This window comes from Panthera pardus, unplaced genomic scaffold (assembly GCF_024362965.1).
Source record: "Panthera pardus isolate Hobbes unplaced genomic scaffold, ASM2436296v1 HiC_scaffold_16, whole genome shotgun sequence".
NCBI classification, from domain to species: domain Eukaryota; kingdom Metazoa; phylum Chordata; class Mammalia; order Carnivora; family Felidae; genus Panthera; species Panthera pardus.
The window spans coordinates 116365464-116491636 of NW_026526721.1; the positions used below are offsets into that span (position 1 = coordinate 116365464).

The following is a 126173-nucleotide window of genomic DNA, read 5'->3' on the forward strand; positions in this document are numbered from 1 at the left end:
ACAGCAAAGGAAATGATCAACAAACTAAAAGACAATAGAAGATAATTGCAAATAACATATCCAGTAAAGGGTTAATATCCAAATGAAAATGGGCAGAAGACATGAACAGACATTTCTCCAAGGAAGACATACAGATGGCCCACCGACACATGAAAAGGTATTCAACATCACTGTTCATCAGGGAAATACAAATCAAAACTACAATGAGATGTCAGCTCACACCTGTCGGAATGGCTAAAATCTAAAACAGAAAAAGCAACCAATGTTGTCAAGGATGTGGAAAAGAAGGAACCCTTATGTACTGTTGGTGGGAATGCAAACTGATGTAGCCACTGCAGAAAACAGGTGGAAGTTCCTCAAAAAGTTAAAAGTACATTACCCTATGATCCAGTAGTTCTGCCCCTGAGTATTTACCCCCAAAATATAAAGATGATAATTCAAAAGACTATGTTTACCCCTATGTTTATTCCAGCATTGTTTACAATAGCCAACTTCTGGAAGCAACTAACGTACCCATGGATAGATGAATAAATAAAAAAGATAGGATATATATAGATGTATATACATATACACATATACATATATATACATATACATATATATATATATCCCATCTTCTTTACCTTATATATACAATGAAATATTATTCAGCCATAAAAAAGAAATCTTGCCATTTGTGACAACATGGATGAACCTAGTGAATATAATGTTAAGTGAAATAAGTCAGAGAAAGACAAATACCATATAATTTCATTCATATGTGAAATTTGAGAAATAAAACAAAAGAGAGACAAACCAAAAAATAGACTCTTAACTATAGAAAACAAGCTGATGGTTACCAGAGGGGAGGCAGGTGGGGGATGGGTGACATAGTTGAAGGAGATTAAGAATATGAAAATCATGATAAGCACTGAGTAATGCATAGAACTGTTGAATCACTATATTGCATACCTGAAACTAATATAACACTGTATGTTAACTACCCTGGAATTAAAGATAATACAAGAAATAATCTGTGTTCCTCCATATGTTTTTTAAAAAGTGAATAAATTTCCTGATAGATTAAATGTGCTGTGAGAGAAAGGGACTTTAAGCACATGGAAGAATGAAGTTGCTAATAAATGAGATGGAAGAGGCTTTAGGTGGATCAGGTTGTAGGGAATAAAATTTGAACTCAATTTTGTAGCTCCTGGGTTTAGCATATCTATTGAGTATCCAAGTAGAGCTTTTGAGCACATCATTGCACATACAAATCTGGATTTCAGGGTAAAAATCTGGGCCTGGGCCTGAGATATAAATTTGGGAGTGAACATCATTCTGATGGTTTTTAGAACCCTGAAATCAACAAGGAAGCGAGTGATGATAGAGGAAAAAGAAAAGGTCCAAGAATGGAATCTCGGCACACTTGAACACTGAGAGAAAATTGAGAAGGGAAGTAATGAGCAAAAAAGACAAAGAGAGACAGAAGGAAGAGAAAAAACTACAAGACTGAAGTATTCTGGCCGAAAATGAAGAAATGTATGAAGTAAAAGAGAGATATCAAGTGGATCAAGTAAGGTGATATTTGACTAGTGAATTGATTATTGGGATTATTCATGACTTGAGAACAGTGTTGGTGGAGAACTAGAGACAAAGGCCTAACTGGAACATATTTAAATGAGACTGGATGGATTTTAAAAGCGTATCTCTCACAAACATAATATGAGCAAGAGAAGGCTAATACAAAAGAATACATACTCTATAACCCCATTTATAAAAATGAAAGGAGGAGATACCAAGTGAAGTGTGTGCATTTTTGGTAACTGTATACCTCTGGTGAGTATACGGTACAAGTTGTATAAAAATGCAGAATTTTGTTTTACTTTTTTTTAAGCTATGTAGTTAGCACACAGAACACTTCATTGTGGTAATAGAATATCTCCGAAGCTAGAGGGATGCAGGGGGAGAAAAACACCTTTCCCATCTAGTTCTGAGAAACGTCCTCTTGGTTCCCTGGAAGAGGGATTCCTTGATGTTGACACACATTTGCCACCTTGGCTCAGATGCCTTGTGGTTTGGAAAAAGTAAAATTCATTTTTCACCCCCTCTTTTCCCTCTCTGCCTTCAACACAGACTTGACTCCCTTAAATCCAAAGACCTGTTGGAACCTGACCCCAAGGAATGCTTCCCAGTATGTCAGGCAACCTGGACTTTACCGAGTCGCTATTGAAATGGCATTCCAGAAGAGTTACTCTTTTAACTTGTAGATCTTCAGATTGATGATTCTGCCATTTTCATTTCACTTCCTGAAAGTCAGGGAGCTTGTGAAAAGTGGTTAAACAGCAGCTAAATGTGAAATGTCAACTCTCACTCTAAACTTTCCCTGTTCGGAGCATCAAGTGAAGACTTCTTTGGGCTTTATAGTAGCTTTCTGATTTTGGTAGTCCATTGAAGAAGGGAGCTTGAAAGTTGGTGCATACTGTTTACAAATCTCTGCCCATGTCCTGTCTGAAATACCATGACTGTCTATGAAAAGTATCTTTAATAAATCCGGATACAGTTTCTCTTGAAAAAAATTGTTTTAATTAAAAACAAATGAAAGTAAATGCAGTAACCCTCTGGTGTTATAAGTCAGAAAAATTGAGAGTTTAGGAAGGTTGTTTCTTAAAATGAGCATAAAGAAGGCTTCTGGGGTGCTAGTATTATTATTTTCTGGGTGCTGTTTTCATGAGTGTGTTCAACTTATGAAAAATTATCAAGCTATACACATATACTATGTGCATTTTTCTGTTTTAAAAGCAAAAAAAGATGTGTGTGCACAAGAATTGGAGATTGAAATGTAGAAAGCTCTTTAGAAAAGCTGGCTGTGAATGGAAGCAAAGAAATGAGGTGGTTGCTGGTAGGGAAAACAAAGCCCGGATTTGGTTTTTGTCATTTTCTTTTCCTTTCCCTTCTGTTTGGTGAGAGAAAGAATATGTATATTCCTGTGCAACCTGGACAATGCCTTCAGGAAGAGAGAAATTGATCATGTAGGAGAGAGAAAAGAATGGGATGGAGAGATGTCTTTGTGTAGCTTAAGAGCAGTGGGACCTAACACAAGAGGGGAGGGTGGTTTCAGATAGGAGTATAGATAGTCCACTTGTCACTTATTACCATCAATGGCGGAGGATACAGATGTGTACAGATTTTCTGTACCAGAAATGGATGATACAGACATGTACAGATTTTTCTTAAACCACTTTGATTTTCCCAGTGAAATTGGAAGCAATGTCAACAACAGGGAATGAGACTAGTTAGAAGGTGATAAACATGTGAAGAGATAGAGAAAAATAAGCTATAGTCAGCCAAGACAGTGGCAGAGAAACAGAATGTAGAAATTATGTATGATTATCAGGCAATTAAGTCTCGCTTAAGTTTTGTTGTCATTAATTTAAAGCAAAATTAATCAGCATGGCAGCTTGTTTTTCTCCTACAATTCAGCTGCAGAGATGCAGGTATTGAGTGGGTGGTGAGTTAGATTTAAATTATGTACTGGCTTTGCTACGACAGTGCAAAGCAGTCAGTGAAATCAAAAGACAGGGTGTATGCATAGTACTATTTGTAATGTTTAAGCTGTGGAAGTGAGGAGAATAGGGCAGTGAAAAAGTATCAGGATCAATAGATTAAAAGTCCCAATCAACTGAAAATTTTTTTGGAATCAGGGCATTAATTATATACGATAGGAATATACTATATATGAGAATCATTATTGCTTTATCAGCCAATCTTAGTTGTCCTTACTATTTCTCTTTGCATGTAAACTCAGTGTCTTCTTCCTAAAAATATCTCTTAGATTTTTTTTAAATGAGAGTCTCTTGGTAGTAAACTCAGTTTTTATTTTTCTGAAAATATATTTTTCTGAAAATATCTCCATTTTCTGAATATGTCTTGAATTTTTCTGAAAATACCTTGAAAGATATTTTTGCTAGAGGTCTAGGTAGTTATTTTCTCTCAGTTCTTTGAAAATACTATTCTTCTGTATTCTAGCTCCCAAAGTTGCCGTTGATAAGTTATCCTTCTTTCTAAGTGCTATTCTTTTGTAGGTGAGTTCTCTTTTCTCTTTTCTCTGGAATTTTTTATAGTAATCTTCTCACTTTCTTTGGTGTTTTCTAAATTTTCTAGCATGTATGTTAAGTGTGGATTCATTTTCATGTATCCTGGATTAGGTTTTTCTTTTCATCCTGAATGAAAAGATGGCTGTTTTTCAAATATATCACCTGGAGATAAATTTCGTCTCACTATGATTGACTGCTTTAAAAGGGGGGGAGCAAAGACTCCATCAGGAACCTGTAGGAGCCTACCTATATTTGGGAGGCGTAAAAGATTTTCAACCTAAAAATTCACATCTATTGTCATGCTTGACAATAGTATCTACAATACAGCATGTTTGTGTATACAAGTGTGTAAACTAACGTGAAAAACTCCAGGCATGATTATGAATCATGGAATGTGAGATTTTTTTGTATCACGTTCATCTTTCTGAATCCCTGTGCTGCCTCAAGGTTTAGGGTCATCCAGGTTTGGTCCTTTTCCTTGAAACATTCTTCTAGATTGATATCATCCAGAAAGAATCAACTATATCTGATTAAGAGAAAGGAGTTCTAGATAAAATGTTTTATGAGCTAGTATTCTATGATTTACATTTTGAGGCTCTCTTTCAATTAGTGAAATGGAGAACTTTGCCACTAGTTAAAGGGTTTTGGTCACCAGCAAACAGGTAAAAAAAATTGGGGACTGGATGGAAGAAGTAAAATGTGCGCCATACTGTGGTCTGAAGGAATTTCTTGAAATACTCATGTATAAATCAGGGATATAATTAACCATGCACACATTCCTATTTAACCTTTTTAAGGTAGACTGAGGGTGAGGAAATGTATTTACACATGCTCCATGGTCTGTCTTATTTCTGATCATTGCTAGCTTCCCAAAGAAACAGGAGTAGGGGAATTTTCTACGTATTTGTCCTGGACCCACATTACGCAAGAGTCGTTCAGGATGAGAGAAGGTGTTTCCTTGTTTCTGTGGATTCAAAGAAACTGTGCATGTTCATCTGGCAGGATTCCTTTCTCACAGCCACCCCTAACTGCCATCCTTTCCCCAATGCATCCCTCACCCTGAGCCCTTTTTCCACTCGACACTAACTCTCACATAAAATCTGTTGTGTTTTAGGACACAAACTTAAACTCATTAGGTTTAACATACAGATGTTACTCCATTGGTTTGAGCCATGCTGAGGTGAACAGAGAAATGAATAAAATATGGCCACTGCCATGCCTAAGCTTCTCACATAATTTCTGGGTTTTGCTAATGAAGTGTCTGACAAAGTATAATAACGCTGTTAGAAACAGTGGTTTTGGAATCAGAAAAACCTATACTGGAATATTGATTTCATCATTTGCTGCCTTAAGTTTCCTTATCTATCAAATGGGGGCAATTACCTGAGGCAAACTTACCCTAGGATAATGAAGCTTAAGCCTCAGCGCGCCTCACCAATGGACTTCTTTTGGGGCCCTGGGGAGGACCTTCACAATGTGGTCATAAAGTCTTTTATTTCTGTAAAATCTTAAAAAGTAAGATCTTTTTGGTTTTTTCTTGAGAACTCCCTTCGCCAAAATTTTATGAGCTTTTCGTCTCTCCCACAAAATTTTGTTCTTCTGTGACGTTAATAATACAGGTATACATATAGGGGCGCCTGGGTGGCTCAGTCAGCTAAACGTCCGACTTTGGCTCAGGTCGTGATCTCGCGGTTTGTGGGTTCGAGCCCCACATCAGGCTCTGTGCTGACAGCTCAGAGGCTGGAACCTGGTCTCCCTCCCTCTGTGTCCCTCCCCTGCTAATGCTCTTTGTCTCTCAAAAATAAATAAACATTAAAAGAAAAATGTTAAAAAGATAGTAATAATACAGGTATACGTTTATGAAGAGAAATAGGATAACACATTTTTTTCCTGCTCTTTTATCTTCTACTACCTTTACCAATTAATTCCTCTTTATTATCTATATTTTAGGTTACTATCACTCCCACAAAAAAGCTTCCCAGACCTTTCCTCCACCCCAGGTCAGGTATAAGGGTCAATGTTCTCCAAGCTTTCTGTGCTTCTACTTGTTGACATCAAATTATAATTAAACAATTATTTCTATAATTGGTTGCTTTCACATATATGTCCTCTGCTAGAATATAAACTCTATGAGAGAGAGGTCTGCATCTATCATGATTATCACCATGTTCTCTATGCCTATAAATGAATTAATAAATCAATTAATTCATTCATCATTAATGGATTAATAATCAATGAATTAATCTGGCACCCAGTAAGTGCAAATAAATAATATTTCCATCAATGAATAACCACTTCAGTGACATACAAGTAAAACTATAATATTAAGATAACAAGTAAAATATATTTTTAATTGAGATATGTTATTTTCTATTTAACAAATTCTTAGAGGCCTCATATGTAAGGGTATGTATAGGGATGAAAACACTTAAATGTATGCAATTACTGCCATATTTTATTTTGATTAATGGCTTTTAAATGTTATTTTTAGTTCATTTTATTTTAAGTAATAGCTGTGGATTTTTTTAATTACTACAAATAGACAATTACCACGCAACTTGTCATAAGCAAAAAAGGTCAAATTTCAATAAACAGGCCATCAACTCAACTGTTAATGTGTAGCTCCTGAAATTAGCAGTGAGTGTAAAAAATTCCTATTCAAACCCCCACTATCATACAGTTAGAACTGGGTTCAAGTTCTAGCTCAGACATCTATTGTTGTAGGATTTGAGGAAAGTTGCTGAATTTTTCTAACTTTCCTCATAAAATCATGACAATACTTACATTGCTGTGGTAATCATTAAATAAGTCAATGAATAAAACCTCCCTACAATACTTGGCAAAGAGAAAATGATGTTTGTTAGCAATTTTTATTTTAAAAGCAATAAATAAATTTGAACTAAAAGTTCCAAACAGACTAAGCTGTTTGGCATTAACAAGTAGATAATGCCTTTGGTTTGTTAAAAAACAAACAAGCAAACAAACTCTAGAAGTTTGGACTAATTATTTTAAGCACACTTTGGTTTGAGTTGAATATAATGCCTATCAATTTTGCATGACTCTGATAGTGCACAAGAAAACAAATTTTATAACAAAATACAACTTCGTTAGTCACTATTCTAATGTGGGAAACAAATAAAGAAAAAATGATACTGATGAGAAACACATGCAATGGTAATTATCAGGAGCAGATGCAATTCCTTAAATATTCTTTTGAAACAGTGCAGCTTTATATCTGAACGTTATACGTTCAGTATCAAGGCTCAACATATTTTGCAGCTATGATTCAAAAATACTGTACTGTACCCACTAGAATTACGCAAACGCTTGTGAACATTTTCCAATAATCTTATGGACGATGTGGAATGTTGTGTCCTGAGAAAGTACAAAACTTCTCATGAGAATGTTTGAAATGTCACTCCGGTTCAGTTTAGATCAGAGTGCAGGTGGCTCTACAAAGCATTTGCTGGAGGCTTTGTGTTTATACAGTTGTTGCTTCCAGGATGGTATTGATTGGTTAGGCAACTAATAAAACAAGCAGGCTGCTTTCATCTATGTGCATTTGGGGGATTCTGAAAGATAGAAAAGTGGTTTTAATTAGGACATGCTCCCTTCACTTATTTTACTTTTTAATTCTTTTTTGTGTCTTGACCATTCCAACCCACATCCTTCTCCTATTTCAGAATTTCTCTCCCTGTTCCTGATTCCAAACCCACAGATGCTTTGGAAGGCAAACGATCCTGAGGAAGACATTCTTCTTGGATCCTTACATACAGAAGCTCTTACCATGAGAAAAATCAGCAAGCTTTAATGTTCCTATTTCATCAATTTCTATTCAGAGTTACTTATTTATAACCTAAGGCAATATGGATCAAAGTTTGTCAGTTGAAAATAAACTGAAATTTATAACGGAACGGATGAAAAATATCCAATATAAAATATTTCACAATTTATGGGACAGCTTCAATACATGAAAGCATGTGTGTACCAAATCATTATATATATGTGTGTATACATGGATTATAGGTATATATGACAATGTATATATGACATATTTTAAAATTTATGACACATTTGTATTTTTGAAATATTTTCCTCCATATTCTATAGATTCTTTTAATTTATATTTTCATGTTTTTTCTCACATTTTTGTGGTATTGCCTTCTATCTCTATTTTCTATACCTCCCTTTAAACTATTCAAAAATACATCTTTGATTTTATCATGAACATCAAAGGAAAACTAAACACAATATCCAAAATGCAATTCAAAGGCTATAAATGGAATTTCTTGTCAGATAGCTGTGCACTATACACTGTGGAGAGGCGGGGGGAGGGAGGGAATCACTTTTTTTCCCCAAGAAAACTTTTAAAAAATAGAAAAAGGTGGCAAGTATTAAAAACTGACCACATAAATTAGCATATAAACTGGAATTAGGGGTGCCTGGATGGCTCAATGGGTGAAACATGAGACTAGATTTTAGCGCAGGTCATGATCTCGGAGTCGTGAGATCAAGTCCCGCATCAGATTCCAAATGGAGCCTGCTTGGGATTCTCTCTCTCCCTCTCTTTCTGCCCCTCCTCCTCTCTCTCTCTCTCTCTCTCACATGCACATTCTCTGTCTCTCTCTCTCTCTCAAAATAAATAAACACTTAAAAAGAAACTGTCTTTAAAAAAAAAAAAAAACTGGAATTGAAGTGTTTCCAAAGAGGAACATAAATTGGAAAGGTGCTGGTGTGATTCAAATAATATTAGACAGCTAAGAAAGTGAATTATCAAATAATTACTGTACCTTTGACTCAAGACAATTCTTTCATTTAAAGTATTTCGAGACTCTGAAGAAAAAGACAAAAAAATTATTTTGACAGACCTTCAACTATGTTTTTGAAATCTTCATATTGACATTTTCTTCTAACGTGATTTAATTTATTTGAATGAGTTCTCTTGCAAGAGAAATCTTAGATAATGTAAATTCTGAAGAAGGAAGATGTAGTATATACCACAGTACGTCTTGCCTTATGGCCCCTGGGCCAGCAGCGGCAGGATCACTTGGGAACTGGTTAGAAGTGCAAATTCTCAGGCACTGCCCCAGACCTACTACACAAGAAACTCGGAGGGTGGGACCCTGCAATTTGTGCTTAACAGCTCTCCAGGAGATTCTGATGCCCTCCAGCTTGAGAAGCATTAGTAAACTGATTAATAGTATTTACTCTGCAGACTGAAAGTTCAAATCTCAAATTTGCTACCAATTAGCTGAGTGATGACTGTCAAATAATCTGTTGTTCTTCTGTTGCCCTTTTCTAAAATAGGGCAAAAGTAGTATTATCTCATAATGGTGTGGTAAAGATTAAATGAATTAATGCATGGAGAGCACCTAGGCCATTTCCGGATACAGACAACACTCAATAAATGCTATCAATTGTTACTGTATATTTAAAGCCAAATTCTACTAAAAATAAGTGACTTGGCCAAGGTCATACAGCTAATGTCACTTAAGGAATAAAATCCCAGTGTTCTCTCCTCATATATAGTGTTTATTCCACAGCTTGGAATTGTTGAAAATCACATTTTCTCTATAAATTCGTATCTTCCAATAATCACTCTAAACGTAAAGACACTAAATGCTCCAATCAAAAGACATAGGGTGTCAGAACAGATAAGAAAAGAAGATCCATCTATCTCTATGCCATCTACAAGAGATTCATTTTAGATGCAAAAGCTACCTGTAGATTGAAAGTAAGGGGATGGAGAACCATCTATCATGCTAATGGATGTCAAAAGAAAGCCAGAGTAGCCATACTTATATCAGACAAACTAGATTATAAAACAAAGGCTGAAACAAGAAATGAGGAAGGGCATTATATAATTAAGGGGTTTATCCAACAAGATCTAACAATTATAAATATTTATGCCCCCATCTTGGATACATCCAAATATATAAGTCATTGATAACAAACATAAAGAAACTCACTGATAATAATACAATAACAGTAGGGGACTCTAACACCCCACTTACAACAATGAACAGGTCACCTAAGCAGAAAATCAACAATGAAATAATGGCTTTGAATGACACACTGGACCGGATGGACTTAAAAGATATATTCAGAACATTTCCTCCTAAAGCAACAGAATACACATTCTTCTTGAGTGCACATGGAGCACTCTCCAGAATAGGTCACATACTGGATCACAAATCAGCCCTCAACAAGTACAAAAGATCGATATCATACCATGCATATTTTTAGATCACAACGCTATGAAACTTGAAATCAACCACAAGAAAACATTTGGAAAGACCACACATACTTGGAGATTAAAGAACATCCTACTAAAGAATGAATGGGTTAACCAAGAAATTAAAGAGGAAATAAAAAAACTACATGGAAGCAAATGAAAAGATGACAAGCCAAAACATTTGGGATGCAGCAAAGAGGTCATATGAGGGAAGTATATAGCAATCCAGGCCTTCCTAAAGAAGGAAGAAAGGTTCAAATATACAACCTAACCTTATACCTAAAGGAGCTGGAGAAAGAAAGGCAAATAAAGCCCCAAAACAGCAGAAGGAAAATAATAAAGATTAGGGCAGAAATCAGTGATATCGAAATCAAAAACACAGAACAGATCAAAGAAAGTAGGAGCTAGTTCTTTGAAAGAATTAACATTTTCTCTAAAGCACTATGTCGTAAACTAACCATATACATGTATAGTATTTTTACAATAAATATTAGTCTGAATCTTCATTTTGCATTTTTAATGATATATACTGAAAAAGCTATTAGCAACCTTTCCACAAAACGGTTAAGACATAGTCAGCTTTTTATCTCGTTTTTCAAAATAGTGATAATCATAAATTAGCGTTATTTCATAATCAGTATAATAAGCATGTGTCAAAACCTACGGAAAGGTTTGTGGAAAGAAGATCATAAAAGCAACGTCTACTATAGTAACAAATAGAAACCTGTATCTTCTAAGTTACATCAACAGGGAGAGAATTAAGTGGCCCTAACAGAGTATGTTTTAAAGTTTGGAGACAGAAAGCAAGGACACAATGAAAATAAGCATGCATTAATATAATACTACTGCTTTACCAAATAAATTCAAATGGTACCAGAGCTCAAAGGAAGTGTATTTCTAACCATCCACTGCAGGAGCTCCTAGTCTGTGGGCAAATTTTCTCCTTGGCAGCAGAGGCTTCTTCTACCTTGTGGTTCCAGTATGTTGAAAGGCCTTGTCATAATCTTCACCCTGCTGGAAAAAGGGGAGCGTGCGTACCCACTTCCTACAAGCCTTAGCCTGAACACAGCACACCCTCTGTCCTGTCCTCTCATACTTCCTGTACCATAACTGTCATCAGGTCGCACCTGACTGCAGGGAAGCCGAGACCTACAGATCAGCTGTGCATTCGCTACAACCAGCCACAGGACATTCACCTGACTGAGGCCAGGTGTACAATCAGAGTTTTTTCTTCATTTGTAGAGGCAAATCAGAACGTCTGCTTAAAGTTCTTCATCCAATAAATAAGGAGCAAAGCTCCCTCATATGCTGCAGGAATACAGTGAGGATTATATGAGAATGCACATTGTTTTGTTGTAGCCTTACAATCTGCATAATAAGAGGCCAACTCAGGCCCTACGTGAACATTTCTGAGAAAACATGCCTAGAGCTAGGGAAAGGAAATGGAGGTAAAGCGAACAGTGTCTGAGTTCAAGAACTAGAAGCAAAAACAAGTTTGGAGATTTTAATATTTATCAGAGTTTTTTAGATAACCGCTTTAATTATGAGCTCTTAAGCTTTTCGTTCGCACGTTACTCTATGGCATTAAAGCTTATTAGCATTTTAATTAGAGAAAATTCCATTTCGACGTAGCGCAAACAGTTGTAATTTCTCTAGTTTGGAAGTTATACATGGCTTCGGAGCCCATGAGTTCACAACCAAAAGGCCCGAGCCTCAAAGAATGCTCGCTTCTCTACTTCCAAGTGGGAATGAATTTAGGAGGCACCATCCCAACCACCCACACTGGTCCAATTTACTTTCAGGAGAAAGTTGTTTTAAAAAACTGGTGCGCTTTATGCAATCCAGTGACTTACCCTCCTTAACAATATATTTTCATTCCACAGCAAAATCTTCTGTTAAAGGACACTTTTCTGAAGAGATTTGTTGAATTTAATTTGAGCTTGTTATGGGTTAGAAGAGAATAAACAGAATATTCAGTCATCACACTGAGAATATGCCACTTGGCCTGGGCCAGTCATTGAACATCCCAGTAAGAGGGTACACGAAACCCCCTCCTACCATCGAGGTCAATAGTCATGATCAGGTTACCTTCATTCTGATTTCGGGTCAGATGCCTTGACCTTTGTACCAGGGATTCTATTAATAGTCAATATTAAATTATTAAAATATTCCCAGCAAAGCCAACACAATAGTGAATACTATAATCACAAGTTAGTGGAAAAGAAAACTTAAAAGAATGTTCTGACCTAACTAGAAAGTCTAAATTCACACAATAGATGAGAAGGAATTTCTAAATATTTTAAAACCCTAGTAGAAGAAACCTTTGTTTAGAGAATCTTGAGGGTTTGTTTGTTTTCTCTATTCATCTTGAAATTCTGCCTGAAAGTCAAGAGAACATTCTCAAGAGAAAAGAGGAAATATGTAATATTTGAACTAAAATAGCTAGTTGAGAATACATGACTTCCTTTCAGTCTGCTATGTCACTACATTTCCACACAGACCTCTCTCCCTAAAACATCCAGGAAATGAGAAGATCACAGAGTAAACCATGATGGCGAAGCTTTACCGAATAAAGACAGGGGAAGATCCGTGTGGAAAGAGGTTCACTCCGCACAAGCATCGGATTCCACGCACAGCTTCCCTTCAGTTCTTACCTTCTCCACTGGGCTTGTGGACAGCCTGGTATCAGCAAGATTGTGTCCAAAGTTAAGCTACCCCATGTGACCTCAAAGTGGTCAAATAAACAGAACCTCTGAGGAGTCACATGCAGGGCAAAACCAGGAAGCCACTCTAATTCTGATTTTGAATGCTCTGCCCCCCACCCCACACCCCTGCCCTGCACACACGCAGCCGGGACATTACTAGTCTCTGCCGACATTTGTTCACCATGACACTAAGTGGCCTTCATGGTAACCAAACTGTTTTAGAGCACTGGACCAGCGTTTTGCAGAATTATAACAATAAATGTAAAAATAACCCCGATTGTTGTTGTTTAATAAACGTTAGTTTCTACCTCTTCTCAGAAATATCTGTACTATTAAAAAGGATTTGAAACTCTGATCTTTAAATCCAATGATTCTAAAAAATTAAATTCTAATTATAAAATCAGATTTCATCACAGGTGCTTGGAGACAGATTTGAGGGCACCCCCTCTTCCCCCCCCCCCTTAAGTCAGATCACATAACCTGTTACCTGGTTTTGCACAAAGATTTCATCCTAAACCAGTGCTTTGTGAATTACTGTAGGGAAGGACCAGGGGTTTCTCCCCCCTCCCAATCCCCACCAGAGCAGTACTTTTGTCAAATCCCAAGTCATGTACTTGCCTGTCCTGGTACTCTCAGTTTCTGTACTTCCCTCCTCACGAAAGACAAACAATTCAAGGACGGGCCACTGCTACCACACCACGTGGGATTAACATCATTGTAAATCCTCACAGCTGTATCAGCTTCAAGGCTACTTTATGAGGGAATTAGTAGCCCCTGAACTTTTAATCATTCTTAATTGTAGTAATTGTCAGCAGAAAGTAAAAGTAGTGTCTGTGCTATTTTAAGTAACAGAGGTTGCAATTCTATAAACAATAAAGTGGAGTACATGAGCCGGCTGGGAAGGAACTCATTTTAAAAAGTCTTGGATGTCAGTTCTAATCAGAAGTGACCCCTCTCACGGCTGTTTCCAGGCAGCTCACTCAATCAATAGCCTGCCAATCCAGGAGATTTTCTGGACCAGATACAGCTGTAGCTTCCAGAGTTCGAAAATCAATATCCATTTTCTAAAGGGCAAGTAGGTTGGAAATGGGAGATGTACATACGTTTTGATTCCAATAGCATTAAATATAAAGGTTTTTAACTAGTAACTAACATACGTTGAGTAATGCGTATTATGCCCCAGCTTTCTTCTATGCATGTCCTCTCAGCCTTAACACAACTTTGTAACTACTATTGTACTTTTACTGATATAGAAACATAAGACTACCAGCAATGGAATTCTATTTCTCTTCTAAATTCTATTTCTTCAGAAACACCTACACGCACAGACCCACACAAATCCTTGTTCCTCACTCCCATGCCAGAAACACGCTGCTCAGCCTTTTTTCTCTTCATTGGAAAGCAAGCAGTGACTATAGTATCACCACAAAGTATTTGTTTTTCACCTTCTGGCCAAGATCAGAGTAAGAAGAGAAAAAAAATGTGAACAAATAAAGACTAGTTCATACCACCTAATGGGAATTCCTTAGCATTTAATAACAACAAAATCCAGACCCAGATTTTGGAGAGGAAATATTTACATGAGCTTTTCTATCCACTATGCCCTGATCCACAATTACATGTCTTCATGTAATGCTCGACATTTTGGGTTTTTTTACCGCCCTATTTATTTCTCTTGGGAAAATACAAGGTGCCAAAATCTGTTTCTGAGTAGTTACTTTAAAAAGTCAATATAAAACATTAGTTTTCCATAGCTGTAGAATGGCTGCTATCAATATGAAAGGAGTATATTTATTTCAGTTTGGACTTGTTTCGCTTACATGCATTTGAGTGAAGTGTACCGTGCCATTCTGCTTACTGTGCAAAGGCTATCCACCTGTACTCTAAACACGTTAAATGGGACATTCAAATTTCTTCATGAAAATCAGAATCCACAATACTAAACTATCAAAATAAAGAATACTTTCATAATTGATCAGTGACTGCTTGGGGATGAGGGTTGGGGAAGGGTTACAAAGGGATACAAGAAAATTTTCTGGAGTGATGGATATGTTCACTATCCTGATTTTGCTGATATTTCATGAGTGTGCATGTGCGTGTATATGTGTGTGTGTGTGTGTGTGTGTGTGTGTCAAAACATCAGTTTGTGCACATTAAATATGTGCACTTTATTGCGTATCAATTATGCCTCAATAAGACCATGGAAGGAAAGAAGCAAAGAGAAAGAAACAAAGTGGGAGAGAGACAGACAGAAACTCTTCATAATTTCCTAAAGGGCAATCAGGTCTGAATTAGATCAGGAATGAAAATAATAAAATGCCAAAGTACATGCTCACTGTGGTTTATAAGTCAGAGGTGACCATTTATGTGGTAAAGAAACAAGTTGGGCAAGTAGTCGAGGGAAACCTTTTTGCCCTTCCTTTAAATAAAGTAAAATAGAAACCCACATTAATGAGCCCTACCTTTTATAATGAATTAGAGTGAAACTGATGATTTGTTCAAGTTCTGCTCACCACGTTCATTAACTTAATGTAATATACGATGAAAAGGACCTTACTCACCATGATTATAATTAAAATGCAAATGTTCAGTATATCGATCTCACACTCGATTCTGAGTACCTAAAAACATGCCTCATGCTACAATTCAGCTTCTTGCGATATTACGCAAAATCACTCTTATTACATGACATTGCACATGCCCTGTTACTATTTGGAGGCTACTGTCTGTACTGATCATAAATCATACGTAAAAATAAACCCATAATTTAGGGTCTCCTGTAGGCTTTGTTGTAATTGGGTTTTTTTCCTCCACTCACATCTTAATTTCCTCCAAATACTTTCATCCATCTCGTCTGCTAAATAGGACACCAACAGGCAGGAAGACAAGAGGTCAATGAAAAGAAAACTGAATTTTGACAAAAAGAAAATACAAGCATTGTCCAAAGAGCAAAGAATAAACTCCCAAACATTTCAAAATGTCCCTGTTTTATTTAATTCCTAACAGGACACCACATCTGTTAAAATACTTTTGTTGTTTTTTAATCAGCACCCTTCCGTCGCTTTGGCATCTCTACTTATCTGCAAGAACAAGTGCCTGGTGGGTGGAACTGGTAATCCAAAATCTGCTTGGCCAAGCCAAGTCCTCTGGCTATACTGTTCTCTTCTCTCCACCCTATGCATGTTGGAAACATTCAATGTCTCATACTTTAGGCAGATTACAGAGGCAGAGGTTAGTAAAATATACACTGATATGAATCTAAACCGTTGCTAAATGTTCTTGTAAAATTTTAAAAAACACATTAAATCCAAAGGCTACTTATTTGAGTTACTAACATCTTGTGACATTTTCTACCAGCTGGGGTTGTTAAGATGAATTAGAAATAGGCTCTGTCCCCATTTGTCCTTTGGTTTTTGAAGTTATATATGCTTCCATATTGCTTGGCAAATAACCACTGCCATTGTTTGCTGAGTGCTTCCCAGTCACCTCAGCAGCCAAGGCCCTGGGATGCCTTGGAATTCTATAGGATCCAACAGCTAAAAGATTAATGGCCAGCCTAGAGGAGCTCCAAACTTCAGCACTTGGTCAGTATCTCTAACCAGTTGTTAAATATGTTTAATATCAACCCTAATCATGATGTCAATTTATTTTTAAAAGTGTTCTGGGAGCTGAGAGGATGAGGCGATTAACTCCAACCCTGGTGATTTAAGAAAACCTAATGAAAGCAGTTGAAATATGAATTGAGTCTGTAAGTGACCAAAACAAACCTTTCTTCTCCCATTCAGTCTTTTCTCCGTTGCTGTTTCTAATTGCTTCTATATGATGAAATAAAGCTTGTTCATTTGTTTGCTTATGTTTGATGGTTGTAAGAATGGTGTGCTAAGAAGAAAGAGCTTCTGATCAAAAGTGAAGGACCTCTCCTGAAGACCGCGTGTGACTTTGGTCTTAAAGTCTTCAGCCAGCAGCTACAGTCATACAGGAACCATTTTATGTCCTGGTCCTCGGGTCTCTTCCGGCTGTTGAGATTGAAGCCAGGAACTTCCACGTACGTGGATATTAAATGGCTTTTGGAAAAATTTGCAAATAGAACGAGTACTAAAGGCAATTTGACAAAGTACAAGCCCTCTGAACTCACAGCATATTCGATATGTAGCTTTTTTATGCTGCTGTATTTACTACATTTAGGAATGTTAATGAAAAGACGAGATTTTTTATCCAATATTTTCATTAACCCCATATCTTAACCCAGATTGTTATTGTTACCTTTCACTTATGCCTTGGAATACGAAAACGATAAAGTAATAATCTCAGAAAAAAAATGAGACAAAAACTTCAGGTATAGTATTTAAAAGGTCCTGTCGAGTAGACAAGTCTAGTATAAAAAAATAGTAAGTCATATTTTTACACAATATTGAAACGAAAAACCCTCAACGATAGTTGCTTAAAATGCCTACAACTGTGTGGGATTCATAAGGGCCACCCCCTGCTGCTTTCCATTCAAATGAATGGAAAGCACATGGGTAAATTACCACCTGCAGTGCATGCTAGCGGACATGGTAAGCAGCTGTCACTGTAGCCCTGTAATTATGCAAGTATCTTTCCACTATTATACAATTAGAAAGACCTCTCTTTCTTCCACTAGGTAATGTTTTGTTGGCATCAAGAGCACTAAACTATCGCTACTCGTTCAATCACTTGTATCTGAATTGAATATAACCAGTACATTACTGGGAATTTATTTTTTTATCATTATGTTCTGGTCCCTCTGAGAAATTTCTATCAGAGTAAGAAAGCTTATCTTATTCTAGTTAACTTTCGTGAAATAAAAAATCTGTCAACTTTTCCTATGGTCTTTCCAGTGATTGGCTCTCTTGGAGACTATCAAGGTAGCAGGTGGGGAATCAAACCTTTGGGAAAAAGGAAAATCTTGCCATATCATAAGGAAATCAGAGGACGGAAGTAAAAGCTAAAGCACAATTATTCAATATTTTTCCATGTCACTTTTATAATCTAAAAAATTAGGGCGCCTGCGTGGCCCAGTCAGTTAAACGTCAGACGCTTGGTTTTGGCTCAGGTCATGATCTCACGGTTTCATGAGTTCGAGCCTCATGCTGGGTTCTTCGCTGACAGTGTGGAGACTACTCAGGATTCTCCATCTTGCCCTCTCTCCCTCTCTGCTCCTCCCACACTCATGCTGCCTCTGTCTCTCTCAAATAAATAAACTTTAAAAATATATTTATAGGGACACTGGGGTGGCTCAATCGGTTAAGTGTCCCGACTTCAGCTCAGGTCGTGATCTCACGCCTCGTGAGTTCAAGCCCTGCATCGGGCTCTGTGCTGACAGCTCAGAGCCCAGAGCCTGTTTCAGATTCTGTGTCTCCCTCTCTCTCTGACCCTCCCCTGATCACACTCTGTCTGTCTGTCTCTCTCTCAAAAATAAGTAAACATTATAAAAAATTTAAAAATATATATATATAATCTAAAAAATTAGATTTAAAATATCTAGAGTTTAATAAACCTTTAAAATTTGAATATTTCCTGATTATTGAGGAATGGAGATTTACTTGAAATTGAGATTATCACAAAAATAATGATTTACCATAAATAAAAACACACTTCATGAAACTTGATGAATATCAGAACACACATGACTAAAAAAAGAAACGTTTTCACTTGACCAGAGCTAATCAGCAATAGTTGCACACAGTGACTGAGCTGTGAATTTATGAGTCTCTTTTATAACAGAAGCAGAATTGGGTGGACGGTTGATCATATAAAGCTGTAACATTTGCATGTATATTAATTGCTATCTATTTCTAGTTTACAGCCTAAATTATATACTTCATAATTCCTAATCTTACTAATTATACTCTAGCAGTTTATTTTTAAATGTTTATTTATTTATTTTGAGAGGGAGAGAGAGAACACGCAAGCAGGGAAGGGGCAGAGAGAGAGAAGGAGGGAGAGAATTCCCATCAGGCTCTGTGCTGTCAGAGCAGAGCCTGACATGGAGCTCCATCTCATGAACTGTGAGATCATGACCTGAGCGGAAATCAAGAGTCTGAGGCTTAACGGACTGAGCCACACAGGCACCCCTATATTAACATTTAAAAAAAAGACCAAACAGGTCACATAGTAAACTAAGAAGAGTCATCCTAAATGCCACCAACCAGATTATTGAGGATTTGAATTTAGGATATCATTAGAAAAGACTAAATTGTGCACCAAGTTCAGTATCACGTGCTAATAAAACTTCTATTTACCACTTGACACAATCAGTTCAATAGGCTTTTTGGATGTTCTTAACTTTTCCCTATCTCTACTCCTTGAATTCTTAAGTCGAATGAGGGCAATGTTCACTGCAATGTGTCACAGATTTGATGTTCTCCATTCCTGATGCCACCGTCTAAGCCCTAGCCCTTAAATATCTTCTGCCTCTGTACCCATAAGGAACTCTTGTTTTCAAAGAAGCAGAAAATCCAAACGGGCTTGAGCCACAAAGGTCTCTACTGCCCCAAGGAACTAACAAGCCCTGAGGTAGATCTAGTCTTAGGAGTCTATGTCACTCTCCTTCTTGGCTCTGCGCTCCAGTGTTGGCTTCATGTCCAACCTGGCAGTTTTTTCAAGGTGGTAATATGGCCACTACCAGTTCTAGGTTTTGAACCAACTGTTCCAAGTTCATAAAAGAGAACTATTCTTTCCCAGAAATTTGAGTTAAAAATCCTGTAAAATCACTCTTAGGTCATGTAACCATCCCCCAAAAGATACGACACAATGTCTTCTGATTGGCCAGGGCTAAGTGGGTGGGAAAACCTTGCAGAGGAAGACTCTTCTAACCAAAATACCAATAGTGGTATTGGTAGGAAATGTTCATTTGTGTTCCAGTGACAAGCTCTCTGGGGGGCGGGAGGAACCCAAATTTGTTGAATTTGCTGATTTCCCTGATGTAAATACTCCGACAATAGCTAAATTCAAGGTATGAGCATGCAAGTAAAAAAAAAGTCACAAAGATTTTGTTGAATATGGGTTCTAATGCCTAGAAATATGCAAAAAAAAAAAAAAAAAAAAAAATATATATATATATATATATATATATATATATATATATATATAAAGTGACCTTTACCAGAATAACTAAAAATTCGGTATATACAACAAATTCACAATGATGATTACCTTTATCTGATGAAAGGGACAGAGATTGGGAAAGCAAATTAAAAGTTGATGTTAGACTATTATTTAATGTTTTATTTTTTACAAAAAGCTAAGAGAATTTTTCTTGCAATAATGGTATATATATATATATATATATATATATGTGTGTGTGTGTATATGCATATATATAATTTCAATAAGACTTTTAAAAAAGCATTGACAACAGTTATACAACTTTGGATGGAGACAGAAATGATCTTTGAAGTTGTCTTATCTCCAGTTTCCTTCTTTCTGCTTCATGAAACATGAAAGAGATGCTTCCCATTGAGAAATATATTTTCTTCTATCTAAAACTTTCAGTTTTAAGTTTAAATATTTAATCTACTAAATCCTGGTTTACTCTATATTCTGTCTGAAACCTAAATCCATGTAAAACTTGAAAAGATAAAATATTCAAATGTTATACATTGAAAGAACTCCTTAATTAACTTCATAAGATCAATAATTTTGAAAATATTTAACAATTTTCACCCTAGTTGTCTAAAGGTCCAAAGATTTCAAACTTTTGTAATGCTAAGAACATAGCTTCATGATTTTTATCCTTAAAGCCTAACTTGAAAAAAGTTTCCATTTATAATAATACATAATGGAAAAAAATTGATTTAGATAGAAACACTTGAAAATGCCAATATTTCCAATTTAATGAGGAAGCAAGCCAACTTATGTTTTAAAACTATTATATTTGGATTAAATATAAGTTGGCTTGGATTTTTATATCAGTTTAGAATCATATGCATTTATTGAAATAGTGATAAATTGGTATAGTATTTTCTCTTTTGAAATTAGGTCCTTGAAGGATAAATAATGAGGTTCATATTCATTGCCAGCTCTGTCAATATCAAACAAATATGTTTCTGAAATTTAGAGAAGTATTCTTATTAGGAAGAAAATCCAGGGTTTTTCCTATGAAACAAAATATTTGCCTTGATAGAGAAAACCAAAAACATGACATCATAATGCCCCCTATTGTTTAAAATGGGGTATGCATTAGAAATGGTTCCCAAATTATATCCAAATAAATGGATATTTTGGTAACTCGTGGTGACATTCAGAGCAACTGCAAACATGAATAAATAAAAAGTCACCTGGACTCTTAAGAGAGCAATTTCAAACAGTTTAAGATCCATAAATTGAATAACTGCCCATAAAAGGGGGAATTCTAAGAGCTTCAGAAGATACAGATTAAAATCCCGTTGTGTGAGAATAGCAGTAAACTTATTTTAATGTCTATTTTAAATCAATATGCATAAATATTTGTCATTTCATTGTAATAATGACCCTAACAGACACTATAGCTAACCCCTAATACTCAAACACAAATAAATACATCATATAAAAAGAGCCAGAAGTACAGTCTCACCCAGAGGAAAGAGAAAGATGTGATAGATGGACTGGCCACATGATGGCAACATTTCACCATATAAATGCAAATAAGCCAGAATTTGACAATGGAAATCCCCCAGATTTAGAGAAACTGCTCTAAATAGGAAGTAAAATAAAGGCCCACTTCCTCCACGGCACTTTATTACTTTTACAGTACTACTTTGCTTTCTCTATCGTAGAGGAAAGATCGTCTAAAATCCTACCCACTATCTCCATTTCAGTATGGACATACTAATTTTATTTTGCAGCTGAGTCTATCAATTCCCACATATAATCCAGTTTACATGAAATGAATATTTTATTTCAACCTTTCAAAATATTCTATTAAATTTAAATTTCAGTGTGTGAAGGATTTGTTGATCTCCCCCCTCCCCCCACCCAGAACTGGTATGTATTATTGAAGACTATTTTAGAGCAGCGCTATCTCCTTAATCCATTCCAAATCTATATCCCTGCTCAACTACTCCCCAAAACCCCTCTCTGGTGGGAGAATCATACAGAAGCCTTCTGGACTCCACAGCTGTTCTTGGCATCCAAACTGCAAATAGCCCTAGGGTTGGAGGGAATTTGATTATGTTTTAGTGGAAACACCTAGAGTGGGGAAATAAGACATTCCAGTTCTCCTGACAGCTGGGCCCAAAGTGGTTTCCAAGAGAATCTTCAATTGTCTATGATACTATTGATAATTAAAGGATTAGGTCCACAACATTCAAAAGAACTAAGAGGTAGTATTTGATTAAATACTGTGATAAAGATAAAAGCAAGTGATATACTTTTCTACTAAGGAGATACTTTCAAGTCACATACTTAACTTTATATGCAATGGAAGTCAACTCATATTCTGAAGGGCCCTAACGTATATACTAGTTGTTCATGCACTGATCTGTAAGATGATAATTCATTAACATATAAACAGGTCAAAGATACAAAACTCTTAGAAATTAACTAACATTCCTGCATTCTGTGGTCAGAGCGTAAGTAGGGACCTAATCCTCTCAAAGATGGGTACTGAGTCATTAGAAAAGCAAAAAAAAAAAAAAAAAAAAAAATAGCAATGTCTTTTTACAAAATCAACATTTCTATTAGAAGAGCAATCCAACCACCACATTTTAAAAACTAAACAACAGCAACATTTTAACTCTAAAAACATATATGTTTTGGGGCGCCTGGGTGGCTCAGTCAGTTGGGCATCCGACTTCAGCTCAGGTCATGATCTCGTGGTCCGTGAGTTCGAGCCCCGCATCAGGCTCTGTGCTGACAGCTCAGAGCCTGGAGCCTGTTTCAGATTCTGTGTCTCCCTCTCACTCTGACCCTCCCCCATGCATGCTCTGTCTCTCTCTGTCTCAAAAATGAATAAATGTTAAAAAAAAAAATTAAAAAAAAAAAACATATATGTTTTAGGGGCACCTGGAGGGCTCAGTCGGTTAAGCGTCCAGCTCTTGATCTCAGCTCAGGTCATGATGTCACGGTTCATGAGTTCGAGCCCCACCTCAGGCTCTGCACTCACAGCAGAGTCTGCTCAGAATTCTCCTTCTCCCCTTCTCTCCTTTTTTCTCTCAAAAATAAATAAATAAACATTTTTTAAAAACATATATTTTATCACTCGAACATGAAGTGGAAATAATGAATGTAAAAGATAAGTATATAATTAAGACTAAATTACAATTTGCATGACAAGTTAATAATGGTTAGAGAGGAGGGTAGTGATGCATTTCAAGGAAATCATTAGACATGAAATGGTTATGATTTGCCATGTAACAAGTAACTTAGGCTACTATGAACATCACAGTCAAATATACATATATAAATATATGTTTGTAATATATATACACACAGATAAATAGTTGAAATTACAGAGCAAAGGCAAAAGGAGAAATGCTGAATTATTTATAAAAAATTTCTGTGCTCTGCGCCTAATTGTGCTCGAGATCCTAAAATCTGTACGCCCAGAAAAACTGACGGAGCAAATATGGTACAGTGATTCAAGCATAATGGAGGACCATTATATATATTTGTGAAATAATATATTTTCTAGTAACCTCTGATGTTGCAAACTATTCCTAAAAAGAAACTTATTTCACGAAGAAAATTTGTGTTATTAGTAATTGTCTTTTAATTCGTAGGCAACCAAGAATTTTAGGATGCTAAGATAGCATTGTTCCATAGATCAGGGATCTGTAGGAATATCAATAACCTTAATCTACATGCAGGACAAAGAACATGGAAAGAAGCTAAGGTTAAGGTTTTACACCGCTGATCTGTTGTAGGGAGAATATAGGGAAAGAATCATAAAAATTGTACAGGGAATTTTACTCATTTGGCATTGAGAAGCACACACATATAAACATTAATATTTTCATTATTTACTACTATTATACATGTATTTCCAAATAATTACAATTTGTATCTTATTTATATCTTAGAAAAATAAAATTGTCACTTGCATCTTAAATGTTATTTCATAAAACTGCTGTGAAATCTCAAAATCCGAAATAATTTTTGTCTCTATAACACATGCTTCTAACCACTAGGCGGCTCCATTATGAAAATTCCCCCTTATTTTTTAAATTATGAATATTTATATTCTTTTCAATGTATTATACGAAAAGCAGAAAGAAAGGAACAAGCAAACAACATTAGCTAAATGTTCTGTGTCAGCTATTTCATATTCGAGAACCAACTTTGACCCTAATAACAGATCCCAAAAATCAATTTATAATGGCCCAAACCAAAAGGATATGTACGGGTCTACATAACAAGCAGTCTGGGGTTGAATAGTCTATCTGTTCTATTATATCATCAGGAACCAACTTGTCTTTTGGTCTCTACATTCTACCATCAACGGCTGCAACCTAAGGCAGCTTCTAACCTTGTGGTTTTAAGATGGTTACCATTACCAATCAAAGCCAAATGTTTCCTTGTCCATGACCAGCTCAAGAGAATGAACACCCTTTCCCTAACAGCACAACAAAATTCCATTGTATTGAACTCACTGGGCCACTTCGGTTACATGTCTGTTCCTAATCACTGTCACCAAGGGAATGCAATGCACTGGCTGGCTTATGCCTGGGTTCCTGAACACTGACAAGAGAAGCTGCATTTTCATGATTGCCTTGGACCTCTCAAACCTCTAGTCTTGAATTTAGTCTATTCAATAAACTGTATATCAGCTACACTGAGCATGAGGGATGCACAGATGTTGGGAAGCTGATCAATTTCAACTCCCCCACTAAATAAATACACCGCCTAGCTTAAATTAACCACTATCTACCATGTCGTCAATTCTGAGTCAATATCTTTCGGTATGTTTTTGTTTAGAAAAGGACTCCCCTTTTTCTTCTTAATAAAAAGTTGCTTTCAACTCCTAAGCATATGATTTTATAATGTAGAAATCGAAAAAAAACAAAAAACAAAAAAACAAAAAACATGCACCCGATTTGATGTGTGGGCATGAAGGAAATATTCAACTTTCAAAGTAACAAATATGTTTAATTCTACTCTAGACATATGTATGTATTTATTTGTATACAAGTGCTTTTCCAATGATTTAGATGTTTAATTATCCTTTCTAGTTAAACTTAATCGTGGATCATTCTAAATTGTATCAAACAAGGTTAGTCATTAAGAGGATACATGAAGATAATAAGGAGTCTACTTGGGGTAAAAATGAATTTTTCAGGGCATATGTAGTGTTTGAGGTCCAGCTAGTTCAGACATTGGCACATAATGAGTACCAGTCACACTTTTATCTCCTTTTTATTCCTCCATTGCTATTTCTTCATATATTTGCTCATAAATAGTTTACTAGAATTTCTAACTCAAATATTTACTTATTATATAATCATAATTATACTTAGAGCAGATTCATAGACTAATTTATTTTTCCCAATTGTTTTAAGTTTATTTCATTATGTAAATTTAAGAGTAAGATGATGCTAACATTTAACATTTCAAAACAGGAAAAAGAAACTATACAGATTATTTGAGAGAGAGGAGGACACCTACACCACCAAATTCCTCACTTTCTTCTCTGTATTATCAAAGAACTCTCCTATTTCCATTTCTTTTTTTTTCTCTTTATTTATTTATTCTTTTAATTTACTGTTTTAATTTACATCCAAGTTAGTTACCATATAGTGCAACAGTGATTTCAGGAGTAGATTTCTAATGCCGTTTACCCATTTACCCCATCCCCCCTCCCACAATCCCTCCAGTAACCCACTGGATGTTCTCCATATTTAAGAGTCTCTGATGTTTTGTCCCCCTCCCTGTTTTTATATTATTTTTGTTTCCCTTCTCTTATGTTCATATGTTTTTTGTCTTAAAGTCACATGAGTGAAGTCATATGACATTTGTCTTTCTCTGACTAATTTCGCTTAGCATAATACCCTCTAGTTTCATCCATGTACTCGCAAATGGCAAGATTTCATTCTTTTTGATTGCCAAGTAATACTCCATTGTATATATATACCACTTCTTCTTAATCCATTCATCCATCAATGGACATCTGGGCTCTTTCCATACTTTGGCTATTGTCGATAGTGCTGCTATAACCATTGGGGTGCATGTGCCCCTTCGAAAGAGCACACCTGTACCCCTTGGATAAATACCTAGTAGTGCAATTGCTGGGTTGTAGGTCATTCTATTTTTAATTTTTTGAGGAACCTCCATACTTTTTCCAGAGTGGCTGCCCCAGTTTGCATTCCCACCAGCAGTGCAAAAGAGATCCTCTTTCTCCGCATCCTCGCCAACATCTGTGGTTGCCTATGTTGTTAATATTAGCCATTCTGACAGGTGTGAGGTGGTATCTCTTTGTGGTTTTTATTTGTATTTCCCTGATGATGAGTGATGTTGAGCATTTTTTCATGTGTCGGTTGGCCATCTGGATGTCTTCTTTGGAGAAGTGTCTATTTTCTGTTTCCATTTCTTAATCCCCAGTGAGAAACAACTTCAATTTTTTACCTCCTTTTTTTCTTTTTGGTAATTTATTTGTATCTTTAATTTTCATGTTTTTACACCTATTTCTTGACTTGTTTAGATAGATTATAGACATTATCTATTTATTTTGCATAATGGTTAAATTCAGGATCAGGCGTTCTCCATCTCTTCTTATTCTCTTGACTCTAGGCTGCATGGGAACATCACAAGTAGCAAGTAAATTCTTTGTGTCTTTCTGATAAAACTTAAATTTTTCTATCACTGATACTTTGCAAAAAGAACCTATGTCTTTATCAGCCAAGCAGTATTAAGTATTCTATTAGGTATTTATTCTTAAAGGTACTGAAAAACCTAAAGCTAGCAGTCTTATGCTTTATCGAATTCTGTGGTCTAGTCTGTGGTGACTATTGTAAAAATTTGTCCAGAGCCATTTAACAATTACACCTGTATTACCTAAACTTTTACTTTCAGTTGAAGATCCAAAGCCGAGAAGAAGAGGACAATTCTACCTGTGTTTAAAATAGGGATCAGAGAAATTATGCTGAACTTGCCGAATGGTGTCCCCAAAACAGTCAGACAACTTAGCCCATCACTCATACGAGGATATATAAGAGGCAGTGAGAATATTAAAGGAAGACTGGGAGAGAATAGATTTTTGGAGAGAATGGCCAGGGGGCATGAAATGTCCCAGTCCTCTGAGGAGGGGAGAAATGTGTTTCCTACCCACCTCAAAACAAGTGGGAGGGATTCAACCCAACCACTTGGAGAACTTGATCTGGAGTTCATGTCTTCAAACTCTCAACTAGAGATCAGTGAATGTAAGAAATTAAGCAGGAGTCATCTGGACATAGGAATTATGAGTGTGAACAAGCACATTGGTGTTCCCCTAGGCCACACTCACCCAGGGAAATCCCCAGATGGTGGGACATGAATTGATTTCAAAAGGATCCAATAGAAAAGTTTGAACAATTCTAGGATATAGAAGCTAAAGGAAAGTCTAAATCATCAGGGAAGAATGACCTTTCAATTCTCTCTGTGGTTGTGCTACCAACAAACACACAGATTCATTTATTGCATTTTGAGTTTGACTTTTAGGGACTGAATTTTTCAAATTTAAGTTAGCTTTATAGTTATTGAAATATATAAGAAGTAGAAAAGTCAAATCTATAGAACAAAGTATATTCAGTGAAGTCTGGTTGCCATCTTATCCCTTCTGCCCTGCTACATCCTGATTAGATAGGGAGGTCAGTAGGTAGATTTATAGATATACACATACATTTATGTGATATACGTGATATGTAATATACATGATATATACATAAATAATACACACATATACACATACAGAGAGAGAAAAAAAGAGAGAGACACAGAGATTCTACAGCTCCATAGTGCTCCTTGGTGTGGATATACCAATTCCTGACTGATAGGCATTTGATTATTTTTGGTCACTATATTTTTCCATTACAAATCATTTAGAGGATACTCTGGCAAGAAACAGAACTTGTAAGGCTTTGAAGACCTTTGTAATAAATTTGTACTTTATTCTAAGGGTGTCCATAAGCCATTGAAAACTTTCAAGCAGAGAACTGGCATGAAATGAGTTTTGTTTTATCTAAGACTGTGTGAATTGAAGAAGAAGGGCCCATTAAGATGACTATTGCATGAGTTGCAAAAGCAGTTCTCTGTTAGGAAAATCATTTCTATTTATGAAGTATGGCCTTTGCTTACCCTGAAGCCTACAATTTGAGATAATATCCTAGGGGAGCAGATTGATATGGCACTAAATTTTGCAAGATACTTTGAAATAGGCTTCTAAGAATAAAACTTTGACATTATATTGCCTGGTCCCAGGGTTTATATTTATTTAACATATTTAGAGTATATTAAAATATCCCATGTCGATTATAAATTAAGAAAAATGCCAAGGAATTTCTATATGTATACAAAGACTGAGATCTGAAATAGTTTTGTGGTCAATGAGCATCCTGAAGACCATTTCACTTTTTCAGAATCTGTAAAGCTGTTTCAAAACCGTGTCATTTGCTCTCTGATGACACTACCCACTAGAACAAATAATGCAATTATAACTGATATAATTCCACAGTAATACTGCTTGTTTCTTCAGAACTGCTTCTTTATAGACTTATCTAGTCATCCTCAGTGTGCAATTGTATGGATTACATTGCAGCATCCAAAATAAAATCATCAATATAGGTTCTCTTAGCAAAAGCCAGATTTACCATCAATTACCAAATACTGAACTTCATAAAAGCTCTAACATATTTTAAAAGAAAATATGTACTGTTTGTAGACAAAAACTCAGGCACTCGCTCTCTCTCTCTGTCTCTCTCTCTCTTTTGGTTCACAATGTGTAAATTCACTTTCTCTAACAAATGTACCTACGTTTTAATATTCTAACTACAAATTATAAATCTTACAGGGATTTTTGGTATATGAAGTAAACCTTTAAACTACTACTACGTATGATAATAGGTTATCTATTTTGAGCCCTAATCATATTCTGGGTGCTGTGTTAAGTCACTGTACAAAAAAAAAACTTTTTTAATTAATTAATTTCTTTTGAGAAAGAGAGAGAGAGCACAAGAGAGGCAGAGAGAGACAGGGAGGGAGAGAGAATCCCAAACAGGCTCTGCACTGTCGCCACGGAGCTCAAGACAAGCCTCAAACCCACACACCATGAGATCATGACCTGAGCCGAAATCAAGAGTAGGATGCCCAACCGACTGAGTCACCCAGGTGCTGCACAAAAAGTTTTTAATAATCATATTTTATCCTTAAAATAACTGTGATATATCTATCATTTGCTTCTCATTATAAAATATTTGAGCTCCCTAATGTTGAAATTCCTATCCCGTAGTTCAACTCACTGTGTGTATATTCTTCTTTCAAAGCCCTTTTGGAATTAGGACTGGGGAAGCCAACACAAAAATGTTAATACTCGGACTACCATTATTGTTGTACGTATTAATTTTTTTAATGTTTATTTTTTTGGGGAGAGAGAGACAGAGTGTGAGCGGGGAAAGGGCAGAGAGAGAGAGGAAGACACAGAATCCAAAGCAGGCTCCAGGCTCTGAGCTGTCAACACAGAGCCCAACATGGGGCTCGAACCCACAAGCTGTGAGATAATGACCTGAGTCGAAGTCAGATGCTTAACTGACTGAGCCACCCAGGCGGCCCATTGCTGTACGTATTAAAGTGTCCATTGTCTCTGATCCAAGAGTTTCATGTCTATGAAACTATGGCACACTAACTTATCTTGCAAATAGAGCAAAATCTCAGATTCTTCACAGTTCTTGACAACAATATGACTCTACTACTTGAAGAGACCGATGGACCACTTGAGGCATGTTGACTACATTAGTCCTTCCATGCTGGAAAGGCCAGCAGTCCATGCCTCTCAGAGAGATAGGTACCTGTTCTGGGTATGGGTTTGCCATTCTTAACTGAATGTTTCCGTTAGCACCACTATCTTGAGATTTATGGATTTCATATGAAATGACATCAGACCAAGGGACCTCCTTTGCAGTAAAGAGGTGTGGGAGTGAACCCATTACCATGGAATCCAATAGTTGTATCACATACCAAACCATTTAAAAGCAGCCAAACTCAAAGAATGCTGAAACAGGTTTAAAGGTTTACTTTCAGCACCAGTTTAGAGGTAAATCTCTTGAGATAATGGAATCCCATCCTTTTGCATATTATATGCATTAAATTAGAGATCTCAACATGGCATTGTGTTTCCAATAGTAAAAATAAAGTCAAGTACCAAAAGGTAGAAGCAAGAGTGACCCTATGGACCATTACTTCCAGTGATCCAATGGGAATTTTGTACTTTCCATTCCCACAACTGAGCTGTGCAGGAGTGGAAGTCCTGAAACTCAAAAACTAATATATTCTTACCAAAGGAATTGGCAAGAATGCCATTATATCATACGTTGCAGCTGCCACCAAGGCGCCTTGTCCACCAGGACCCCTTATGAGTAGATGACTAGCAGACAAGAAGGGAAGTTACCATACTAACAGGAGTCAGTAGCTCTTAGTGGCAGGAGAAGGTAGGACTGCTTTTACACAATGAGGGAGGGAGGAACACATGGAACCCACGTTTTCCAGTTGGTACTGGTTCCCGGTACTCCCTTGGCCCATTGACCAGATATCCGTAGCAACTCAGTCCTACGGAAAGTATGGTCATTAAGCATTCAGACCCTCAGGATGAGGGTGGATGTGGTGTGATCCGCCACCTGATAAGTAATCAAAACATGCTAAGGTGATAGGGGAGGGCAGGGAGATTTAGAATGGATTGTGTAGGAGGAAAGGGGTGAGTGAGTTCCAGTTGCACCCTGAGGTCAACTGCAGTGTCTGGGGCTGTAGGTCATCACAAAAATTTCTCTCTTTCAAGTTTCCCCTCAGGAAGACCCATAGGACCCATGGGGGAGATTCTCCCCCAAATAAGTATGAAGAAATAAATCTGTGTGAAACAAGTGGTAGACTGTGGTGGGATGCTTCTAGACCAAGATGGAACGCAGAAGGAACTCCTCCAATGGATGACTTTGGCTCAAGAAGTCCTGATTGACTAGCTGAAACTTTCTTCAAACTGCAGTGCAAAACTCCCCTTCCCTCCTTTTCTCAATGATAGAGGTCAGAACTGCATTAGAATCTGAAGGCTCTCCCCACCTTCTCCAGCCCCTTCCTCTCTGTGCCTCTCAGATGTGTTCTCCACTACATTTCTTGCACATCTAATCCCACCTGGTTGTCTGCCCCTTAGAAGACCCAAACTAACACAGTAACATTGTTAAGAAGTAGGTAGAGAATAAAAGACTTTATATTAGGTAAGGCACTACCAGTAGTATCAACAGTGATCTCCAATGGCTTCCATGGATGTGGTCACCATTGATTCTGTGAATGTGTGTCAAAAAGAGAAGGTGACTACCAACTAGCTCTACCACATGGCAATTATATAGAGTGGCAGTGATATCTTATTGTGATTTTCTTGAGCTTAGAGCTAAGATCAAAACTTTTCTGACCGAGAACAACCTTCAACCACTACCTTTTTTAAAAAAAAAAAATGTTTTTTATTTTTGAAAGAACATGAGCAGGGGAGGGGCAGATAGTGGGGGGACAGAGGAACTGAAGCCAGCTCCTGACTGACATCAGAGAGCCCGACGTGGGGCTCGAACTCACAAACCATGAGATCATGACCTGACCCAAAATCTGATGCCTAACCAACTAAACTACCCAGGTGCCCCTCACCCACTACTTTTGCATGCTGAATGGAGTTGCAAATAACATTTGTTACAGACTTGATAATATTTCTTCATTAACTTGACCTAAAATTACAAGGCAAAATTATAAGTACTAATAACAGTACTTATATGCAAAAAACAGTACTTATACTGCAGGAAAGTCATTTTGATGACGACAAATATTGTTTGAATCGTAAGTAATGTCAAGCTGCTTTATACGCTTCTTAGACTGCCAGAAGTTAAGATAAAAATGAATACCTTTATTACAACAGTTTTGTACAAGATAAACATTTCCAGCTCAAACTAAGTTCCAAGAGTTCCAAGTTCAAAGGAAATTTCTATATCTCAAAGTTCATTTAATTGTGTAAGCGAGGAGCTTCCCCCCAGCCCTCAATTGGAAGGAAATGGTCTGAAATGCAGTGACATGCTAAGAGGCAAATATGTAGAGAAGACTCTAAGAGGATTCACTAAGTGCCTTCCATATGCTCATGCACTAATGTCAGTATCTGGAAGAACTATCTCTGTGAAAAAACATTTTCAAAGACGAAATACATAAAATCTCATTATGGATCAGCATTGACAGATAAACACTTGTAATTAATTTTTATGATAGGAAACACTAATTAGAATCCCAATTAAGTGAAATATTATTTCTGAAGAATTCCATTCTTCTCATTAGTAGACTTGTATTATCAAAAATGTCTTAATTATCATGTTTCAAATGTCATCAACAAGATCTGTGTAATCATGTTTTCTCACTTGCTATATCCCAACTTCCGTGATATTCTCAATTTTGCTTCTTGTCCCACAAAGCCTAAAATATTCATTGTCTGCCTCTTTATGGTTTCAGTTAGAAGTATGAAAAGTTGAAAAACAGCAACTGTATACAAAATGCTGTTTTTTCTTGTATTTTGATATTAATTGAATATACTCATTCTCCAGTGTTCTATTTGAGAACAGTTCTATGATGCCTTCAAATACAAGCCTGTTTGCAACAAAATGGATATGTAAGGGAAAAAGTTCTATGAGGAGTTTCAGAAGGATGCCATTTAGGGTTTTACAATCCCGTTCACATAATCTTATACCATCTGAAGCCATCATCTGTGGCTTGACATGAGACAAAGTTATTTGAAATTGTTCAACATGCTCCATTATAGTAGTAATCTAAATACGGTATCAGATGCACTATTTATCTGATCTGTTAATTTAATTTTGCCTAAAATGTTTTTGCTGTATTTAAAATATAAGGATATATCAATAATAGCAGTCTAGGGTAAAATACATGATTATACAGGAGTTATATGTTTGGGCAGAACAAATAACAGGGATTTATTTACAAATTCTATGTGTCTTACTTCCTGGTTGTATCCTGGCATGCTCAGATACTTTCATAAGTCAGTGGAAAAAAAACACTGGGAGGGAGATAAATATGAGGTTTACACTCAACCGTAAGTTTAATAATATAATATACTAAATGAACTTGTGCTCACATTCATAATCTTTAAAAGATACGATGTTAGAACTATGGTACCACTAATAATGAGGCTTATAAGAAATATGTACATGAAAATGAAGCTTTAAATTAAAAATAATGAATATTAGTTATATTATTCTTCTGGACGGAATTTCAAGACTGTTATTAAAAGTATAAAACAAATTAGATTGAGATGGTTAATGCTCTTTTGTTTATTTTAGAAGATAAATGCTTTCCTAGAATTAAATTTATCTCAAACTTATTCCTTTAGCATGCTAATTAATAGAACAGGATCATGGTTTTTGTTAATTAAAATAAGATACCTCAGGGAATCGAAATTAATTTTGATGTCCTAATAGATACCCTTATCTCAATAAATCTCCCAGATGTTTTGTTAACATTATATAAAAGTGGATAAAGGCATTTTTAGGCTGACTTTGGCAAAAGTGAGAGGGAATTATCCATTGTAGGCTAATCACAATGCATGAGGTAGATTAATGTAGTTTTTCATTAAGACTAATCTCCATGGATATGTTAGAAATTTCAGAATAAGCTTTCAAACACTATATATCTAAGTCATTTGTTCAAATGTGATCCAGTTTAATAGTTACTGAAAGCTATAACCATCTGGCAGATGTTTTCTGGCCTATGTGAAATGAGTTGAGGGGCTCATTTCTGTTTCTATTGAACACATGTCCAGGTCACCAGAAATACCACCACGATTTGCACCCTAATTAGCAATCTCATGCATGTTGTGGGCTACATGGTAATGGAACATGGGCTACTCTCCAATTTTGGAAATGAATCTATTCAGATACAAATAGAAATGCCCTTGTAGGGTCAGCATCAAGAGAGCTTGCATTTCTGTGTAGTGTAAATTTCAAAACTAAAAAGATATTCTTTTTTTGGCTTAAGGTATTCATTTGACAATTTCTCTGAAAAATTCTTCTTTCTTACTAATAATTTCCAGATGTAATATAGAACAAAGAATATGTCATTGTAGTTCTTAACATCTTGGGAAAAACAGACCCCTCTGAGAATCTGATAAAAGCTACAGAGCCTACCCCATATAATTAAATTATGTACACATACCAACATTTGTATACAAAGTCAAAGACTTTACAGAATACCATTGCCCTAATACAAGTAAAGGATCTTAGAAATTATTATCAAAATTTGTCACTGTAATACAAAGGCTAATATCAATAAACAAGTTTTGTTTTTCATTACAAAAACAGCCCAATAAAAATACATGGTAAGAATTTTTTAAGTGTCAACATTGTGACTTCTTTCATAACCTAGCTGGAATGGTACAAGAAAATAAATTCTAGATGCTTACTTAAGTTGGTAGTTCTTTAATATCTGAGGCTATATTTCTATAAATTTTTTGGTCCCAGAGGCCATATATTCACTAAAAGTCACCTGGATTTTACATGAGTCTTTCTATTTCATTCAAAAATATCAAATGCATTATTGGGAAGTGAGAAAATAGGTAAAGGAAACCTCATGTATAATGGACCCGAGAAGCCCTGAAGGGGGTGTTCTCATGCACAAGCCATTAGTTGCAGCCTACATTAACCAGCAGCAAGAAGGAAGATAATTCTTATCTTCACAAGGAAGGACACTTTCCACACAGTAATTTTATCTCATGCTTTTAAGAAGAAAGATCTCTCCCAGCCCCAGCAACAAGGCATTCAACAACACCTTAACCACTGCTTGCAGCCATGAGCAACCTCCACAACCTCAAACTCTTGTTCTTCTCCAGGGAATTTTCTTTCAAAACAGCTCTCACCATTTCCTCCTAAGACCTAATAAAAACTGTCCTTGCCTTTGTTTCTTTGAATTTGACTATGGTTTGGCATAGCTTGCTTGTCCCAAATTGCAATTCTACTGCTGTTCTGAGTAAACAACTTTTACTAGTAAAGTAAGTGACTATTTTATTTGTAAGGTTGACAAAAGAATAAACAGAATGTTCTTGGCCTGCTAGAAAAATAATTACACAAGTACAGAAATGAAACTCTGGAAAGCAAATAAGAATTTTCTTTTTACATCAAATTTATATACTTAGGTGGGTATATGGCACTTTGGAAAATTCATTCATGTGAGTCAACAAATCCATATTAAGTTAGAAAGAGACATGAACAGGATAGAAGGAGTTTCTGTCCTTTTGACACTGTGTGGGAGAAATATACATGAGGAAACAGCACACCGTGGTATAAGCCATAATGAGGAAAGACAAGATGGCACAGTAGCCCTTAAGAGATGAATAGAAAAGCATATAATAGAGATTTTGTGTCGAAAATCTGATATATCATTGAGGTGTGGTAATGGTGTATGTGTATAATTTATGGAACATCAGAGCTCTTTGAGGAATCACTATGCTTTTATAAAATTTGTTACACAAACCTAAAGACCAGAAGAGAGGTATGAACTAATATGGATTTGATAGACTGGAAAACCAACACATGAATAAGATTGTTCAGAGAGAGTATAGGGTGAGGGGGGTAAAAAAAGGAGAGGACGAAGGATGGGACATAGGTAACACAAAATTAAAAGTTAGGTAAAAGAGAAAACTCCCGGAAATGTAAAAGCAAAACCAGGAGGAAATAATGTCAAGGAAGTCAAAGAAGGAAAGTGTTTCGGAAAAAGGGAGTTTTCATCCCAGTCAAGTGCCAGGAGAGGTCAAATGAGTAAGAATTTCAAGGCCATGTGTTACCTTGGAAACAGTTATTGCAGAGAAGGGACAGACCTTTGAATTAGGAAGCAGAAGCCAGATTGCCCTTGTCTAAGTAGAAAATGGCAGTTATGGGTGGGGGAGGAAGTGGAGAAGGCAAGCATTGATATATTTCAGGAAGTTTCTATTCAAATAAAGAAAACAAAGTCTCTGGTTGTAATTGACTGGACACAAATGAGAGAATCACTGCTTCAGAAGTTAAGTTCCTGCACAAAGCATTTCATATGAATTTAAGAACTTTTTGCCAGTAAGGGGAGGTCAATTAAACATTACAATGAATTACCAGAAATGATTTGTGGAATCACCTTTTCTCTAGGTTTATCTGTCCAAATTACTTGTAAAATGTGCCTTAGGGTAAGGAATGAAGTACTTAAACCCAAGAGACCCTTTACAACTCTGAGCATTATCATTTCTTTTTTTTTTTTTTTTTTTTTTACTTTAATTAGCCTTCTGAAGAACAACTTAGAACTTAGAAAAGCCAGTGTAATATCTCTGATTCTTCCTGGTTATAAAGAATATACAATATGAAGGGAGAAATTAAACACGAATGATATATAAGACTTTACCTCAAGTTCCTTATCTACAAGTACTCATAGTTAAATTCTACTACAATTTCCACATTCCTTTCTCACCATTATTTGTTTGCTTCGACTTAAATAATTGGTTTTATTCCATGAGTTCTCTTGTATGCTAATGTATGCAAACGAATTAAATGAATTAAATCAACCAAAGAACAAATTAGGTGAAAACTTGTATAATCCCCCCTCCTTTTCTTTTCTTTTTTTGGGGTTTTTTGCTAAACATAACAATTTTTAAAACTAAAAACTTTCAAATGTAGCTTTTTCCCCCTTTGCTTAAACTAGTAGGAGACTGTCTCCTTTCCTCTGGCACCTAACAAAAGGAACACGGTAGGCTTCTGTGAGAGTCCCTAGGGTCTCCTACTTTGGTAAACCAATTTTATTTATAAACAAGAAAGAAAATTGAAAAGCCTGCTATTTGGGACAAGCTGGATGGACCTTGAGGCCATTACGTTAAGTGGAATAAATTAGAGGAAGACAAATACTGCATGATTTCACTTCCATGTGGAAGCTAAAAAAGTTGAACTCACAAACACAGAAAGTGGAATGATAGTTACCAAAGGCTAGGGGGTGAGACAATTGAACAGATGTTGTTTAAGGTGCAAATGTGGAACGGGTAGATAAGCAGGTCCTGGAGAGCTAATATACAGCATGGTGAATACAGTCAACAACACTGTATTATCATCTTCAAAGTTGCTACGAGATTAGATCGTAATGGTCCCCACCACAAAAAAAGAAATGATTGTGTGATGTCGTAGACATGTTACCTTAAAGCTATGGTGGTAATCATACTGCAATCTATAATTGTACTAAATCAACACTTTTTACATTTTAAGCTAACACGATGTTACATGCCAATTATATTTCAATTAAAAACACATGTAATAAAGACGGTCCTATGAGAAAAATGGGCTTCAAATTATTTTTTCCCTTCTGGACCCAGCACTGCCAACAAAACGCAGAACTCATACAATAACTGGACAGATTATCGTTGCTTATTAATTCAGTAAGTTCCTTAAAATTGTTCCCGTGATAAATGTAAGAAAGCAATCAAAAAGAGAGCCTCAAAAGAGTAGACAAATGCCAGGTTTTAAGAAGGAAAGTGAAAAGAATCTTTACCCTGGGAGGTCACATTCTACTCAGGGTGTCTCACTTTCTCTCTCTGAAAGAACTGCTTGTGGCTGATCACATGTTTGTTTAATGAAGTGTCTGGCTGAAAATGAGTTAATGAACCTTTGTTTGTGGAGCAAAATAAGCAATACTGCTTTTTATGTGAATAGCAAGCTGATTATTGCCTCATTTCTACTTAACTAATATAGCCTGAAAGCTTTATGCCACTAACATGTTAGAGGCGATTTTGAGAGAATATTAAGAAGCTGATCATGCAGTTTTTAGAATTTCTAGACCGGTTTTTTTAAAGAAAATTTTGGAAGCAGTTCAAATCAAATTTCTCTGTTTGAAAGAAAAGGAGATTAAAGTCTCCCGACCCAACCTCACTCAGACCCCCAAATCCTGCTCTGCCCCTCACACCTCAGAAGCCCCAGAGGACTGCTCCTGGAACATGAAGAGTTCCCAACACACATTTTGAAATTCTCTCATCTAGTCTGTTACCTTCTCACCTTCCTTTCCACTCCTAACTTCAGTTATTTTGTACCTCATCATCGCCGTGAACTGAATAGCATCCAAAGAACATGATTGGAACCAAATTTTGTAGAAAACATACACAGCAGTTTTAAAATAAAGGAAAAATTGGGGGCAGCTGGGTGGTTCAGTTGGTTAAGCGTCTGACTTCAGCTCAGGTCATGATCTTGCAGTTTGTGAGTTTGAACCCGCGTGGGCCTCTGTGCTGACGGCTCAGAGCCTGGAGCCTGCTTCGGATTCTGTGTCTCCCTCTCTCTGCCCCTGCCCCTGTTTGCACTCCGTCTCTCTCTGTATCGCAAAAATAAATAAACATTAAAAAATTTTTTTTCAATAAATAAAATAAAGGAAAAATTACCTGCATTATCAATTTGCTGTGATTAACTAACCTAAATTAAATATATATATTTAATTCTCTCCCCATAGCGTCTGATGCAAAAGATGTTAAGGACACGTGAATTATATTCCTTCCCTTTTTCTTCTTTCAAGTATTCCCTTTCTCAAGTGAAACAGGACTCTACTGATACCCCAAATATTTGCTTTTTATTTATTTTTTTCTTTGAATGTTTATTTATTGGGAGGGGAGGGTAAGGGAGAGAGGAGAGAGAGAATCCCAAGCAGGCTCTGAGCTGTCAGTGCAGAGCCCGATGCGGGGCTCAAACTCACAAACCATGAGATCATGACCTGAGCTGAGCAAGAGTCAGACACTGAAACTACTGAGCCACCCAGGAAACCGGCCAATTTTTTTTTTTTTAAGAAGATATCTCTAAGGTCATTGTTTCTACAGTAAAATTCATTTGTTGTGTTTCCCCAACTAGGGATATAAATATTCTGAATAAGGTCTTGTAAAAAAAATGGTATTTAAAAGAATTCTCTGATGGTGGATCTTGGGGACCTGCAGCTCCCGCTTTCTGGACTCCATCTATATGACCCTGGTGATGTAATGAAATTTGAATTCATAGTAGCTCTTTTTATTATTATGACATTATAAATAAAAGACACCATGCATAGAGTCCGGTCAGGTTCCTCATTCTAAAGGTTAACCCAAACATAAGGCAGCAACTCATGGCTTTGCAGGCGGTACAATGCACAATGTTGCCATACCTACGAGGAGGCCACTCCTGTTACAGACAGGGCAGATTGTATATTAATTACAGCAATTGTTCTGTCAGACAAGAATAATATCCCAGTTCTTTTTTTTTTTTTTTTTAATGTCTATTTATTTCTGAGACAGAGAGAGAGAGAGAGAGAGAGAGAGAGAGAGAGAGAGAGAAAGCATGAACGGGGGAGGGGCAGACAAAGAGGGAGGCACAGAATCTAAAGCAGGCTCCAGGCTCCAAGCTGTCAGCACAGAGCCCGACGCGGGGCTCAAACTCACAGACCGTGAGATCATGACCTGAGCCGAAGTCGGACGCCCAACCGACTGAGTCACCCAGGCGCCCCAATAAAATCCCAGTTCTAAGAAAATCACAAAAGGTCTCAAGATGGAGTTTCATGACAGATAGCTTCCTTTTGCTCCTAAAAATCATTCTCTGCCCATCTCCACTTAACCCTATTCTGTTTTCTGCCCAGAGAAACAGACTTAATTGTTCTACAAAACAGAACTTTGATGTCTTCTGGCATCTTGTTGGAGTTTAACAAGTGAAGAGCGGGGCATGAGGAGGTCAAGGGAAGGTGAGGGAGAGTGAGGTCAGAATAGCTATCTCCCTGTCCTGTCCCTTTCTTGACCTTTGGGGGCTGACTAGTAGACTGAGCGCTATTCATCTTGGGTCCCAGCTCCCACAAATTTAGAAATAAGTCTTTGGAGGGTGCCTGGACAGTTCAGTCAGTTAAGCCTCTGACTTCAGCTCAGGTCATGATCTCAAGGTTCATGAGTTCAAGCCCCACATCAGGATCACTTTCAGATCTTCTGTCCTCCTCTCTCTGCTCTCCCCAGCTTGCTCTCTCTCTCTCTCTCTCAAAACTAAATAAAACATTGGAAAAAAAAGAAACAATGTCTTTGTAAATAAGCTTCCTGATCTTGTTCTATTTTTTTTTAAGTTTATTTATTTACCTTTGAGAGAGAGAGAGAGAGAATGAGCAGGGGAGAGGCAAAGAGAGAGGAAGAGAGAGAATCCCCAGCAGGCTCTACACCATCACCACAGAGACTGATGTGGGGCTCAAACTCACAAACTGTGAGATCATGACCTGAACTGAAATCAAGAGTTGGGCACTTAACTGACTGAGCCACCCAGGCACCCCCATCTTGTTCTATTTTGAAGGTGCCATCTGTTTTCTGTTGGTACTTAGACTGCTGGAGGTGAGGGCGGGGAGTTCTACCATCAATCACACATGGTCAGTGCACGTGCTAGCCCTTCTGATGTGTTCATGCTCCAAATTCAAGGCCTTAGTTCTACTGATTACCTAACCCTATATTCTGTCCCTAATAGAAATAAAGGACACAAGGGACAATCTGGAATGAAGTAATTATGGGGAATAGGACCCTCCTGAAAAATCTAGAAAATATGCTTATGATTGTACTCAATTTAGAGAGAAGTAAAAATTCTTAAACATTCCTTTCGACTGGGAAAACACCACTCTAAACTACAGAACAACAAAAATCTTGATTTGATGTTCATTTAAAGTGCTTAGTGTTTATGCTGGCAATGCAAACTGGTGCAGCCACTCTGGAAAACAGTATGGAAATACCTCAAAAAATTAAAAATATAATTACCCTATAACCCACCAATTGCACCACTAGATATTTACCCAACGGATTAAAAAATGCTGCCTCGGAGGTGCACATGCACCTCAGTGTTTATAGCAGCACTATCAACAATAGCCAGATTCTGGGAAGAGCCCAAATGTCCATCAACTGATGAATGGATACAGAAGATGAGATGTGGGTATATGTATACAATGGAAGACTACAAAAGAATGAAATCTTGTCATTTGCCACAACGTGGATGGAACTAGAGCATATTATGGTAAGCAAAATAAGGCAGTCAGAGAAAGACAAATATCCCAAGATATCACTGATTTGTGGAACTTAAAAAAGAAAACGGATGAACACAGAGGAAGGGAAGGAAAAATAAGATAAAAACAGAGAGGGAGACAAACCATAACAGGCTCTTACATACAGAGAACAAACTGAGGGTTGCTGGAGGGGAGGTGGGTGGGGGAATGGGCATGAAGGAGGGCTTTTGTTGGGATGAGCACTGGGTGTTATATGTAAGTGATGAATCACTGGGTTCTGCTTCCGAAAACAATACTATGCTGTACGTTAACTAACTTGAATTTAAAAAAATAAATTTAAAAAAAAATTTAATTATTGTTTAAATGGACTTTGTTTAAGATATAACATTTTTTAAATGTTTTTAATGTTTATTTATTTTTGAGAGAAAGAAAGAGACAGAGAGAATTAGTGCAAGCAGGGGAGGGGCAGAGAAAGAGACAGAAACCAAAGCAGGCATCAGGCTCTGAGCTCTCAGCACAGAGCCTGATGTGGGGCTCCAACTGACAAACCATGAGATCATGATGCTTAACCGACAGAGCCACCCAGGCTCCTTGTTTAAGATATAATATTAAGTGAAAAATTTAAATCTATATGTTACTTATGATTACCACTATGTGAAAATATGTGTGTATTTAGATTAGAAAGATATAAGCAAGTGAAAACAGTTGTTATATTAAAAAAAATAATGCTTACTGTTTAAAACATAAACATCAAACCATATAAGAGTTTAAAATAATGATTCTTACATCCTAATTTCCATCTTGATCCCCTTTTCTTTTTAACAATTTACTTTTTTCCCTCTTTGGATGCATATCAGAAGATAGTCTAAAAATATTCTAAAATATTATAAATATCTGAATATATTTATCAAATTATTCTGAAATATGATTATGCTTTAATTCCTGATTTACCAATTTAAACAGTAGCAACCGACTCCCAAGAATATCAAATTAGCTCTTTAATAAAATCATACTCTCTTTTACCACACATTATATACATAAAGATACAATTGCTTTTATGTTCCCAAGGTATATATAATTTACTTTCTGTTATTTATCCACAACTATGTCCTCTGTGTTTATCCATAGGTTGATTATACAAATTGAACACCAAAAATAGCATATATAATATAATGGCATATAATACTGCAGAACCAAGTTGGGGGGGGAGGGGGGGTGGAAAGTAACCTGAAGCTACTAAATATGTGCCACGATTCTCAGCATCAAGATCAAATTAATTCTCATTTCAGACACTCAGTCAATTGCTCAAAATATTGCCACTTGAGTGTGCTTGTTCTTCCATCATGAATCATAAATTCAGTTACATAAAATTTTAAATGAGAGTAAATTAAAAATAAGCCATAAATTATACACAAATACAGCATTATTTATATTAAACTTCCAATGAATTTATTAATCTCATGAAAAACTGATAATGAGAGAAATCATGGCTTCAGGAAGGTTACCATGGTAACAGTTTGGCTTGGTTTCCATGGTTACAAAGAGTACAGCGGAGAGGCTCAAAGAATCACAATTTCCTTTGATTGGTAGATTCTCAAAAACGATGATTTGGAAAGTGACAGGGGATTAAAAAAGAAAAAGATTTCCCTCATGAGGAACAAGACATTAAGTGTAATAATAGCACACTGATGGTCAGACACGAGACAGGCCTTTGAAATTTAATGAAACATCCCTTTGCTCCTTCATAAAAAAAATGGACAGAATATCTCAATTTATAACAGCAGGACACTGTAAATCAAAATCCCTGCTCCTGATTAACTAGCCAAAATATGTTAAATTGTTTATAAAGAACTTTTAAAATTAGCAAACAAAATTACCAGCTGACTCAAATTGTGAATGACACAAAGACTAAAATCAACATTTTTGACATCTCTGTATTGTTTTGTGGGGTTTAGCAGGAAATAACAGTATAATAGAAATATAGTTATAAGGGCACTAAGAGATACAGAGTCAGAGAATATCTCTGTAACTAGGTGCATGCTCTTAGCCATATCATTTTATTTTCAATTTGCTTTTTTTCTTGCCAAATAACAATCATTACTATCGAAAGCAGCACAGAAATTGGAAAACTTCCAAAGTTACTGGTTAAGAAACCATGATTTTAAGATCTCTTTCTGGGGGCGCCTAAATGGCTCAGTTGGTTAAGCGACCAGCTTCGGCTCAGGTCATGATCTTGCGGTTTGTGAGTTCCAGCCCCGCGTCAGGCTCTGTGCTGACAGCTCAGAGCCTGCAGCCTGCTTCGGATTCTGTCTCCCCCTCTCTCTGCCCCTTCCCTGCTCACGCTCTGTCTCCCTGTCTTTCAAAAATAAATAAATGTTAAAAAAGAAAAGAAACGAAAAAGTAGTTTCTTAAAAAAAAATTAAGATCTCTTTCTGTTCCTTGAATTAAATGATTTTAAAATATGCTCTCCCAACATGAAGAGCAAATTGAAGAGATGCATAGGCAGGCAGGAAAAAAAGGAAACAAAAGGTCTAGATACTTAGCTCCTCCCTCCCATGTCAAAGTCTCATAAGAAACAGGAAAAAGGTCTGAGACTCTTCATGTAGATTTCCCCAGCAGAAAGGATGTTTAAAGGGAAAATTAAATAAATTCTCTTTTCCAGAGTGGTGTCCAGCCGGGAGGCAAAGCCGTCCAAGACAAAGAATTAAAAAGCAAGGCAGATGGCCTGAGAGAGGGGAGTGAAGCCTAGTGAAATGTGAGCACCAAAGGCCATGGGTGTACACACTTGAAGAGCAGTCTCTTCGTTGCCTTGCCCATGCAGCGCCCCAATCCCTCAAACTCTAATGCCCACAGACAGTAGACTAGTCATTCTGGAAATCTGTGAGCCAAAGCAAGTTTCCAACATTGTTTCTGTCCACTGCTTGGGGTGGGGGTGGGCATATGGCAATGGCTGCTGGAAGAAGTGAGAAGAGAACTAACCTGGCTTATCTTCTGGGAAGCGAAGGAGGGCTGTAGGGATGCAAGGGTATCTACCACAGAACTGAAAGAGGACACACAGTAATTTTTTTTTTTTCAACGTTTTTTATTTATTTTTTTTGGGACAGAGAGAGACAGACAGAGCATGAACGGGGGAGGGGCAGAGAGAGGGAGACACAGAATCGGAAACAGGCTCCAGGCTCTGAGCCATCAGCCCAGAGCCTGACGCGGGGCTCGAACTCACGGACCGCGAGATCGTGACCTGGCTGAAGTCGGACGCTTAACCGACTGCGCCACCCAGGCGCCCCGAGGACACACAGTAATTTAGAAAATTGGCAATTGACACAAAAATGGAGAAAGGAGCCCAGAGACCAAATCCTCTAAATAAGATATCACAGACTCTAGGTTGAATTCCCCTCTTGAACTTCATGGTGATACACTACATAAAAGTAATAGATTACAAAATACTAAGATGGTAAACTGAAGCTCTGAATTTCATATCAGGTTGGAAAGGAAAATCATGGACGATTTATCCACCCTACATCAAAGGAATTAGAAGGCCTTGACAGAGATGAATGAAAGAGAGAAGCATGTTAGCACTGCAAAAATGCTACTGAAAGGGAAGAAAAAGGAATAAAGGGAAAAGAGAGAGAGATAAAAGAAAGGGAGAACAAAAAAGAAGACACTGGCAGAAAGAGAGATAAGGAGAAATTATGGTATAAGTGAAATGAAATTAAAAAATGAACTCTTAAAGGGAGCCTGGGTGGCTCAGTCGGTTAAGCGTCTGACTTCAGCTCAGGTCATGATCTCACAGCTCATGAGTTCAAGCCCCACATCGGGCTCTGTGTTGACAGCTCAGAGTCTGGAGCCCACTTCGGATTCTGTGTTTCCCTCTGTCTCTGCCTCCGCCCTGCTCACGCTCTCACTCTCTCTCTCTCTCTCCCTCAAAAATAAATAAGCATTAAAAAAAAATTTGAATGAACTCTTAAAGAAAATGTTAGCTATGAAAATAAAGAAAAAATTTCTAACCACTTCTCGCCAAAGAGGAATTTAAAGAAAACATAGATGCAAGGTATTGACATACTAAGTTTACAATGGTAAAACAGCTTAATGAAATGAAAACATGGCGCTAAGGACCAAATTGAGGGAGCAGAAACAGCATTACAGAAGTAAGATATAATGTGAAACTAACAGGCAACTTAGGCAATAACTAGATTTAAAGAAGTAACATAGCAAAATGGATAATAGGAAAGATAACAGAGTCTTCAGATAATAGTGGGAATGCAGAGAAAAAGGACATAAAGAAGGTAATAGATACAGAGCAGGTGACAATGAAGAAACCTAGGATAATTCTTATATCTGAAGTAGTGAGCACAATTAATGGGACAGAAAAAAATATATATATTTTTAAAGAAAATTTCCTTACATAAAAGAATATGTGCGTCTTTGGATCAAAAGACCGTGCTTCTCAAAGAAGCATTACAAAACAAACAATGGTCTAACATGTGACAGTCAACTTCTTGAACTGTGAGGATAAAGAAAGAATTCTTCAGTCATGTAGGCAAGGAAAGCAAGGCATACAGGGAGTGAGAAATGCCTATTGTCTTCAGACAACCACATAAATATTAAAATAACAATGGAAACAGACTCTACAAAGATCTAAGGGGAAATGAAGCAAAACTCATGAATGTTATACCCAGCCAATCTGTCAAGCAGGTGTAAAGACAACAGAGAGAAATTTTCAAATATGCATGAATTCAGAAAACATAATCCCATGAGCCCTTCTTGAAAACACAACATCATGACAAATGTAGCCACCCATGATATGGTGAAGCTATGATAAAGGGTAAAGCATTGAAAATTTTATATATAGAATGAAGACCAAATGTCATTAAGACACAGTCATAGAAAACTACTTTACACTTTAGTGCATACAAATGCTCAATATGTAAAGTTAGGCTTTAAAGAATAGAAACAGAATCTATAATTTTCAAGCCAAGAAGGGAAAAGAAACTGCTAACGGAGAGGTTGTATAGGAATGTTAAATGTGGGGATTAGTAGACTTCATTTAAAAGGTGATATTTAGGCAAAAATGTAAATGACATGAGGGCACTAACCTGCAAATGTCTTTCAGAATATGCTAGATAGAGGGAATCTTTCAAGCACAACCCTAAAGTGAAAGAATCCCAGGTATGCTCCAGGAATAACAAGGAGGCCAGTGTGACTAAAATAGAGTGGATAAGGGGCAGAGGATCAGACGTGACAATGGAGATCAGACCGTACAAGGTCTATCTAGCTCACTCCAAGCTTGGAGGAGAGGACTGGTCTGATCTCACATTTTCAAAGGCTCATTCTCGCTGTTGCATTAAGAATTAACTGTAGGAGACAAGGTAGAAACAGGGAGTCTATTTATGAGACTACTGCAATAATCCAGTCATAAGATTATCATGGCCGGACTAAGATGGAAGCAGTGTTGGTAAGAACTGGTTAGATTCTTGATATATTTTGAAGACAAGTGCCAAAGGATTTCCTTTATGAAATACAAGGTATGTGATAGAGAGAGGAATCAAGAATGACCCCCAAGATTTGGCTTAACTAGAAACATAGGGAAATCATGGCCTAGAGGGTAAAGCAGATTAGGAGTTCAGTTGGATCCTGACTTTGAGGTGTTATTTCACAAGTAGACAGCTCAGAAGCATACCCTGAGCTAGAAATATATTTTGGGGTAATCAACATGTATAAAAGTTTTAAAGCCCTAAGACTAGACAAGATCAGCAAGGAAGTGGATGTATGGAAAAAAATGACTAAGGATTCAGAGTTGGGGTGCTCCAAAACAGACATTTGAAAAAAGAGGTATCACCAGCAAAATAGACTGAAAAGGAGTGATCAGTTAAAAAAAAAAAAAGATAAAGATAAAGGCCTCTGGAGGAAAGCGTGTCAAGGAGGAAGGCATGATCAACTTGTGTCAAGTGTCGTCAGTAGATCAAGCAAAAGGAGTACCAAAACTTAACCAATGGATTTAAGAGCACAGAAATTATCTTTAACCTTAACAAAGGTCACTATCTGCAGAATGGTTAAGGCAAAAGCCTGAGGGGAGTGGGTAGGAGAACATGGAAGGTAAGAAATCAGAGGCTGAAAATGCAGAAATCTTTTCTGACGAGTTTTGCTATGAAAAGGAGCAAAGAAATGAGCTATCGCTGGTTGAGGAGTGGGTCAAGAGAAGTTTAATATGGAAGTCATCATGGCAGCTGGTACACTAATGTGAAGAATGAAAACTTGATATAAAAGAAAGGAGGGACTTACTGGTTCAGTGTCCTGCAGTTTGCAAGAGAGGCTCAGATGCACATGTGAAGGGAGTAGCGTGGGTAAATCATGCACGAATACATGGAGGAACTCGTCTACGTGCATGTGCGTTGTTGGCATGTGACTGCATACGATGGTGGGAATTTTTGAAAGTCATCTTCTGACTGCCCCCATTTTCTGTGAAGTAGGATGCAAAATCACAAGCTGAGAGAAAGATAGGATAGAAGGTACTGATGCTTGTTTAGAGAGAAGGTGTGAAATAGTCATCCACGAGAGTCAATGAGAAGATAATCTGGCAGCATCGAGGGCCGCTCGATTTTGAGATCGTAAGTGTAAAAGTGAAACTAGTAAGTATTGTATTGTTTGCTTTGTACATGTGTAGGTGCAGGCCAAGAGCTGAAGAGTTGGATTGATCAGGATTTTATTTTTCAGTTAAGTACTATGAAATAAGAAATGTATATATGCAAGGGTGTGATGATAACAATTCTCCATGGAATTTAGACTGGATGAACCAGAGAATGAGGCCCTCAAAGGGGGCCATTGATGGGTAAGATTGAAGGTACTGGGGCATCAAAAGTTTGTTTGGGTGGAAGACCAGAGAGAATGAGCCAGGAATAGAGGAAGGAAATAGAGAACAGGATACATGAATTTGATACGATAGAAAGACTGCATTTACTGGTTACAAAAATTTCTAAGATATACCTATAAAATATATATCATTTTTTTTAATGTTTATTTATTTTGAGAAGGAGAGAGACAGAGACAGAGCACGAGCAGGGGAAGGGCATAGAGAGGGAGACACAGAATCCGAAGCAGGCTCCAGGCTCTTAGCTGTCAGCACAGAGCCCAGTGCAGGATTCAATTTCTCAGACTAGGAGATCATGACCTGAGCCGAAGTCAGACGCTTAACCGACTGAGCCACCCATGCGCCCCAAGCATATATCAATGTTTAAGGTAGGCTGAGGTAGAATAGGAAACAAGGTCACTGGAGGAAGGTAAAAGGACACGACATTGTTGGGATCATTTATGTGTACTCTCGTAGGTCTCTGCCTAGTCACACATTTTTCTTTCCTTCCTAAAGGTAACTACACATCTGATATTTGCAGCATTTTTTTAAAAGTACAGTTTTAGTACCTATGTATGCCTTTGGTTTAGCCTACTTCAAGCATTGTAGAAATTGAACCACTTTACACAAGCATTTTTCTGTGACCTGCTTCTTTCATTCAATATCATAATTGAGATAAATACCAATATTGCATGCATGCAGCTGTAGTTTATTCACTTTGAGTTTTGTGTAGTATTTCATCATTTATATATGATTTAGGGTGCCTGGGTGGCTCAGTTAGTTGTCTGGCTCTTGACATATATATGCATACTATTCACCATATATGCATACTATATATATATATATAGTGTATATATATATATATATATATATATATATACACTATTCACCAAATTTTTTGTGAATGAACTTTTTGGTTGTGTTAAAGGAGGTCGAGAGGACACAATCTCTGGGTAACCCTCAAGCTAGTCCCTGACAGAGGCTCCTCAAGCCTGTGGCCTTGAGAGAGAAAGGTGTTAAGACCATCTGGATGTAGTACATGACTAAACCCACTTAAGGCCTCTATATAAACCTAAGAATCTGGCAGGAAGGTGCAGAGATTGTCTTGCAGGAGCCCAAGACAAGCCTTGTAAGTAAATTTCATTGCTTATTACAACTACCACCTCCCAGTTTGGAGTGATCTACCTCTTTCCTTGCCCTCTGCAGTACAGGTGCCAGTTTGCATCATTTGCCTAATTCGGGGTGATAATGATGGATGCCTCTAGGAATATTCTTGCATATTTCTTATGGTATAGATGTGCAAATGTTTCTTTAGGGTATGTACCTAGAAATGAAATTGCTATAGCATTGAGTATGTGTCTCTTCAAACCTGCTAAATAATGCCGAACTGTTTTCAACATATTGTAGCAAAACATGCACTCACTAGCAGCATAAAAGAGCTAACCTTGCTACCTGTCTCGCAACACTTGGTATTGTCAGTCCTTTCAATTTTTGCCATTCTAAGAAGGACGTAAGGCTATCTCATTTAATTTTTCTGTTTACCATTGAGCACGGGACAGGTCTGTTCGTGTAAGATTTCATATGGGTAGAAATTCTAAATATATTGTCGTCTTCTAAATACAAAAATATTCCCAGATTATAAGCATATTTTTTTACCTGAAAATACATACACGAGCGTTCATAGTTATTATTTCGGAGGAACAAACTGGTGAGGGAAAGAAGATATCCTTTTATTTTATATTTATATTTTTCAGTATAATTTCCACTTGTTTTCATATCAATGTCTACTTTTATAGAGTAGCTTTCATATAAATTAAAAATTGAAGTTCAAAATTATTTTAAAGCACATGCTTATTTAAACAAACACATAAGATTAATAAGCCACCTTTGATCTGTCACCAGCCAAGTCTTTCGCTGGATAAATACACGGGGATTTCCATATCCAATACAGTAGTCACTAGCCACATGTGGATACTGAGCCCTTGAAAATTGGTGAGTGCCACATGTTGAAATTATATGTTTGAAAGAGCTGGTTAAATAAAATGTTATTTAAATTAACTTCACCTGTTTCTTTGTCTATTGTAATGCAGCTTCTAGAAAAGTTTGAATTACACATGTGGCTCAAAAGACATTTCTATCGACAAAATACACTTCTGTTGCAGAAAATATTCTTAGTAACTTGAGAAAAACACAGCTAGGGAGACTTCAAAAGGAAAAAATACAACTAGGCAAACATAAATACACTTCACTTTAGGCAAACACAGTCATTCCTAGATATGCCCAAAACACAGTAGCATTTGTGAATAAATTTCATTCAAATCACAACTGACTATGATTTGAAGTCAGGAGCATGATCCTAATTCTTGTCCATGTGTCACAATTCATGCACTTGCTTGTAGACGAAATAAGGAAAGGAAGAAGGTCCGAACGAGAAACAGTGCTGATGGTTACGTCGATCCGTCATTCTTTCAGTTATTTCACGAATACGCCCAACGAGGCAGGACCCGCACTGGACACCGCGACCACCACCACCGAAAAGAACATACACAAATCGCGAGAGCAGACCTTCCCTCTCTGCTCCCGTTCAGTGAAACCACATTCTCCGTGGCATATAGGACACCTCCCACTCTTTTAGCCACCGCTGAGCAAAGCATGCGTTTAAATGTGGTAACGTTTCCTGGCTGATCCAGTCTATAAACAGCAGCACAAGAAAACACTAAACATGTACTATTAAGCATACATTAATGCACTTTGCCTATATGTTTAATGTAGATTTGTTGTAACCATTATCTCAGTCTCTTGGGAACTGGGCTCTTGGGGGGTTCCAAGCTTGCAGAGGCTTATTTTCAATGCTGGAAATGCAAAGATGTGCTGCGGGAAACAATTGGTGTAGTCTAGCTGGCCCTGAATCGCAGCTGCACCGGCCGTGCGTGATACGGCTGCTGCCAATGAAGGCGGTTGTATGCAGAGCACTGCTGGGCTGTCAGCAGCAGCGACCGAAGGGCTTGGTGCCGGATTTTGATGATGTCTCACGTGCAGGCAAATGTTGGGAGGACACAGTGACCACACCGAGCCAGGCAAAGCACCAAGGCACAAGGTAAGTATATGTAAAATAATGGTAGAAATAAAGAGGTTGTCAAAATAGTAAAGCAGTTCTTGGTGGGGGGCATTGAAGTCTCTGAAGATTTTTGACATCTTAATTCTCCTTCTCAATCTAGTTAGTAGCTTCAGTCGCTCGCTCTCTCCCTCTCTCTCTCTCTCTCTATTTCTCTATTATCTTCCTCTCTCTCTTTCTCTCTGATACACACATAAACATACCTCCTGAAGGACATATAAATAAACAGTTGTTGATATGTCAGATGTCTGTCCACATCTTCTGCTTATAATTTCCATTTCTTTTTCTAGTAATATACCCTGGAATGAGCCAGAACCTCTCAGAATATTCCCTCTACTTTTAGACTCTTTAAAGGAAAGTACAATTACGAACTCTTCAAAGTTGCAATATACATAACAGATCAGGCAAATGCCAGAAGACAAAACACAATGAAGACAGAATACTTCAAAAAACTCCATTCGGTTCTACGTAATCCTATGTAAAGAAAATGTATAAGGCTGAAAATTTAAAAAGAACTTCTATACACAAACTAAACTATTGCTTCTTCCTTAGGCTTTACAGTCTGATTATGGGATACCCTTTGTCCCATGGAGTCTATGCACCGGACTTTAAATTATTAGAGTCCTTTCCATGCCATCTTGGTGAATGGGGACCCTCCCTCTAGATTCGCTCTAGAACCAGCTTTCTCTTAGTTTTACAGATTCTTCTCTGTATCCGGAATTCTTTTCCTTTTTTTCTTATCCTTTGGATCGATATCTTTTTAAGTATGCAGAGGGGGTAAGACATCCATCTTTTATTAACAGCTAAGAAGCATAATCCAGTTTACTATCCTTTCATTCTTTAAGGAAAAAAATCTTAATAATTATTATTTGCCTTTCTGATAAGAACAGAGGTAAGGAAAATCAGACATGTATGTGTGAAACGAAGAATTGATCTTTTGAATGATGCATTACTGATTTCCAGTTAGCTTTGCTCTTCAAATACAGGATGAGTTACATCATTGTATTTTCAGGAGGTTGTAAACTTACTCTTAGTTTTAAAAAATAAAAAGAATATTACAATCCTATATTATGATACTTCACTAGAGTATCCCCCAGAATGGGGGCCATATCATTACATCTGAGTATACTCTATAGTGGTATGCACATGGTAGAAAGTTAATACATGTTTAGTGAATGAATGAATAAAGCCTTGTCTCAAAAGGACAGATTTGAGTAAGTTAGTAGAGAAATGCACTTTGATAGGTCTGCAAAGTGTACATAAGTGACTAATGAAATAGGAGGTGTGCATTGCCAGGAAAGAAACATCCAAGTTTACATTAAGAGATTGTATATTTCATATTTAATAGTGAGGTTATAAATCAAATAACTCTGGAAAAAGATTATAATAATGCTATTTCACCACATATTTGTTTATTTTCTTTATTAATTTATTTATACACACCTTGTCTTGTTCGACAACAAGTTTCAGTATGGGGACTTACAAATCGAGGGATAACATTTATGCATAGAAATGCATACCTTTCGTGCTGCACAGTTGCTAAAAGTGGATTCACATTTTAACTGATTATGCCACAAGACTCACTGAATGAAAGAAGCTATTTTATCACTAAATTATAGTCCACTTACAAACCATTCCCCACCTATAGCAATTACTTTTATGGCCAGTTATTCATAAAATTTGCTATTAATGATTCTTATATGATACAGTATGATAGGAATAGCTGAAAACATAAAGACACAAAATGTTTACATTACTTAGGTATAGTGTAAAGAAGACTGGATGTTGCCTTCTTATAAATCAATATCTGGAAGTCCCTAGTTAATTCCGCACCCTACTGACCATGCCAGTGTTGAAAGGGATATGTGGAAATAGGAATACTTACCCATCACTGTTGAGAATGTAAATTGATACAAACACGTTTGAGATCAATTCTCTGATGATCTCCAGTGATACTTAGTAATTTCTTAATATTTACTAGTACTTAGTACATCCTGCAATGATACTTAGCAAAAATGAGGATCTTCATACTCCATAGCCAGCATTTTCATTTCTGGATGTACACCACCTTCAAAAGACTGCTACGCATGGGCATAAAAATCATACTGCCTTATATACTGGAAACAATCTAAATTACCACGGAAAGACAACATCCATTAAATGTAGTAACAGGCAGTGGCTAAAAACAAATGTAACTTTATGCATCATAATGCATTTTATTTTTCTTTAATTTTTTTAATGTTTACTCATTTTAGAGAGAGAGACAAAGAGAGCATGAGTGTGAGCTGCCTTTGAAGAAGTGACTCAGTGAGCAGGGAGGAGGCAGAGAGAGAGGGAGACACAGAATCCAAGCAGGCTCCAGGCTCTGAGCTGTCAGCACAGAGCCTGACACGGGGCTCAAACCCATGGACTGTGAGATCATGACCTGAACCAAAGTCAGATGTTTAACCGACTGAGCCAGGAGCCTTGCATTGTCATGAATTTTAGAAGACATAGTTTCAACTAAATAAAATGTGCTTTGGAACTATACCTCAATATAAATCAGGAAAACAAAATAATTCCTTCTCATTCCATATATATATGTATGTATGTACGTATATATATTCAATTATATATGCACATATGTATGTTTGTATATGTATATATTTCATTTTTAAGAACCCATAATTTTATAATAAAACAAACATAATCATGAAATATTCCTAGAGCTGGCTCTTCCCTTCCTTGGTCTTTGGTCCTGCCTCAGGCCTGTAGGCTTACACCTTACTCCATTCACCATCCTTTCCTCAAAGGAGGCTGTCTGAAGCATAATGCAGTTTTTGTCATAGCAGGGAGCTTATCTGTCACTCTATGGATTTAAATAATGTGCAGCTTCTTCCTTCATACTGAGGCAGACTGCTTTGGTGAGCCTTTTCAGACATGAAAATTTGAGTCAAGCGTCTAACTATGAAGTGATTAAATAATGGGGAAAGTTCTAAACAATTACGTAATGTTGAATAAACAGCTCTTCAGAACAGCTGCGATGTGTCCAGCAGAAAGGCCATGAGTAGGGGGGGGGTGATTGCAGTGAAATTATGATGCAATTTTTTCCATTTCCTTTTGGCTAAGGCTGAAGTTGGGGGGTGGAAATAGAGACCCTTCTTTTAGAAGGGACAAGGACAGGCAAGGCAGAACATCCTCAGAAAATGAGCACGCCCAAGGAGCAGAGCAGCAGAGCAAGGCTCGGGAGAGGGCAGTTTCCCGCAAAGGGGCAGACCCATTGTCTTGTTTCCTGAGAATTCATTTTTAAGTCTCCTCTGCGATCCCCTGGTTTATGTCTGTTAGACACGTCCACCTTGTATTGGCTATATTTCGTGGAATCAAGCCAGCCGATGAGAAAACTGCAGCCTGATGGCAAAGGGAAATTGGTATTGATGCTGCTTGAAACAGTCAAGGGCTTCAGAGCACAAAGCAGAGAGGTCAGAGTGAGGGTTCTGAGCGCCGTGCTGAAGGGCAGGGCGGTCCTGGTGTTTCTGTGGAGGCAGCAGGTGTGAGGAGAAGGGAATTGAGGGCACCATGCAGGTGGAGTTGAATGACCGCAGCAACTGCAGCGGGAGAGGTGGCCAGGCCCGCCCTTGGGGCAACACTACCTGGCAGGACAAGCACTTGGTAATAGGACGCTTCAACGTCCAAAAGGTCCATCAGAAGGGTTTGTGAGCCTCTCTTCTAGAAGAGCTGGGAAATAGACAGGAATGGAGAGAAGGGGGAACCTCAGATTGGTATCTGCTGGGCCTTTGCAAAGAAAGAGCAATATGGGTGCTGTCCCCAGCAGGACAGAGAGAGAAAGAAACGGGCACTTCCTACACCACACCAAGTTAGGTGCCCTGGAAGTTCTCCCTTGCAGGTTAAATACTGAAAGCCTCCCTCAGTCATACGGCCATATCCAAATACATGGATGGATGGCCTTATACAGCCACAATATATGTTTAATTGGCTTAGATTTTTATTTCAAACTTCGTGCTCTGTAGCAAGTCAAAATTAACTGGTCAATTACGACCATAATTTAAAGTTACCAGGTTTGCTAGTGTTAATAATAACTTAGTTTCTTTGGAATGAAGTTTTTCTTTCGAATAACCAGGACCAACAGTAAGAAATCTAGGAAACATATAATTTCATTAAGATACTAATCATCTTTTTTCACCTCTTCTGCAAAATGACAGGTCAGATAACAGCAGCTCTTCAACCCCAAATACTTCAAAACAACAACAATAATAAAAAGACATATCTCTTTGCCAAATAAGAACATAAACTTTGGCTGCCAACAACCTGTGAGAATGACTTTATAATTTCTCATCACAAGCTATGGTTTATCAGGCCACTTAACTATTTTTAGAAGTAGACAGTTTTACTTATAATGCAGTATAATCTTGCAAGTTCAACCTTTGCAATTCATGCCATCCAGGGGATTTAACTTGGGGAGCAAAATCTCCATGGTCACCTGGTCACCTGCATTTAGAAAGATGAGCTGTCTATGCAAGGTTACAGTGCTTTCTTTTCCCCCTCAGTATGCAATACTGTTAAATATCACCTGTGTGTTCCCATTAACTTTGCAAGGTTATTGAGGGCTTGTATTTTCAAATACCTCTGATTCGTCAAATTCAATTAAAAATGAAAATACAGATTTATTTATTACATAAATAGTAAGGATAATCTACTTCCTGCTTATTTGCTTTTGGGGGAAGAGAGTGTGAAAAAAATCCCAAGAGAAAAATAATATTGAAGTTCAAACATTTCCAAAAAATGAAATATTGTTTAGAACTCTTAGGAAGTTAACACAGGATAGAAAAATGAATCATAAACTCTGCCACAGACGATTTTTAGAAACTAGAAACATAGAATGTTTCTGACATAATAGTGAATGCAAAGGTATATATTCCAAGAAATTTAAAAAAAAAGGAAAGAAACTTGAAAGAGTCTTGAAAACAAGACTCTTAAAATGAGTCTTCCTTTACGGTTTTTACTATGTTTAAATTGTTCCTTCAGCCACCAAGAGATAAGATGGTTTGTGAGCAGTGTTTACCTTTGGTGATATCTTCGTCTCCCCCTGTTGTCCAAAGTGATTCAATACATCACTCTGGAAACTAAGACACTCCCTTTCTCTGTTATTTGTAAGCTGACGTGAAGTAGACAGACACCTTCTGAAGTTTTATGGATGCTGTGTTTTTTCTTCTTGCTGCAGCAGGAAAAGCCTTTCTTTTAACCTGGCTGCCTTTGAAGAAGTGACTCAGACATCCTCATGGCCTGTAAAGGTAAGAGTAAATAGAGCCAGTTAATAATTTTTTCCTTATTTATGACTAAAAATATGCAGTTGCAGGGATGTTACAATCAGTGAGATTGATACTTTAAAACCTGTCACTTACCACTTTTGAACACTAGAATTTTTAAATTCAAGGAGCATGTTCCATTAAAATTTAAAAAAAAAAATAATAAAAACTACCTGATTGAATGTAAAAGTTAAGATATAAACAATGTTTTAGTTATCATGAATATAAACATAGTGAATTAATAAGAAAAGCTGCATAGCAGAATTCAGAAGGGCAGTATTTAATGCCAAACACAAAGACAGGCTGATATTCCAAGTTTAAAGGGATTTGAAGAAAACTTTTCACACAGAAGTTAAAAAGTGTTAAAGTACAGTTCAATATTTTTAAATTTCCTATTTGTTGTTTAAAATGTGTGATATACCCATTTATTTTAAAGAATTCAATATGTGTAGTGGTAAATTCTAATAAATTTAATGGACTAAAAGTAATCATTTCTGAGCAAAAATCTTTCAAAACTTCTTTGATAGTAAATTATATATAAAAAAGCAAACAGAAAATAACTAATTTAAATAAGCAGATTAATTAAGGATTTTGTAGGGGGAGTTGGGAATTTTCTCAAGTTCCTAAAAGTGCATAAATATCATAAGTGCTGTTTTACTTTAAATACCTTCTCAAAAGACAAGAGAGAGGGATTTGTTGTAAGTAATGAGCTTCAATCTCACTGAAAACACTTGTGAAGTTATATAAAAATTGAAATTATAATGTGCTTTCATTCCATTATCAGAACAAACCATTAAACTCTAGCCTATAATAAAAAGTTTTAGCATGAAGCTAAATTAGTATAATTGGCAGAAACCTTTTAACCTAATCACAAATAGGATAAGAGAGTACACCAATTTAAAATATCCAAAATTAAATTAATGAAGCATTCAAAGAAACATGTATTGCTTATTTGCTTTCTTCACCAAAATACACTTTTGGATGCTATTTAATATGGAACAGAGGAGATAATCTTTTCGTTTTTCTTCAACAATTAATGTACACCAATCCCTGAATATCACAAGGAAAGCTCAAACAAATTGTAAAATATAGACATGAACCAACAAAATCATGAATTTTAATATGTGTGCCTCATTTTTATACTTGAAGACGAACTAAAAAAAAAATCTTGACAAGTCTTTTCTTTCACCGAAGACTGACACAAACACTTAATCCAAAACACTTCATCACTTTATAAGAGTTACAGCAACAACAGTAGCCTGTAAGGTAAAGAGTTGCAGAGTACGTGAAATATTTATAAGCTAGTTATACATTTTTAAAAGAGTAGATAGAAATTCAAAGCCAGATAGAAATTCAAAGGAGTTCCTTCTTTATCTGGTGGTCTGAGACTTTGAAGAAACTTGTGACTGGAAAGCAATAGTAAGATCAAAATATGATTAATCTACCAAAAAAGCAGGGATGTTCAGTAATGATAAAGACTCACCACTAAACTTAGAGGCAAAATTTCAGATGGAAACCCAATACTCCTGCAACCTATTTCAAATAGCACATGAAGTGGGCAAAACATCTGTCAGAGACTCTATTCTATTTAAAAGAAATGAAAAGGAAGCTTCCTTTTGAATCAGAAATCTGGTTTGAGAGGGCAAGACAGATTATCATCATTATTTACTTAAAACATTTTGGTAGACAGGAACGCCTGGGTGGCTCAATCGGTTAAACGTCCAACTTTGGCTCAGATCATTATCTCACGGTTTGTGAGTTCGAGCCCTGCATCGGGCTTTGCACTGACAGCATGGAGCCTGCCTCACTCAGATCTTCTGTTTCCTTCTCTCTCTGCCCCATCCCTAGCTCTCCCTCTCTCTCTCAAAAATAAGCAAACATTAAACACACTTAAAAAATTGATCCTTATATGTGTTTTTTAAATTGAAGGATAACACGTGTAAAGTGCATAAAGAGCACCAAACTGAAGTACATTGTTTTTTTATGTACTTAAAAGTTCTCCACTATTAAGTAGTAGAGCCTTATGTATGGAGTCTTATGGATTAAACTCCCGACTATGAGATCAAGACCTGAGCTGAGATCCAGAGTCAGAAGCTCACCCGACTGACTGAGCCACCCAGGTGCCCCAGGTTCATGATTTTTTAACTAAAGAGCACTTGTAACCACCAACAAAATTAAGATATAGAACATTTCTGGCACTTCATAAAGTTCCCTTTCTAGCCATAGTCCTACACCTCCACATCCAGGTTGAACTTCTCTCTGCAATTTTATCATTACGAACTAGTTTTCCCTACATCACAGTTTTGCCTCTACTTTTCTCTGAAAGCCAATGACAACAGTGCTTTTGGCACTAAACCCAAGAAAGGATTGTTTGTTCCCGTGTTACTATTTCCGGTTGCTATTGATTGGCCATTCTCTCCTCTCCCAAATCTGACATGGTGTTACACGGTCTTCCTCCCACTTTACTGCTTGAGGTCCCACTTAGACCACCTTCTCAAGAGCAAAAGGAGTACTTTTGCCTGTATGTTTTTTGTATGCCCAGAGGGGAGAAGTTCAGGTTGAGTCCCGTGGGAGGCAAACTGCTATATATCATTGGTATGGACCTCTAGTTTAATGAGGCCAAATGACAAGTTTGTTTCCACATGATCCTAACCCTAAACATGCCCAAATTCTAAATGTCCAAATTCTCAATGTACAAACTTAAATACCTATCTTGATCCTTGATCCTTGATCAAGGATCCTTGATCCTTCCAACCTGAAGGTTAAATAAATACATGAATCACCTGGCAACTGTTCCTCATTAACACCACATGTATACACAACCTTAATGAGCCTATCATTACTACAAAGTTTATGTAAATGTTTAAAGGACCATCCACTGGATGTCCATGTTCCTTCACCAGTTTTTGTTTGTTTTTAATCCCTCTCCAAGAACTCATTCACGCTATGCTTGAATTCTCTTAATAGTGGAGAACTTACTTTCTCCAAAGGAAACTCAGTCCTTTCTTCAAATTTATTTTTTAGAGACTTAAAGGATTCTGAAAACTATACCCCCACATACATACAACTTGCATGAATTTGGTATCGGTACTGAAGGAAGGTCATTCTAATCTACTGAGAATTATATAGATGTCACTCCAACTTTAGTCTATGTATAGTGAGGGTACTTATCCAAATCTGCGTGCAGCTGTTATAAATTTCTTCCTAAGAGTAGACCAGAACAATTTTCCTTGTCATTCCCATTCATATGTCTTTAGAATAGTGACAATAATTTGTTTTCATAATGGTCCCTCTAATATTTGAAAATAACTATCATGAATCTTGATCCACACCTATGTTCAATCTAAGACAGCATAGTGTTATCGGACTAAATGAATGCAGGTGTGAGAACTCCAATAATTTATGGATTTGTAAAGATGAGGAGTAAAAACTCTGATAATCTTTGGAAAAAAATGGTATCTAATTAGGGAGTAATATAAATGGCAGTCATGTAAAGAGAAAAGGAAAAATGATACTAGAAAAGCTGTAATTTATATTTTTTAAAAAAGACTTTTTCATGCATTAGGGCTTATACATAATAATACACAGGCTCCTGACTAATGCAGCAAATCTCTAAATTTGAAGCTAACAGATAAGTTAAATAGTAACATTTTCACCTGGCAATCACATAGAAAACAGGTGATTCTCTAAAAAAAAATCAAAGCCAAACATTAAAGAATTCTGTATTTTATCTTTTGTAATACCGGGTAAGCTTACAAAGGCATTCACACTATCAAAAATTTTTGGGTGCTTTATTACAAAGTACTGAGAAACCAAAGCTCCATTAGATATTATACTACCCTTAAGCTCATCAATTAGATTTGTGTGTTCTCATAGTATATAGAATTAAACCACTAGTTCTCAAAGTATATGGTCAGGGGGCAGCATTAGCTCATCTGGAAATAGAAATGCAAATTCAAGCCTCAGCCCCACCCCCAACTCCTGAAATCAGAAACTCCAGAAAGGGGCCCAGGAATTTGTGTTTGAACAAGCCCTCCACGTGGTTCTGGTACAGCGGAAAGAATAAGCACCTGAAGCAAACTTTGCAATAGCAGTAGGATTGATAAAAAGCAATAAAACAGCCTCAGCAATTACAAGGTACCCTCATAATATTTAGGGAAGGGAGACTATGCCTTGAAACTCAGAATTATGATTCAAAACTTATGTCTAAGTTTATCCTTTTAGGAGTAGAGAATATCTAGTTCCTTTTCCTGTTTCACTTTGGAGTTTATAATTTTGCAGCTCTTTGAGCAGACGTTTCATGTGCCTCCAAAAAATATATTTTTAGGGGCGCCTGGGTGCCTCAGTCTGTTAAGCGTCCGACTTCGGCTCAGGTCACGATCTCACGGTCCGTGAGTTCAAGCCGCCTCGGGCTCTGTGCTGACAGCTCGGAGCCTGTAGTCCGCTTCAGATTCTGTGTCTTCCTCTCTCTCTGACCCTCCCCGTTCATGCTATGTCTCTCTCTGTCTCAAAAATAAATAAACATTAAATATATATATATATATATATTTGGAAATCATTTATTTTGCCCAAATTATCCACCATTTTTCTCACAAACACTACTAGCAATCTTCCGCACTCCTTTTCCTCTGGTTTAGGGGTAAGTTACGGCAACGGTGAATAGGGAAAATGCAGGAAAGGCAGTAGAGGAGGCAGGAGATCATTGGTCCTCTGAATTCAGAAGTCACAGATACTATGAGAAAAATGAAAGAAATGGCCTAAATTTAAATATGGGCTGAGATTTTCATTCTCTTGCAGATGTACAGAACCAAAGTAGAGGTCTGCCTGGCTTTCTTCCTGGAGCTCCAGCCCCTGATCGCAGCTTTCACCTCTCATATCCTCACCCAGAGAACCAAGTGTGGCAGCCAGCTCTCCCTCGGCCAGGCAGTCTTCCTCCTGGGCTAGAATATTTAAGCCAGGTGTTTTTTCTATTTCTACACACGTTTGCCCCTTAAAATGAATACAAACTTGGTTTCTTGCTTTTCAACTGATGGGGTTTTGGGGTGATGGGGGTTCGGAGCTGACAGCCAAGAAAGAATTGTTGAAGACTTCTTTGGTGCAAAAAAGTGATCTTATTAAAGCACGGGGACAGGACCCATGGGCAGAAAGAGCTGCACTGGGGTTGTGACAGGTAACTAATTATATACCTTCCAGTTGGGAGGGGGTTAGGGATAGAGTAAATCACTAAGGAATTTTGGAAGCCAGGTTTCCAGGCCCCTATTGGGAAAACACCATTCATTACCATTTAGTAAAACCTCAGTCACGAGACCCTTCAGGCGTATTATCAGGGGGCCATAAGCTTGGAATATGATTGCCAGCGTACATCTTGAGGAAGCTGAGACAAAGGAAGTTTCCAAAGGGATTTTTAGATGTTAAAGTAGGATTGGGGGTGGGGGGGGTGTATAATGTTAAGTCAAGATTCCCTTTTGCCCCCAGCAAAGTGTCATCATCAAGGTAGCTGAGCTCCTAGATCACTCTGCCGGTTTCAAGGACTTGCCAACGGGCTGTAGGCAGTAAGGGAATTTAATTTTTCATTTGCCTTGGTTTCTCACATCACCATGGCAAGCACTTAAAGCCCTTTCCTTTGTTCTTGGGCAGCCAGGAATGTCCGAGGAGTATCACACATATTCCACGTGGGAGTGGGGGGGGTGCTAGCTTGTACTTTGCTCTCAGCTTGCCTTATGCTCCCTCATCATCAACCAAGGTTGAAGGACTTCACCAAATGACGTGTTGAAGTGAGAAAAGCATTATAAATCATGAAATTATGAAAAAAAATTGTTTCTATTATTTGGAAAGAAATTCATTCTCTTTTATTTCCACTTCTATTTTTCTTATTTATTTGGCAGAGTGATGACACTAAACATTTTTGATGGAGCTGTTTAGCACATTTATCCTCCTTCTGCTCATTGCTCAAGGTATAAGCAAATGTATCCTCAAGGAATTGCCTAACACGTCTAGTCACCTACAGCTATTTAATTAAAGAATATTTATTGAGTACTTGCTATAATCGAGACATGTAAAAAGCATAAAACCTAGTCCCTCTCACCCAAACACTCTGTAACCTAATTGGCATGCAAGAAGTGTTGACAAGAAGTGCAAGGTGATGTACTAAAGCCATATAAGCACACAGTTGTAATGTGTACAGGTGCATAGAGCAGAGAAAGCTGTTAAGGATCTAAGGACTCAGGAGAGACTTCCATAATGATCTAAGAATTCAGGGTCGTCAACTGAATCTCAAAAGATGACTATAAATCCAAGGGAAAGCAAGTTACCAAGTTAACATCATTGTCTTTGATACTGTTGCATCTTTAGGCCGATGTGCTTACAAGATCATATTACTATTAGATATAGTCATTGGAGGGTAAGCAGTGATTAAAGCCCTATAATAAATCAATCAAGAAATACCATCCTCTGAATTATGTGGCACACAAAGGACAATTATACTTTTATATATTATTGTTGCTTTTGTACTTTATCCCACAGAAGATCGGAAATACACTGATATTGAGATGTCAGCACATCTGCTGCAATTTTCAGCTTGTTTGGCATTCTTTCAAACCATAAAGTCTATCTCCTTTATCAAAATCAAATCTCTGTGTTAATTCCCTTAAGGTACAAGAGATTTCTGTTATGCCTGATAGGGTTTAAGCTGCATGCGGCATATGTTCCTGGGAAAATGTTTATAATTGCAGATGCCTTCTCCAGAAACCCACTGGCAGACAAATGTACTACAGAGACTGGAGAGCTCAGGGAGATGTGGAAAAGAGCTGGAAAAGCTAACCTACCATCTTCCATCTGCAGAAAGGATCAGCTGTAATAGCTGACTAGAGTTGATTAACTGCTGCAAGCTGTTTGGGAATGTTGTCAGACAAGGTTTTGCCAAGTATAAAAGTGATATACCAGTGCCAGAGGGCTGAGGTTTGATGATCACATATGGTCATCACATATTCTTCTTCCATCCATGAATGATGACACACCCGGAGCCAGATGCTTGACATGAATACATTTTTTTTACATTCCATAAATAGAGATATGAGCCCATTGGCTTCAGTTCTAAAATGAAGTCGATTTTCCATACCTATACCTTTGGTGATCTATTTCAGAAAATAAAAATATGCCACAAATTGGCGAATATCTTACTTCAAAGGGAAATATAAGTTATTCACTTTACCCTAAAAGAACACTTACTCGCTTTAAAGCAGTGTACTTAAACAGGGTAAATGAGCATTTTAAATGTTTTATACCACAAGTCTGCAAGACATATATATAAAATGAATTTTTGTGTGTTAAATTTTGTCTGAGAACTGTAAGAATTGAATAAAATCATGAACATTTGAAAATAGTACATTCTTCGATAAACAGGAAAATACACAAAATCCTTCTAAATTAAAAAAAAAACCACAGTAAAAATTTAAAAACACATCTATTCTCCTTTAATCAAGTCCATCCAATGACTAATGAAAATCTTTTTTCCATTAACAGTTTGAAAATAAATTTTCAGGTATGTATGTAAATATATAATGCACATATACACATGTACACATGTGTATACATGTATGGATGTATGTGTATGCATTTATGTTGTTCATGTAGAGTTAAACCTAAATATAAAACAAATAGATTATCTCTCTGGATTAACACGTTCTAATAGGTAATATCATTTTATACTATTAGTGTCAAAACAAAGGATAATTATTATAATTTAGTCACCTATAGGTAAGAGTAGTGAGTTAAGTCTACAAAGACACATGTAAAGATCCTATTTATTTGGAAGTATGTATACTAAATGGAATACTTGTAAACCTGATAAGTTATACATAATAATTTATTCTTAAGCTATATATCCAAGGCTGTCGTTCGATTTCTATCCTATGGCTTTCCTACTTGAGTGCTTTACTGGCCCTGACACCTAAATACGTGATCCAATCTGTTTAAAGTTTCCAAGATTCCTGGTCCATCAAATAATAGCAAAGAGTGGTAAGGGCTCATTTGGAGCACAGTGTGTAAGTGGCCTAGTACTACTTGAAGGAAACTGCAAGAACAAAACAAGACCCTCAAATCCAGGGGTATTGCCCACAGAGATAGATCAAATCAAATGTTATTACAGAGGCTGGGGTGAGTGTAAGCGTAGAGAAAATAGGAAGGAAAGGTATTCAGAAGTTCCACAGTATCACTTAAGAATTGTTTATCCCAGTTCCTAACACTTGTTTAGTGATGCCAATACAACAGAGTAGAAAGCATGTCAAAACTGGTGGCAGTACAATCAATGTAGGTTCAAGTCCTAGCCCAACCATTCACAAGCTCTGTGATCCTGGGCAAACTGCTTAATCTCTCTGGGATTGCTTCTTCACAAGATAAATGTAATGATGCCTATGTCTCTAAGTTTTTGTGAGGATTACATCATACACTATGTCAAAATATCTACCACAAGGACTACCTCACGGTAGCCATTAAATAAACAACTGCTACTATTAGAAAGCAGAGAGGTACAATTTACCTTTCCAATGTGGAATGGATCTCAATTGATAGTCTCTAAATTTCAAGACTAAAACTTGATCCATGGCACCAACATTAAAGTTCCTAAATTCAAATCTTAGTCTTGCCCCCATAATTTTCTTCATCCCTAACTTACCTCTAATGGACCCACCGCTAAATAACTGTGGATATCCTTTGTGACTTTTCTTTCAACCCTCCATTTTTCTCAAAAGAAGAGAACAGAACTAACAATAGTACACTCTGAAAGACTGATTCTAATATTTAAAAATTGCCATAATTCTGAAAATAGGTTTTATAATATCTTAAATCATAAATTGTTTATGGAAAAGATTTTTTGTGAACCTTAAAAAAAGAGGACCCATGCACTCTTTCACCAACAATAAAATTTAAATAGAGGACATTTAGTTTTGCCTGTACCTCAGGATATACAAGGAGAATGAAGGAAATAATGTAACGTCAAATTTTCCGGACTTGTGATGCCCAATCAATACCCGATATTACTAATGACTATTTCAGCTCAAGCATTACCAGTGAGTTTATTAATGTGAAGGGAAAATAAAGTGAAGATAATTTAGAGGTGAAATAGAAAAGAAAGTGTTAGAAAAGACAATGGTCTTCAGGGTTCACGAGTCTACCTTAGTGAAAATTCATTCTCACAACATATTTGAACATTTCCTTTAAAAATTTGCATTGTATACTTTTTAATATAGTCATTCTCAACTATCTGTGGCTATTTTATCTCTGTAAGTTAACTTCATTTTTAATTACATAAAGCAACTTTCCTTATATTAGCTGTTAGTGGCATAACTTATTCTGCTTAAATGGGTATTTTGTTGGCATCAGCAGGATTTGTTCATGTTTTCTAATCCAAAGGAAGGTGTGAGTGAGAATAATTTATAAAATAACCTCTCTCAGCTTTAACAAAGACATTTTATCGCTATGAGGAATGTGTTGAGAGTGAAACAAAAGTTAGGCAGGGTGGAGAGGAAAGGCCAGGCATTCGGGGGTCATTGATGTTTTGTTTCATTTCCTTTAAAAAATGAGTTTTGGGGCACCTGGGTGGCTCAGTGGGTTAAGCATCCGACGTCAGCTCAGGTCACGATCTCGCTGTCCGTGAGTTCGAGCCCCGCGTCGGGCTCTGGGCTGATGGCTCAGAGCCTGGAGCCTGCTTCGGATTCTGTGTCTCCCTCTCTCTCTGCCCCTCCCCTGTTCATGCTCTGTCTCTCTCTGTCCCAAAAATAAATAAACGTTTAAAAAAATTTTTTTTTTAAATGAGTTTTGAAACCTTTTAGGCATCATTGTTCAGAGACTGTTTTAAAATCTTCTCCGAGTATTGTTTCCAAGAGTTACTCTATTATCACTTTATCACAGGAGAACACAGAGTTAACCATAGTTCTTATTCTGATTCTTGGCATTTCTGCCTTGGAATTTTCAGGGTTCTTGTATTTTTTTAAAAATTTTTACTTGAATTAAAAAATGTATCTTCTTTTTCATTATAAAATGTGAGCTGTTTTCAACCATTTCCCCAGTAAAGAACATGGAAATTAATGAATGTCATGTGATAAGCAAGTTAATAGTAATATCTCCAAAGGTTTTCAAAGTGTGATGTAATACCTTTTATTTCCTTTATGTCATTCTTTAACAGTTAGACCTGATAATTATACACCAGCAGGTGGAGCTTCTTGGAAGTAAGTATATTATATTCTATACTTATTAAAACTGTTAAAAATAGTTTAGGCTTCAGAAATTTTGTTATATTTAAATATCTTCTAAACAATAATGTTAAATTGAGGATAAAGGTAGATCAAAAAGATCAGTAGGTCAGGGTGCCTGGGTGGCTCGGCTGGTTAAGCTTCCAGCTTCATGATGTCACGGTTTGTGAGTTTGAGTCCCGTGTCAGGCTCTGTACTGACAGCTTGTTGCCTGGAGTCTGTTTCAGATTCTGTGTCTTCCTCTCTCTCTGCTCCTCCCCCTCTCAGTCTCTCAAAAATTAATAAACATTAAATTTTTTTAAAAAAAGATCAGTAGGTCTTTTAAAATAAACATTTGAAGTAAATTGTTAGTCTGAAATAGGTACACCTAAAAGCATGAACTCTCCGAGTCTTTGATAATATTTTATCAGGAATCTAACAATTTTTATCTTAAAATAACAAAAGATTTTATCATTTCCATGTTTGGTAATAATTTATATTTTCTTAATAATTTCATAAATGGAAATCAAGTTTGAGACTAAATAACAAAAACCCATTCTACTCTTGAAACTAATATTACACTATATGTTAACTAATTGGAATTCAAATAAAAACTTGAAAATGATAAGTGAGTAAATAACAAAAACCCATCAAACAAAATTTGATGTTTTATCATTTCACTGGTGATTCATCAAATGGCATGTTATTTAACAGTATATAGATTTTCGATGACTGACTGAATTCCAATTAATTATTTTTTGTCCTTAACATCTAAAATATGTCAAAATCGTAATATATGGGTAGCAGGATAGCCCGCGGCCATAGATACACTGCCAAATAGATTTTAAACAAAATCATTACTATGCTGTGAGTCATCCCGTAAATTCCACAGCAGTGTTAGAATGATTTGAGGATTCCATTCTTTACAGCCTTGCTTCCTTAGTTGAAATGTGGAACTACATGTGCCCAGTAGGTCCTATATCTGGAATCAAAATGTAATCATCACACAGCTTTGCTCTGAGTTTACTTTGATTTCCATAGCTAAGTCCTCAAATTTTAGAGCATGGAAGTAGATTTGGGTGAAGAAGATACCCCATACTTAATAATTAGCTACTGTTTTCTTTTAATAACACTACCCCTTTTACTTATTGAAAGATTTGATACTAGGCAATAGCACTGTTTTGATGATTGGTTTTTTTTTGGTTTTTTGGTTTTTTTGCTCCCTTTAGTGATACTTGGCACTGAGACCTCCAACAAATATGAGATTAAAAACAGTTTGGGACAAAGAATTTACTTTGCAGTGGAAGAAAGCATCTGCTTCAATCGTACTTTCTGTTCCACACTTCGAGCTTGCACTCTGAAGGTCATGGATAACTCAGGTCGGGAGGTGATTACAGTAAACAGGCCCTTGAGGTGTAATAGCTGCTGGTGCCCTTGCTACCTGCAAGAGGTTAGTCATTGGCTCTGGGTGTACTTTTATTTTTCTACGTTTGAAAAGGTTGGCAATTATTTATTTAACAAATGGCATTCATCTGGAGCTATAAGGCAATTCCCCTATCAGTTGCTCCTTTAGGATCCAAACAGCTTAAGGATGGTGATTCACTAGTTTTTTGTTTTGTTTTGTTTTTGTTTTTTTCCCAACCAAAAACTGTAGTGGCTTTCGTTTTGTTAATTGGCAGACAGCTCATGCATCATGTAAATGGGACACATCCTCCTGAATCTCTGTGTTAGCCACATAACTGGAATACCTATGAATTCCACCATTAAGTAAATCTACCCTTTGTCTTCTCTAACTGGAGCAAAGTTCGGGAAGTACTAAGTAATACTAAAATCTTCCAAGGTGTTCTCTTGGTTAGGTATCAGTTTTAGTACAGAATCTCACATTCCATTCATCCATTTATGACAAACTTGAAACCTTGGCAAGACTATGCTATTGTTCTGAAGGGAATCATTTCATTATTTTATTTTAATATATAATAGATTTTCATCATTATCTAGTAGATCTATAATAACTTCCACTGACATAATGCAGTTAAGTTGATAAGGAACCTTTACTTATTCTGATGTCTTTGATATCATAACATCTCTATGAGCTAGAAAGAATAGATTTTACTCTCCATATTTAGCAGTTGAGGTAACTAGGGCTTAGAGAGTGGAGGTAACTTACCTACGATCACACATCCAGGAAATATCATGAATGGGGCTTGATCCAGGTATACTTATTCAAGCCCAAGTTTCTCTACTGTGCACCTATGTATAAGTACTCTACTTAGCAAGATGAGAAAAAAAAAATCAATATGAATTGGGGTTAAGTAGGGAAGTTTCTGGAATATATATTGAAGCTAATCCTCCAATTGTTATAGGCAATTACTTGACTAAGTGATAAAGTGGCTAAGGTACTCATTTGGTGTCCAAGAATTTTCATCCTCCTACTAAGGATATTTAAGATCTAATATGCTTTAAGATGGTATAGTCAGTATAATATAATATATCCATTTGAATGTTTCTGATGTTTCTGATGAATGTTTCTGATAATTGACGTTTTATTTCATAGTAGTCCAATGTCACATAAATTAAAAATAAGATGTATCTGATACCGCTTAACAATTTTTTAAAGATTTGCTCAGAATCAAGCCAATTATTTTGAAAGTGATCCCAGAACAAATCTATATAATTCTGCCTTTTCAGTGTTTTTTGTTTGTTTTTAATTTAAGTGTAGTTGACATACAATGTTACATTAGCTTCAGGTGTACAATTTAGCGATTTGACAAGTGGAATCCCTGTAATTCTAGGCACTCTTATTGAAACCACCTTTGTTGATCCAAGAGCACTACAGACATACACGCATGACTATGAACTTAATAAATAATTTAAAAAAGGACAAAAGGAAAACAGATTATAAGGAGTGGATTGGATTTAAAAGCAAACAATTGTCACTATTTTCACCCACCTCTGGCTTATTTCACAACTTGGTCTGACTTGGTTTGACCATATAAACATGTTGAAATACAACATGATGAAAAGTAAGGAAATTAAGGAAATGAAAGCAATGGGGTACAGCACTAAAGTAAAGCCTAAAAATGCAATTACAAGTCTCTCACACTTTGGAAAAAGTGAAACAGCAATCAAATTGGTGTGTAAAACTGTAACTTCACAAGAAGCATTTGTTTTTAATTGAACCCAGAGAAGCTGGAAGTTGACAGCCTGAAGGGCAAACAATCATGAATAGTTAACAACTGGTAAGTGAGGGTTACAAATAGATGTGTGTTGTGGCAACACATTAGAGGCAGTGGAAGACACAGGAAACAGTGCCTGGCCAACCGCCACACCCGGAACAAAATGCCAAAGAAGACAGTGTCCCAGGGTCAGAAGACCGTTCTGGGAGAGGTTCTCTTCAGGGAAGTAAGATCAAAGAAACACATGAATTTCAATGAGTAATGCCAAGCAAATACCTGTTTAGTGAATATCTTTGTTTCTATAAAATATGAAAAAAATCCACTGCCGTGCTTCCTTAGAAGCAGATATTTAGAATATTTTGTAGAATACAAAAATAATTTCCTAAAAGTTACTGTTTAGAAGGAAAGCGACTTGTAATATTAAAATACAATAACTGTAGGAAAATCTTATTTTATTATTATCTCTTCTTGCAGTTAGAAATCCAAGCCCCTCCTGGTACGATAGTTGGTTATGTTGCACAGAAGTGGGACCCCTTTCTGCCTAAATTCACAATCCAAAATGCAAACAAAGAAGATATTTTGAAAATTGTTGGTCCTTGTGCAACATGTGGCTGTTTTGGCGATGTGGATTTTGAGGTACGGTTGACAGAGTGAAGGAGGTTTTCACTTAGATCCTCATGGTTTGCAACAGAATTCAATGTTAAAATATTCAAATCATGGGATATCTCTGAAATAAATTTAGAAAATAATATATTTGTGAAATAATGTAATAAGCCCATATTGTGCGTGCCAGTAAGAACTCATAATTTCAGGTATACTAAGTTCAAGGTTTTTTGTTTTTGTTTTTGTTTTTGTTTTTAAAGCATACTAAGGAGCACCTGGGGGGCTCAGTTGGTTAAGAATCAGGTCAGAATCTCACAGTTCCCGAGTTTGAGCCCCTCTCTCTCTCTGCCCTTCCCCAGCTCGTACTGTCTCTTTCTCTCAAAAATAAATGAATAAACTTAAAAATAATAATAAAATAAAAATAAAGAACACACTAAAACTTTTTTGATTTATGTGGAATTACAGCACCCATGGTCTAAAGTAAATATACATTAGCTTAGAATCACCTTAAATTAGATCATCTTTTCCTCTAGCTCTGGTGGTAACATATCCTACTTCAGATCTCATCTAAGAAGTACACTCCATTAAAAAATCACTAATTTATTTTTTTAATATAATTTTTTGTCAAATTGGCTTCCATACAACATCCAGTGCTCATTCCAACAAGTGCCTTCCTCAGTGCCCATCACCCACTTTCCCCTCTCCCCCACCTCCTATCAACCCTCAGTGTGTATTTAAGAGTCTCTTATGATTTGCCTCCCTCCCTCTCTGTTTGTAACTTTTTTCCCCCTACTCTTCCCCCATGGTCTACTGTTAAGTTTCTCAAGATCCACATTTGAGAAAACATCAGTAATTTAAAAGCTATGATCATAAGACTTGCTAAGTTCATTTTACAAAACAATCTACACTTACATAAACATAAACAGTTAAATGTTTAACATTTTAACTCAATGTTAAAAAACAATAGGTAGTTGTACATTCAATTGTAACAATAAGAACTATGTTAACTACTATTCCTGTAAATATCTTTTAGGCAAAGGAGAGCTCATTTAAAGTGTCTATTTATTATTCATCCCTTCCTTCATTCATACATTCATATATAGCCCACCTGGGACATTCAGTTTGAGGAACTTTAGCAAACACTATTTACCGAGAATGTGATGGAAATTTTACAAAGCGAACTGTTGTAACTCTACCCCACTCCAAAAAGACTTGGCATGCTTTCCTAAGATTAAAGATAAAAATATGTCCTATGATTGAGAAATAAAAAGTTTTAGTAAAGGTATATCGATGTCCTAAGTAACCTTCTCTATTTCCATCTTTTCCCACTATACATAAAGTAACAATTTATATTGAATCCTTTCAGCCTTTGAATGAGAAACAGGGCAAGCAAATGAATAGTTGATAAAGTTTAACTGTAGATTTCTTCTAGCTGTGAAGGACTATAGATTTTTGATGTCAAATTAATCTGAATTTCCTGTGCTACATTTGCCCAGAGGATTTTTTTTTGTTTTTTTTTTTGTGTGTGTGTGTGTGAAAATAGGACTTAGTTTAGTTATAAAGGAAAGACCTAGTAAATTTTGGAGTATAATATAAAAATGAGATTAAGCAATGGCTGATAATGTTTAAATATGTTAGTAATTCTATAATCTTAACAATAAAAATTTTAAGTTTACAAATTGTACTTAGAAATGAATTTCTTCTAAAAATTGTTTCTCCAATATTTCTCAAAAATATTTTCTTTTTCTTCCTTTTGTTGTTGTTGTTGTTGTTATTGAAGAATTCAGGTTTAAAATCTAGACTTCAGGTAATGAAATTACCTTCAAGGTTAGACCATGTAATTGAGACTATGTACCTGCTGCCATCTTGTGGTAGCCTGGCCTTAATTATTTATTGCTATTATTTTCTCAATCTGCATATAAAAAGCAAGAAAAAATAAAGGAATTATGATGAATCAAAAAACTGTCAAAAAAACAAAATTCCGGAAGAGTAAACTGGAAAGTTAAATCTCCAAACTTATGCTTATATAACGGAATGAATGACATGGAACTTTTACAGATGATTAATAAAATAATTCGCATCTCTCTCGAAGCAAACATACTAAGATATGTAAAGCCATCCATTTCACCTTCAGGTTTAACATCTCTTATTTTCTTTTCAAAGGTGAAAACCATTAATGAAAAACTTACAATTGGGAAGATTTCAAAGTACTGGTCAGGATTTGTAAATGATGTTTTTACCAATGCTGACAACTTCGGAATTCATGTTCCCGCAGATCTAGATGTGACAGTCAAAGCAGCAATGATTGGTGCTTGTTTTCTCTTTGTAAGTATGGTCTTTTTTTAATTTATTTTTTATTTTAGACAGAGACAGTGTATACAAGCAGGGGAGAAGGGCAGAGAGAGAGAGAGAGAGAGAGAGAGAGAGAGGGAGAATCTTAAGCAGGATCCATGCTCAGTGCAAAGCCCAACACAGGACTCCATCCCACAACCCTGGGATCATGACCTGAGCCAAAATCAAGAGTCTGACACTCGACCAACTGAGCCACCCAGGCGCCCCTGTAAGTATGGTCTTAAAAGCATAGGAGTGATTTATTTCTCACCCTTTCCTCATTAATCACTACAGAGCCAATCTCATTTTACACAGCACCACATTTATCCCACAGAGGTTTATGCATAGAAGGCTAGGTTGGGACCAACTCTTCAGAAGTCAGAATTTAGGAGCCTGCATTTCTAATAGACAGCCTTTCTCCGCTGACCCTCATACACAGTCTTCGTCAAGAATGGGTGCCCTGTCGGGGCACCTGGGTGGCTCAGTTGGTTAAACTTCCAACTTTGGCTCAGGTCATGATCTTGCTGTTCCTGAGTTCGAGCCCCACGTAGGGCTCTGTGCTGACAGCTCAGAGCGTGGAGCCTGCTTCAGATTCTCTATCTCCCTGTTTCTGCCCCTTGCCTGCTCATGTTCTTTCTCTCCCAAAAATAAATAAACATTAAAAAGATTTAAAAAAACAAGAAGCAGTGCCCTATCATGTGCTACTCAGCATTTCTTCAAAAACTTAGTTACCCATTCTCTTTCCATTTCAATTTAGATTTTTGGCTCATTTTCATTTTCACTGAAAAAAATATGTAAATATCACATTATTGATCCTGGGTAAAGTTCAGGACTGTTTCATTGTTTAACAATGAACTAAGTGACCCTCAGAATGTGAAAAGTAGTTTTCTTCCCTTCGAACATGTACATGGATACATGAATTCAGAGGGAGGGGTTAATATTTATCAGCTTCCATTATTACAAAGATATTACATCTTTGTCCTTTCTTTCCAACTTATAATTTTATCAGAAATATTTTCTTCCTGGTGTGGAGATTGGTGATAGAAAACAGAAGTCAAGTAACACCTACGCCAGATGGTCGCCCATCTCCTGTCCCAATTTTTCCTCTAATATCTCCCTCACTGCTTACCATTGTCAATGCTCTCACAAAAACCCATGGAATTTTAAAACAAACCTACGTTCTTCATTTCATATTTTGTTGTCCTTCAGGGTTTTAGGATCCTAAATCTTATGGATATTTTAATGTGGGCTGCTGTGGGGGAAAAAATGGCTCTATCTACTCAGTTTTTTTCCAAAGACACACACAGAATACACACACATACACACCCTTTCCCCAAAACCTTAATTTGGCCTTTCTGATTAAGCCTCACACTTAATGTTTATATTAAAAAACAGATCATTGTAGGGTGCCTGGGTGGCTCAGTCAGTTAAGCATCTGACTCCTGACTTCAGCTCAGGTCATGATCTCACGATTCCTGAGTTCAAGCCCTGCATCAGGCTCTGTGCTGACAACGTGGAGTCTCCTTGGGATTCTCTGTCTTCTTTCTCTGCCCCTCCCCTGCTCATGCTCTTTCTGTCTTTCAAAATAAAAATGCACATTTAAAAAATGTTTAAAAAATAAAAACCAGATCATCTTTAATCTGCCCTACCCACTTCTATCATTTAACACACAAACAGTAAAATGTACTGTCAACAATTCACTGTGCGCTATGAATTGGAGACGCTCTGATCCAGATGACACCCCAATCACCTGAAAAGATAACTTTTTAACTCCATCGTCTCAGGGAAAAACCTACTTACTGAGAATATCTAATGGCCCCATCCAGTTCTTTCTTTTCCTTTTTACCATAATATAAAACAATTGCACTTTTTTTTGGCCAATATAGCTTTTAAAACAATTTCTGACATGTATTAGATAATTGCATAGATACAAGATAAATTACTTACTTCTACATATAATTGGACAGGAAGAATTGTGTTTTTAATTTTTAACATTTTTTAAAATATTTTTATTTATTTTTGAGAGAGTGAAAGAGACAAAGAGTGCAAGCAGGGGAGGGGCAAAGAGAGAAGGAGACTAGAATCTGAACCAGGCTCTAGGCTCTGAGCTGTCAGCACAGAGCCAGATATGGGGCTCAAACTCACGAACTATGAGATCATGACCTGAGCTGAAGTCGGATGCTTAACCAACTGAGCCACCCAGGCATCCCATGTTAATTTTTAAATACTGTGTCCATTTCATTACCTTGTGTTGAGAGAGAGACCATCAGAAAGTAGCTGGTATGAGAACTCCCTGATCCAAACAGCAAAATTCACAAGTACTATCTAATTTTCGGTCTTCTCTGGTTTGAGGCTACCACTCCACAACCCACAGCCATAATTACCATTTCTGAGTTCCCTCTGGTATAGTTTTCAGTACTTCCTCAGATGACTACCTGCTTGCTAACCACACAGTCCATGAGGATATATCTAATACTTGTTCAAAGGTCAGTGTCTATTACAACATCCCACACTGACAGAGAATGTCCTGCAATCGAAGTCTGCACTGTCTTGATCACCTAAGATTTTTGACTGATGATACCCTGCTGATTCCAATAAGATTTCCAAGTAACTTGTACTCTGAAAACTAGACATGTAAGTGTCATGAAGCTTAAAACGTTTTGACTTTCCTCTTACTGATGAATCTCATGTTGCTAAAACACCACTGGGAAACATAATTGCTTTATATAATCAAAGCTTACCTGTGAGACTCCTGATCTCAATTGTCGCCTTTTTGTAAATTCACTCATACTCAGTTTATTTATTTGTAGGATTTTATGTTCTTTGAACATTCACTAGCTGGATTATAACAAGCGAGATGACAAAAACGATCAAGTATGCAAGAACATGTTTCAGTAAGTAAAGTTTAAATGATCTCTTTCCCTTTGAAGATGTCTATATTTGACGCTGTCTAACTCTTTTTCATTTTCTTCTAGAAATCCCTTGGGCTCTGGATTTCATTTCTGAATGGTTTGCAATATTTGCTTTTTTTGTAACAAATGTTAATTATTACATTTATTAAAGCATAATGTAATGAAGCAATTATCTGGTTGTAAATGCATGTTAGCTAAAGAAAAGATTACTGGCCTTACTGGCCTGAGCGCAGGATTGCTTTGAGAGATTGTCATTCTTTCTTTTTAATCCTTTTGAAGTTGTTGCATGGGTAAGCATGAAAGATGAGAACTAAGGCTTGCAGCATCACTGATGAAAATTCAATGTTTAGAGAGCACTTTGAAGTTTTTCTGGTACTAAGGCTGGTTACTAATCAAAAGGACTGGCTTTCCAAAATATTTTTTCATTAAGTAGTCTTTTGACTTTGTTTATTAACCTTATTGTAGTGAGATATTTTTACCTTATATCAGAAAGGCTAAAAGTTGGATAAATAATATGTTTAAAGATGAGGAGGAAGATAGATGAAATCAATTTGTTCTAGTGGTAAGAAGCTAATATTTCCAGAAGGAAGCTAAAATTTACAAACCAAAGTATGGTGTAAACATACCCACACCAGAGATTTAAACAAGCATATAAACAGACTTCTAAGTTAGTAAGAGCAGTAGTGTAGAGCAGGAAATTTATCTATTACAGTGAAAGTTTAGTCAGAAAAGGAATCTAGGGCTCTGAAAAAAAAGCACAATTCCAGGACTTACTTAAAAATAAGCAAAGAAAAATAAATAAATAAAACCTTAATACATGAGGCAAATGCAGAAGTCAGGGCACACAGTGAATTCAGTTAATTAATGCCTTCTATTTTAACATTTCGGAGTCCTCTAGGTAACTACGTCTAGTTACCCACTCTTTCCCAAAGCCCACACAAGAAGCTTTTAGAATCTTTTTTTAGGAATGATGATAGTTCCTCCCTTTTCAAAATGAGGAAACAAACTTGTTTTAAGCAAAACACCATGTAGCCATCTGAAATTATACAAATACTACCCAAATTATACAAATACTTTAGAACTATACAAATACTACCCAAATTTTTAACTACTGACAAAGGTGTTTAGACCAACTCCAAGCAGTCCTCTACTTGGTAGAGGAACTATGTTCCAAGCATCTGTAACTAAGTTAATTACTTGGGATTAAGAATCTATCATCTAGAAGTACTGTTGTATGTGTTAGTTAAATTCCCAAGATAGCCCACAAATAGCAATTTAGTGCTAGGTTCTGGGGTAAGGGTTCTATGTTGTATTAAGATGAAAAGGAAAAGAATCACCTTTTTGAGTGCCCTCTCTGTTGGCATGCCTCAGAAAACCACAAAAAATGGATTAGTGGGGCAGAATAGTTTAAGCATTGACCACCAAAAATAGAACCGTGCTTCCACATCACACCCAATCTTTCTCCCAGTGGCCCCATCCATTCTTTCAGTGTAACGGGTGTGACCTGCATGTTGGGAACAGTACAGTCACAGAAGCAAACGACAGTCCTGTGTGTGATAGACATTGTCTTCAGTCTAGCTCTGCTGTGTGGTAGCTATGTATCTTCACATCTGTCCTGTAGTCTTTCTGAACCTTCTCACTTTCCCATTTGCCACTTTGCAGAGCTACGGTGACAGTTAAGGGGACCTCAGTGTTTCCTCCTTTTCCCCTTTGTCTATTCTAACTGACGTGTGTGTGACTTATGGTCAGTCATTCATAACCAGCTAAAGGAAGTGGCATTTTAATTTTTTTTTATTATTTATTTTTTGAGTGACAGGGTGCGAGCAGGGAAGGGGATGAGAGAGCAGGGTAGACACAGAATCTGAAGCAGGCTCCTGGCTGAGCTGTTAGCACAGAGCTCTACGTGGGGTCTGAACTCAGGAACTGTGAGATCATGACCTGAACCGAAGTCAGATGCTTAACTGACAGAGACACCCAGGAGCCCCAGGAAGTGGCATTTTTAAAGCAGATGCTTATTAACTAATAAAGTGTAGAAAAATTGTTAGCATTTTCGGAGGGCTTATCACATATTAGGCATGTGCTTCCTATGAATTCCTGGTGGGGGAACAAAAGGAAGTAAAAAAAAGGAATATCAGGCAGTATGTGGAAGACTGCCTGGGATTCTATCTTTTCCTCTCCCCGTTCTGCTCCATGTCCCAAATTTCCTCCCTCAAGGTGTACCTGCTTCATATTTTCTTCTTGTATTTCTTGTACTTTTGATTTCTAAAGTGGAATACGTTCTAACTTGGTGTCACAACAGCGGCATTTGAGATTCTCATGGTGGGAAAATGGGAGAAAAATACTACTTATAAATACTACATTTTAATATGATCAACATTTGGATTTAAAAAATTATTTAAATGAACCCTAAAACTAGTAAAAAGTTTAAAACACCCACTTTCTTTTATGGGCCGGTGGCTGTGCATTATCTTTGCTCTTTTTTTTTAAATATAATTTATTGTTAAGTTGGCTAACGTATAGTGCATACAGTGTGCTCTAGGTTTTGGGGGTAGATTCCCATGATTCATCACTTACATACAACACCCAGAGCTCATCCCAACAAGTACCCTCCTCAATGCCCATCAGCCATTTCCCTCTCCCTCATCCCCCATCAACCCTCAGTTTGTTCTCTGTATTTAAGGGTCTCTATGGTTTGCCTCTCTCCCTCAGTTTGTAACTATTTTTTCCCCTTCCCTTCCCCCAAAGTCTTCTGTTAAGTTTCTCAAGTTCCACATATGAGTGAAAACATTGATATCTGTCTTTCTCTGACTGACTTATTTCACTTAGCATAATGCCTTCCAGTTCCATCCACATTGCTGCAAATGGCCAGATTTCATTCTTTCTCATTGCCAAGTAGTATTCCATTGTATGTATAAACCACATCTTCTTTATCCATTCATCAGTGGATGGACATTTAGGCTCTTTCCATAATTTGGCTATTGTTGAAAGCGCTGCTATAAACATTGAGCTTTAACATGCTATAAACATGTGCCCCTATGAATCAACACTGCTGTATCCTTTGGATAAATTCCTAGTAGTGCTATTGCTGGGTCATAGGATAGTTCTATTTTTAATTTTCTAAGGAAACTCCACACTGTTTTCCAGAGTGGCTGCACCAGTTTGCATTCCCACCAACAGTGCAAGAGGGTTCCCTATATTTCCTGAGTGGTTAATTTTAGCCGCTCTGACTGGTAAAACACCTACTTCTAATGGACACTCCCGAAAGATAACACTCCTTCTTAGAATACAGCACTTATTTAAAGTTGGCTATATTAAACAAAAACCTGTAGTACTTTGCTCCTGAATTGCACACTACAACAAATTAAGATCCATCCTTTCGCCTCTTCCTTATTACAGGTGAAATTAATCTTCACATGTCTTCTGTGATCTACTTTTCTTTTTTCTTTCCTACCAAACAGGAGTCCACGAGAGGTGAGCGAGACTCTCACTTTTCAGTAAAATATTCAGTAAAAAGCATATAGCTCTAGAATGAGTAAGATCCCCTGTACATCACAGTTTTCTGGTTTACTGACTCTTCTTGGCCCCACTATACTCTCAGAACACAGGCTCCAGCCCTTTTTATTCTGAGATGTACTAGGAAAGATTTGACCAAATTCAAATGCCTCCCATTTATTCATTCATTCTTTCCTCAAGTTAATAAATATTTATTGACTCTCTCCAGTATGCCAAAATACTGTATCCCCCACTTTGGTGGAGCTTAGAGTTCCAAGAGATCCTTATTAATCCAATAATGACACACATCAAGGTTAGACTTTAACTACAAGTGTTTATAGGAGATGGACAAGGTGCCAAGTTCGGCAGAGGTATTTGACTTGGTCAGGTTGTGAGGGAGTAATTGTAGATTTAATATATGAACAATAAGTGGAGCAGAAGGAGGAATGTGTTTGGCTGAGCTCTGTTATGGGGGAGGATGAAGACATGACAATCTCATGTGACATAAAGAAGGCCAGTGAGTAGAGTTCAGACAGTGAGGTGGAATATGGTATGAGATGGGATGAATAGGGCCTGTGGCCATGTTAAAGATTCTAGACTTTGTCTCATCAGCAAAGCATCTGATAAAAGTTCATAAGAAGAGAGTTAACTAATTAAAGTTTAGATTGGTAAGAGTATAGGAAAGGATGTTCATTGACCAATTAGTAGCTTAGGTGCAGTTAATGGTAGCTTGGACATGTGGCACTCATGCAAAGGAAGAGAAGTGAGCAGATTCGAGATCCATTAAGGAATAAAATCACCATTACTTGATGCTGGACTGAAAATCAAGATTTGAGGGAGAAAGGGAATTCCCAGCCTATCAGTAAATGTACTGATAGAAAATTAGAGGACGATCTGGTTTAGGGATAAAGAGCATGGGTTCAGTTTCAAACATACTGATTTTATAATTCCCTTAAGTTTTCCAGAAGAAGATGTCAAAGAGGCAAGTGGGCATCTTTTCATCTAGTATATTTCTGAAGAGAGAGATGAGTACAAAAGACCTATATGGACACACAGAGATCTAAATAATCATTGGTTCACTTCAAGGACATGCCTAAAAAATATTCTAAAACATGTACTGTCCATGAGTTTATTCATTAATTTATTTAACTAGTATCTTCTGGAATTCCTTCTACGTACTAGGCACTATATTAAGCAGTGGAGACATTATGCTAAGTGGCAACAATTCCTACTCTAAAGATGCATTCACCAAAAATTTAGGACATTGGTATTATGTACAAGGCATCTCTGTCAGTATGATGTTCCAGCAGTGAACAAAGCAACAGGGTGCTTGTCCTCTTGGAACTTATATTTTAATACTGATGGACATTAACCAACAGGTAACAAAAAATATCACATTATCATAGGTGATCATAAATACTGATCAAGAGTCCATCCCTCAATATCTAAAACAATAAGTTGTATTTATTGCTTACTCAGGCAAGGGAGAGCTGAGTTTGTAAGACATAGTTTATAAGCAAAGGAGAAAGCTTGCACAGGGTTTTTGGAAAAGTGAGAACTGTAGAAGCTAGAGTGTTGACTTTAGCTATAGAAACTAACTTACCAAAGTAAGACGGTGTCTGACTGGCTGACTGTCAGAAATGTTCACTGGAGTAAAGCTACAGCTGATTACTGATTTTTCAAAAGTAGATTGCAGGGAATGTTACTGAATTTCTTTCATACATGTGTGCACTTTTGTAATCAATCACTGATTAAACAAGTTTAATACTGGTTTTGATTGTTACCCATTGCCATGATGAACAATCATTTTTTTTTCATGAAGAAAAGTACTTGAGAATAAATAAATCGAGAAAAATGGAGCTGCTGTTCCTTTGCATTTGAGCAGAGAAAGGGGAAAAGGCAGCAGCAATTCATTAGAATATATGGAAAAAAAGAGTTCGTAGTTGATGGAAAAGTGAGTTCCAGGCTCACCTGACTCTCCAAGTCAAGAGCCTGCTGGCAAGCTTGAGAAACACAGGAAGCCTGTGCAAATGAAGTATAATAAACAAGAGAGAGGGAGGCATGAGTTGCAGTAAGAAAAGCGGTCAGGGCTAGATCATATAGAGTCTTGCAAAGTAAGGTATAGAAGAGGAATTAAATATGTTAAGAGGAATTAACAAAACTGGGCACTTGATTGGATAAGAGATGTAAGGGATATCAAGAACTCAAGGAAAAGCCCCTGTTTCTGTCCAGCCCCAGTCCCATACCACTCACCATAACCCATACAATACTACAGTGTTAAAGAACGTTAAAGAACGTACATCCAGGTACAAAAAGAGGAGACATTCAATACATTTAGCGTGACAGATTAGAGCCCTTAGAGAGAGGATAACAAATCGTGAGATGAGTCTATGTGTGTCCTCCCGGCCAGGTGGGGTCAAAGGCAGAAGTGTACACCTAGGAGAACATTCCAAGCCAAGAGCAAACTGCCTGGCTGGCTCAGTGGGAGGAGCATGTATGTAACTCTTGATCTCGGGGTTGTGAGTTTGAGCCCTACACCGGGTGTGGAGTCTACTTAAAAAAGGAAAAAAAAATGCCAAGCCAAGAGCACAGCACAAGACATAGAAGTGAGAAACACTGTGATTATCACCAAGAATGAAGAGGCCCCATGAGTTCAGGATGCACCTAATGAATTTAGACTCTTCCTGAGCAATGAGGCCACCCTTCTCCCCTCAGCTGCACCACAGGTGTTCCTCCAATAGTAGTGCTACATCTGATTCAAACAATAGCTTCTCCTGGATGCATTTTGTCTATACTGGACCAAAGCATCCCCTAATGGCTTTGAAAATTATTTACAAACCAGACTGAACTCAAACGGAGTCCGGGTGAAACAACAGGTACTGAAGAAAAAAATACACACGCGCACACACACACACACACACACTTTTTAATATCCTTCCTTATCCATAATATCCTGGAGGAAAGGAATTAACACTCATTAGACAAGTCACCCAAATTTTCCTACAAAAGAGGGGTTTTGATGGATGATCTGAAGAATCGGAGTCTAGCCCAGCAGCATATGTAGCAGTTCACTAAAATAGTAATTCATTGAGGCTTATATACATTTCTTTTAGATTTGTTGTTTGCTATCAAAATGTGAACATAGGAAGTAATATAAAATATTAATACTTCACAACTTACTCTTATTTTAACAGTTCTGACATAGTCTCTTTAATTGTTAAAGTTATGGGGAAAAGAAACTATTGTTGACAATATTTTGAGATTTTGAGTTATCAAGTTCAGCAATTTTTCCTTCATTTAAACTTTTATTTTTTTCTTCCAACATTTTGGTTTGGAACTATCTCAAAAAGAAAAAGCCTTTTTAATAAAAATTCTCTAAATGCAAATGGATTTCGTTTATTTCTTATGCTACGACATTTTTTGTCATAAAAACACGTGAGCATTGTATCTAGTGACCTGTGTTGTAGTTTATCCAACTGTGTAGGTGTTTGATGAGGCATCACAAATTTAAGTTATATAATTTAAGAAATCTATGATCTATTTTAAAGATAAAAAATGAAGTAACTAAAATTTTGTTAAAGAAAAGGAGATAATCATACTAGATTTTGTTGAATGAGCCAGTATCTTATTTGCCAAATATTATTATTAAAAAAATTGAAAATGCATTTCTTGGAATTTTGCATTTAATTATAAATGTCAAGTTTTTAATAATCAATTACAATAGAAATGTAAGAGATTTTAAATATGAAAATTTGTGGGCACCTGGGTGGCTCGATTGGTCAAGCATCCAACTCTTAACTTCAGCTCAGGTCATGATCCCAGAGTGATGGGATTGAGCCCCATTTCAGGCTCTACTGAGCACAGAGCCTGCTTAAGATTCTCTCTCTTTCTTTCTCTCTCTCTGTCTCTCTGCCTATCTCCCCAACTCACGCCTGCTGCCTCTAAAAAAAATTTTTTTTAATATTAAATTTTCAAAATTAAAAAAATAAAATATGAAAACTTGGTTATTTTGAACACAACTAAACATGATGAAATGATTTGTTTCATAATGTAAAAGTTAACATTAATGAGCATGTTGTAGATATTGTGCTACACTTCTCACATACAATTCTCATTTAACTGCAATGCAACAACAAAAGGATTATTATAAACCCAAAAGCACAGATAGGGAAATCAATGCTCAGGAAGGTTAAGTAACTTGCAAGTTTCACAGTGTTGTTAACTTTTTGTCTACCTTTTATGATGAGAATATAAGTGGACAAGAAATGGCAAAGGAGAATTTTTTAAATACATAGGGAATTCAGAAACCTAAGAGAGAAAATTTCTCATCCCCCTAAGATCTCAGTAAGTAGTATTTTCATCACTGTGCTATTTCTGTTTAGGAAAGCAACATATACACAACTTAAAATCTTTCATCCATTGACAGTGCATGTCTGGGGTCATCTTTGTGGATACCTGTATTACTAATATATATGATAGATTAAGTAAGTAATGGGTAAACCTGAAAAAAAAAACTATTTGAAAAAAATGTTTAAATTGTATTTTAGTGACTTTTATAAAACTTTGGTAAACATAAATGATTTAGAAAATATTTCCTAGTATCAATGAATCATAAGGGCCATTTTAGTCTATCATTTAATTGCTTGTTCAAAATTAATTTCAGCATAACCAAATATAATCTCAGTATTCGTTTTGGTGCAGATCATATTCATATATGCTTTTAATAATTTAAAATATACTACATTCTACATGCATTTAAAGCTAGCTGTAGAAAATACATAGACTAATAGAGAAATTAAATAGTTCTTACCTTTTAAATAAGCAAGGTGTTCAAAACCCAGTTATATATGAAGTTCTGGTGATGGGGGATGTGTTCATGGGGTCCGGAGCCGACGGCCAAGAAAGAATTCTTGAGACTTCTTTGGTGCAAAAATGGTGATTTTATTAAAGCACAGGGACAGGACCCGTAGGTAGGAAAACCTGTGCCCTGGGGTTTTGAAGAGTGGTTATTTACTATGGAATTGGGGGAGGTAAAGACAAAAGGGAGGCCTCCAGAGGGACACTTGATATGCTAAAGAGGACTCCTAAGATACCTGAGGCCTTGCTAATTGTCAAGCTAAAGTTGTTTTTCCCTCTAGCATAGTATTAACATGAAGACAGTACAGACTTCCTGGAGAAACAGTTTACTCTGCCTGCCTCAAATATTTGTCAATGAGTTGCAGGTTATAAGGAAACTTAATTGTACCTGCCATTTCCTTCTTGCCTTTGTTCCCCACAAAACCAGGGAGGGGTGATGTTGGGGCTCTAGGGAATGGGAGTCTATAGGTTTCTGGAGATTAGGCTAGTGATAAGACTGCCTTCCTCTGGTAATTTACTAAGATAGTTATAAACTGATGGAGACCCCTAGCCATTTGCTTTCTTTCCTTCCCTTTGTTCTTGGGCATCCAGGAGTGCCTGAGGAATATCCCCCATATCCCACCTGGGGTGGGGGTGGAGGGGGGAGTGGTGCTGGCTTGCATTTTGCCCTCAGCTTGCCCCACACTCCCTCTTCATATACACAGAGGTAACATGCTTTTAATAAGCCTTCCACGCTGCAGATGGCAGCAGCAGGTCACATTATCGGCTCTGCTTAGCTATACCAGCAGACACATGGAAAGACAAATTTCTATTGAGTATTCACTTTTTTCTTTCCGTAATCTGTAAAACATTTTACATACAGGTGGGAGACATTTGATGCTATTTTTCTTAACAAACAAGAAATAGACTGTTTTTATATATGCATTATGTGCAACACAGAAGTTTAGTAATTACTATTTTGGATGAACAGACTGAAGACATTTTCTTTTTTTTTTTAACATTTATTCTTTTTTTTTTTTTTTTTGAGAGACAGAGACAGAGCATGAGTGGGGGAGGGGCAGAGAGGGAGAGGGAGACACGGAATCCGAAGCAGGCTCCAGGCTGAGCTGTCAGTACAGAGCCTGACGCGGGGCTCGAACTCACGAGGGGTGAGATCATGACCTGAGCCTAAGTCGGAGGCTTAACCAACTGAGCCACGCAGGAGCCCCTGAATACATTTTCAATCGATTCCGTGAATGCATATATTCCTATATTTCCAAGGAAACTGAGTAACATTATCTCATCAAATAGTTAAATAAGGGCAACCATGAAACTGAAAGTAGATTCCCAAATCTGATTTGCTATTCCTCACTTAAGAGCTAAACAATCTTGGGGAACCTGGGTGGCTCAGTTGGTTAAGCGTCTGACTTCAGCTCAGGTCATGATCTCACCGTTCGTAAGTTCCCGTGAGTTCCAGCCCCGCATCAGGCTCTGTGCTGACAGCTCAGAGCCTGGAGCTTACTTCCGATTCTGTGTCTCCCTCGCTCTCTGCCCCTCCCCCACTCACACTGTATCTCTCTCTCCTTCAAAAATTAATACACATTAAAAGAAATTTTTAAAAAGAGCTAAACAATCTTACAGAAAATCTAGAATGATTTACGATCACGCAGGCAATCTCTTCACTTTGATCATTTGTATGTTGCATCTTGATCATCTTCACAGGAAATGTATAGGCAAAGCTGTGGCCCATACACGGAGTCAAATCCTTTCAAGCTTTGGTGATTCCAGGATCATCAAGCAAGGGTGAGTAAGTCTGATCAGGGATGCACCAGCCTTTTTTAAAAAGGCTTTTAAGATAATAAAGTGATAGGAACACAAAACTCGTAACGAATATTCAATCCAGAAGGGTGGGAGGAAGGGGAGCAGAAGTGGGGAAAATCCAGTGTAAAATATAGAGAAATCAACTTTATCCTGTAAGGGTGATTTTCAATCCAGTCTGAATGTACGAATCACATTTTTTAAAACATCAGTGTGAAGAGGCTTTTAAAATACCAATGCCCAGGGCTCATTCCAAACCAATATGACCAAAATCCAGAGGCATGTCTTCTGGGTCACATATTCTTTATTAAAAATCTTCCCAGTAGTATGAATATGCAACCAGTGTTACAAACAACTTTATATTAAATGCTGACACAACAGCATAAACTTTATTTTTATGTCCAAAATCCAAATGTGGCATTCAAAGCTTTCAGTAATCTGGCTACGGTTTACTTACATAAACCTCCCACTAGTCTGAGCCCTTTGCAGTCGAGCCATGTTTCTCTGGGATCCCTGGCCAGGTCCCTGGTCTACTGTCTTAAACTCATGTTTTCAATGTACTACTGAGTGATTGCAAAATCACAATAAGGGTAGTATTATCACCTATATATTGGTAGAATTCTTTAGAGTATTTCAAAGCAATTCCACACATACAAATGACCAGAGCTGGCTGGGCCTCACGAGAAAGCGGCTTTAATTGTGCATAACTTTGGAGACGACTGGGTACAACTTCCTTGTATTAAAATTATTGTGGTAGAGTCCCCTCCCTAAGGAATGTGTTGAGAAAATACTTCGAGATAAGGGAAGGCAACTTGGCTATGTGCTAGGTGACATCCCTCATGACCCTATAACATGAGACCACCCAATCAGACTGTATGTCTATACATTACCCACATAAGGGAGACAAAGAAGTAAAAAGTGTGTAAAAGCCTACACCACCCAGGATTTGGGGCTCAGTTTTTCAGGTACAAAACATTTGAGCCCATGTCCGCATAGATAAAGTTGCTTCCTGGAAAGAAAAGCCTCGGTGTCATGGCTTTTGGTGTGAGGATGCTGCTACATTATAGAAAATGAGGGGGCACGTGGGTGGCTCAGTTGGTTAAGCATCCGACGTCAGCTCAGGTCATGATCTCGTAGTTCACGAGTTCAAGCCCCACGTCGGGCTCTGTGCTGACAGCTTAGAGCCTGGAGCCTGCTTCGGATTCTGTGTCTCCCTCTCTCTCTACTCCTCCCCCCACTTGAGCGCTCTCTCTCTCTCTCTCTCTCTCAAAAATAAATAAAAACATTTAAAAATAGAGAAAAAGAAAAGAAAATGAGAAGTAGAAAAATTAAATGACTTTCTTTTACTTCAGGTCCATAGATCTCTTTACCATACTAGATTTTACATTAAAAGACTATTAATAAATATATAAAGTGCTCAACAGTGGTGAATTAATAGATTATTGTTCGCACAAAGAATAGAATTCTCTTTTCTTAAAATTGAATTTTAAGTCTGATGAATGGTAGAATATATAGATATATGGACAGATAGAATAGAACATATCTGTATTACAATAGGTGAAGAAAAAGCAAATTACTTTGCAGAAGTATACAGAATTTTGATCACTTTATAAAATCAAAAATAATTATCTGTGGGATGTGTGTGAAAAGATAGGAGAGAGGAGTGCAAAAGTTAATTTTTTTTTTTTTAGCAGAAGCACAGGTATGCAATCATGAAAGTAATAGCAAATGTTTTTAGATACATACTTAAAAGCATGACAGCCAGAATGCAGGATAGACCTAGGTCTTTTTGAAAAGTATATATTTTTTCAGCTTCTTTGTATCCAGAGGTCCCTTTGTAATTCAGACCTTGTCAATGAAACATAACCAGAAGTCTATTAGGGCTTCCAGTAAAGCATTAACTTTTCTGTTTAAAAGGGCAGAAAAGCTGGCTCTATTTTTCTACCCACTTCTTTCTCCATGGAACATGATGTGATGCCTGAAAATATAGCAGTGATCTTAATGGGTCAGCAAGTCAATACTCATAAGAATGACAACTCAAATAAGAGAAAGATTATGGGTCTTTGATGACATGACGGAGCTTTTATACCTATCCTGAACAATCTATCTCCAAAATTCTTAAGTGAGATAAATAACCTGCTTAAAAAATCATTTAAAGCTTAAGCCACGAGTATTCAGGTAGACTATAACATAACCCTAAAAAGACTGCTATCTGATATAATCATGTAAAAAAATTAAAATATAATTTAAGATCACTTACAGAGATTTCTATATAAAAATAAAATTATAAAATTCTAGAATATTAAAAACTTTCTGTTATGCAAAACACAACATGAACTAAGATGAAAGAAAAAAGGTGCAACATAAAAGAAGACATAGGGGCACCTGGGTGGCTCAGTCGGTTGAGCGTCTGACTTCAGCTCGGGTCATGATCTCACACTCTGTGAGTTCGAGCCCTGCGTCGGGCTCTGTGCTGACAGCTCAGAGCCTGGAGCCTGCCTCAGATTCTGTGTCTCCCTCTCTCTCTGCCTGTCCCTTACTCAGGCTCTGTGTTTCTCTGTCTCAAAAATAAATAAACATTAAAAAAAAAGTTTTAAGGAAATATTAACTGCTAGTAAAAATAAAACTGTTCGATTTTTTCTATTAAGGAAATGGGTCAGATAACAGATGATTCAAAAGTTTGAATTATATATTGTTATCAAAGGCTCAAGAAAGCAACACTTTTTATATACTCTTGATGGAAGAGTAAATTGATGTTAATCAGGAGGAAAATATTTGGCATTAAGTATAAAAAATTTTAAGTGTACACATTACTATGATAGGAAAAGATAAGATTCAGTAGGCAGAGAGGAAAGGGTTAGGACCTGAGGTCCATGGGTGGGGGAAGAACACAGATTTTCCACCAATGCTGTGAGTGCCTGACCACAGCAAACCCCCTCAGGCTTAAAGTTCCTGTTAGGAATGTAACAGACACCACCTACTCCCTCTCAGGTTTCCCTCAGGAATTCGACAAAAGACCTAACTCAGAATAAGTTGTAGACCATGGAATGTATGACCCACAAGAAATGCTATGCCCATAGACCACCCCTCGTACAATGAAATCGAGCCAGTCAGGAATGGACAGCCCAGCACCTAGAGCTATCTAGCCAATAAGGGTAGAACGGGAAGGAACACAGGGGAAGGGAAGGGGGGCAGGGGGAACAACCAGAACCTTCTAAATCAAGGACCCTTGCCTATAGCTGTGAGCCCTCACTTTCGAATGCCCCCTCTCTTGAAGACATCCTTCATACCATTCTTCCTTTCTGGCCTTATATGCTAATAAACTTTTGCCTGCTGCTTATTTTGTGTACCCCTCTTCCTTGTTCAAAGCAGTTAGACAATGAACCTCGTGTACTGAGGTAAAAAATCCTGCAACATTACTTAAGCAAGCAACCTTGTTTTGCTTTTAAAGATATATGTATCAGGGTCCTAGTGGCAAAATTGTTTTAATGCTCACAATAAAGCAAATGGTCTCTCGGCCCGTTGTGGGCTGTGCGTGCTCTCTGTGAGGTTAGTGAGACCTAGGTAAGCTGTCTGTGAGGGAGAGTGACTGCAGGAGAGCTCCTGAGTGGGATGGTGGCATTAGCAAAATTGGCATGAGCCACTGGTCCTAGGCTAGATTCCTTGAAGTGCGGTGCGTGCAAGGGATGCGGGTGTAGTTAACGAAACGTGGACTGAGCCCAGGGCCGAAGGCCAGTAGGCTTGGAGTGGGCAAGTCCTCAGGAGAACTCCTGGGTGGGGCACACTCCTAGCAGGTCGGGTAGCAAGTGTCCTTCTAGCACTCCCTCCTGAAGGTGGCCCTGTGTTTATGCTGGGGGTGGGAGAGGAAAATGCCACCTGCCAGCCCCTTTGCGCCTGGACAATTCCCTGACTGCTCTGAAGTCAGGATAAACAGACCCTCCTCCTGTTGTGTAAGCTACTTACCCTTCTGTGTTGCCTCTCCCTAGACTGTCTAAGGACTTAGACTGCCCAAATGATTCCCACTAGCATTTGCCTTCCCACTCGCCCAGTGGTAAGTCAGCTGACTTTTACAGCTCCAGGCTCCAAGTCCGGCTGACGACACAATCTCACAGAATTTAGCCCCACTGGTTTTCAAGATAGATGTTATGAGGATTCGTTTCCCCCATGTGGGCTCCCCGTGCTTTCCTGTCTTCATGACCAACTGCAGCTCCCCACCTCCTGTGGGCAGCCCCCAGACACCGTTTCTGCCCTTCCTAACCTCGCTTTGAGGCAGCTTCTTCTCTACATTTAGTTGTGGAGGCTGTTCTGCCAGTCTCCAGATCACTCTCTGGTTTAGTTACTCAGATGTGAGTGATATCTAGTTATAAACGTGGGACAAGGTGAACTTACAGTCCAGTCCTTCTACTACGTCATCTTCCTAAGCCTCTGTAGTTCCCACGCTTACACCTTTGAACTAGAGCTCTCTCCTAACAGATACCTATCAATATTTTTCACTTCGATGTTCCATAATCACCTCAAAACTAATCCAGTAAGCGATGAACTTCATTTCCTAATTTCTCTTCTGACTGCATTATGTGGATGGAAAATAAACAAGTAAAACAAAAAAGATTATAATGTACATTAATGATAAATTAGATATAAAGTTATTTCAGAGTATAAGTTTTGCCCTATTTAGTATTTTGACAGAAAGATATTTCTCTCTTTCTTATATCCAGTGCTCACATCAGCAACGTCATCTCAGATTAGACTACTATTGAATTATGTGAAGGGGAATATTGACAGCCTGGAATTTAATATATTGGGTAGTGTCATGGATCCCAGGAAACTGGATACATGTTTACAGGTTGAGCCTTATGACAAATAAATCAATGAAAAATTGAAACAGATATGCATAAAAGATGGACTCATTTTGAACACAATCAAAAACAAAAGATTGGGAGTAGTCATAAAGGAAAAGAAAGTGAGTCTTCATTTTTCTTAATTTTATCCTTAATTTTTTTGTTCTATAACTTAAAGAAATGTCACAAATTTTCTCTTATGAGGAAAATCTGAATAATGGCTTTTACTTATTGTGTTTTTAAACTTTCTTTCGAGGGAGAAAGAATGAGTGGGGGAGGGGCAAAGATCAAGGGTGACAAAGGATCCAAAGCCATCTCCATGCCAACATCAGTGAGCCCAATTTTGGGGCTCCAACTCACAAGCCATGATATCATGACCTAAGCCGAAGTCAGACACTTAACCAACTGAGCCACCCAGGCACCCCGGAATGAGGGCTTTTAAAGATATTACACTTTGACCCTTTTATGTGTGTGGGGGGAGACAGTAAGTGTATGTATATATGCATGTAATGGGTTTTGTTCAAACATTTCAGAAATGTAAGGCAGTAATTAATTCCTTCATTATGCCTGTCTCAATTCTGAAAAAATCACTACTAAAAATTCAGTTGCATTCTTCAACGTTTTTAAATTTAAGAATATCTTACATAATGTATATGTAATTACTATTTTTAATAAAAATGAACCATAGTTCAACATACTTTTGCAAAGTAACTTGCTTTTCCTCTACCAACTATATTCTAGATATTTCCCATTGTCTTTCCCTATCCTCTGTCCCTGTCCCCTGTCCTTCATCTAAATAACTATCAATCTATATAGTTTTAAGAAAAAAAAATTCCCTTTTACACACATATACACACATACACACACAGTGGATTAGTTAATAAATACTTGTATATGTTTATGTATTATATGTCACATGTATTATACATTATATTTTGTATTATATGTATAATTATTTATTAACTAATTCATCATTGGTGGATGGGGGATGAAAACAACACACATAGGAGACTTCCCTGAAGTGCCAGGGGACACTGTACTACAGAGCCTTACAGAAACTGTTCTTTATAAAGCCTTACATTCTAGAGGAGAAGATGGAGCTGACTTTCCTAACACATAGAAATAGACCCAGAGAGGCAGAAAAAAATAAGGAGACAGAGAAATATGTCCCACATGAAGTAACAAGACAAAATCACAGCAGGAGATTTAAGTGAAACAGAGAAATAAGCAATACACCTGATAGAGAATTTAAAGCAATAATCATGACTTCAGAAAAGGTTGGAGGACATCAGTGAGACCTTGACAAAGAGATAAAAACAACATATCAGAGATGAAGAATTCAATAATTGGTATTAAAAAAACAACAGATGGAATAAATAGTATGCTCTAGGAAGCAGAGGAATGTATCAGTAACTTGAGGGATAGAGTAATGGAAAATAAGCTGAACAGGTGAGAGACAAGCAAATACTGCATAATGAGAATTGATGTAGAGAATTCAGATTCTATCAAACATAATAACATTCACATTATAGGAATCACAGAAGAAGAGGAGAGAGAAATGGAGGCAGAAAATATATTTGGTGAAATAATAACTGAAAAACCTGAATCTGGAGAGGGAAACAGAGATCCCCCAACAAATTTAACCCAAGGAGGTCCACACAAAGACACATAGTAATTAAAATGGCAAAAAAAATAGTGATAAAAAAAGAATTTTAGGGGCGCCTGAGTGGCTCAGTCAGTTGAGCATCCGACTTCAGCTCAGGTCATGAGCTCATGGCTTGACGGTTTGATCCCCACGTCAGGCTCTGAGCTGACAGCTCTGAGCCTGGAGCCTGCTTCAGATTCTGTGTCTGTCTCTCTGCCTCTCCCCCATCACATCCTCTCTCTGTCTCAAAAATAAATAAGCATTAAAAACAATTTTTAATTAAAAAAAATTTTGTAAGTTGCAAGAGAAAGGCAGAAAGCTACATAAAGGAAACCCCATAAAGCTATCAGTTAATTTTTTCAAGGGAAACTTTGTAGGCCAGAAGAGAGTGGCAGGAAATATTCAAAGGGCTGAAAGGGAAAAATCTGCCAAGAATAGCAAGCCAAGAATATTCTATCCAGCAAGGCTATCATTCAGAATAGAAGGGCATTAAGACAAACAAAAGATAAAGGAATTCATGACCACTAAACTTGCTATACAAAAAATGTTAAGGGGGACTCTGTAAGTGGAAAACAAAAACCATATGTAAGAGTAAGAAAAATAGGAAGCACTAAAGCAAAAAAAAAGTTTAAAAATTTTAAATATATCTATAAAAATCAGTCATGAGAAGCACAATATAAAAGGATATAAAATATGATACCAAATGTCTGAAACATGGAGGGAAAAGGAGGAAAGAATGAGTTCAAAATTAAGTTACCAACAGTTTAATATAGACTGCTATATGCATAAGTCGTTATATATAAACTGAATAGTAACCCAAATCAAAAAGCAGTAATAGATATGCAAAAATAAAGAGTAAGGAACCCAAGGATATCACTAAAGAAAACCAGCAAACCATGAAAGAGAGAAAGAAAAAAATGGATCATAGAAAAACTACAAAAACAACCACAAAAGAAAATGGCAACAAATACATACCTACCAATAATTACTTTGAAAGTAAATGGACTAAATACTGCAATCAAAAGACATAGGGTGATGGGGGGCTCAGTTGGTTAAGCATCTGACTATTGATCTTGGCTCAGGTCATGATCTCTTGGTTCCTAAGATTGAGTAGGACTCTCAGTCTCATCAGACTCGACGCTAACAGAGTTTGCTTAGGATTCTATCTCTCCCTCTTTCTGCCACTCCCTGCTCTCTCTCATGTTCTCTTTCTTTAAATTAAGTAAACTTTTTTAAAAATGTGGGAAATTTTGGGGGAGCCTGGGTGGCTCAGTTGGTTGAGCTTCTGACTGGCTCAGGTCATGATCTCATGGTTTGTGGGTTCAAACCCCATGTTGGACTTTGCACTGACAGCAAGGAGCCTGCTTTGGATGATTCTCTGTCTCCCTCACTCTCTGCTCCTCCCCCACTTGTGCTCCCTCTCTCTGCCTCTCCCAAAAAATAAATCAACAAACAAACAAAAAAACATAGGGTGACACAATGAATTAAAAAAAAAAAAAAAGACCTGTCTATATGCTGCCTCCAAGAGGCTCATTCTAAACTTAAAGGCACCTGCAGATTGAAAGTTACAGAATAGAGAAACACTTATCATGCAATGGATGTTGAAAGAAAGCCAGAGTAGTGATATTTCTATCAGACCAAATACTTTAAAAGAAAGTCCGTAAAAAGACAAAAAGAATACTGTATAATAATAAAGGAAACAATCCAATAAGAAGATATAACAATTGTTAATATATGCACCCAACATGGAAGCACCCAAATACATAAAAGAGTGAATAACAAACATAAAGGAACTAATTGATAGTAACACAATAATAGTGGGAGACTTTACATTGACGGACAGATCATCCAAACACAAATCGTGTTTTGTGTTTGGCTTTGAATGATACACTGGACCAGATGGATTTAACAGATACATTCTATCCTAAAACAGTAGAATACACCTTAATTTGAAGTGCATATAGAATATTCTCCAGAATACATTACATATTAGATCACAAAACAGGCCTCAACAAATTAAAAAAGAGCAAAGTCATGCCATGCATCTTTTCTGACCACAGCATTATGAAACTAGAAGTCCACCACAAGAAAAATCTGGAAAGACCACAAATACATGGAGGTTAAACAACATGCTGCTCAACAATGAATGGGTCAACCAAGAAATCAAAGAAGAAATCAAAAAGTAAATAGAAAGAAACAAAAATGAAAGCACAACAGTCTCAAACCTTTGGGATGCAGCAAAAGCGGTCCAAAGAGGGAAGTTTATAACAATACCGACCTACTTCAAGAAGCAAGAGGGGCTCCTTGGTCGCTCAATCGGTTGAGTGTCCAACTCTTGATTTTGGTCATCATCTCATGGTTTCATGAGTTTGAGCCCCACATTAGGCTCTGTGCTGACTGTGCATGGAGCCTGCTTGGACTTCTCCTTCTCACTGACCATATCCTACTCACATTCTCTGTCTCCCTCAAAATAAATAAATAAACTTAAAAAAAAGAAGAAGAAGCAGGAACAGTCTCAAACACTCTAATCTTACACCTAAAGGAGCTAAACAAAGAACAACAAACAAAACCCAAAACCAGCAAAAGGAAGAAAATCGTAAAGATGAGAGAAGAAATAAATGACATAGAAACAAAAAAACAATAGAACAGACCAATGAAACCTGGCTCTGGTTCTTTGAAAAGTTCAAAACAATTTGAAAACCTCTAGCCAAAGTCATAAAAAAAAAAAAAAGACTCAAGTAAAGAAAACAAATGAAACAGGAGAAATAAAAACCAACAGTACAGAAATACAAACAATTGTAAGAGAATATTATAAAAACTACATGCTGGGGTACTTGGGTGGCTCAGTTGGTTAAGTGTCCAGCTCTTGGTTTCAGCTCAGATTATGATCTTATGATTCACAAATCTGGGTCCCATGTTGGGCTCTGTGCTGATGGTGTAGACCCTGCTTAGGATTTTCTCTCTCCCTCTTTCTCTCCCTCTCCTCCACTTGCGCTCTCTTGTTCTTTCTCAAAATGAGTAAGTAAACTTTAAAAAAATGCCAAAAAATTGCACAACCTAGAAGAAATGGATAAATTCCTAGAAACACACAACATATCAAAACTGAAGCAGGAAGAAATAGAAAAACTGAACAACAGACTGATTACTGGCAAGACTGAATCAATAATCAAAAAATGTCCAATATACAAAAGTCCAGGACCAGATGACTTCACTACCAAATTCTACCAAACATTTAAAGAAGAGTTAACACCTATTCTACTCAAACGATTTCAAAAAATAGAAGAAGGAAAACTTCCAAATTCATTCTATGAGGTCAGCATCACCCTGATACCAAAAACCAGATAAAGACACCACAAAAAAAGAGAACTACAGGCCAATATCTCTGATTAACACAGATACATGAATTTTCAACAAAATACTAGAAAACAGAACCCAACAGTACATTTTAAATTAAAAAAAATTTTTTTAATGTTTATCTTTATTTTTGAGACACAGAGAGACAGAGCATGAGTGGGGCAGAGGCAGAGAGAGAGGGAGAATCCGAAGCAGGCTCCAGGCTCTGAGCTGTCAGCACAGAGCCCAATGCGGGGCTTGACCTCGCAAACTGAGATCATGACCTGAGCTGAAGTCAGATGCTCAACTGACTGAGCCACCCAGGTGCCTCCCCAACAGTACATTTAAAAAAAATAATACATCACAATCAGGGGGGATTTATTCCTGGGATGCAAGTGTGTTTCCATATTCACAAATCAATCAGCATGATACTTCACATCAATAAAAGAAAGGAAAAAAAAACATAATCATTTTAACATATACAAAAAAGTATTTGACAAATTACAACATTCATGATAAAAGCCCTCGATAAAATAGATGTAGAGGGAATATACCTCAACTTAATAAAGGCCACATATGAAAAACCCACAGTAAACATCATACTCAATGGAGAAAAACTGAGAGCTTTCCCCCTAATGTCAGGAACAAGACAAGGATGTTCACTCTCACCACTTTTATTCAACATAGTACTGGAAATCCTAGCCACAGCAGTTAGAAAAGTAAAAGAATTAAAGGCATCCAAATTGGTAAGGAAAAAGTAATACTGTCACTTTTGCAGATGACAAGATACTCTACGTAGAAAACCCAAAAGACTCCACCAAAAACAACGTCTAGAACTGATGAATGAATTCATTAAAGTTCATTAACGAATTCATTAAAGTATACAAAATCAACATAAAGAAATCTGTTGCATTTCTATACAGCAATAATGAAGCAGAAGAAAGAGAAATCAAGGAATCCGTTCCTTTTACAATTGCACCAAAAATAATAAGATACATAGGAATAGACCTAAGCAAAGTAGTAAGAGACCTATACTCTGAAAAGTATAAAACGCTGATGAAAGAAATTGAAGATGACACAAAGAAATAGAAAGGCATTCCATGCTCATGGATTGGAAGAACAAATCTTGTTAGATGTCTATACTACCCAAAGTAATCTACAGATTTAATGCAATACCAACAGCATTTTACAGAGCTAGAACAAAATTCCTAAAATTTATATAGAACCACAAAAGACCTGGAATAGCCAAAGCAATTCTGAAAAAGAAAATCAAAGCTGGAGGTATCACAATTCTAGATTTCAAGTTATATTACAAGGCGGTAGTACCCAAAACAGTATGGTACTGGCACAAAATCAGACACATAGATCAATGGAACAGAATAGAAAACCCAGAAATAAACCTACAAGTATATGTCAATCAATTTTTGACAAAGAACTAGAGAATATCAAATGATAGGCACCTGAGTGGCTCAGTTGGTTAAATGTCTGACTTCGGCTCAGGTCAAGATCTTCCAGTTCATGGGTTCAAGCCCCACATCAGGCTCTGTGCTAACAGCTCAGGGCCTGGAGCCTGCTTTGGATGCTATGCTTTCTTCTCTCTGCCCCGCCCCCATCTCAAAAATAAATAAACATTAAAAAAAAAGAAGGAAAGAATATCAAATGAGAAAAAGACAGTCTCTTCAACAAATAGTGTTGGGAAAACTGGTCAGCTACATGTAAAAGAATGAAACTGGGGGCACCTGGGTGGCTCAGTCGGTTGAGCGTCCGACTTCGGCTCAGGTCATGATCTCACACTCTGTGAGTTCGAGCCCCGCATCGGGCTCAGTGCTGACAGCTCAGAGCCTGGAGCCTGTTTCGGATTCTGTGTCTCCCTCTCTCTCTGTCCCTTCCCCGCTCATGCTCTGTCTCTCTCTGTCTCAAAAATAAATAAAAAACATTAAGAAAAAAAAAATTTTATAAAACAAAAGAATGAAACTGGACAACTTTCTTACTTCATGCAGAAAAAGAAACAATTCATTAAAAGACCTAAACGTGAGACCTGTAATCATAGAAGTCCTAGAAGAGAGCACAAATAGTTATCTCTCTGACATCAGCTATAGCAACCTTTTTTTAGATATGTCTCCTGCATCAAGGGAAATAAAAGCAAAAATACACAATTGAGCGACATCAAAATAAAAAGCTTCTGCACAGTGAAGGAATAATCAACAAAACTAAAAGAGAACTTACGGAATGGGAGAAGATATTTACAAATGACTTATCTGATAAAGAGTTAGTATCCAAAATATATAAATAACTTCTAACTCAACACCCAAGAATATGAGTAAGAGGGTATCAATGTCAGGTCTATCAGGCAAGGAGTATTTTACTATGCTGCAGAAACAGAGAAAATAACAATGTAAGCAAAGCCCATAGAATAATACACCAAAAATAATACACCAAAAACAGGTGGATAAACTTTTTATTATGATAAGAGTTGGGTAGTTGTTCCAGAATCAAAAGCATAAACATTTGATTAACATGAATTAAAAGGTTGAACCCCAGATATCATGTTATGAAATTATAGAAAAAAATGAGGAACAGTGAAGAATTAGATGATGATTTCCTGCTTTTCAATGAACTGCTCCATACTCTTTCCATGTAACTCCAAACATCATGGCTCCATATTAGATTTCAGAAAATATAATGTACCAATTAAAGTCAGTAGATCAAATTTTAATTACTTAGAATCTAATTTTATATACGGTTAGAAAATAATTCTGGAGAGACATGTAGTCTGGAGTTCTACATATTGTTTTTATATGAAAATTATGTCTACTGGTCAAGGAAAAAGGAAGAAACTATTTCTTCCTGTGTGTTTACAATAGCCAGTGACAAGCTAATTAGTCACGAAATACTACAAATTCTATCTTCCTTTTACCTCTTATGTCTCTGTCTTCATCTCCATTTCTGCTGTCACTATCTTATTTCTGAGTGGACTTACTTATGTCCTTGGCCCCAGACTTTCCCTCCTACAGTCCATTCTCCATGTAACGGATACATTGATTTTTCCAAAATATTATTTCAAAATGTCTCTTCCACTTCAAAACAACTAAAAGTAAGAAATTGCCCCCCCCCTTCTCCTAAGTGTCTAATAAAATTACAGCAAATGAAGACACTGGTGGAAAAACAGAAGAAGCAAAAGGCAGTCCTGTGTACACATGAACAGTCAACAATGGAGGGAAGCCCTTACTTATCCCATGGAGGTACCTGGCTCAAAGAGCAGTGCCATGCAAGGTGGGAATAGAAACCCTTTAAAAACAGAGTTAATTGAAAGTCTGTATACTGAAATATTATACTAATCAGGTGTCCCACACTTTCAATCCATCCCTTTCCCTCATGCTCATTGAGCATTGCAGCCCAGTAATATACTCCCAAGCATCCAAAAATAGCACTCAGAGAATCATAATTAACTGCATGAGCATATGGCTTCCAATGTTATAGAATGGCTTCCAGTGCCACAGAATAAACCTTTCCTCACTTTAGCATTCAAAGAGCAGTTTCCTTGTCTGCTCACCCTAAAGGTGACAAGAATTATTTCAGATCTGAGCTGCCAATCCTAGCCACACAGGTGGGAGAAAGCTGGCAGAGAAACAGGCATAAAAAAAGCAGAGGAAAATGACAACAGTCAGCAGTCTTCTATTCTTAAATATGAATAAACTAAGACTACCAGATATATGGCAAGACAGAAGACTAAGATAAATAAAAACTGCTGAACAAAGAAGAAACAAATACATGAGAGTATATAAATAAATATAAAGAGAATTCTAGAATAAAACACCAGTGTATACTGAGGAATTGGAAAAATTAATACATCCACTAAAGAATAGCAGGTCATGAAAACAAATAAATGTTAAGAATTCTCAGAAAGTAACATTACTACATTCCCAAAATCTCTGTGATTTAGTATCATAAGCTAAAAAAATCTGAATTTTCTATTTGAACTAAGAGTTTTATTTCCTTCCCAGGAAATATTTACTACAAATATTAATTAAGAGCATAGTTTTAATTTTAGCCAATTTTAAATATTAAGTCTTTTAACTCTTAGATGAAAGTAAATAACAGCAATAAATATATCATTAATCAAAAGGAGAAAAGGTAAGAAAAGACATATATTACTTGCTGAACATTTTGTTTACATGTGCTTAATAAGTGTACCACCGGCTCTGTACTTTGGCACAAGACTTTGGAGCCACATTTGTGTATTTAAAAAAGAAAATAAAGGCTTAATTATTTTTCTATATTATTTCATAATACTAGAAAAGAAGAAAATTATAAATATATTGTTATATGAATGATACCTATAAATAATTGGCAACCCACTAGCTCCTTTCTTAGATTTTAATATTGTTATTTCCAGAAAAATGCAAAATTCTAACAAATAAGTATACTATAAATTTTATTAACGTATAGAAAATTAGTTCTCATTTTACCTACTTTTATTTATTTATTTTTAATTTTTTTTAACATTTATTTATTTTTGAGACAGAGAGAGACAGAGTATGAACGGAGGAGGGTCCGAGAGAGAGGGAGACACAGAATCTGAAACAGGCTCCAGGCTCTGAGCTGTCAGCACAGAGCCCGACGCAGGGCTCGAACTCACGGACAGCAAGATCATGACCTGAGCCGAAGTCAGACGCTTAACTGACTGAGCCACCCAGGCGCCCCTTTACCTATTTTTAATAACCATTATGAATGAACTGTGCAATTATCACGAGTCAAATGTGTAAAAACATTATTATATCGCCTTCTAATTAACATGCATTTTTACAAAAATGAATACCAGGAATAAAGTACATTGGATAAAAATTGTGCATTGAATAATTATTAAAAAGATATGGCAATTGACTCTCACATTCTATACTACAAATATTCTAATAAAATAGGTCCACTATATACACTTATGAATGCAGAAAGCATTTGCATACGTGCATCACTCACTGGTTTATGCCTGGTTGTAGCTTCTAGAGGATGCCAAAATGTAAATCCCTTTGCAGGATGTAATATTTCAATTTCTCAAACAGCAAATGGGACAGTAGTGAAGGCAGGCAAGGCATCAAGAATCACCACACTGGTAACAGCCTTTGATTCCTGCACTTGATATATTTGTAGACAATTACAAACGAAAACAAACCTACGCATCTATTAGCTTCACAAGGGAGGAAGGCAGTGAAATCCCACTGTTAAAACATTATTATGAAAATTTTCAAATTTAATTTTAGAGCACAAAGAATGAAAATATCTAGATTTTACATAATCTTAGGATCATGTCCTTTATTCAAGTTTAGCTATACTTGAAGCACTTCTATTTCCCTACGTTTATTTACACGCTTCCCTCATCGTGGCATGTTTTTACATTTTTCTGTCTGTCCAAATGTTCTTCATTTTTAATGCCAAAACTGTTTCTGCCTAAAATACTTCTCTAATTTTTGTTCAGTTGGTATTACTTTCTCCATTCTCTTCATGTCAAGATAAAATGGTGATACTATGCAAATTATCACATTTTACTGTACATATTAGGTATTTGTCTTCTGTTTATGATTCATATTACTTACTAGACTATAAGCTCCTTCATGGCAGGCTCTGCCTTTAAGCTATTTTTTGCAACGTATCATCGCACATAATTAATTTCAATAGATATGTATTTTCTTATTGTGGAATAAATAAAAATTTTAAGCAGATACATGTAACATGTCAAATTTGACTAAAAATTATCTTCAAGAATTCAAAGTGGATCTTTAAGAATTCAAAATTCAACATTTCATATACAAGAAAAATAAGGGTTTTATTTAAATACAGGCTTGAATAACCACCAAGAAGCTGAAGTTTTATTAAGATGAATTAATAGGGGTGCCTGAGTGGCTCAGTCGGTTGAGCATCTGACTTCAGCTCAGGTCATGATCTCATGGTCAGTGGGTTCGAGACCCACATCAGGCTCTGTTCTGGCATTGCAGAGCCAGCTTGGGATCTCTCTCTCCCTTTCTCTCTGTCTCTCCCCCATTTGTGCTCTCTCCCAAAACAAATAAATAAACTTAAAAAAAAAAGATGAATTGATGGAAACATAATGTCCATAACAAAAGTGGTAGCTATAGCACTATGTGGGTCAATAATCTTCCATCCTAGGTGCTAGAAGCACTATACTAATAGATTCCAAAGTCTAAGAACACAGGCAAATTGGAGGACATCTGAAGAAGAATGATTAAAAAGATGAAGTTTGAGGGGTTATGGTTCAAGATGACTACATAGGAAGCTCCTAAACTCATTTCTGCCCACAAACATGCTGCACCTACATTATATATGGAACCATTCCCTCTGAAAGAAATCAAAAAGATCACTGACTGACTACTACACATGAAGTGAATGAGGAAAAAAAAAAAACACTGAAACAGGTAAGAGAGGCTGAGACACAATCTCCCCAAAAATCCCATTCCTAGTTCGGGGACAAAAAAACAAGAAGGAACTCCCAACACCCAACTTCTCCCTGAGGAGTGAGGATTCAGACCCCACTGGTAGCACCAAAATTTTTAATACTTCCACCTGAGAGATGGGCCTCCAAAGCATCTAGCTTTAAAAGCCAGTAGGGCTTTCATCCAGGAGACCCACAAGGCTATGGTGAACGCAGAGACAGTTGTTAAAGGGCTCATGTGACTCATCATGACTCACTCCCCCCACCCCCCAGGGCACAGTGCAAAGAGCCCAGACTGAAACTTGCCCAGTCTTTCCTTGAAAAAGGACTATTAGCTTCTCATAATAGCTGGGCCTGAGGAGCAAGCTTCTATTTTAACACACATCAAGAGGCAAACTACAATAATCTCTAGAGACAGGGAGACAGTAGGCACAATCTTCAGGCTCTCCCTCTGCCTTACTCCAAGTCACCAGAATCCCAGAAAGGAGATCATGCACATGTCTGGCACCCCAGTTTTTGCCTATGCCCATATCAGACAAAATAGACTTTACAACAAAGACTGCAATAAGAGACAAAGACAGTCATTACATAATGACAAAAGAGTCAATCCAGCAAGAAGGTATAACATTTGTAAACATTCATGCATCCAACATAGAAGCAACTAAATATATAAAGCAAATGTTAACAGGCATTAAGGGAAAAATAGCAACACAATAATGGTAGAGGACTTCAATATTCCACTGTCATCAATGGATAGATCAAGACAGAAAAATCAATAAGGATATATTAGACTGAAATGTTACAGTAAATAAGATGGACTTAACAGACTTTTACAGAATATTCCATTCAAAAGCAGCAGAATAAACATTCTTCTCAAGTACAAATGGAATATCCTCCAGGATACAGCATATGTTAGACCATAAAACAACTATTAATGAATTTAAGAAGGCTGAAATCATACCAAGCATCTTTTCATACTACAGTGGTATGAAATAGAAATCAAGTATAAGAAGACAATGGAAATTTCACAAACATGTAAACATTAAACGATATGTTACTGAACAAATTGAATCAAAAAAGAAATCAAAAGAGAAATTTAAAAAAGATATCTTGAAACAAATGAAAATACACACACAATATACCTTTTACATCCTGGAAAAAGAAAAGAAATACAACATACAAAAAATTATTGGATGCAGCAAAAGTAGTTCAAAGAGGGAATTTCATAGCAATAAATGTCTACATTGAGAAATAAGAGAGATCTCAAATAAATAACCTAACTTTACATCTCAAAGAACTAGAAAAAGAAGAATAAATTCATTCCAGTGTAGTATAAGGAAAGAAATAACAAAGATCAGTGTGTAAATAAATAAAACAAACTACAAAAACAACAGAAAAGATCAGTGAAGCTAAGAGCTTTTTTTTTGAAAAGATAAACAAATGGATGGAACTGGAGAGTGTGATGCTAAGTGAAGTAAGCCATACAGAGAAAGACAGATACCATATGGTTTCACTCTTATGTGGATCCTGAGAAACGTAACAGAAACCCATGGGGGAGGGGAAGGAAAAAAAAAAAAAAGAGGTTAGAGTGGGAGAGAGCCAAAGCATAAGAGACTGTTAAAAACTGAGAACAAACTGAGGGTTGAGGGGGGGTGGGAGGGAGGGTAAGGTGGGTGATGGGTATTGAGGAGGGCACCTTTTGGGATGAGCACTGGGTGTTGTATGGAAACTAATTTGACAGTAAATTTCATATATCAAAAAAATAAATAAATAAATAAATAAACATTAAAAAAAAAAAGATAAACAAAATTGACAAATCTTTAGCTTGACTCACCAAGAAACAAAGAGAGAGGTCTTAAATAAATAAAATCAGAAATGAAAGAAGAGACATTGTAACTGACATCACAGAAATACAAAGGCATCAAACTGACATCAAAGAAATATATGAGAGATGACTATGAGCAATTATTCACCCAAAACTTAAAAAACCTTGAAGAAATGGATAAATATCTAGAAACATACAACCCACCAAAATTGAATCATGGTGAAATAGAAAATCTAAATGGACTAATTACTAGAGATTGAATTAGTATTCAAAACCTCCCAACAAACAAAAGTCCGGAACAGGATGGCTTCACTTATAAATTTCACCAAACATTTAAAGAATGAATATCAGTCTTTTCAATCTCTTTCAAAACATAGAAGAGGAGGGAACTCTTCCAAACTAATTTTATGAGCCAGTATTACCATGATACCAAAACCAAACAAAGATGCCACAAGAAAATAAAATTTACAGGCCAATATCCCTGTTGAACTTAGATACAAACATCTCCCCAAAATATCAGCAAACCAAATTCAACAATACAGTTAAAGGATCATATACCATGCTCAAGTGGGACTTATTTCAGGGAAGCAAGGATGGTTCAACATCCACAAAGCAGTCAACGTGATACACCACATTAGCAAAATGAAGGATAAAAATTATGTCATTATTGAAATAGATGCACAAAAAGCTGTTGACAAAATTCCACATTGATTTATAACAAAACTCACAACAAAGTGGGTATAGAGGGAACATACCTCCACACAGGGCATCTGTGACAGATCTACAGTTAACATCATGCTTAATGGTGATAAACTTACAGCTTTTCCTGTAAGATCAGGAATAAGACAAGGATGCCTACTCTCTCACCCTCACCACTTTTATTCTATATAGTGTTGGAAGTCCTAGCCACAGCAATGAGGCAAGAAAAATAAATAAAAGGTATCTAAACTGGAATAGAAGAAGTAAAACTGTCACTTTTTATAAATAATATATTATACATAGACACCCTAACGAATCCATCAAGAAACCATTAGAACTCACAAACAAATTCAGTAAATTCAGGGGATACAAAATCAATATACAAAAATCTGTTGCATTTCTATATAGTAATAAGAAACCATCAGAAAAAAGAAAAAAAATTTTTAGAAAGAAAAGTTAAGAAAACAATCCCATTGACATATGCACCAAAAAGAATAAAATACCTAGGAAAAAATACAACCATGGGGGAGAAAAACCCATATATTGAAAACTATAAGATATTAATGAAAGAAATTGAGACACAAATAAATGGAAAAATATTCCATGCTCATGGATAGAAAGAATCAATATTGTTAAAATGTCTATACTACCCAAAGCAATCTATAAATCCAGTGCAATCCCTTTTGAAATTCCAATGGTAGTTTTCACCAAAAGAGAAAAACAATTCCAAAATTTTTATGGAACCAGAAATGACCTTGAATAGCAATTCTGAGAAAAAATCAAAACTGGAGGCATCACGCTTCCTGCCTTCAAACTGTAATACAAAGCTACAGTTATTAAAATAGTATGACACTGGCATAAAAACAAACACATAGATTAATAAAACAGAGTAGACAGCCCAGAAATAAAGCCACACATATAAAGCCAATTAATTTGTGACAAAAGAGTCAAGAATGTACAATGGGGAAAGAGCAATCTCTTCAATAAATGGTGTTGAGAAAACTGGACAGTCATATACACAAGAATAAAATTCAACCACTATCTTATACCATAAACAAAAATTAATTCAAAATGGATTAATGAGTTGAATGTAAAACATAAAAACATAAACCTTTAGAAAAAACATAGGGGGTAAATTCCTTGGGCTGTCTTTGTAATGATTTTTGAATCTGACACCAAAAGCAAAAGCAACAACAGCAAAAATAAATAAGTGGGACTGCACCAAATTAAAAAGCTCCTACACAAGAAGGAAACCATCAACAAAATGAAAGACAGCCTGCTGAATGGAAGAAAATATTTGCATGTCATATATCTGATAAGGGGTTAATATCCAAAAATATAAAAAAACTCATATAACTCATTAACAAACTATCTGATTAAAAAGTGGGCAGAGGATCTGACTAGACGTTTTTCCAAAGGAGACATATAGATGCCCCCAGGTAGATGAAAAGTACTTAACATCACTTATCAAGGAAATGCAAATCAAACCACAATGAAATGTCACCTCACATCTGTAGGGTGGCATTTATAAAAAAGACAAGAAATAACAAGTGTTGACAAGGATGTAGAGAAAAAGGAACCCTCATACACTATTAATGGGGATGTAAATTGGTGCAGCCATTATGGATAACAGTATAGTAAAAAAAGTTAAAAAATTGAACTACCATATAATATAGAAATTCTACTTTGAGTATTTATCTGAAGAAAACCAAAATGGTATCTTAAAAAGATATATGCACACCCATGTTTCTTGCATTATTATTTGCAATAACCAAGAAATGGAAACAACCCAGGTCTCTACTGATGGAATGAATGGATAAAGAAATTGTGGTATATATATACACAAAAGAATATTATTCAGCCATAAAAAGCATGAAATCTTGCCACGTGGACAGAGACCTGAATGGGATTATGCTAAGTGAAATAAGTAAGACATAGGAAGACGAATACTATGTCTCTTATGTGGAATCTAAAACAAACAAAAAACCAAGCTCAGAGATACAGAAAACAGATTGCTGGTTGCCAGAGTCAGGTGGTAGTGGTAGAGGGAAAAATAGGTGAAAGGAGCAAAAAGAAAAAAGAATGAAAATTTTTTTAATGTTTTTATTTATTTTTGAGACAGAGAGAGAGCATGAGCAGGGAAGGGGCAGAGAGAGAGGGAGACACAGAATCGGAAGCAGGCTCCAGGCTCTGAGCCATCAGCACAGAGCCCGATGCGGGGCTTGAACTCACAGACTGTGAGATCATGACCTGAGCCGAAGTCGGACACTCAACTGACTGAGCCACCCAGGTGCCCCAAGAAAGAAATTTTTTAAGAGAAAAAATAACAGTGCTTCCAGTTGCTTGGTAAGTAAGAAACTTGATTGGAATGGAACTTTATTGGTTGTTGAATGGATGTGCTGACTCCTTTGTAATGTATGTAGAGAGTATTAAATACATATGTAAGAGATGATTCTAAAGAGTGTTTCATGCTCGGCACTTGAGAACAGTGTTATATCAGTGAACAGACGTGCCTCCCGTTGTATATATTTCTAAATGTGCTTCTTACTTGCCATACTTAGAAAAGTGGTTTTTCAGTGAGTGGATGTGCTGATGACTGTGTAAAGCACATAGACAAGTGTTTAAAGACATTTAATTAACATATTTCTAAGAATGTTATTGGCTACACTAGTTACTAGCTAAGAATACTGTTATTGTAGTGAATGGAATGACTTATTCTGTATTTCTTGTAGATAAATGTTTAAACGTGGTCAGAGGACCTGGATATACATTTTTCAAAAGAAGATATATATATGGCCAACTGGTACATAAAAAAGTGTTCAATATCACTAATGACAAGAGAAATGCAAATCGAAACCACCATGAGATATTACTTCACCATGAGATATTACTTCACTACCATGAGATATTCATTCTGTTAGAATGGCTATTTTAAAAAAAGACAAATTAAAATGAGTGCTGGTGAGGATGTGAAGAGGAACCCTAAATTGGTAGAGCCACTAATGAAAATAATATAAAGGTTCCTCAAAATATTAAAAATGTAACTACCATCTGATCCAGCAATTCCTCTCCTGAGTATATATGCAAAAGAAATGAAATCAAAATCTCCACTCACATATTTCCTGCAGCAGTATTTACATGCCAAGACATGGAACCTGCCAAAGTGTCTATTGAAGGACGAATGAATAAAGAAAATGCAACACACACACACACACACACACACACACACACACACACACACAGGAATATTATTTCGCTCTGAAAAGATGGCAATTCTCCAAGTACATCTATCCTGCGTGGTGATGGCCTCATCATTCTTCAGATGTGACTTCACTGATCAGTCATGTCTCCTTATTTCCCTAAGTTTGTCTAATCTGATCTCAGAAAATAATGGGAAAAAATGAAAGAGGAACAGAGAGGTTAAGTAACCTTGATAATGCCACACTACAGAGCCAGGCAGCCTGGCTCAAGAATGAGAGCTCTTAACTGCCCCAATATATAGGTGTCTGTTAGATTATTCTCTGTACTTTTTCTAAAATAGTTTATAATTTTTTAAGGATCTGAAGTAAATATGGCAAAATATTAAAAAAAAGATTATCAAAATATTAATTGCTCACAAATGTCAAATCTTAATATACCTGTAACTAATTAATCCTGACTACATTATATGATTCACAGTTCATAATGTTCATATATATACACATACATAATATGCAGTTTAACATAAAAAGAATAGAATTCAGAAAAGAATCAAAGATTCCAGATCCAGGTAATATGGATTAAGTACAATGCATCCTGTCTTCCCCATTTAATATCACTATTAAAACCTGCACTGAATGTACATCAGCTATTTAAGGCCGTTGAAAATCTAACAATAGAAGCCAGATTAAATGAAGACCCCACAGAGCTTTTGATTATGTGGGTTTTATCTAGTGACATCTACCCGAATTAGAGATTAAAACAGAAACTGTTAAAAACAAAAAGCACAAGTTCACATTCCATTAGCTCTCAGAGTGGTGATATTATCACCATTATCACAACTCTTTGGAAATTTCCACTGTACTCTCATATGAGAGAGAGTGGAAAAGACAAATAACATCTAAGTGATACAGGAAATAGTTTTGACCGCATTTTTAGAACTGGTGCCCATATGCAACAGATAAAAAATAAATATTGTTTTGAAGCACACATGAAATATTTATCAAACTGTAACAAAAAGAACCTGGACAACTATTTTAAAAACTAATTTCAGGGGCACCTAGGGGACTCAGTTGGTTAAGCGTCTGACTTTGGCTCAGGTCACCATCTCATCCCTCGGCCCTGCGTCGGGATCTGTGCTGATAGCTCAGAGCCTGGATCCTGCTTCAGATCCTGTGTCTCCCTCTTTCTCTTTCTCTCTCTCTCTCTCTCTCTCTCTCTCTCTCTCTCTCTCTCTCTCTCCGCCTCCCCAGCTCAGGCTCTCTGTCAAAAATAAATAAAGATTAAAAAAATTAAAAACTAATTTCATACTGAATAAAAGGTAAAAAGAGGGAGGGCAATACTTTACCAAAAAGTTAGAAAAAATGTTTAGAATTTAAAAAGACATTTCTAAGTAATACAGACACCTGTCTTTTGATGTCTTTTTGCTAGCTCTGTTGCCAGCATTAGTTCCTTAAGGCTCTCCATTCACATAGGATCATGGCCGTTAGGAAGGATATCAAATTCATGTTCTGCCACTACTTTTTTAGACATGGGCTTACATTGCCATTGAGAAGGAATTCATTTTAATAAGTTAGCTGTTTATATTTAAGAGACTGTCTACATGAAGCTCTCCAAATTTTTGCACCAAATTTTAGTACTAGCAAGGCTATATCTGGAATGGCAAAGCTGACCAATACCAGTACTCAAAAATCTTTGAACAGTCTCAACTCTTCCAGTGTTCCAAAGAGAATTACTCTCCATTAAATCTCATGTTACCCAAGGAATACTCTGAGTAAGGTAAATGATTCAGCATTCATCAAGGAACGTCTATGAGAAGGTGTCACATATTATACCTATTAGACATATTAGACTTATGATGACCTATCTAAATATTTTTGAAATCTGTAGGAAAAAAAATATTATGTAGATTACTTGTGATTTTACAAGGTTGCGATAATTTCTGACATTTAAAAGACTTTCAGTAAAAATAATTTTCCTTACTTGGCTTTAAGAACGTCAGGCTAGAGGGTGCCTGAGAGGTTCGGTAGTTGAGTATTCGACTTTGGCTCGGGTCCTACTCATGGTTGGTGAGTTTGAGCTCCACATCAGGCTCACTGCTGTCAGGGCATAGCCTGCTTCGGATCCTCTGCCTCCTCTCTCTCTCTGCCCCTCCTCCACTCCTTCTCTCTCTCTCTCTCTCTCTCTCTCTCTCTCTCTCTCTCTCTCTCTCAAAAATAAATAAACATTAAAAAATAAATTGGGGCACCTGGGTGGCTTAGTCAGTCAAGCGTCCGACTTCGGCTCAGCTCATGATCTCTCAGTTCGTGAGTTCAAGCCCCATGTCAGGCTCTGGGCTGACAGTTCAGAGTCTGGAGCCCTCTCTCTCTGCCCCTCTCCTGATGGTGCTCTGTCTCTCTCTCTCTCTCTCTCTCTCTCTCTCTCTCTCTCTCAAAAATAAGCAAACATTAAAAAAATTTAAGAAATTTAAAAAAAGAATGTCAGGGTCTAGGAATATGATTTTTTCAAAGAAATTTTTACTTCAATAGAAAAATATATAAACCGTGGTTGTAGAATTTTAGAACATATAAACAAATATGGGCTTAAACTCAAGAACTGAAAGACTACTCAAAGTCGGAAGCTTAACTGACTGAGCCACCCAGACACCCCAAGGAGTCTTAATAGAAGTAGTAGTTTAACTGCTGCCCTTTCACAAATCTAAAAATTTGGATCATTGTCTCTCTCACTCTCCAGTTAACTGTGCCAGGCATTGGAGTCTGAGGTGGTCCTTTTAAAGTGGAAATAGATGCATATGTTTCCCGTATACTCAGAGGAAATATTTGTGGGAATATGCAGGAAAGAGTGAAGGCATTTGCAGAGTGACAGGTCTCTAAAAATCCTGTTGTGCCAGCCAGATGTTGGAGAGAGGGTCTATGGCTGTTTCCATGTCTAATAACGCTGAACCTGGTAAATGGCTGATAAAGGCTCATGCTAGAGACACTTACCTGTCCTAGAAAATGGGAGAATTTCAATCAGTTGGTGGTTGCTCAGGATGAAGCAGTGTGTGACTGAGTTTGTGTTCCTTGGTGGCTTTGTTTGGCTATGATTTCAAAGAGCAGAACCTACATAGAAGTTAGTTTTTTCCACTTTAAACTGCTGCCTACAGAAAGAGGTTAGTACTCTCTGAACTAGGGAGACTAGTCGGTGAGTCCAAACCTGGTCGCAAAGGTTACTTCTGTTCTTAATGAACAAGGCAAACCTGTGGTCCTCTCCTAACAGGATATCCAAAATTACCTTTCTTTTTCATTTCCTTTCTTTCTTCCTCTCTCAGACTCTCTCTCTTATATTGTACATACATTGAGCTTGCTAATTACTCTTTCTCATTAGGATGCAAGAAAGCTAGAAGAGTTTTGCAACATGCAGATGGTCACAAAATTAACAAAGGATCAAGGAAATTGAAGAGCCTAAGAAAACTAAATGTGGGGGGCACCTGAAAGAAAAAAAAATTTCAGCTTTCTACTCATTTACCATCCAGTGAGGCAAAGCAATCAGCAAGGCGTGCTGTTCTTCTACTTTCTCTGGCATCTGTGTAAGGGGGCTGTCTAAAAATCACCAAAACCTGGAGATGGCCTCAGACAAGAGACAAAAACAAACAAAAGGAAAAGCAAAACTTGGAAAAAAAAAAAAAAGATACACTGCTGAAAAAAAATAGCAAAACAAAACAAAACCCAAACCCCATAATTAATATCCTCTCAGACGTGAAAAAACAATGTACAGAAGGAAGGATAGGAAATTATAAGGCAGGACATGCTTGGGGCGGAGGGGAGGGTGTTTAACAATAGGAAAAGTTTTCACAAGGGAAAAGTTTTCAATTAAGTTAGGGTACAAAAGATAAATTGAGAAAATCTAAGAAATTTTACAAGCAAAAAATGGGAAAGACAATAGGGAAAAAGAGAAAGGAGAGGATGGAGGGAAAGGAAGAAGAATGCAAATGAGAAAAAGGTGAAATTGAACACCCTCTTAGGAGAGGAACGCTGGTTTACCTTGGCCATTTGAAAGAGCAGTAATATTTGCAACTGGTATCAGACTCACAGAAAAAGCAGGCTGCTCTGGTCCAGAGGAAGCTAACCTGGGTGGTTGTTTTTTTCATTTCCCAAGAATGGAGGAAGGGTAGAGGGCAGAGGATAACTGAAGCTTGTTTCCTGAATTTATGTGTTCTGTTTCACATTTCACGAGTACTCTTTTTTAAGTAAAATGATCCAGCTCGTCTGCGAAGGAAAATTCCAGACGTGTGTGAGAGAGCCTTCTAAGTATTACTTGCAAAGAATGGCTCAGCTCTAATTATAAATGGAGATAATGCTCTTATTTTCAGAGATCTCTCCGTATCCCAAATGCTCCGAGCCAAATCTATGGTTATTGCAGCCTCACACTTCTCTGAAGAATGGATTCTGAATTTTCACTCCAATCAAAAATAGGTCTTTCCACAACACATCATACTGAGACCTACTGCTGTCATTTGGAGCTAAAGCAGCCCTATATTTCTTATTATCTATGAGCCCAAGGATAAGTACCAAATAAACAAGCAGCTTTTTTCCCAAATCTCAAAGCTTAAACTATTTTTATAGGCACAACCGATGGTAAAGTTTAACTTGATTTATCCTTGAGAGGCTGTCCCCCTGGAGAGGAAGTTAGCTTTGCAGAACCCCTGGTAGAGTGCCAAGAGGAAATCAGGACTGGTCCACAAGCTGAAACAGCTGTAACTGCAAGGTTCGGACTCCAGGAATAACTGGTGCTCCCTCAACCAGTTACTGTGAGTAAGGAAGAGGGCTGACACCCAAGGTGAAGCCCATAGCTCACTGCTATCAGCAGTAGATTATATTCAGGAATTAAAATCAAAAGTATAACTCATCTGGCATGGGGCCCAAGCAATCAAGATAGGTGCTGGAGTGGATATAATTCTAAAGATTTTCCCCCAGTTTGCCATTTTCTGGTTACGTGATCAAACACCAGTCTAGCTCCTGCCGTGAAAGTTACGAAATTTACTGATCAGCTGACCTTAGATGGGGCTAGTCTCCTGGATTGTCTGGGTGGGTCCAATGGAATCACAGGAGGACTAAAAAGCAGAAGGGGCGATAGACAGGAAAGGTGCAGCAAAGACGGAGATCAGACAGATTCCGAGCATAAGAATTCAAAGGACAGTCACTGGCTCTGAGGTATGGGGACCCTTGAGGAGCTTCGAGCAGGCCACCAGCTGACAACCAACAAGGAAACTGAGGTCTCAGTCTACAACCACAGTGGATTCTGCCAACAACTTGAATGAATTGAAAGGTGGGTTATTTCCAGAGCTTCCAGTTAAAAGCCCAAGGGGCAGAGATGATGATTCAACCTTGTGAGACTCAGATCAGAGAACCAAGACAAGCCAACCCAGACTGCTGACCTGCAGAACCGTGAGATGACAAAGTGAAGTTATTTTAGGCTGATAAATGTGTGGTCATTTGTTAACAGCAGCAATACAAATCCACTGTAAACACCCAACTTATCAGTACAACTTGCTTGCAGTCAAGCAACTGCTAACTACCAGACCTGGCCATGCCATGTAATGTTTTACCTGAACCAGCTAACGGCTGAAATACAGCAAGTTGTGTGCTACGTATCGGCTCCTACATTGTATCTACAATTAAATAACACAAAACGAAATGCCTGAATATTTTTTCTCTATGCAGAATAATCCCATTTTGTACAAGTATTTATTACCAAGGAAAAATAGCACTGATATCTAATAATTTTATGTTTAGGATTATAACCCACTCAAAGCATTCTAGGGGTGCTGGGTGACTCTGCCAATTAAGCATCTGACTCTGGCTCAGGTCACGATCTCAGTTTGTGAATTGGAGCCCCATATTGTACTTTGCAATGACAGTGTGGAGCCTGCTTGGAATTTTCTCTTTCTCTCTCTCTCTGCCCCTCTCCCACTCTCTCTCTCTCTCTCTCTCTCAAAATATATACATAAACAAAAAAAAAATTGTAGAGGCTCACATATTTGATGGAAGAGATTGTTCACAGGATTATATATATTAATAAATAAATTATGGCACAATTACTACATGAAATATTATGCAGTCTTTCCATGGATTTTTGAAGGAAAGGATTACTATATATTAAACGAAAGGAGGATACTAAATTGTATCCACTGAGTCTAATTTTATTATAAACACAAAATACTTGCACATTGTAAAGAAGACTGGAATACATTGTGCTATAGAGGTCATTAATATGTGGTAGAGTTATTAGTAATTCTTACATGTTTTTATTTATATGTTTTATAAAATGTCTACATATTTTTTACAATTTGATATCTTAAAGCAAATATTACTCTGTAGAATTAGTTTGCTATGTACACATATGCCATTAATTCTATATATTACTTTGACAAATTAACTTTTTAGCACTTTGGTTTCCTCATTTCCCAAAATAAATCGACCCAAAGGGCCTAACATCTCTTTGAATATAAAAATTCTAAGAATATCTAAATACAGAAGTGTCAAGAAAACCCTAGGTTTATAATATATCTCCCTAGGGTCATCACTTAGATTTGGCACTTTGTTATTTTTCTTTTTTTTTTTTTAAGTTTATTTACTTATTTTGAAAGAGTGAGAGAGAGAGCAAGGGAGGGGAAGAGACAGAGGGAAAGAGAATCCCAAGCAGGCTCCGGACTGCTGTCAGTGCAGAGACCTATCTGGGGCTGGAAATTGTAGTTCCTATTTCACAAACCCTGAGATTGTGGCCTGAGCCAAAATCAAGAGTCACATGCCTAACCGCCTGAACCACTGACACACCCCTCAAGTTGCTTTTTTCTCCTTCATGTCACTGTTACTTTCATCCCTCATGAGCATTTTCTGGACACTGAGTATGCTATGTCTTAAATCAAAACAAATGTTTCTGTTTTCCATCCTACTACCACATGAGTTTTGAAGACAGTTAAGATAATAAAAACACGAACACAAAGCATTGGGAAATTGCTACCTTAGTTTATCTTTAGATTATTTTAAGTAATATTCTTTTTTTTCATTTTTATTTTTAATTTTTTAAATTTACATCCAAATTAGTTAGCATATAGTGTAACTTAGTGCCCCTTACCCATTTAACCCATCCCCCCTCCCCCAACCCCTCCAGTAACCCTCAGCTTGTTCTCCATATTTATGAGTCTCTTCTGTTTTGCCCCCCTCCCTTCCCTCCCTTTGTTTCCCTTCCCTTATGTTCATCTGTTTTGTCTCTTAAAGTCCTCAGTTGAGTGAAGTCATATGATTTTTGTCTTTCTCTGACTAATTTCACTTAGCATAATACCCTCCAGTTCCATCCAATCCAAATGGCAAGATTTCATTCTTTTTGATTGCTGAGTAATACTCCATTGTGTATATATACCACTTCTTCTTTATCCATTCATCCATCAATGGACATTTGGGCTCTTTCCATACTTTGGCTATTGTTGATAGTGCTGCTATAAACATGGGGGTGCATGTGTCCCTTTGAAACAGCACACCTGTATCCCATGGATAAATGCCTAGTAGTGCAATTGCTGGGCCGTAGGGTAGTTCTATTTTCAGTTTTTTGAGGAACCTTCATACTGTTTTCCAGAGTGGCTGCGCCAGCTTGCATTGCCACCAACAATGCAAAAGAGATCCTCTTTCTCCACATCCTCTCCAACATCTGTTGTTGCCTGAGTTGTAAATATGTTAGCCATTCTGACGGGTGTGTGGTAGTATCTCAGTGTGGTTTTGATTTGTATTTCCCTGATGATGAGTGATGTGGAGCATTTTCTTATGTGTCGGTTGGCCATCTGGATGTCTTCTTTGGAGAAGTGTCTATTCCTGTCTTTTGCCCATTTCTTTACTGGATTATTTGTTTTTTGGCTGTTGATTTGATAAGTTCTCTATAGATTTTGTATACCAACACTTTATCTGATATGTCATTTGCAAATATCTTCTCCCATCCTGTCAGTTGCTTTCTAGTTTTGCTGATTGTTTCCTTTGCTGTGCAGAACATTTTTATTTTGATGAGGTCCCAGCAGTTCATTTTTGCTTTTGTTTCCCTTGCCTCCAGAGACGTGTTGAGTAAGAAGTTGCTGTGGCCAAGATGAAAGAGGTTTTTGCCTGCTTTCTCCTCGAGGATTTTGATGGCTTCCTGTGTTACATTTAGGTCTTTCATCCATTTTGAGTTTGTTTTTGTGTCTGGTGTAAGAAAGTGGTCCAGGTTCATTCTTCTGCATGTCGCTGTCCAGTTTCCCCAGCACCATTTGCTGAAGAGACTGTCTCTATTCCATTGGATATTCTTTCCTGCATTGTCAAAGATTAGTTGGCCATAGGTTTGTGGGTCCATTTCTGGGTTCTCTATTCTGTTCCATTAATCTGAGTGTCTGTTCTTGTGCCAGTACCATACTGTCTTGATGATTACAGCTTTGTAGTATACCTTGAAGTCTGGGATTGTGATGTTAAGTAATATTCTTATGTAAATGACAACCACAGAGATTGTTCTGTGACTTTTCAAAACATTTATGCTTTTATCATTGCCTTATAGTAACATTTGACATAATAAAATAAGGTTCGTATGTATGTTCATAAGAAAGAATCTTTAACTGAATTCATTATTTTAATGATTATATATAAAGAGGCTACATTTATCAAAACTATTTTATGTCATTAAAATTAGATTTAAGCATCTAACTCAAAGCTTAATAAACATTATGTATATCAGTTTTAATTTAGGAAAGCTATCCTTTTTTAAAAAATATTTCATTGTATAAGTAGAAATATAAATAAACATCTAGGTGGAAATAAATTTGGTATAATCCTTTTGAAAAGTATTTTAGCAAGATATATAAAAACAATTAAAATGATCAATTCCTTTGACTATAAAATTTACATGGAAATTTAGGTTCACAAAATGATTCAAAAGAAAAAGAAATAAATGAATATTTAACTTCATTTAAAATTTTTTCTTCCAATACTAGCTTTAAAAAAACCAGCATCTATCCTTGATTGTTTGAATTCCTCACCTACACAACCTAGACTATACCTTATTTGTTAATGCCCCAATATATACTAATCCTATAAGCCTAAAGAATGAATTAGAAATCAGTACCCAGTGAAGGGATGGTTTGGAATCTGTTTACCAGGCTAATAAGTGCAAATCACATTCCTTAATATATCACTGTATTTAGGGCCACCTGGGTGGCTCAGTTGGTTAAGTGTTCGAATTCAGCTCAGGTCATGATCTCACGGTGGGTGAGTTTGAGCCCCGCATCAGGCTCTGTGCTGACAGCACAGCTCAGAGCCTGGAGCCTGCTTTGGATTCTGTGTCTTCCTCTGTCTGCCCCTCCCTGCTCGTGTGCACACACACGTGGGCTCTCTCTCTCTCAAAAATATAAACATTAAAAAAAATTTTTTTTAATATCACTATTTATCACACATGGCTATGAAAGTTTTTCTTCACTATTATCTCTTTACAGATGAATATATGACTAAATAAATAAATATCATTCCTTCTCTGGTATACATTTAAAAGATTACTTTGCAAATGAATTTAGTTCACATCTGTATTTGCAAACCTACACTGAACATCAAATAACAAGCAATTTCTTCTTTTTACCACAAAAGACATATCATTACTGGAAAGTTCAAGGTGTTCTTCTTTTTATTAAAAAGAAAATGTTTTAAATGTTTTTATTTATTTTTGAAGGAGACAGCATGAGTGGGGGAGGAGCAGAGAGAGAGGGAGGCACAGAATCCGAAGCAGGCTCCAGGGTCTAAGCTGTCAGCACAGAGTCCAATGCGGGGCTCGAACCCACAAACTGTGAGATCATGACCTGAGCCGAAGCCGGATGCTCAACCGACTGAGCCACCTAGGTGCCCCAAGGTGCTCTTCTTTTTCAAATGCAGTTAAAATATTGAATTACCAACAGTACTGAACTGGTGTAGGTAGAACTAATCTCTAACCAAACTGTGATACATGGTTGCCGTGTTATTATTTGTTGTCAGTGTTTGATTCTACTGGCAACCTGATTGTAGGTGGTACAAATAAGTACAGAAGAGAGAGCAAGCAGAAGGTAAACATGATACAATGTAACTAATAATTGAGGTTTTATCCATTGACCTTTTTGAATATATAATCTATACGGTGAACTCAGGTTGACATATGACATCCTTATTGACATGACTTATTGAGGAGCTGAAGTCACTGTTGACCTATGGGTTTCTGTTTGTAATGTTTTACTTTGTTTTTTACATTTAGCACTCATGAAAAAAAAAGTATGACATACAAGCTCAGCCACTGACTCAGTAACCAAATATTTGTACTTCATAAGCATGAACCTTAGAATCTGAATATTAAATTCTCCAGTTAGCAAGTTTTCAAATTGTTCTTAGAGTTTCGTTAAAATATCTCTTCTCTTGTTTTTGCTTGTGATACAGCCAGGAAAGTTTGTTTTCAACTAAAAAAAAGGTTTAGTCCAATGAACTTGATTCTCCTTTGGGTCTTTCATTATAACCTGGTGTTAGTAATCTTGATATTTGCTCATAATTACTTTTAAGTAAGCATGGTTAGCAGTAATTATAGTTTGTTTTACTTTTAATCCTAAACTTTATATTTCATTGTCTTCACTTTTATTCTGCAAACCATTGAAATATGGTTCCCCCCACACCATTCCAATAAAGTTGCCCTTGCTAAGGTTGGCAATGGCCTTTTAATTGATAGACTTCATGAAAACTATTAATTCTTTAACTCAAAGCCAAAACAAATGTATATTTAAAAAATCGCTTCTGTGCTTAGATTTTCTGGCCTTTTTTTCTAAACCTTATAATTCTCCCTTTATCTTTTTAAATTTATTTATTTATTTATTTATTTATTTATTTATTTATTTAATCTACATCCAACTTAGTTAGTATATAGTGCAACAATGATTTCAGGAGTAGATTCCTTAGTGCCCCTTACCCATTTAGCCCATCCCCCCTCCCACAGCCCCTCCTGTAACCCTCAGTTTGTTCTCCATATTTATGAGTCTCTTCTGTTTTGTCCCCCTCCCTGTTTTTATATTATTTTTGTTTCCCTTCCCTTATGTTTATCTGTTTTGTCTCTTAAATTCCTCAGTTGATTGAAGTCCTATGATATTTGTCTTTCTCAACTGACTAATTTCACTTAGCATAATACCCTCCAGTTCCATCCATGCAGTTGCAAATGGCAAAATTTCATTCTTTTTGTTTGCTGAGTAATACTCCATTGTATATATATACCACTTCTTCTTTATCCATTCATCCATCGATGGACATTTGGGCTCTTTCCATACTTTGGCTATTGTCAATAGTGCTGCTATAAACATTGGGGTGCATGTGCCCCTTCGAAACAGCATACCTGTATCCCTTGGATAAATACCTGGTAGTGCAGTTGCTGGGTTGGAGGGTAGTTCTAGTTTTAATTTTTTGAGAAACCTACATAGTGTTTTCCAGAACGGATGCATGAGCTTGAATTCCCACCAACAATGCAAAAGAGATCCTCTTTCTCTCCAACCTCGCCAACATCTGTTGTTGCCTGAGTTGTTAATTTTAGCCATTCTGACAGGTATGAGGTGGTATCTCATTGTGGTTTTGATTTGTATTTCCCTGATGATGACACATTTTTTCATGTGTCAGTTGGCCATCTGTATGTCTTCTTTGGAGGAGTGTCTATTCCTGTCTTTTGCCCATTTCTTCACTGGATTCTTTGTTTTTTGGGTGTTGAGTTTGATAAGTTCTTTATAGATTTTGAATAATTCTCCCTTTATACAGTCATTTGATATTGGCTAAATAAGTGGGAACTTTTAGGCCCTAAATTCAACCATTTTGTTCTGTTTTGTTGGTTTGGATTTTGAGTAAGTGAAAACTGATATTTGCAAAGTGAAGAACTAAAAGAGATAAGCTTATCAGATGGTGACTGATAGACCATAGCTACAACTGGTATAACTCGTGAAAAAATTTAGCCCTGTAACCCTGCCAGGACAACCTGATAAAGCAGCATTGGTTAATCTCACTCTGCCGACTGAACACAGGATCCCCACCCCCACCCCACTCTGTGTCTCTGTCTCCTGCCTGAAAAGGAATGGGAACTAGTACATTAGAGGGACCTGAAATAGAGTGAGATCCTACTTTCTTTCCACTCTGGTTATATCCACCTACTAGGCTTCAGACTGTGGTATGAGATTATGGGATATGTTTTCTGTTTAGTGACCACCCTTTCCTACTAGAACTGGGGAAGTGGAAGGCGTAATAAATTAGGCATTGTGTTTAACCAGAAGTTATGTGTGAGCACTTCTTCCGGTCATTGGATATAAGCAAAAGAACATGATGTTTTACCTACACACAGCACTCGGCACCACAGCTGCAACTCCTTTTCCTTCCTGCAGATTTTGACACCAGAGATTACTTCATTAAAAGTCTCTCCCACCTCAATTTTAGAAATACCACACTTTTTTTTTTTCTTTAAATTTATTTATTTATTTTTGGGGAGACAAAGACAGCGTGAGTAGAGGAGGGGCAGACAGTGGGTGAGACCGAGAATCCCAAGCAGGCTCTGTACTGTCAGCGCAGAGCCCAACACGGGGCTCGAACTTACCAAACCAGGAGATGGTGACCTGAGCCAAAACCAAGAGTTGGACACTTAACCGACTGAGCCACCCAAGTGCCCCAGAACTATCACACTTTTTTTTACACATCCTTGTTTGCCATTCCTGTTTTTTTGTTGTTGTTGTTGTTTGTTTGTTTGTTTGTTTGTTTTGGCAACAGATAAAGAGCCCATGATCTCTAAATACTGGTGTCTCTTATTTCCATACCTGACCCATTCCTCATGCTGCAAAGTTTCAATGATGGGAGTCTACCTGTTTTGAAAATTTGATTATTGTGCATATTTCTGTTTCTCTCAACAGGTAAGTAGGAATATTTTAACAATCTACCAGTTGTCTGCCCTTTGTCCCATAGGCATCTTAAACTCAATTAATTTAACTGGACTCTATCCTAATCTTATTCTGTGATCCCTACTTATATGTGTGCATTACCATTCATTCAATTGTTCAAGATGAAAACATTCTTAAAATAATTCTGTCCCCTTTCCCTACCCAAAATCAGTCACCAAGCAAAACCTATTCCCTTTCTTTCTTTCTTTCTTTCTTTCTTTCTTTCTTTCTTTCTTTTCTTTCTTTCATTCCTTCTTTCTTTCTATCCCTGGAGTACATCCCCTTCCTTCCAATTTCACTGAACACACTTCACTATATTTTTCAATATTGTATTATCTTGTGTCTGGAATTGTCACTAAAATGCTCTCCTTTGGTTTTCCTATCCTACAAATCATTCTTGACACTAATTTAGCTTTTCTAAAGCAAGAACCTAACAGTGTCCTTTTCATACTTAAAATTATGCCATCAATCCACCCTCCGACATCAAACACCATCTCTTTAGCGTAGTGTATGAACTTCTCCCTGTGGCTTGCTGCTCACCTTCTCCAGGACTGATGGGTTTAGATCCTCATAACTATTGTAACAAATTTCAATGGCATTTCTCAATTTAAGGCTATTTCTTACTTACTTATCAAGGTTGGAGTTTCTAGTCTGTGGGCAGCTTTTATTCACATGGTGCTTCAGGGCCACAGGATCCTTCTGTTTTGTAGGTCCACCATTTCATAGGGTCTCATCATCTTCTGCATCAGGTCAATGGGAGGGGAACAGCACGGTGAAGGTTCACGTACTTCCTAAGAACCTTGGCTTTGTTCCTTTTCACATTCTATTGGCTAAAATTTTGCCATATTGCCACATGTTAGGTGACCGCTTCTCAGCAGCAATTCTATACCAAGAAAAAGAAAACACAAATTTTGGCAAACAGGTCATTGTCTTTGCCTCAACATCAAAAGTTCAAGTCCCTATCTTGCCCCCTCTTACACTGCAGCATACTCAACCACTTGTATTTCTGAAAGATATATGTCCTCACTTTGCATATGCTGCTGCTTTTTGCTTATGGCTATTTTCTACTCTTCTTTCAAAATCTAGCTGAAAAATCTTTTTATAGAGAAAGCCATCACAGAATTCTTATTTCTGGGTGAATATCCTCTCTATACATTCTTTATTTTCCTGTTGTAACAGGTGCTTGGAAAATCTTGATAGACTCAGTTATATACGTTTTTACTTTAAAAATGACCATTTCTCCTCTCAGTGGGACGGGAAAACTATGAGTATCGAAAATGAAACTTGACTTATTTGGAGCAATTCTTGGTACAACTTTCTTTTTTTTTTTTTTTTTTTTCATTTTTATTTATTTATTTATTTGAGAGAGAGAGAGAGAGAGAGAGAGAGAGAGAGAGAGAGAATGAGGAGGGGAGGGTCAGAGTGAGAGGGAGAAAGAATTCCAAGCGGGCTCTGAGCTCTCAGCACAGAGCCTGACATGGGGCCCGAACACAGGAACCATGAAATATGACCTGAGCCAAAACCAAGAGTCGGACACTTAACCAACTGAGTCACCCAGGCACACTGACAAATTTCTGAAAATATTATTGGTAAAGTAACAGAACTTAAGATTTTATAAACAGTTGTGATCATACATCTGGCAATAGATAGTTTGTTAAAAGAGGAGCTTTTGGTTTGTTTTTACCTTCAGAAAAACCTGTAGAAGATGATATAAAAATCTAAAAATCTCTTGCTTAATAATAAAGTATTTCTTTATATTTCTGGGAAGACACCAGATAGCATCTCCCAGCTTGCTTTGCAGTCCAGTGTGGCCATACAACTGAGCTCAGCCAAGGAAATGTTACCAGAAATGATGTGTGTCAATTCCAGGCCTGGCCCATAAAAACCTCCCCTATGCAACCAACTTCTCCTTTCTCCTCTCTGCAGACTCAGTGTCAAAGCCCAGAAAAATCATGGAAGCTATGTACTAAAGATGTCAGTGCATCCATTAGCCTGGGTCCTTGGGCCATGCTGTAAAGCAGAGCTCCTACCCCACCATAGGAACACCTCCATTGGTTGTTACATCATGTAAAAAGAAAAAAAAACAAGCTTTCTGGTATGTCATTGAAGTTTGGAGTTGGAGGTTGATAATGCCACCAGCAGTACCCCCAAATAATATGGACCAATGTTGATGACTAAAGAATTTGCGTTTGATAATCTAATTGGAAAGTTAAAAATCTTTGCTAAGGTTAATATTTCAACATAGAAAATTTTGTCATACGCAAGTAAACTTAAGGCACCCAGATTTCACGACCTTCTCATGCTGTTTCCATGAAGCCCTACTATATCAATTCTACCTTGGGGCTGTGGGACTCTTAGAGCTAATATCTACAGCAGTTAGCCTGGACAAGAAAACAGAGATTAAGAGCAATAAAGAGAGTTTTGGAAAGAATACCTTCAAGATTCTCAAGGGTACAATGCTTTTGACTAAAAATAACCCTAAATAGCTTAAATAAAAAGCCTGAAACACTAAGAGATACAACCGAGGTGTAAAATTAAAAAATCCTACACACCACCATGCAGAAGAGAACAACAATAAAGAAGCTTGCTTATTTTGAGTATGAAACTGAACAGAAAACAAATATAAATGTCCTTGGAGAGTCCATAACCACCAGCTAACTTTCACAGAACAAGTCGTCTGGAACTATTTAAGTCCATGATAAGTGCTGTAATTCTTCAGTGTCATCAAGTTCTTGAGCTCTTTCCACAATTTGATTCTATCATCATCAAGACCTGTCCTCACAGTCTCAAGACAATTCCACATATCATTGCCATATATAGAGAAGGAGGCATATACATACCTATATGTATGTGTGTGTATACATGTATATGTTTGCCTACATGTATGTGTATATGTGTAAACATACACACATATATATATGCACACATACACATATATACATTCATACAAGTAAGGAGAAAGCAGATTTCTAGAAGTCCTCTAGAAGATTTTTCCTTAGCCAAATCTGTGTTATATGCCCACATGCAAACCAATCATAAGGAAAGAAGCTGATTTTCTAGTAATGAAAAAGCATCTTTTGCTTTAGGACCCTCCTTCCATAAACACATTGTTCCCCAATACCTTACAAAAGTAGGATTCCCTCCAGGTCCATTATTGCCTTACTGACTCAGAAAAACTGAGGGTGGAGCTTCACAAGTTGAGTTTCAAGGAGAATTTCAGGTAGTTTGGTTGCATGCTAAAATTTGAGAACCACTATTTTACCCTGTAAAAGAAAATACTAAGTTTTGGGTAGGCCACTAATAGTTTATACCCTACCTAAATATTTTCTAATTAAAGATGGCACTCTTTTTTGGAGATCATAATAAAACTAAATAGAAAACAGTCAAGACAAAACAAAATAAAAAAACACAAAACATGTAAAAACCACAAGGGTTACAAAAAGGTAATAATGTACAGGCGGAACAAGATTTCAACAAATTTGAGAAATTAGATGAGTCAGATGTGGTAACTATCTTGTAAGACATAAGAGGTTATAAAATGTGTAAGAATAATTGAGATTCAATTTACCTCCACAGACTCCCAGAGAGACAGAGCACTTAGTGATGACAAATAAAGAGAGGATAAAGTTTAAAATTAGAAATTAAAGGGAGGAATGTTTGAAAGCCTGAATTAAGAAGCCTATTCACCTACCCCATGGATTGAATATGGAAATGGTATGTACCACCCTAAGCAAGATACAGGAGACTTCTGTTTAAAACAGAATGGAAATATCTAGGGATTCAAAAATAATATTCATCAAGGTGGAAAGGTTGAAAAATAACATTGAAAGTGTTATCTACTAGATCTCTACAGTTTTCCTGCCCCATCTATAGCAGAAGTTCAGCAGTCAGGAAGCTAAATCCTAAGGAGAAGCTTCTGCAAGCATTGGAGACTTTGGTCATCTACTTTGACTCCCATAAAAGTGTTAAAACCAAAGATAAATTTTGGCCCATCAAGAAGGAAAAGTTAAGAGAAGACCCCCCACTAAAATCTCTGCTCATAGAATTACCACCTTGTAATATGAAAGAGAAGTAAACTCCACCGTGTAGGAGGAAAGGGCACAGAGAAAACTTACACTCTGGGCCTTGGTGCCAGTTGTGCACCAAGATGGATGCACAAAAAGATGGATGGATGGATGGATGGATGGATGGATGGATGGATGGATGGATCGATCTAAGTATCATTGTAAACTCCTTAACTTACAATAAGAGCATGGATTTCAGACAGAATGGACTTTGAAGGAAAAGCATCACTAGAAATAAAGATCACTTCATTATTGATAAAGGTTCAATTCACCAGGATAATAGAACTCCTTTTAGTTTTTGCTTAATCACAAAACCAAAAACTATAAGCAAAAAAGTCAAAACAAGAAGTAATAAACAAATCTATCGTTCTGATGAGAAATTTTAATATTCCTCTGAATAATTGGTAGAATAAACAAACAAAGTATCAGCTAAGGTAACAGCATAATTAAGAAATTGACCTAACACATGGGGCACCTGGGTGGGTCCCTCGGTTAAGCCTCTGACTTTGGCTCCGGTCATGATCTCACGGTTGGTGGGTTCAAGCCCCACATCAGGCTCTGTGCTGACAGCTCAGAGCCTGGAGCCTGCTTCAGATTCTGTGTCCCCCTCTCTCTCTGACCCACCCCTGCTGTGCTCCATCTTTCTCTGTCTTTCAAAAATGAATAAACATTAAAAAAATACATTTTAAAAGAAATTGCCCTAACACAAAAAAATACAATACCATACTCAACAACTGAAGAGTATACCTATTTTTCAAGTATTTATAAAGTGTGTACAAAAATTGGCTATGTACTGAAGGGCCATAATGCAAGTCTCAAAAAATTTCAAATGATTAAAACTATTCACAGTATATTCATGGACCACAATACAACTATAAATGATAAGGTAACTAGAAAATACTAACTTCTTGGCAATTAGGAATAAACAGGTGTAAGGAAGGAATCATATTGGATGTCCTAACGTACAGTAGGCTTTTGAAAATAAGAGAGAAAGCCCAGAGGTGAAAAGTAAAAAACACAGTAAAAGATGATTTAAAAATGAAAGAGTTGTGAAAGCAACTTTAAATAAGATTATAATCCAGAGACCCAGTAAGTAGGCCTCTGTTAAATGAGGGATTCAGTCCACAAAATGTAAAGAGCACAACAAATCAGCAAGTGCAAAAAATATCCCAATCTGGGGCGCCCGGATGGCTCAGTCGGTTAAGCGTCTGACTTTGGCTCGGTTTATGATCTCACGGTCCATGAGTTCGAGGCCCGCCTCGGGCTCTATGCTGACCGCTCAGAGCCTGGAGCCTGCTTCAGTTTCTATGTCTCCCTGTCTCTCTG

At 37.0% G+C, this 126173-nt stretch overlaps 1 protein-coding gene across 1 annotated transcript; it reads left to right on the forward strand.

The window, feature by feature from the left end:
- The first annotated feature begins 12859 nt into the window (after positions 1-12859).
- Positions 12860-82428, forward strand: PLSCR5 (phospholipid scramblase family member 5). Its single transcript, XM_053904180.1, has 13 exons — positions 12860-13013; positions 16884-17058; positions 50436-50703; positions 50832-51133; positions 56373-56439; positions 58384-58393; positions 61252-61412; positions 66635-66677; positions 67910-68130; positions 70331-70492; positions 72623-72784; positions 75601-75684; positions 75766-82428. The coding sequence occupies exons 1-12, from the start codon at positions 12860-12862 to the stop codon at positions 75637-75639; spliced, it is 1764 nt and encodes a 587-aa protein (XP_053760155.1). The 3' UTR covers positions 75640-75684; positions 75766-82428.
- The last annotated feature ends 43745 nt before the right edge of the window (positions 82429-126173 follow it).

What these genes read in the sequence shown, in the direction of transcription:
- PLSCR5 (XM_053904180.1), top strand. Translation starts at nt 12,860, where the DNA reads ATGGCGAAGCTTTACCGAATAAAGACAGGGGAAGATCCGTGTGGAAAG. An exon ending in TCAGCAAGATTGTGTCCAAA is followed by an intron (nt 13,014 to 16,883) that starts GTTAAGCTACCC and finishes GATGGTTGTAAG; the next exon opens with AATGGTGTGCTAAGAAGAAA. An exon ending in TTGAAGCCAGGAACTTCCAC is followed by an intron (nt 17,059 to 50,435) that starts GTACGTGGATAT and finishes ACTTGCTTGTAG; the next exon opens with ACGAAATAAGGAAAGGAAGA.